The sequence below is a fragment of the Trachurus trachurus genome, assembly GCF_905171665.1.
Source record: "Trachurus trachurus genome assembly, chromosome: 18".
NCBI lineage: Eukaryota > Metazoa > Chordata > Actinopteri > Carangiformes > Carangidae > Trachurus > Trachurus trachurus.
The window spans coordinates 7,123,321-7,267,499 of NC_139909.1; the positions used below are offsets into that span (position 1 = coordinate 7,123,321).

The 144,179-nt window shown below is 42.3% G+C and overlaps 4 protein-coding genes and 1 long non-coding RNA gene across 5 annotated transcripts; 2 read left to right on the top strand and 3 right to left on the bottom strand.

Annotated features, from left to right (window-relative positions):
* Window positions 1–2,396: 2,396 nt before the first annotated feature.
* LOC311001834 (E3 ubiquitin-protein ligase TRIM39) lies at window positions 2,397–13,082 on the top strand (the record flags this gene model as incomplete). The annotated part of the gene is made up of 14 exons (XM_083993013.1): window positions 2,397–2,537; window positions 3,810–4,062; window positions 5,053–5,264; window positions 5,361–5,465; window positions 6,781–6,876; window positions 7,899–8,132; window positions 9,095–9,242; window positions 10,535–10,582; window positions 10,746–10,772; window positions 10,869–10,933; window positions 11,565–11,675; window positions 12,381–12,499; window positions 12,713–12,809; window positions 12,930–13,082. 14 exons carry the CDS (start codon window positions 2,397–2,399, stop codon window positions 13,080–13,082), a joined length of 1,809 nt encoding a protein of 602 aa, XP_083849139.1.
* A 6,054-nt stretch (window positions 13,083–19,136) lies between these two features.
* On the bottom strand, window positions 19,137–31,213 carry cmasa (cytidine monophosphate N-acetylneuraminic acid synthetase a). The gene is made up of 8 exons (XM_083992891.1): window positions 30,882–31,213; window positions 28,019–28,161; window positions 27,145–27,300; window positions 24,030–24,166; window positions 23,798–23,901; window positions 22,428–22,599; window positions 20,598–20,763; window positions 19,137–20,098 (listed from the first exon to the last, which is right to left on the bottom strand). Exons 1-8 carry the CDS (start codon window positions 31,142–31,144, stop codon window positions 19,881–19,883), a joined length of 1,359 nt encoding a protein of 452 aa, XP_083849017.1. The 5' UTR covers window positions 31,145–31,213; the 3' UTR covers window positions 19,137–19,880.
* A 13,817-nt stretch (window positions 31,214–45,030) lies between these two features.
* On the top strand, window positions 45,031–56,985 carry LOC311001835 (uncharacterized protein; the record flags this gene model as incomplete). The annotated part of the gene is made up of 5 exons (XM_083993014.1): window positions 45,031–45,145; window positions 46,177–46,232; window positions 46,318–46,680; window positions 52,948–53,415; window positions 56,612–56,985. The coding sequence occupies exons 1-5, from the start codon at window positions 45,096–45,098 to the stop codon at window positions 56,983–56,985; spliced, it is 1,311 nt and encodes a 436-aa protein (XP_083849140.1). The 5' UTR covers window positions 45,031–45,095.
* A 3,804-nt stretch (window positions 56,986–60,789) lies between these two features.
* LOC311001636 lies at window positions 60,790–74,521 on the bottom strand. The gene is made up of 2 exons (XR_014596189.1): window positions 74,374–74,521; window positions 60,790–60,960 (listed from the first exon to the last, which is right to left on the bottom strand). It is a non-coding gene; the product is annotated as an uncharacterized lncRNA (long non-coding RNA).
* A 28,961-nt stretch (window positions 74,522–103,482) lies between these two features.
* Window positions 103,483–105,135, bottom strand: LOC311001836 (zinc finger BED domain-containing protein 5-like; the record flags this gene model as incomplete). The annotated part of the gene is made up of 1 exon (XM_083993015.1): window positions 103,483–105,135. One exon carries the CDS (start codon window positions 105,133–105,135, stop codon window positions 103,483–103,485), a length of 1,653 nt encoding a protein of 550 aa, XP_083849141.1.
* Window positions 105,136–144,179: the final 39,044 nt, after the last annotated feature.

The following is a 144,179-nucleotide window of genomic DNA, read 5'->3' on the forward strand; positions in this document are numbered from 1 at the left end:
GTAACCAGTCCTGCAGCATCCACCTGGCAAACAGGTGAATGCTGCGGGACAGGTGAGTGGGCGTGGCTTAGGAGTGACGGAAAATCACAACCTTAACACACAAACCTTTAAATCCCAGAGTCTGAGTGAGTGACTCAGATTTGACCTGTGAGCACCAGGACTCAGTGTGTCGACATAAAGTTTGGGCTACGTTCGTCTCTTTCGCTTTTTTTTGGATTTAACTTTTGAAATCAGGAATAAGACGACAAGTCACCTCACCTGCACTCAGGTATCAGCTTTTATGTTTTAAATCTCTCGATATGCAACAAACGGCCACTTTAATTTCTATCTTTGTCCAGAAACCCGAAGAAAGTCAATGTAGCCTACTTCCATAAAATGAAGAAGCGCTAATTCTCACACTTTCTTTCTTTTTCACCCTAAAATTCTCAATTTTTGAGCTAACAGCAGTAACAAAATCTGCCTTTTTGATCAAACTTCAAAATGCTGACCTTTGACTCAATACATGTCTGATGTTTTATTCTGAAAGGTCCTTCAGTTTACACAAGGCTCTAATCATTTATTTTATGGAGTTGTTAACAGCATCTCCTGCGGCTGCTAATATAAATTTCAATGTGTCGTGTGTGTTTTATAATCTCTTTGGCTGTGAATCAAGTTCCTCCAGGGTAAGGAAGCTCAGAGCAAAGAAGAGAGAGCACAAGTTGTTACTTTGTTCGTAACGAGAAGAAACAAAATGTAGCCTAACAATAATGATCCGTTATCTAGAACGAAACTTTTTCTTACCTGTAATAAAAGACATTTGAGGCCAGACTCTTGGATCTGACTCAACAATGTGACATGATGTAAAAATGAAAAAAAAAGTCTTAATGTCTGTAAAAAAAAATGTTAACTGACCTGTTCTGGTTATTTAACATAAAACCACAGTGTGGGTGTGAAGTCAGACAATACTAATCCAACATGTCTACAGGATTCGTTACTGTTATATCACTCTGTCTGACTCACCTGTGAGTCTACAGTCGAGTTGCATGTTGGGTAATTTCCCCTTTTAAATTGGGTCAAGTCAGTTTTTAATAAGACTCTTTCCAGACGGACCTTCTTGTATTCACATAAACTCAACGTTTTTTGTTAATTTTTACAGTGTTAAATGATTCACATGTGGAGAAGTCATTAAACATTTGCACTTATTAATTTATAATTATCAGTAAATAGAAGCGACTTGTCCAGGTGAACCTCATCTTCACCCATTGGCTGGACAAACAGCAATGGATGGATGGATGGATGGATATCACACTGTATCTTTGATCAGGGTGCATTTTGGGTAATGTAGGCTAGGCACAAGGTTTTAACAAGTGTTGTTGTTGAATTGTGGAGAAGTTTTACAAAAAATGAAACAAAAAAACAACAAAGAACAACTTGTAAAATATGAATTCAGTCAGATTCCTTTTTTTTCAGGCCTTTAGGTTTACTGTTGGCGTGTTAGCTCTGTAATAAACTATCCAGGGCGTATCCAACCTGGGAAAGTGTGCTGGATGGATGGATGAGAGGAGATGATGCGATGCTGCACGTCCTCGTCTCCTGTCTGAACCCTGGTTTTCTACGCTGTGGGTCGTAGCCTACGTGATGCCACGGTGCAGAATCCCGCCGCGCTTCATTCCTCCGTCGTCTAATCTGATCTGTGACAACAGGGAAGAAAATATGCGTTCGTCTTATATAACGACGTGATCATCTGATCTTCAGCTCTTCATCACCTATACACTTCACTTTCCTCACCTTTCACCTACTTCTAGTCTAAGGTCACATGACGCCTGCAGTCAAATCACGCCGACTTCAAATGAACGGCTCCTTCAGAGCGTGAAACGTGTCGATCGAGTTTCATGGGAATCTGAAGCAACAAAGATCAATGGTCAAACTAATGAAGCATCAGGATCGGGAACACTTATTTGTGTTTGTTGATTTCAAACCTGTTGCATTAAAAACTCCTCAGGTGGGAACTTCAGGTGAACTCTGGTCGGCACCGGACTCGGTCATCAAGTTCCCTGATTCTGTCTGTGCAAAGATTTATGGGATTCTTGTTTCACTAACTCATACTTTTTTGGATGGATATAGTGTTTTCTGAAATATCTGTAGCTGTGGTTCAGTTTCTATTCTACTAATTCTGTAATGTTTGTAACTGTAAAGGTTGAATAGCCTTTAACTTCTGTCTGCAAGAACAAGACAAAGAACGAAGATGAATCTCTTGTCTGGAAACAAAAATATGACGATCTGATCTTTAGTTGCTGAGATTTTTCATTTGATTGAGTGGGCGAAGGGATCCTCAGTCCCAGACCTGGTTAGATCAGGGAGCAAAAGCAGATGATGATGATGTGATGATGACGTCCCTCTGTCTCTGTCTCTGCAGGATGTCTCTGTACGGCAGCTTCCTGTCTGACGAGCAGTTCCAGTGCTCCATCTGTCTGGACGTGTTCAACAACCCGTCGACGACGCCGTGCGGCCACAGCTTCTGCATGGGCTGCATCAGCAGATACTGGGACGGCTCCAAGGTGCGTGTCCATCACCTGTAGGGATGTCACGATTATGGATTTTTTTTGGTACGATTATTGTTGGAGAAATAATACAATAATAATAAAGAAATAATACAATTATCAAGATTATTGTTAACTAATTAATTTAACAAAACTATGAATGTGTAAAAATCAAATGTAGTCAAACTATAATTACATTACTAATTATATATACAAAGTATCTATTAACATTGGACCGATTATTAATCTCCCAGGAGGAAATGTTTGAATTATTTCAGTGATTATTTTTCATCTATACCAAATGTTTAAAGGGACAACGAGGAGTTTTGGAAAGCAAAGTACTTGTCACACTACATTTCCAATGAGCCTCCGCGTGCACGGTGAAATTCTTGGACCGGTGCAACATGGACAAAAGCGAAAACATTTGCCAAGAATGTTTTCATTAATCAAGAATGAAAGTCAGAGGTTGGAAGACGATCAGATACCGTCGTAGTTCCGACCATAAACGATGCCAACTCGCGATCCAGCGGCGTTATTCCCATGACCCGCCGGGCAGCGTCCAGGAAACCAAAAGTAGGAAATGCTGGGCGAGTCGACCACTAAATAATAATAACAAAATAACTATAAAGACAAAACGATATATTTATCGAAAATGGACCCATTAACAAGTTGTAACGTAGATTCATCCACATTAATATGAAGAAACCAAAGAACCAAAGAACCAAAAGCAATTTCTCAGGGTCTCTTTAAATTCAAACTAGTCAAATAAACATCTATAATATAGTATATATACATTCATTGATTGATATTTTGCACCTGATTTTTAGACTTTTCCCAACTACTTGATATTTGAAATTTAAAGTTAAACTCCTTGTTGTCCATTTAAGTTTATTTTGATTGTTTTTTTTCATTACTGTGGGACGCTAACATTTAAATTCCTAACGATTCAATGTTACATTTGTTTTCGTTGCGTGAGAGTTGCGCTGATATGTCGATACGGTTCTGGCATAATCTTTTTTGGAAAGTGACGGTATTGAGTGATGTTTACGATTAATTAATTGTGGCATTTAATACCGCGGTTAATTGTGCAAACAAGTAATCGTGACATCCCTAATCACCTGGCTGTCTTGTCCCCTTCCGTCTTCCTGGTCACTTCCTGTCCTTAATGTCCCCCCTCTCGTCCTGGTCCAGCATCCGTCCCCTTGTTCCTCCAAGGATCATCCGGATGAACAGCGATGTTAGCTCTGTTGCTAACGCTAAAGCATCCTCTCCTCTCCTCCCTTACTGCAGGTGTGCCAGTGTCCTCTGTGTAAGAAAAGTTTCCCAAAGAAGCCGGACCTCCACATCAACCGGACGCTGCGAGAGATCACGGAGCAGTTCAGGTCCATGAGGGGAGCGGGGGTGGCGGGGAGGGAGAGGAGAGGGGGGAGGGCCGGGGGAGGGGGAGGGGAGGGAGCGCTGCAAGATCAATTATTCGACGAGTTGAAGAAGAGGCCCCCCCAACCTCCGCCCAAGTCTTGGATGACGTCGTCCTTTGATGCAGGTGAGACAGTTTATCTATTTCAAGATATTATGAAATTCATCATTAGGCTACCTAAAGAAACAACATGTGAGATTTGGTTTGGGCGACTTGTTTGGCAAGTGACAAACGTATCAGTCAGATGTTCAAGTTGGAGAAAGATGGAAAAGGGATACTGGACAGGATCTGAAAAAGTGATTTCATAAGTTTCCTAAAGTTTCGTATGTATCGACCAATCATCGATCAATCAGCAGCTGAACTGACTGATGGGTAACCAAACCTAAAAACACTGGTTATTTGACGATGCAGCTGCCACCATCACTAGATGTCAGTGTTAATATGTCTTCAGGACAGTTTGACGCAGAAGAACTCATGTTGATGTTTTAAAGGGATAGTTCAACATTTTTGGCAAATTGGCCCATTGCCATAATCCCTATAGTCATAGCAGTAGGTTCGTTAACTTTATTTGTCGATGCGAGGTATTTTTTTCATCAAATACACAATCCAACAACTCCAAAACGCTCTGGTGGATCTGCACATTCACCACAAACAGAGTTGTTTTAGAGGTAAATTTATGCAAAACAGCTGATGCACGTTGCCTTCAGGGACAGTTTTTCATCAAGCAGTCTCTGAATTTCCCTCTAAAACAACTCTGTCTGGTAACGTTGTGTTATTATCTCATAGCGTGGTGAATGTGCAGATCACAACTTGTCCACCAGAGCGTTGTGGAGTTGTTGGATTGTGTATTTGATGAGTTTGATGAGGGAAACCAAGAAATCCCATGAGCCTTCGTAGCGTAGCTCTGAGCAGCTCGCGGCTCTGCTCCGCCGTTCTAAAAACAGCTTGCACTGACAATTAAAGGTAACGAACCTACTGCTATGACTATAGGGATTATGGCAATGGGCCAATTTGCCAAAATGTTGAACTATCCCTTTAATGGTTTTGAATTGTTGAGAAACAAAAAGTCCTAGCAATGTATGTCGTACATCTCTAAAGTCAAGCGTCTTTCTGAAGGTAACTCCGACCTAGAGTTTCCTCCCTCTTCGGCCTCGTTGGCGTCTTCGGTACCAAACAACAGTCCGATCGCGGCCCTGAACAACGCCCCCGGACCTCCACCGCCTCCGCAGCCGTACTCCCGCTCCAGCGGCCGGAGGAGATTCACCGTGAGCGGAGCGGCGAGCAGCCACAGCCTCCCTCTGTGTGAGATCCACCAGCGAGGAATCATGGTACAAAACGTCAAAAACCTGCAGCTGCTGAACCGACTGTGAACGTCCAATTTTGTTCACCACGACTTTCTGTCTGTTTGTGTGTTTTCCCGTCAGATTTACTGCAGGAACGACCGAGTGTGTGTCTGTCCTGAATGTGAAGCCCAGTACCATCAGGGTCACGACACGGTGCCGGTGGAGGAGGAGTGGATGGAGGCCAAGGTGAAGGAGGGAGAACAGAGCGTCTGCATGTGATAGAAAGAAATTCAGTTAACACTTTACAACAAGGGTCCCTTAATTAATGTTAGTTAGTACACTATTAAGCATTAATTAACTGTTTTAGATATAATTATATTATATATTATTATTATATAAGAGAACAAGTGTACAGATGTTGAGGTGTCACTAAAGCAAAATATAATGGAGCCAATTGTACTGGTCCACCTGAAAACGACAGCCGACACAAAAACCTCTTTTTCTCAAGATTTTGGTGCCAAAATGTCTTTTTGGGCTAAACTAACCTATATTCAACCGCCAATTTCACAAGACTGGAACAAGATAGAAACACACAGTCTTTTTTTGCTGTAAAGTAGAGACTGTATTCTTTCATTTGATGCGTTGAATCTGTATGTAGTAATAGTACATAATATATGGCGGGTCTACGAAAATGAGTCAAAAAGCTGGAAAAAGCCTGGCAAGCTGGATGAAGCTGCTGTGAGAATGGCTGGCAGTCAAAGAGTTAATGAATTATTAAAGGGACAACGAGGAGTTTCTATTTGGTTATAAAAAAGTCTCACATTAATGTGGATGAATCTACGTTGCCCACACTTGTTAATGGCTCCATTTTTGATAAATATATCGTTTTGTCTCTATCGTTATTTTGTTTTTATTAGTGGTGGTGGAAATGCTGGGCGAGCCGACCAGTGTTTCCTTACTTTCGGTTTCGTGGCGAGTCATGAGAATAACACCGCCGAATCACCGTTTATGGTCGGAACTACGACGGTATGTGATTGTCTTCGAACCTCTGACTTTAATCATTGATGAATGAAAACATGAGTCTGTCTTGCGCCGGTCAAAGAATTTTACGGTGCGCGCAGAGGCTCATAAATGTAGTGTGAAAACGCTTCGCTTTTCCAAAACTCGTTATCCCATTAAGTAGTAATAAAAGTTGACTAATGTAATTAGTTGTCACTATGTATGCATTACTCAGCATTAATTAACATATTAGTTTATATATTAATGCTTAATAATGTACTAACTAGCATTAATTAAGGGATTTTTTTTTATCTCAAGCCTGGTAAAATAAAGGTAAAATAAAAAGGGACCCTTATTGTAAAGTGTTACCAGAAATCTGTAGGACTGGCCCCAAAGGGCCACCGTAGCTGAGAGCGTGTGATTGGACATTTTGTTTTTCTGCAAGATCAAACTGGAGAAGAAACTTTTTAATAAGTAGTTGTGTATGTGTGTGTGTGTGTGTGTGTGTGTGTGTGTGTGTGTGTGTGTGTGTGTGTGTGTGTGTGTGTGTGTGTGTGTGTAGTCCCAGCTCGGTGTGTTGGAGCAGCAGATCCAGGAGATGATCAGACAGCGAATGAGGAAGATGGAGGAGATCAGAACATCAGTGACTGAAGTGGAGGTAGGTCACACACACACACACACGCACGCACGCACGCACGCACGCACGCACGCACGCACGCACGCACACACGCACACACACACACACACACACACACACACACACACACACTGCAGCAGCTGTGCGGTAAAAACCTGTAAAACCTCTTGTCATTTGCTTATCAGTGTTTCATCACAGATGTTAAGTTCATACTTTTACTTCCTGATCTTCAGGTTTTTTTTCTCTGTTACAGTTTAACTTCATTTTAATGAATGATACTGTAATGTACAACTTTATTTTGTGTTTCTAAACAAACATAACCATTAGAAACATCATTTGTCTGATGATTTAATCTTAAATCTTTGGATTCCTCCCACATTTTTGTTATTGTCATTTGCTTTTGTAGTTGTTGTTTTTGTTATTGTTATTTCCTCATTTTTGGATGTTTGACCTGCATGAGTTTGACCCAGATCTATAATTTCAGTGTTTAAAGTTTATTATGCTAACATTGGGCTTTTATTCTGTGTTATTATGTGTTTCATCTCATTACTTCCTGAATTTTTGTGGCTCCAAATTTATTTATTTTTTTAGGCCTGTCATATTGTGTTTGTTGAGGAATTTATTCGATAATTCTTGAGGTTATACAAATTTAGGTTCATTTCTGATGGCTTGATTCAAACATGTTGGACTCTGCCCACTATTGTCTGGCTTTTACCTACATTTTATTTTGTTTATTTACAATTTTTAGCTGTGAGACCAAAAGGGTCCTTAAATTTCAATAGTTTTATTGTTATTATGTAATAATTTCATGTGTTTCTGCTGAACTTCTCTCAGATTATTTGGTTTCTGGTCGAATTTGACCAAATTTGAATGGTTTTTGCTAAATTAGATGCATTTAGACCAGATTTTTGGTCAGTCCAAATCCTCCAGATCCAGATGTTCCTGTTGTATATTTTCAGATGTTGTGTAGACAGAACACATTATAAGGGGAATCTCACTACAGCTGACTAATAAAATCAAACCTCTCCCACTTCCTCACCCAGAGAGCTGTGGAGCGGGAGACGGCGGGCAGCGTCGGCCTGTTCTTCTCTCTGGTCTCGGCCATCGAGCGCTCGCAGGCGGAGCTGATCGAGGTGCTGGAGATGAGCCGCAGGGCGGCGGCGCATCAGGCCGACGCCCTGATCCGACAGCTGGAGCTGGAGGTGGAGGAGCTGCGGAGGAGAGGATGCGCCCTGGCCGAACTCGCCCAGTCGGACGACCACAACCACTGCGTGAAGGTCGGTGAGAAGTTACCTCAGAGTTCAGGTCTATAAGGAGATTGTTTAATTTAATTTAATTCAGTTTATTTGATAGGGACAATGCAGGTTAACATAGTGACACTTCCACTCCTTACAAAGTCAATGTGACTGATGTTCTGCATACAGAGATTATAGCTAATGCTGGTTTCCAACTCCCGTCCCTAGTTAGGCTTTTAGTAGAAAAAAAGAAGGTAAGAAGAAAGACATCAAAGTTACATAACAACATTATAAAATGTACAATACTTACTAATACTAAAATCATACCGAGTCATGACACATTAAAAATGCATACAGTTCTGATTTTGTTTCAGCCAGACTTTAACCTTTGTATTAAAAATTCTAATATCTCGGGTTAGTTTTATTTCGGTCGGTAGAGAATTCCACATCTGGGAACCCTTTATAGAAAAGGCTGATTGCCCAAAGGAGGTCTTACGGCGTGAGATTTTACAGTTGCCACTTGCCGTACCCCTGGTGGTCCTATCACTATTTTGTCTTCTAAAACGACTGCACAGCACATCTGGAGCCAAGTTCTGCAAACACTTAAAAACCAGTTTGACAGAAGAGATAAGAGGTTATAATTGACTGTATGGATGAGTGAGTGATTGATTGAGTGAAGTTGTTTTGTGTAGATTTCCTACATGTATATATTTTCTATTTGTTTGCTTTTTGATATTTCTTAATACTATTTTCCTTTACCTTATTACTATTATTACTGTTGTTGCTGTTATTGTCATGTATATATTGGTGTAGGCTACCTTGTCTTAGGCAGACTGCCTGGGTTGGGGGGGGGGGGGGGGGGGGGGGGCAGAAACAGTTGCCATTGTCATGTGTATTGGGTCACCTGGGACACATAATGACTGTGTGACTACCTCTATTAACATGACAAAGATCGATAAACAATTGATCACGATGTCCCACCTGCTGTGTGTGTGTGTGTGCAGACGTTCCCCGTCCTGTCCAGCCCTCCTCCGGCCAGAGACTGGTCCGGAGTGTCCGTGAACTCCGACCTGGGGACGGGAACCATCTACCGGTCTCTGGCTGCTCTGGTGGAGCGCTTCCAGGAGCAGCTGAAGAACGCCGCAGAGACAGGTGAGCAACTCCCAGAGACCCCTGAAGAGAAAAGATGTTTGAGACTTCTGACAGCAAATGAAGTGCAGCTTTGGCGCCATCTGGTGGTCGAGATTATCAACTGCAGATTTCTCAAAATTGATGAATTTTGTGTATTTATTCCAGAATTAAAATTTCAGGCATTATTATTATTATTAGTTTATTTAGGGGACATTGTGCGATGACATTAATGACATTCACTGAGGACGAATCGATCACTCCAGAGAATGATCCAACTAGAACTTTAGATTGTCCTTCTGGGTCAAATTGACCCAATCTGTTTCCTTCCTTCCTTCCTTCCTTCCTTCCTTCCTTTTTTCCACAATCCTTTTTCCCTTCCTTCTTTTCTTCCTTCCTTCCTTCCCTTCGTCCTTACTTCTTCCTCCTCTATTGATCCAATTGACCTGGTCTGTTCCCTATATACTGTACCTCCATCTTTCTTTCCTTCCCTTTTCCCTTCCTTCTTACCTCCCTTCTTCTTCCTTCCTTGAACAAATCTGTTCCCTACCTCCAACTTTCTTTACTTCCCATTTCCCTTTCCATCTTTCCACAATCTTTTTTCCCTCCTTCACTTCGTCCTTACTTCTTCCTTCCTTTTTGACTCAATTGACCCAATCTGACATTAATCATTTACAGAAAATGAAGAGATGGTTGCACCAGATTTAGCTCACAGCTCATTTCCATCTGCAGTCCCAACATGTAACATATAACAAACACACAAGAAACGCAGACCACAAACTACTATACAAGAGTCCCTTAGGAAAGAAAAATATATTTACCAATATATTACTTGAAATATATTGTAATATATTATTCTCCCATTACATTTTCCAATATATTATATATTGTAAATATATGGAAAAATATATTGATGACACATATATTATACAATATATTATATATTGAAATATATTTGGAAAAATATATTGATGACACATATATTATACAATATATTATATAGCCTATTGAAATTTATGGAAAAATATATTGATGACACATACAACATATTATATATTGATGTAATATATTGTAATATATTGCAATATATTTTTATTTCGTAAGGGGTGATACACAAATAGACAGTAGACCACACATAGACAATACAAAAACAACAGTTTCCACATCTAAAAAGACCGTCAAGTGCAACACACCTGAGGAAGGTGTACCCAATCCTATATAGTCAATGGAAAGAAAAGCTAATTTAATTCTGAGGTTTTTGTTAATTTAATTCTGAGGTTTTTGTTTTCATTGTTTTATGTCTCGTTCTTACCCAGGTTTTCCTGCCTTAGCAGTGGAGCCCAGTCCCGTACAACCACAGCCCAGTGAGTGTCCACACCCAGTCCAAACACACACACACAGACACACACAACTGCCATCCACCTGATATTTGCTAATAATTGACGTCCAGATACACAACAGTCAGCCACTTTAAAATCACTTCATCACATGTTAATACATATTAACGACATGTGTCTTTGTGTGCAGGGATGAGGAGGGTGCAGGAGTACGCAGGTATGTCACTGAACAAATAAATAAAGCCATCGCCATAGAAACACACGTTATATATTCACATATGTGACTGACACATCTGTGTTTCCTTCACCACAGTGGACGTGACTCTGGATTTCAACACATCCCATCCCAGACTGATTCTGTCCGAGGACTTGAAGAGCGTGAGACACCTCATGACTCATTATGACTAGAGCACTGGAAAAGAGAGTAACGACACGCATTGGTCCAATGGAAGCGCCTCCTGGTGGAGGAATATGGGTATTGCAAAAGCGCCCAAGAACTGACAACTCTGCATTGTTGGTGAATGAGCAAGTGTGGTATTTTCAATAATTTAAGGACATTTCTAGATCACCCACGTTAATAGCATCATTGAGGACCCTTTACAGATAAACATTAACACAAAGGCGAGTAAGAAAAAACAACCCAAAAACCAGTTGTCTACATTAATGTTCAATCTACATTTTGTCATAAACAAATTATAAGTATAATCTGATATGACCAAGACACCTAAAAACAAAAACACGGCCGTTTTCATCAATTTACAAGCAAGTGGGCAACACACATACATTGGAGTGAATGGGTTTTCTGGGCGCTTTTGCAATACCCATATCCTGCCACTCGGGGCGCAAAACCCTTACCACGGGAGTCAATGGTGGTGTCGTTACTCTCTTTTCCAGTGCTCTGTTTATAACACTCATTAATTAATGATTCACTTGTAGGGATTGGGACCTTTTGTGTGTAAATGAGATTTAACACAGACAGGTTTCACACCTGTTGTCTCACCATGTACAGGTGAGGTGTGGAGACCGCCACCAGCTGCTGCCCGACCACCCAGAGAGGTTCGACCGCGTCGTCTGCGTCCTGGGGAGGGAGGCCGTCTCCTCCGGGAGACACTACTGGGAGGTGAGACCGTCTCTTCACCGAGGACGGATCGATCAATCGCTCCACAAAATGATCCAACGAGAACTTTTGACCCAATCTGTTTCCTTACTCCATCCTTCCTTCCTTCCACAATCCTTTTTCCCTTCCTTCTTTTCTTCCTTCCTTTCGTCCTTGCTTCCTCTTTTGATCCAATTGACCTGTCTGTTCCCTATATACCTCCATCTTTCTTTCCTTCCCTTTTCCCTTCCTTCTTCTTCCTTCCTTGAACAAATCTGTTCCCTCCCTCCAACTTTCTTTACTTCCCCTTTCCCTTCCTTCTTTCCACAATCCTTTTTCCCTCCCTCCCTTCCTTCTTCCTTGAACGAATCTGTTCCCTCCCTCCCTCTATCTTTCTTTCCTTCCTTTTTCCTTTCCTTCTTTCCACAATCTTTTTTCCCTCCCTTCCTTCCCTTCGTCCTTACTTCTTCCTTCCTTTTTGACTCAACTGACCCAAACTGTTCCCTTCCTCCTTCTATCTTTCCTTCCTTTTCCCCTTCCTTCTTTCCTCCCATCTTTCCCTTTGTCCTTCCTTCCTTCCTTCCTTCCTTCCTTCTTTCCCTTCGTCCTTCCTTCCTTCCTTCCTTCCTTGACCCAGGAGGACAACAGGAGGGTTAAATGTGTGTAGACGCTGCAACAAATACCAGGAGAAAACTGTATTGTGACTTTTACCTTCTACTTTCTGTGGAGGTGGAGGTGGGGGGGAAGACAGACTGGGATCTGGGGGTGGCCCGACAATCAATCAACAGGAAGGGGAAGATTGATGTGACGCCCGCCAATGGATACTGGTTCCTCAGTCTCAGAAACAAGTGAGTTTTCATCAATTAAAGTCCCAAAAACGGTTAATTAATGGATGAGCTACCAGGAGAAAAGAGACTCAAGGATTCAGATTTCTCAAATCTAGTTGTAAAATATAAATAAAAAGGGAGCCATACAAATTATTTCAATTTTCAGTTTTACTTTACTCTTCTTCTTCAGGTTCTTCTCTTGTATTTAAGTTATAATTGTCCTTTCTTCCGCAGGAACAAGTACGCATTTCGCACCGAACCCTCCACAGACGTCCAGATGAGTCTCCGCCCCAATAAAATCGGTGTATTTGTGGACTTTGAGAAAGGACAGGTGCAGTATAGGACTTAACTTTCACCTTCCACACAGTGAAATTTCTCTTCAACCTCTTGTTCATTACATTTATACTATAAAAAACAACAAACAATATACACTCATCTCTTGTCTCCACAGGTGTCGTTCTACAATGTCGATGCTAAAATCCACATCTACACGTTCAACGACACGTTCAGCGAATCCATCCTCCCGTTCTTCAGCCCGTGCACTAATAAATCGGGGAAGAACGACGGACCGCTCATCATCACACCTGTAAATACGATAGAGTGACAAGCAACACCTGGAAGTTACCCGTCAGTTTACGTCTGCGCTCTGAGACTCCCTGTAAAAAGAAAAATTATCCTTCAGATGACGGCACCTGACTGTGACGAGTTTATCTTATGCAAACATAGATGGAACATGTTAAAGCATCTTGTACAATTCACTGATCATTTAATAAAAACAAGCATGTTTTGCGTCGTGTTGATTATTGTATTTTAGCATTTTTCTGTGTTTATTATATCAGAACTGTCATAGAGAAACATTATCACTTTTGATGTCTTGCTGACTGTTTGATGAGAAGATCGATGCCTCACACTCATATGTTGACATTAACTCATTGAGTGCCAGCCCTTTTATAAGATGGTCAGTGCCAGCGTTTCGGGGCATTTTGAGTAATATTTTAAGACCCACAGAATATTTTGTACTTTGACTCTGAAAACACCAAATAGCTCAAAGGAAAGAGGAGACTCCCTATTTAACTAGGGAAAAAAAACATTTGTTTGTACCTTGTTCCATTCTTGATTTATCTTAAGTTGAATAGCGCCTGGTTGCACCAAAAATACCACTTTTTTTCTAGCAAGCTGAGAAAAATGCATTTTTTTGTGAAAGAGAGTCTCTCAAGAAAAACAGTGATGCCTTTTCCCCTCGTTTCCAGTCCTTTTGCTGATGTAACCACCTACTGTAGCCTACACCTTAATAATGTGTAGGTGGTTACAGGATAAGGATAATTTAATCCACTGATGCAGAACAGAGGTTCAACACAAACATCTCGGCTTTAAGGCTGTACAGAAAAGAAAATTTAATTTTAGCCCACTGTAGGTCTTAACATTAGTGTAATAACTCATCTACAGACGATGGAGCCCAAACTTTGTGCAAAATTCTATTTTTGATTAAATCCGGGATGAAAGTGTGGTATTTTTTTCCCGCATTGGATATTGCAGGCGCACGGATTATACGTCAGCCTGTACACGATTCACCAGCCACTGATATTGGATCCGTAATCCGTCAATCAAATGTCTGAGACACGCACACACACACGGAGCTCGGTCTCACCCCAAGGTTTGAATATCCCGCCCGCTCGATAACGACCAATCAAATTCATTTTCCTTACTCGGGTAAACTCGTGCGGCAACTCGGCGCGACAAACAGGACAAACGGCCATTTCTGTACACCTTTAAGTTACTTAGTTATAAAATATGACATGTGCCATCCAGTACAGTAAACAGAAATAAAAGAAAATTAGATAACATTAAATAAAAATGACCCATAATGTCCTACCTGTCTCACTTACGCTGACTGTTTAACAGGATGATCCGATGTGATGATTGAGAGTTCCCTGGACGACTATGATGATGAATAATGACGAAGGACGAGATGTACGTGACAAACAATGACTCCACATCTATAGACCTTTTCAGAGAGTATAAACAAAGACAGGTGTGGCTCATTAGAAAACGCTCTGGTACACTAAATGGAATGGAGCCTTAATTAGTATCCTTGGTAACACCTGTATTTGTTTATACTCTCTGAAAAGGTCTATAAGAAGAAGAAACTAGGAAACACAACTTGCAGGAGAATCTCTCCTCATAGGTCGTCATTAATGATCACAAATGTCCATTTAGTAAAATATTTCTCCTTTCTTGAGTAAGTCAACACATGCTACAACCGCAACTCAGTTTATCTCAAAGTACACTGACTAAACATAAAATATTACAAATAATTTACCAGCAGCTTCATTTGTAGTTCCAAAAAATAATATTTAAAATTATAATATTGTGACAAAAAGATGAAATACTGCTTTTAATTTAGAGGGTAGTTGCAGAAGGTGTTACTTATTTTGACATGACTGTTACTGATATTATCTCAAGTATTAACACATGTCTTCAGTACGTCATTGTCACTTTGGTAAGTAGGATGACACCACTGTTCAGCTCGGTTTGTTTGCTGTGGTTCAATATTTTGGACACCAGGGGGCAGGTTTGTCACATCAGTGAAGAAACACATTGAGGTTCACTGTTGCTGTTCACAACAGCAAATAAAACAAAATATTAAACTTTTCGTAAGGTAGTAAACTCCACTTAAATGTATAAAAGAATAAAATACATGAGGATGAACGGCCTGACATTGCAATTTATGATTAAAGCAGATATCAGTGGAATGTTTTTGTTAATATAAGTCCTAAATAGTCCTATTTTCCGTCATTAATCACTTACATGAAGTATTTCAGCCTAAACACGAGTCTCTCCGTCACTCTGCTCTGCTGTAACCCGAGGAGAAAATTTTCCTTGTGGGATACAAGTGTTATCCAATGAGGAGAGAGAACGGCATGAAGGGCTGTGTGTGCAGCCAAGGGATGCGCGTGAATGTGGTGACGTAGCACGAGGACCAATTGATGCCTGACAAGGGCGGGGGCTGCTAACTCATGGTGCGTTCAAAGAAACTCGTACTTTGTGTTTTTCCTTCCTGTGAAGTCATACCAGTTCGATCTGGTACGAGTTCACGGGTCGGAAGTTACGAGTGGCCGTTATAGGGAACTTTCACAGACAACAGGATGGTAAAAACACGAGCTACGGGTTACCTGGAACGCTACCAAGTCGTAGTTGTGACTTGAAGCTGTAACTTACGGTTTCAAAAGCCTGCCTTGAACGCAGCATTAGCCGAAACGGCCGTGAAGCTGATATCTGCTTTAATAAACTCAAGTGCTTTTTTATTTCAAAAGTGTAAGTACTTTTATTTTTAACACAGGACTCCTGATGTTTTATTTTAAAAGTTTTGATTACGACTTAAGCAAAAATATCTGAGCATTCCTTCGTTACTTCATTGTGTTTATGTTTAAAAATTGTAAAAATGAGACCGAAGGGAGCGATAACGTCAGCAGAGATGACAGCTGCCACTATGCTTTGTGTTGAGAAATGTAAATACCATCGCTATTCATTCAGAAACCCGGACGGTGCAGTCGTGCTGATAGAGCTCCAACAGGTTTGTTCTGTCATGTGTTCAGTGGCACTTTTACGTCTTTTAAACAAAGATAAAGAGTCATTGATTGAGTGCATCAACGCCACGTCCCAACTCCAGAATCTGGAAAAACTGGAAGTTGGAAAGACCTGAAGCTACAGCACGTTCACCAAGGTCAAAGTTGTTTTCCGGCTGCAGCTACAGACACTGTAAAATGTTTTCAGGTCTAAATAAATAATGATAAAGCGTTACATGACCAGAGATGTTCACTTCCTGGTTGCAGCATGAGAAGAGAGCATTATGTAAATATATGTACAGAGCATTTACATCCATACTTGTGGTTGTTTTGTTATTTCTCTACCTAAAACTTCCACCTCATTTCTATAAATATTGTTTCTACTCGCCTTTTTCATTCAGCAAAGATAAATTACAAACAAATATTACTTTCATTTTTTAGTTTTTATACGTATATAGCTCACATGTCACACCTTGACACTAATAAGACATTTTCTTGTAAACAGCTAGTGGAAAGAAAAAAACTCCTTAATCTTGGAGGATACATACCTTGAAACCCCGCCCACTTTCTGCAGGAGGAAAATAGGGGAGGAGTCAAACTGAAACTATGCTAACAATGATTGAAATTTCACATTAAAGATTTGTATTTTTTCTCTATAACATCAGGTTTTATAAAATTGTATCATGCATTGCTTATTTTCAACCTAATACACTTTATATTTATTTATAACTTATACAATTATAATTATGCAATTTGTTATACTTTGTCTTTTATCTTGTTCCTATTGTTTTGTGTTATAATGATTTCTTACATTACATTACATCAACCTCACTTCAACTTTCACTTTCCCCAGTGTTTTCAATACAAAGCTTTCACCCGACAGGTCTTCTCTGGGTGTGTCGTTCTTGCGCAACCTCAATAATTTATATTTCGCTGACGCCTCCGGGCTTAATATATGGAAAGCAGGAATGTGACACAGCTGCTGTTAATGACATACGTTAAGTTCATATCCTGAGGGTGCAGTTAAACACAGACTGCTGTTTCAGTGTATACAGAGAGGTCTAGTGGTGGGACATTTCAAGAACAGATTTACTGTTACGCTGCTCACAAGTGGAACAAACTACCAGCAGAACTGAGATCAGCCCCAACTGTAAACACTTTTAAATCCAGGTTAAAAACATTTCTCTTTTCATGTGCTTATAGCTGAGAACTTAAAACTTTATCTTTTTTTCTTTTCTTTTATTTGCTCTTGCTTTTAACTCTGTTTTTAGTGTTTTGTTTGTTTTTATTCTGTCTTAAGCTTCTTTTTTTTTTAAATGTTTTGTCTTTATGTAAAGCACATTGAGTTGCCTTGGTATGAAATGCGCTATATAAATAAAGATGCCTTGCCTTGCCTTGCCTTACTCGTATTTCTGAGACATGATTGACACTTCCTGTTTGGCTCCATTTCTGCTGTGATTCACCACAGCTCTGTTAAGTCCCGGCTTGATCACGGGCTTTGTTGAATTCTTTGATCATAATCACTGGATGAACTAGTTTAATTCTTTTCCCTCCCGGACAAAAACTCTGCAGTCGTCTATAAAAACACTCAGCGACAGGCAGCAGCGTAAAGCAGGACTTTAGGCGTGGAGGCTGTTCCCAGTTCTCTTTCAGTCCGATTTGAAAATAGTAAAATTATCAGCAAGCAAATGAGACAGAGGCCGTGAAACAAACAAGGCCTTGGGTCGTCGTCGTTGTTGTTGTTCACTTCAAGCTCTGTTCGCAAATTTATTGAAGCAGAGACTGTTGTGACTGGTTCGTACTGTAGTTGTGGTGCCAGTTTGGGTTATCGAAACAAAGTTAATCAGTTGCACAACTCAACTGTCACCAACGGACGGTTCAACATAGCCTACTGTATAATTTACTTCCAAGGAATCTAACCCTCTGATGAACTTCTCAGTGCTGCATTTTCCCACTTTTTCTCTGTTTCTCTCCGTTTCTCTGCAATTATCATTTTTTATTTGTCTCTGAATCACAAGTTAAATTAAATACAGATGTACATAGTTTGGGTGGTTGTGGCTTATACAGTATGTTGCCATTGGTGTTTGTGATATAATTCATTCATGTTTTTGTGCAATCAGTTGGGTGGTGTTGTGGTTGGTTTCAGTGCAAAGAGTGGTGGTGGTGGTGGTGGTGGGTTGTTCATGAGTTTGTGCACAGTTCTAATAAGCTGATATTTTGTTTTGCACATGTTTTGGACAGAAAACGAGCGTTAATGAATTTACGATTAACTGAACAGTTGTAAACCCGTTCATTTCAGAAACTCTACAGTTTGATATTTCTGTCGACTCAACAGGATTCAGGCTTTAAAACTTCTGAATTGGCAAAATTCATTGAAAATTATTCACACGACAAAAACCACTTGTGACACTTTGATATTATTGAGAATGTACGAAATAAATCGATGAGTCAAACGACAAGTAAACAATTCTACAGACAAACAAACAAAGAATCAATCACCGGAGCTTTCTTGTAGGAAGAAACAAAAAATATTCCATTATTGCCATTCAACTGATCAATAAATACAGCACACACAGTTTTTTTTTAACTTCACTCTCTGGAAAAAAACAGAAATCATCTGAGCACCAGGTCGTCAACTCAACAAACAGCAACTGTAACATCCCAGGTATGAAGCAACAGGAGCAAAACACTCAAACCACACCGATATCTGTCTGGTAATATAAAGCTGCAGCTAGCTCCAGTTAGCTTAGCACAAACTCTGGAAACAGAGAAGTAGGCTAATTAGCAAGTAGCATGCTAACAAATGACAAGACACATGTTGGAACAAAACAAGAAGTGTTTAAATATCCAGGTTAGTTTCTGTCCTCCCTGTGTCCAAGTCTTGATGCTAGGCTAACTGCGGCTAGCTCCAGTTAGCTTAGGACAAAGTCTGGAAACAGAGGGGAAGTAGGCTAATTAGCAAGTAGCATGCTAACTAATGACAGGACACATGTTGGAACAAAACAGTAAGTGTTTAAATCTCCAGGTTAGTTTCTGTCCATCCCGTGTCCTGTCTTGATGCTAGGCTAACTGCAGCTAGCTCCAGTTAGCTTAGCACGAAGTCTGGAAACAGAGGGGAAGTAGGCTAATTAACAAGTAGCATGCTAACTAATGACAAGACACAAGTCGGAACAAAACAGTAAGTGTTTTATCCAGGTTTGTTTCTGTTCTTCCCGTGTCCAGTCTTGTTGCTAAGCTAACTGCAGCTAGCTCCAGTTAGCTTAGCATCAAAACTGGAGTCAGAGGGGAAGTAATTAGCAAGTAGCATGCTAATTAATGACAGACATCATCATGTGCAAACTTAAAAGTTGTCTTCTCTCCTCCCTGGTTCCAGTCTACATGCTAAGCGAAGACAACGGCTGCCGCGTGTAGCTTCACATTTAGCGTATAGACGTGCGAGTGGCATCCATCTGCTAATCACAGCAGTCACGTAGTGCTTAAAGTGTCAAACTATTTCTTTGAAATCCATCTCCAGGAAAAACAACATATTCCTCTGTTTGGTTTTAAAATCTTCCCCCTATAAAAACCAAGGCATTTTTTTCAAACATTTAAAAGCTGCATATTCAATATTAAATGTAACAGGCACCGTTATCCAGCAGGAAATTAACTTCAATCTGTTTTACACATGTTCAATAACAACAAAGTAAGTAATGAAATAATAAGGAAAAAATTGCCTCGACACCTGATTATTAATCAAACTTTAAAATTAATTAATCTCATATGATATTTTAACATTTTAACACAAGCCTGGTCCGACTACCTCGTTATTAATGACCTGTGTTATTGAACCTTTGGGATCAGAAGCTGCTGTTGTCGATTCGGTCCTTCTTCGTCATCTGAGACTTGGCCCTCTGTTTCTGGAGCAGGATGTGCTCGGCGAACTCCCTGACCGCGCCCATCCCGCCGACTTTGTGGCACGTGTACTTGGTGGCGTTGATGGCGACGACCGGCGCGTCTCCGGGTACGGCGCTCAAACCCGCCAGGTTCAGACAGTTCACGTCCTGTTTGTCGTTACCTGAGGAAAACGAAGAGGAACGTGATGTTAGCATCAGGGAGATCAAATTTTCATCAAACAAAAATATTTTTCAAATATGTGTTTTTCTTTATAAGATATTCTCAAATGAAGGAAATATTCCAGAACAATTCAAGACTTTTTCAATGAAAATTCAAAGGTTCATTCTTACTCAACACGCCAATCTGCAAATCTTCATCTCCCTAAACTCCTCACTACCAGAGGTCAATTTACGATTAGATTTAGAGGTTGTTTTTTTTATATATTTTTTTTCATGTTATTTTGTGTTTTTTCACATTAAACTGTAATATAAGGTGGAGGCTTAAAAATAACCCCCTTGTGGCTTTTTGCCTCTCCCTGCACTGTCCTATTGTTACCTACCATGTTTTATGTTGTATTCTTTTAACTTTGTGCAAAAATAAAAATTCAAATTCAGATCAGGGGTTGGAGGGCGACGCTACAGCGAAAGGCAGCTAGGCGGGAAGGGGCGGAGCTACTTTACCCATGTACGCCACGTCCTTCCACTCCAGCTTCTTGCGCTTCACCACCGGGTTCAGGTCGTCCAGAGGCTCCTCCCCCACCTCCACCACTTCACAGCCCATCTTCTTGGCCAGTTTCTCCGCTAAGCCCTTACTGACGGGGTCGTCTTTGGTCGTCAACAGCACCACCTGGTGGACGAGAGGGACAGACGGTCGCCGTGAGGGTTAACAAACTCTGAGTTAAAGGGGAACTACGTAAATCTGGTCGCTTCTCCGCTGTTTTGCTAACCCTCCACTTGGCCATGTGCATTTGTTTACAACGAAAATCAATACATGGAGCGGTGGATAATGTTATATAACATATTAGGGCTGTCAACGAATATTCTAAATTCAAATATATATTTGAATATTAAAAAAAAAAACGAGATTCGAATGTGAAAATTAATATTCAAATATTAAATAAACAGTGGGAAAAAAACTGAATGAGGAAAAAAACGGGAAAATAAAAAATATACAAAAATAAAACAGCGGGCGCACTGTATGACGGCCGGCCTCATCGCTCATTATTACAGTAATAATAGCCAACTGCACAACTGAAAATATTGTAATTAGTGTGAATGCTGAAAGAACGAATATTCTAACGTCATTTTGGAGCAATTTCGACAGCCCTATAACATATACAACGTGTATATTTGTAGATTACGTGTTTATTTGTGTAGTCTTAACTGTCATAAACAGAGGTGGAAGGCAGAGAGCCTCCGTTCTCACTCGTAACAAGTCACAACTAAGTCATGTAGTTAACTATCACAATTACTTTGGAGCTTTTTAATTAAGGTAAACAGGTAAGGTAAGGTAAAATATTTTTAACAATTACTGTTGAGTATTAATTTGGAATTTCTTTTTTTTTAGAGTCTAAAACTTATTCAACATTGTGTGTTTGAGCAGGTGCAACTCAACTGGCACAAACGAACTTGGCAGCAACTAAAGATGAGATATAAAAATAAAGTTTGGGTGTGGTATAATTACATTATACACGCAGTCATGATGTTGTTTAACCTGTATTCAACATATGATATTAGAATCAGCTCTCGAACAGAGAAATAAAGAATAAATAAATGTTATTAAATATTTTTAAGCAAAAAGTCAAATTTTCAGCTCGGGAAAAATCCTGCGTAGTTTCTCTTTAAAAGCTGAACTCTGGGTCGACCAACACTGAGCTGTTCAATCAACTCTGAGTTATTTTGACCCTGAGTTAAACTCACGCACGAGGAGATGAAAAGCTCTCATCAATGGAACAAAGATAATATGATTCAACAAGCGGGAAAATAATCCTGCTCTGCAATGGCAAAACAACGTGAGTTCTGATTGTTGAGTATTCATTGGGAATTTTTTTTTTGAGTCTTCCACTTGTTCAACATTGTGTGTTTGAGCAGGTGCAGCTCAACTGGCACAAACGAACTTGGCAGCAACTAAAGATGATGAGATCTAAATACAAAGTTTGGGTGTGGTATAATTATATGTACACGCAGTCATGATGTTGTTTAACCTGTATGTTCAACCTGTGACAACTGAATCACCATAAGGGCTACTTTATTGCTCCCAACAGGGAAATTATTTTATTTAAGCTCCCAGTATTTTTGTCTATTTAAAAGCAACATCTAAATGTCTTTACACTGCCGTTTGCATATGTTCAAGTTTGTCTCCATTATAATGTGACGGGATGTACGTAGTCATCAATCACACCTGGAAATATATTGATAAGTGCATCGAGTCTCTTAATACTACATTGATTATTGATAAACTGATACTAACTTAGCCTATATGAAATAAATAGAGAGAGAGAGAAGTCCAACCTCCACGTCCTCCTTCTGCAGCATCCTGAGGGCCGTGATGTCCCTGGTGTTGACGGACAGCATGTCCTCGCCCGACGCCGACAGGAAGACGCGCCCGTCGGTCAAACACCCGCACACGTTGCACAACATCAGCCGCACAACTTCCTGCGTGAGGGGGCCGAAGTAGCCGTACCTGAGGGAGGACACACACACACACACGCCACGTTTACACAACATGTAAAGAGAAAAGAGCGAAAATACAACGTTGATATCTAATCTTTACGTCGGTGACTAAAGTTAAATGTCGTCAGCACATCAGCAATCATTCCTACCACCACACTGTCTCTGTAAAGCCCTTGGTTTAATTAATTAATTTACTCTGTTTTGTCTTTTTCCATCAGTCAAAGGAAGATTTTAATTTCCCTTAAACCATAGTTGTCCCGATTCCGATACCAGAATCGGAAATGCCTCTGATCCTGCCGAAAATGCAGGCAAGGGTCCAGGCCCCGATCCAGTAAAACACACATTGTGGCTGAACTTTAGAAGTTTTTAAAGGAATTGTTATTTATTCATAGATTTATATTTGTACTTTTTTCAGTGTCTGACTGTTAAACTAGACAATAAAAGTTAAATGTCTTTCCTTTGCTTTATTCATCCATGTTTTACCAAGGCTTTAACCTAAACCTTAGGGCTGTCGACCTAAATTTCATTGGTCGATTGGTCGCAGGAAAAAATAACAAAAAGACATTTGGAGCCATGTCTTGTCAACATTAAGTTAAAATCAATATGACTGAACTGTATATGAAAAGCTATAGGGTTTTTATTTTGAAGGGCCAGATACAGGAAGTCGTGATACTCACTCGCTCTTTTAGTCGACTAATCGCCTTAAATGACGACTACTGGTCGACCAAGAAAACCTTTGGTCTACCTAAAAATAATCATCACTTTCTATATATATACATTTTTATATATATAATGATTTTTTCTATAACTTTTTTTTTTAGGAAACACTGGTATCGGTACCGGCCGATACCTACAGCACAAGTATCAGAATCCGTATCAGGAGGGAAAAAATGGTATCGAAACATCTTTACTTTCAACAACCAGTCCAGGTTTTGTCACAGTGACCTTTGAAATCTAATGAGTTCATCTTTGCTTCTTAATAAACTTTTTTTTTTTTAATATAAAATTTGAAGTTCCCTGAACTACTCAGTGAGATACTGCGTCACCAGAAAGAGACGAAACAACAACGACTCGGACCACTTCAACTCGGCTCAAACTGGTCAAACAAAAGCAAAAAGGTTGAACATCCTGAGTCCTCCTGTTGACCTTCAGCTGTGCTGCTGATGGACGTCCAGATGTTGCACATGTGGACGTGCGTGGTGTCTCACCTGAGGACTCTCTGCTCGGCCACGGGCCAGTCGATGTCCACGTCGATGTCCACGCTGTACTCCGGCAGCATCTCATAGTAGCTGATCTTCCTCCCCTCTTTGCCCTGCGGAGGACAGAGACACGGGTCAACTAACTCTCTATCTGGACCAGATGTTGGACAGATGTTGGACAGATGTTGGACAGATGTTAGCGGCCGGTCCAGCTGCTGGTCCACCTCGGTCCTCCTCCTACCTGCAGACAGGCGTCCTTGACGATGAGCTCCCTGGTGGAGAAGTAGAAGGAGCCGTTCTCACACAGCTCTCCGTCCCAGTCCTGGCGCCGCGGCCGCCGCAGCGGGTTCAGGTTCAGCGGTTTGGTGCGTTCAGGGGCTGCAGGAGAAAAGAAAGAGTCACAACATCAAACACCACTTTACAAAATTACGACAGTACGGTGGCCCTGAGAGACCAACTCACTGCAGCTTAGTAAAAGACAATTCAACAACAATCTGGAGAATGAATTAAAACGATGTGGGACTCTTCAGAAATTTAAAGTCTCTTCAAAAACTAAATAATGGATAAATATAAAGAAATGGTTTGATTTCTGGTCCTGTGAGTGTTGTTCAGTTCTTGCTTGGAATAATTGTTAAATGGTGTCGTATATTTGATGGTATCTACGACGGAGTATTAGGGCCACATTGAGGAATAAAAAAATCACAAACTTCGAGATTAAAGTCATAAATTTACAACTTTATTCTCATAATGTTATGACTTTTTTCTCGTAGGAAATGTACGACTTTTTTCTCGAAGTTTGTGTTTTTTTTTGTTTTGTTTTTCTCGGTGTGGCCCTAATACTCTGTCGTAAGAATCATTATCTATCATTAGAAATGTGTGATCTGCCAGTTGTACAGTGGGTGAGAAGGACATGTGTTACTAGCTGATAGCTTCAGCCTAGACCTTTTCAGTTAAATTTAAAGCTGTTTCTTTGTGTTGCTTTGTCGACTGACTGAAATTAAATCAATCAAAAAAAAACAAAAAAACAAAAAGCAAACAAACACAAAAACACAACAGGAGTAAAGTGATGGACCGGTCTGGGGCCTTTAGTTCTTCTTGACTGTAGAAGTTGTGCAGCAGCTTCCTGTTAGTGGGTATGACAGTAAACTGAGTTTGTTTGGTTTATTAAAACGTCGATATCACACGTTATCACACGGACCTTCACATTTTATGGCCAAAAGAATCTGATCAATATTGAGATCACTGTCATTAAACACGATTACTCATTAACTCTGGAAACACGCTGCATTCACTGACCCTTAAAAAAAAAGGAAAAAAAAGAAGAACAATATAAAAATTGATATGAAAACAAATAAAAGAGCTTTTTGTCTTTGTAGTTATTCCAGTTATACACATTTAAATGAACTAAATGTGTTAAATTTACAACTATTTATTTCACTATCACCCAGAGTGAACAGTGTCTTGTTTCTTTTTCCCGTTCCAGACACAAACCGGTTTGTTATCACCTGGTGGTGGTGGTGGTGACGCCACGGCAACTGTGGCGACGTGAACAGGAAACAGAGCCAAGACCTGTTCTGCTGTTTTCACAGGGCGTTGGAGGGACGAAGTTCACACCAGGATACCTATCGTAATATTATGGGATGTCACCGTGAACACCACCACCCTGACTTCAGACCTCAAGATCTCACGTCCTTTGCTTTATAAACATCTTCTCATACTGAGCCGACGTTTGAGATTATGATTTATATGTTTTGAGTCCAGATTTAAAGGGATAGTTCAACATTTTGGCAAATTGGCCCATTGCCATAATCGCTATAGTCATAGCAGTAGGTTCATTACCTTTAATTGTAGGTGTAAGCTATTTTCAGTACGGCGGAGCGCAGCAGCTGGCTGCTCAGAGCTACGCTATGGAGGCTAATGGAATTTCTTGGTTTCCCTCATTAAACTCATCAAATTCAACATCCCAAAACTCCACAGCGCTTTTGTAGACAAGTTGTGACCTGCACAACCACCACGCTATGAGATAATGACGGAACGATACGAAACGGAGCCGTTTTCGAGGTAAATACAGGGTAAATACGGAGACTGCTTGCTGAAAAACTGTCCCTGAACGCAACGCGCATCAGCGGTTTTGTATGAATTTACCTCGAAAACGGCTCCGTTTCGTATCGTTCCGTCATTATCTCATATCGTGGTGGTTGTGCAGCTCACAACTTGTCTACAAAAGCGCTGTGGAGTTTTGGGATTTTGTATTTGATGAGTTTGATGAGGGAAACCAAGAAATTCCCTTAGCCTCCATAGCGTAGCTCTGAGCAGCCTGCTGCTGCGCTCCGCTGTACTAAAAATAGCTTGCACCGACAATTAAAGGTAACGAACCTACTGCTATGACTTTAGCAATTATGGCAATGGGCCAATTTGCCAAAATGTTGAACTATCCCTTTAAAACATTTTAAATTCAACAATTAAAATAGTTCGACCGTTTTTAAACACGAAACGACGCCAAGAATCTAACTCTTGTTTTTATTCAGCAGCAGCAAGTTAAACTGGTTCAGTTCACTTCAGAGGAAAAGTCAATAAAGAAACAATAAGTGAGCTCATCTTTTAACTACGGACCAAACACACAGAGTCAAAGAGGAGGAACTATAAAACCTCTGTGAGCAGTTCTGTTAAAGGGATAGTTCAACATTTTGGCAAATTGGCCCATTGCCATAATCCCTATAGTCATAGCAGTAGGTTCGTTACCTTTAATTGTCGGTGCAAGCTGTTTTTAGAACGGCGGAGCAGAGCCGTGAGCTGCTCAGAGCTACGCTACGGAGGAGGCTCATTATGGGATTTCTTGGTTTCAAACTCATCAAATACACAATCCAACAACTCCACAACGCTCTGGTGGACAAGTTGTGACCTGCACATTCACCACGCTATGAGATAATAACACAACGTTACCAGACAGAGTAGTTTTAGAGGGAAATTCATGCTGATGCGCGTTGCCTTCAGGGACAGTTTTTCATCAACAGTCTCTGTATTTCCCTCTAAAACAACTCTGTGTGGTAACGTTGTGTTATTATCTCATAGCGTGGTGAATGTGCAGGTCACAACTTGTCCACCAGAGCGTTGTGGAGTTGTTGGATTGTGTATTTGATGAGTTTGATGAGGGAAACCAAGAAATCCCATTAGCCTCCGTAGCGTAGCTCTGAGCAGCTCGCGGCTCTGCTCCGCCGTTCTAAAAACAGCTTGCACCAACAATTAAAGGTAACAAACCTACTGCTATGACTATAGGGATTATGGCAATGGGCACAATTTGCCAAAATGTTGAACTATCCCTTTAAACTCTTAGTAGTAGTAGTAGTGTGACTCACATCCCTTCTTGACCTCCTGCCACCTGAACTGGTGTCTGCGGACGACGGAGAAGACGGCGTCGTAGTCCTTCTTCAGGATCAAGTCCAGAGCCTCCTGGATGTGGTGCGGGTGGAGACACGGGGACGTGGCCTGGATGTTACACACCACATCCACCTCTGTTCGCAAAACAAACATCCACAGAGTTAAAAAAAAAGAAAAGAAAAGAAAAGAAAAAGAAAGTAATTTTAAAGGGATAGTTCACCCAAAATTGAAATTTCAGAGAGAAGTTTCAGAGTCCTCCGTGGCTTCTCTGAGTTACAGGGGGTCTCAGCGTAGCAGTGCATGTCCATATAACTGTTGCAAATGGATACCAACTGTCTTCGTAACAAAAAGACACACCAAAAAACATCCAAATACCTCCATGCTGCTCGTATGTTATGTCTGTCTTGTATTGAAGCCCCGAAATGCGAAATTGTCCCAAAAGAAATTAAATAAGTCTATATTTCAAGCTTGTTTTGTAGCGGAAGCTTCTTGAAGCTCCTCTTCCCGGTTCGTCAAATTTGGACGAACCTTGCTTGAAAAACAAGCTTGAAAAATAGACTTGTTTAATTTTTTTCGGGACAATTTCGCATTTCAAGGCTTCAATACAAGACGGACATTACATACGAGCAGCATGGAGGTATTTGGATGTTTTTTGGTGTGTCTTTTTGTTACGAAGACAGTTGGTATCCATTTGCAACCGTCATAAGGACATGCACTGCTACGCCGAGACCCCCTGTAACTCAGAGAAGCCACGGAGGACTCTGAAACTTCTCCCAGCCCTTAGTCGACATGAGGGTGAGTAGATAATTCAATTTTGGGGTGAACTATTCCTTTAACGCTATGGAAACCGACCTGGCCTCAGGTTGACAAACTCCTGGATGGTCTCCAGAGACGAGGACGAGTCCTTGGAGACCTCGGGGCTCCGGCGGTGGACCTTGGCCCCCCAGGCCTTGGCCACCTTCTCGATCTCGTCGTGGTCGGTCGACACCCAGATGCTGCGGAGAAGATTCATCACCACCATGGTTACCTCATTTCCTGACTGTTTCCTTTGACTTTTATTTAACTTGACTGACGCTGATAAATAAATCCACTCATTTCATTCACAAGACCATCACTGTTTTCAGTACCAGTCCTCATAATAATCATATTATTACTATTAAGCATTAGTTAAGCATGAATAAATATTGAGTTCTTCATTTGTAACGCATGAATACACTGATGTTTTTCAGATGGTTACACAAGCAGATACTTTAGTAGAACTATTTTAATTATCTTAAAGGGATAGTTCAACATTCTGGCAAATTGGCCCATTGCCATAATCCCTATAGTCATAGCAGTATAGGTTTGTTACCTTTAATTGTCGGTGCAAGCTATTTTTAGAACGGCAGAGCAGAGCCGTGAGCTGCTCAGAGCTACGCTACGGAGGCTCATCATGGGATTTCTTGGTTTCAAACTCATCAAACTCATCAAATACACAATCCAACAACTCCACAACGCTCTGGTGGACAAGTTGTGACCTGCACATTCACCACGCTATGAGATGATAACACAACGTTACCAGACAGAGTTGTTTTAGAGGGAAATTCATGCAAGATCCCTTTAAAGTTACATAACATCACAAAAACCAAAGTGAGGAGGAGTCACAGAGACATTTGTGGTTAAAGAAAAAAAGAGGTGTCACTGCAGCTGTGGCTGGTCTTGAGAAAAGACAAGACCAAGACCGGTCTGGAGAACTACAACACCAGTAAGGAGTTCATTACTAACTCAGATCCTACAAAAGAATCACTTAATTTGTCCAATCAAAAGTCTGAAAATTATAAATATAAGTAGAAAATCTAGATGGAATATGAAGTTGCATTGATGCAACCTCATGTCTTTGATCATCAAAGTATCTGTTCATGGACTCATCTCATATAAACAGTTATATATCATAGTAAATGATCCAGATTGCTTCCTGGTGACCTTTAGACCCCGTCCTCCACTAAAGTTTGGCACTAATCTGCCCGGAGGTGTTTTTAAAACTAACAGATCTATCACCAGCTCCTCTTATCAGTTTTATGGTTCTCTGTTTATGGAGGCTAGTGGGACTTTTACAGGCTGTAAAACATCTGGAGTCAAAACATAAACACATGAAACATGACATAATAATAAAAAAGGAAGGGAGAGTGTACCTATTGATTAAGAAGGACATTGATGTGAACTGTACCCACTGTGTCTCTGTCAATGAAATTGAATTGGTTCATTTATTTTGGTCTTGCCCACACACCAGACAACTCTGGAGCAGACTGGCAACGCTTTATCAGTGATCATATCTACCCCCAGTTTAATTTATGCTGGAAAAATGCTTTGTTTGGCTACACTGAATATGATAAAAAACTAAATTCTCAGTTTTATATGATTAATTTGTTAATTATTTTATCTAAATTGTATATACATAAGTCTAAATTTTCTGGTAAGAAGCCAAACTTGTTGGAACTGTCTGCATATGTTGGTCAATATATCTCCTCCCTCTGTGATTGTGAGAATAAAAAAGCTGTTAAAACGTATGATCTCTGTAAGCTTTACAAAATATGTAGAAGTAAGCGATCCGGTGGTTTTGGCTAACTTCCTGTCAGCCGATGGAGTTAGCAGTCCCCGCCCTCGTCCCTACGTCACCACATTCACGCGCATCCCTTGGCTGCACACACAGAGAGGACCGCCCCTTTATGCCGTTCTCTCTCCTCATTGGATAAAGGTTGTAGGATACAAGGAAAGTTTTCTCCTCGGCTTACAGCAGAGCAGAGTGACTGACAGACCCGTGTTTCAGACCAAACACTCTATAGAAGTGATTGCTGTCGGAAGATATAACTATTTAAGACTTATATTAACACAAATATTCTGCTTACTTCTGCTTTAAAGTAAATTTAAAAGCATGTAGGCCTACTTTTGGATACTTTAAAGGTGTACAGAAATGGCCGTTTGTCCTGTTTGTCGCGCCGAGTTGTCACGAGCTGCAACACGAGTTTACCTGAGTAAGGAAAACGAATTTGATTGGTCGTTATCGAGCGGGCGGGATATTCAAAGTTTGGAGCGAGACCGAGCTCCGTGTGTGTGTGCGTGTCTCAGACGTTTGAATGACGGATGACGGATCCAATATCAGTGGCTGGTGAATCGTGTACAGGCTGACGTATAATCCGTGCGCCTGCATTATCCAATGCGAAAAAAAAAAATACACACTTTCATCCTGGATTTACTCAAAAATAGAATTTTGCACAAAGTTTGGCCTACAGCGTCTGAAAGATAAGTTATTACACTAATTTTATGACCCAAAGTGGGCTCAAATTCAATTTTCTTTTCTGTACACCTTTAAGTACCTTTAAAAGCAAGTACTTTTTTTTACTCTTACTCGAGTAACATGTTGACTGAGCTACTTTTACTTGTAACAGAGTACATTTTGACCAGTAGTATTTGTGGACCCAGAGTCTGTACTAATAAATTATCTATCTATCTATCCATCTATCTATCTATCTATCTGTACTCTTACTCAAGTACTGGGGTCTGTCCATCTCTGGTTAAATGTCTTAGGCTACTGTTTATGTGCTAGTGGGACTTTTACAGGCTGTAAAACATCAGCAGTCAAAACATAAACACATGAAACTTGGCATAATAATAGGCTAATAAAAAAGGAAGATAAAGTGTATCGATGATATTGATTGGTTATTATTGATCATCTAACCTGTGGAAGCGCTGGCAGTTGGCTGCGGCCCTGAGCACCCAGCCGAGGAGCGGGACCCCGGCCAGCATCTTGATGTTCTTCAGCGGGATGCCCTTACTGCCGCCGCGGGCCAGCACCAGAGCGGCGACGTGTCTCTCCCTCTGCGGCTGCAGCTGCTGCTTCGGGGTGGAGGGAGCTCCGTCCTCCGCAGCCTCCCCGTTATCAGCCTGGAGGCCTCTCTTCCTGCTGCTGCTGCTGCTGCTGCTGCTGGTGCTGGTGGCCATGGCGGGCGACGGGAGCCTCTCACCGCGGGGATAAACACACCGAAGTCCGGCTGGTTCCTCCTCTGCAGGCGGGGTAACGGAGAGAGGCCGAGCGGCGCTATTTATATTAGGAGCTGATTCCGGTTCTTCTCTTCTCTTCTCTGGGTCCCAATGATGGTCGACCACTGATGACCGGGGCTCAGTACCGCCATCCAGTGTTCGTATAATTAAAAAAAATTAAATAAAAATAGAATAAAATGAAAATAAGATAAATTAATAGAAAATAAATAAAATATAAATTGAAAAATAAAAAATATGGTGATCCAACCTACACCTAGACCTAATCTTCTCATCTAATGTGGTTTATTTATTTATTTATTTTACTATTATTATTACCTGTTTGTTGTTTCTTTTTTTTAATTGATTCATTTTTGTTTGTTTATATAACTTCCATGTTTTGGAAATACTGGTCTAAACAACTCCTAGGCTACTGTTTTTAGTTTGTGTGTGGACGGAATGTGTGCTGTCTATAGGCTATTGTTTGTCTATGTTTTCTTGTTTGTGTCAATTGTTGGACTTGGAGTCTGTGGAATAAAGCTATATATAATATATATAATATACTTACCAGTTGTTTGTTTTCTTTTGTTTTGGCTGTGGCCTGTGTATGATTATTTTACCGCCAGCTAGTGGTCGTACAATAAAAAATAAAATAAAAATAGATAAAATAAAATGAAAAATGTAAATTGAAAAATAAAAACAATCAAATTAATTGTTAGAAAATAGAAAATTGACATACACAAGAAATTAAATAGGTAAATCTAGGAAATAAATTTGTAGAAATTTCTGCAGAAAAAAAAAGAAATTGTAACAGAAATATTGAAAAAGAATAATGCGTCACAAAAGATACAAATACAAATTTTCCACGAAAAACAAAACATGATGGTTGCCATATACAGTAGCTCAGTGGGTGCTGCATGTCATTGCCTCTCTCTCTGCCTCCCAGTTTTATGTCTCTCTCACCTATCCTATCAATTAAAGACAAAAAAACCCCCAAATACACTTGGAAAAAAAAACATGACATAGAATCTGTAACAAACAATGAAAATACATATATATTTCTCAGTTTTCTAAGTTTTTCTAACTTTGATTCTAGAAAATGTAATTAAACAAACTCTGTAGATCATCAGTTGTAGCCACAATATGTTGATTAAAGGTCATTATTGGTCATTAACACAGTGAATAACTTGTTACACACACACAAAAACAAACAAACTCAGATATGTTATAATGAATGAAAGTGAATTATGAATTGAAGTGCAAACTACATACAAACTATATATAAAAAAGTATACTAATATAAAAAAAAAATGTTCATGCCTACAAACAAAAAGTATCCAAGTAAGAAACTGTCTTTACAACAACTGTTTCTGTGTGAACAGGTTTGTTTGAGTCATCCTTACCTTTCTTTTCTCTGACGAGTCAACAGTGACACCTGCTGGACATTGAGAGCAACTGGACTGTTTTCTTCAGTAATAGATAATGAGCTGCTATAATGTTTCACTTGTTTGGTAAAAGTATTTTGGTATTTCATAAGGTATGAGCATGTTTTTTTCACTCCTTTGTCTTGACATTAGTCCATTCAGACAGGAGAGTACTCAGCTTTACTGTATCTAATCCCCCTCTCTCTCATGTCCTTTCACCTTTTAGACCTTTTCATTTCACGGAGCCACTGAATGATCGGTTGTTCCCTGTTGAGAGCTTCACGCTGATATTACATGTCTTTAATCTGTTTGTTTTTGTCCTTCCATGTCGTGCTTCGTTGTAGTACTCGGGTAAAACGTCCCTGGGTGGGCTTGAACCACCAACCTTTCGGTTAACAGCCGAACGCGCTAACCAATTGCGCCACAGAGACATGTGTAAAGTACTTACAGTAATACTGTCTCTCCATGTCCTTTGACTTCACAGAGAAACATACATTTCTGCATCAGGATTGAGTCATGACGATGGATTAGATCTAGGCCTAACAGCTGAATTACTGCATTGATTGTGTGTGTGTAGGCTATGTGTGTGTTTGTGTGTGTTTCGATTACAGTGAGCTCCCAACCCTAACCCTAACCCAGTGTTTTTTACTGATCGTCCCCAGTGGAGCTAGTGGTACTGCCTTGGTTTCTGAGTGGTCGACTGGGAGATTTGGGGGATAATAATGTAATTCTGTCATAAAACACTGACACTCGCAAAACTGGAAAAATGGATGTGAAAAGTTTATTCACAGAAGTTACAAAGTATTATATCAATTTTAAAAAAGTACAAAAGTTGGAAACACATATTAGCAAGTAGCATTTGCTATAGTATCAAACATTTTAAAACATAACACATTTTAACGATAGCTTGGAATGGACAGATTTCATCAGCATCTCTGCTCTGTTTTTACAGCGAAGGGTCTTAAATAAAACGTAAGACCTAAACTCTATAACATGTAAAAATCTGTTTTTTGGTTGTTTTTTTAAGTAAAGAAAATGCACTTAGCTTAAGTTATTAACAAGGTTTGTGACGATGACAGACTGATTGAGACTTATACATGAATTAGGATCAGATTAATTTAATTTCAACCTCTCTCAATGTGTCCAGATAAAAAGAAATGGGCGACATCATCATATTTCAGTCATTCTCTGGTACGGTCTCAGTCTCCACCAGTGGCTCTGAGCCTTCAGTGGAGCTCTTTGACATGGTGAACGTGCGTGAGATCCTGCAACTATTTCTTCGATTGCGTGACTCCGGTGGCCTCAAATGGACAACGCTTTGTTCACCGCCGCTACCATGGTGTCCTTTGACTGGAGACGCTGAATCTCTGGTCTGGGAAAGGCTGTGAGATTTGGGAAGGCTGTTGTTGGGTGAACTGTTGGGTGGGTGGATGGGATCTGGGATGTCTGCTGACAGACTGGATGATCTGCTGTCCAGTTGTTCACTCAGCTGCTGATTGATCTTCTCTTTCTCACGAAGGTCCGACTCCGACAGCTTTCTCAAACGTTCAGCGGCGACATCTCCAGTGTTGTCAAGCATTGCACCTTGGTTGGAGGACTTTTTGGACATTGGTTGTTTCTTCGTGTACGCTGCGTTAACAGAAAGAAAATGTCACTTGTCTTTGTACAATTCTTTCTCAAACAGATCACAATTGTTATATCTAATGTTTATATATTTTGTATTACTTCAAGTGTAGGCCTATATTGTTGGTTTATGTCTTTTGATGAAAGAGGTGCCAATCTGTTGGGACAATAACGTTTATCCTGGCCCTGATCTTGAACATTAGCAGCTCCTCCCTGATCAAACACCATCACACTTTATTGGTAATGTTGTATATATTTATGTATTTAGACCTCCTTTGTCAAACAGTACAAGTAGATAATTAGGAGAGGAATCAATGATGCAACTATGTCTTTTAAAGTGTAAACTCATCACCCCGTTAGCCACCAAGCTAACATGGCTGCACTTTATTCAATTTGGCACATTGTTAGTGAAACAGTGTGTGATGGTGGTGATAGAGAAAATACAACAGTGAGATGCCTTGTTCTTGATTAGCTATTACCAGAGTGGCTAGTAGCGCATTAGCAGTTAGCTAACTTAAGTAGAAAATATATCAACAAGCTTCTCAATACATAGAAACATCTTGTGAATTTTGTTATATATTTAAGATGGAATGATTGAGTGAAGTATTGCTCTACCAACCAAAATGAAAAATGTCCTCATAAGCTTCTATATTGCTCAGGAAATGCTAACTAATGGGATTAATAAGAACCTATGGTAGAGGCTCTCAGACCTTTGCACATGCCATCAATAACTGTTGATATAAGTTCAAAAAGATGCAATAACAAAAAATCCACATTCCTCATTTTCATTTTCATTTTCTGTGACCTTTAAAAAAAAAAGGGAAATAAGAGTGTCACTCACCACAGCTGCTGCATCTTTTGTGTAAAACACACGTTGCCACACAGGAGATGACGCATACAATTACAGCCACAACACCAATGATCCAGTTTGCAGAGGAGGAGCATGTGCATTTAGCTGAAATGATAATAAACACAACACATGAACATGGGAACATTGGGATTCAGATAACTCAGCTGGTACAAATGAACTGATAAACCTCTGCTGAACCTGGGATGTTGATCTCTACGTCTCTGTTCTGGTTGATCTGAGGCTGGTGAACTCTGCAAGTGACCCTGTGACACAATCACATCACACAGAGTCATAGGTGAGATGAGGTGCTATAAGTGGACCAACAAGTCGTTTGAGAAACGGTATAATGTCATGTAAATAGTGTAATTTAAGGTATAATGACATAATAATTCCTATGTTAAGAAGCTATTTTCTTTGTTTTATTTCCTTGAATTGATACCTAAGACAATTATATGAACTTTTATGTTGTCATACATCATATTAATGGCCAAAACTCCAGAATTTATTTGCAGAAACTGAAAATAAATAGCTAAATGTTTGATCCGTTTTCTGGAAGGGGATTGGACCTTTCTGACCTCTTTGTATCAGTCTGCAGAGTCACGTTCCTCTTGACGTTGAAACACAAATTATGGGAATCCTGGTCTCTCATTGGGTTATCAGCAGGAATCTCTTTTCCTTGATCATCAAGAAATGTAACCGTGGGCGCAGGGAACCAGCAGTTGGACTCGCACTGCAGAACTGTTCTGTCACCTTCACCTGAGACAACTGAGAGTCTCGGCTCAGAGGCAGCACCTTAAAGAACAAGGGTTATACAGAGTGAGACCTTTGGACGTTTCTGGTAAAAATGTGTAAACTGATCTTTTCTCGACATAAATTGGACCGGACGTACCCACAGAGAGCTCAACCGTTCCAACAACCTTGGGCTTCGTCCGTGGTTCAATAATCTTGCATTGGTATTCTCCTTGATCAGAGAGCCTCAGCTCAGAAATCCTCAGAGACATGTTGCCGTTATTCAATTTGCCCATGAAGATGTTTGTCCTGAACTGAAAGACCGGACTCTTCATCTCGAAGGTCTCACAGCCGTCACGATAGAGGAAGGCGATTTCTGCGGGAGGGCCCTTTCTGGACCACTCCAGTGTTGGGATGTCGTTGCGGGCGGCGATGCTGCAGGGTAGGACGACTGTATCGCCCACGTAGGCCTGGATCTTCTTGGGCACACTGTCCAAGGCTTTGCCTAAGAATTAGAAAAAGACATAAAACGAGTTGATGCTGTCCCACAAAGAGACAAATACCATCGATGAATGATCTCCTACTTGCATAAACTTGATGTTTCTTAGTTTTCTTTTTGCTTTACCTTTAACCCTAAGTCAAACACTAACAATAGTACAAACTGTGTATCAATAGTTCGATAAGGACTCCCAATTCTGTAATTCTGTTGCATTTAGCGCTAATTAGCAAATGTTAGCATGAACCACTAAAAACATAACAACAGCATTTTTAATGCAGGCTTTTACACTATGTTTCTCTTCTGAGTGGTAGCCTACTGGGTGATTGTCTCCTCTGTATTTACCCCCTTTTTTAAAGTGTTAGGCTAACTAGTCATTTTTTGATTTTTGCAGTTTCCCTTCCCCAACCAATGACGCTCATCTTATTGTGAAATGTATCTTGTATCAAGGTGCTTTAAGTAAAATTTCTCCCACAAATAAAGAAGTATTCCTTCCTCAAATGCAATCCCCGATCCCCGCCACCCCCAGAGTAAATGTGCAGAAATTTAGGAACCTGGGAAATCCCAATTACCAGGAAAACATATGAGAGAGAGAGTAACTGGAAGTGTCGACTCAGACACAAAGCTGTGCGTCACTGATCACATGACAGAGGATCCTAATTCTGCAGTGTCATCCCAGGAAATCTTGTCTTATATATGATTTATTATCATATTATTACACTACACTAATAGATATCATTTCTAGTTAAAAGTTAGTTAAAAGTTAAAAGTACATCGGCATTTCAACCATAACCCACAGCACATTAAGTTGTTAAAATCAGCCTAATTTCAACTGTTGCATCACAGAGCAGCTCACACATTTAATTGTCAGCATTGATAAGAAAGTTCTGCATATTTCTGCATAATAAGTTCAGGAACTATTGTTTTTAGTTTTGACATTGTGTTAAAATAGTAGGCTACTGATTATATTTATGTTGTGCAGCCCATGAGGTTGTTTCAAATGTGCTATACAAATAACATTTGAGTTGAGTTGAGTTGAGTTGACCAACTGTAAGTAACATAGATCACTTGTTTGTTTTTCTATATGTTTAAGCACTCCCTGAGCTGAGGGATGAAAGTGCTTCAGATTTAACAGAATTAGTAGTAATTCCCTCAGTGTACAGGCTACCTGATAGGACGGAGTATTAGGGCCACATTGAGGGAAAAAGAAATCCCCCAACTTCGAGAATAAAGTCGTAAATTTACAAGAATAAAGTAGATTAAATTTACAACTTTATTCTCAAAGTTTGTGAAAAGAAAGTCTCAATGTGGCCCTACTCAGTCGTAACCTGAAGTCTCACTGCCTTTAAATTTTACATAAGTTCATAATTGTTGTACTGACATCCACCTACACAAGTAACCACACATAGGGCCTACACTTAGTGCAGCCCAGCACAGCCATAACCACATCCTCTGCAAAACGTGTGCCACACACAGTCAAACAGGCAACAACAAGTAAAAGTTGAAAATGACAGAGGGGAAAAAAAGAAAAGAAAAAAACACACCTGCAGGCCAGTTTACGATCAGGGTGATTGTGATTTTGCCTCTTCCCGGCTGTTCAACTAGTTTGAATGCAGGTGTAGACAGCTCAGACACGTCATTTCAAGTGTGTTTAACCTGAAAGGGTTAAATTAAACTGCAAATCAAAGTGAAACTTGAAACTACGCTCGAGCCGCTCACCATCGAAACCAACTGGATAAGTGTTTAGATCTTTATAGAAAACCTCAGAAAAAGCGCTCCTGTTTTTATGGTTGTTGCATTCACCTGAGATATAATGAATGAAATGTTACAGTGCATACCTTCACAGGATGACAGCAGAGCAGCCGTCAGGGTGAAGAGAGCAGCCGAGGAAAAGCCAGACATCATCCACCGGTGGGTAGATCTAGAGTGCTCTCTGTCTGCTGCTTTTTCTTCTTTTTCTACTTCTACTTCTTCGTCCTGACCATATTTGGTGTTGGTTTCCTGGAGTAATTTTGTCTGCAGTTGTAGGCTACACTTGAGCTGCTTGATACATGTCACTTATCTTATCTTATTGTAATGCCCACAGAAGCATCCGAGACGAGGTTTATCTTCCGAGTTGCCGTTTTTATTAAACTTAACCAACGTGAGCACACAGACACATTCTCAGCTCTCATGCTACAACACAAAACTTCCGGTGCACTCTCCTCAGACTCCGAGAGAGCCGCCCCCCCCCCACTCTCTCCACCAACCACCGGCCTGCACGCTGACTGACATGACCTGCAGCCCAGTGTTTGACAGAAAGGGTCAAGGGTGACAGACGGACAGCCTATGGCTTTTAACTGGGGCCGTTACACTACCCCCCCACCACAAAGTTCCTCGCCCACGAGGGACGCCCAAAACAATTTATAGTCTGAACTCACACACATCTCATCAATGCATGAACATTTTTGACTACTGAGCAAAGCCAACACTTTCCTTTTTTTTTTTTTTTTTTTTTTTTTTTTTACAAACAACAAAAATAAATGTCAATTTCAGTCCTTAAACACATTTTTCTAAACTAGGAGGGTCCGGGTAGACTACCGGCCCCTCCAGTGAGACCAGGGCGCATTCTAGCCCTTTCAGGAACATGTGGTGTGGTCTCACTCCTAACTACTCCCCCCCCAAAGGGGACCAACCAAGTCTCTGAACCGGTCTGGAGCTCTCCTCTGCCTTTGTGGCCGAGCTGTTTGGGGAACTGGGGATAAGGGAACTGGGGGCTCTGTCCCCGGCAGGGCGGCAGGGGAAGAGGGATAAGGGGGCAACGGGGACTGGGGTGGGCCGGTGAGTGCAGGCTGGTCAGGGTCGCCCGACGTACTCTGTGCCGGTGAGGAAGAGCCCCCTCTGTAGGGAGCCAGCCTGTCTCTATGCAGTGCAACCTTCCTTCCCCTCGCTGGCAACTGCACCCTGTAGACAACTTCTCCTAGCCGCTCCAGGACCCTACACGGGCCCACCCACTGGCTGTCCAGCTTTGGGCACCGGCCCTTCTTGCGCTGAGGGCTGTAGACCCAAACCAGCTCTCCAGCCAGAAAATGCCTCCCCTGCACTCTCACATCATAGTTCCGCTTTTGTCGCACACCGGCTCTCTGCTGCTGCCCCCGGGCGAAGCTGTGTGCTGACTCCAGGCGGTCCTGCAGCTTCCTGGCATACTCAGGACCTGAGGGTGTGTCTACAGCATCTGGGGGCTGGCCAAACGCCAGCACTGCTGGGGTGCGGAGCTCTCTCCCCAGCATGAGGAGAGCAGGGGTGCAGGATGTGGTCTCTTGAACGGCAGAACGACATGCCATGAGCACCAGGGGCAGATGGTCGTCCCAGTCCCGCTGGTGTTGTGCAGTGAGAATAGCCAGTTGCTGACCCAAGGTTCGGTGGAATCTTTCTACTAACCCGTCACTCTGGGGCCGCAAAGGAGTGGTGCGGGTCTTGTGCGCTCCCAGACGTTCACACATGGTGGCAAATACCCGGGACTCAAAATTTCTCCCCTGGTCGGAGTGTATGGTCTCGGGCACTCCAAAACGGCTGAACATGCCCTCCACCAGGGCATCCACCACAGTCCCGGCCTCCTGATCTGGCAGAGCGTAGGCCTCGGGCCACCTGGTGAAGTAATCTATGGCAGAGAGGACGTAGCGGTTACCTTTGTCTGAGCGTGGTAAAGGGCCCACCACGTCCACCGCCACTCTCTCCATCGGGGCCCCCACAGGAAACTGTTGGAGTGGTGCGTGAGAACGACCAGAGGGACCCTTGCGGGCTGTGCAGGGGTCACATCGGCGGCAAAAATCTTCCACGTCCCTCCTGCACCGACCCCAGTAGAAACTTTGGCGGAGGCGGTGGAGAGTTTTCCTTACTCCAAAATGCCCGGACCCTGCAGCTCCATGCATGGCCTTGAGCACCCCCTCACGCAGGCCCTTAGGGACGACGACCTGCCATCTTTCCTCCCCCGTTGCAGGCTCCTTCCACACCCGTTGTAGCACGCCCTGGTGTAGACGCAGAGCATCAAACTTGGACCACAGTCCCTTGGTCGTTGTGGAGAGCGCTGCCACTTCTTCCCATGGGGGGCGCTGTTGTGCCTCCACCCACTGCAGAATGAGCTGTAGGTCCACGTCCTGTACCTGCTGCTGTCTCCACTCTGCCATGCCCACAATCTGCAGCTCCCGGCACATGAGCTCCTCCGCCTGCTGCACAGTGGAACCAACGTCCTCCTCTCCCCGAAGCTCCCTCTCTCTCACCTCTCTCTTCTCGCAGTAGCGACACCCGTCTGCTGCACACGGCCGGCGTGAGAGGGCATCGGCGTTTGCGTGGCGTGCCCCAGCTCGGTGCTCCACGTGGAAGTTGAAGGCCTGGAGCTCCTCTAACCACCTGGCCACTTGTCCCTCTGGCTCCTTGAATGTCATGAGCCACTGAAGGGCCGAATGGTCCGTCCGCACTGTGAACAGCAACCCACACAGGTAATATTTGAAGTGCCTGATTGACAGAACGACCGCCAAAAGCTCCCTGCGGGTGACGCAATATCGCCTCTCATGTTTGTTAAAGGCCCGGCTGAAGTAGGCGACCACCCGCTCTCCATCCGGCCCCACCTGAGACAGTACACCTCCCACACCCACACCACTCGCGTCTGTATCCAGGATGAAGGGCAAGGTGGGGTCAGCTGGAGCAAGCACTGGAGCCTCGCTCAGGGCACGCTGGAGGCTGCTGAATGCCTCCTGACACTTTTCAGTCCACACAAAGTCTCTGTCCTTTTGTAGGAGCTGGAACAGGGGTGCAGCGGTGCAGGCAAAACCCAGTACAAACCTCCGATAGTACGAGGCCAAGCCCAAGAAACTTTTCAGCTGTTTCTGGTTGATGGGGGCGGGCCAATCAGTGACGGCCTGCACCTTCTCTTTCATGGTGCCGATGCCCTCCCCTCCCACTCTGTGTCCCAGAAAGCACACCTCCCGCTGCATGAAGTGGCATTTGTCGGGGTGCAGCCTCAAGCCAGCTGCTCTGATTCTTGTCAGCACCAGTTGCAGGGAACCCAGGGCAGCCTTGAAGGAGCTGCCATGTACCAGAATGTCATCAAGATAGACCAGGCACTGCTGACGGGGTACACCAGCCAGCACCTTGTCCATCACCCTGGCGAAGGTGGCAGGGGCGTTACAAAGTCCAAAACAGAGAACCTTGAACTGCCACAGCCCCCGCCCGGTGCAGAAGGCTGTCTTGGGCCTGGACTCAGCTGCGAGGGGTACCTGGTAATAACCGCTGCGGAGGTCCAGGGATGAGAACCAGGAGGACCCCGAGACCAGGTCCAGTGCCTCGTCAATGCGAGGGAGGGGGTATGAATCCTTCTTGGTTACTCCATTCACTGGTCTGTAGTCTGAGCAGAGCCGCCAGCCGACTTTCTTCGGTACCATGACAACAGCTGCTGCCCACGGACTATCGGAGGGCTCAATGAGGTCTGCCTGCAGCATTTTTTCCACAGCTTCATCACAAGCCTGCTGACGAGCCAAGGGAAGGCGGCGAGGGCGACACTTGATAGGCTGCGCATCCCCTGTGTCGATCTCGTGCTGCAAAAGATGAGTTCTCCCCACCTCTTCATCACTCAGCGCAAAACAGTCTCGAAACTCCAGCAGCACCTGCCACAGCTGCTCCTGCTGCTGCGGGTCGAGGCTGCTACAGTTCCTCCTCCATATCTCTCTCACTGCAGCCAACACCCTCTCCTCCCCCATCTGTGACACCGAGGGTGAGGCCGCTGTGGAGAGACCTCTGCCGGGGCTGATGGTGCGATTCTCACTTTGGGGAGGGGACACAGGAGACAGGGGCCTGGGAAAGGAGGGAACAACAGTCTCTATTGCGTTAGCTGCAGGAGAGCCCGGAAGCGAGTCAGGAAGAAACCTGGGAAACAATGTGATAACTGGGCCCTCCTGAAAACTCACAGTCCCTCTTAGGAGATCCAGCTGACAGCCTGCAGCCCTCATGAAGTCCAGGCCCAGGATACATGGATCCTGAACCGCAGCTATCCATACTGGGTGACGCAGCGTTCTTCCCCCCACCGTCACAGACAGCACACCTCTGCCTCTCATAGGAGCCAGCTCACCTGTGACCGTGCGCAGTCGCACCGAGGTGGTCTCGAGCTTTGTCCCTTCTGGTACCACATCTGGTCTCACCACAGTCACTGTCGACCCTGTATCCACTAGCGCCGAACATGGCACTCCCTCCACTGTGATGGGAATGTAACAAGAGTCACCTGCAGATGCACGCCCCACTGCGACGACTGGCTCCCAGCATGAGTTGTCAGCATCACCTGTTTCTGTGGGGAGTGGCGCCTGGCTCCCCTGGCTGCGATGTTGGGCACCTCCAGATGGCGGTGGGGGATGTGGCTGCCGTGCTACAGATGGGGCTGATGTTTGGGACCGCATATCCCTCTCTATGCGGGCCCTGAGCCGTTTCCCTGAGCCTGGCGTGACTTGGGGCATTCTCTGACCAAATGTCCAGGCTGGCCACACCCCCAGCAGACCCTGGGCCCTGGGTGTGGTCTGCGTGCTGTCTGCAGTGACACAGCCCTCAACAGTCCAGTTACTTCATCCACCCACGCCGGCCTCTCTTCGACAGGAGGGCTCCCCACTGCAGCCCTTACAGCAGGTGAGTTCTTATCATGACAGCTTGCACCAGCCACGCCCCACACATTCTCCCTCTCCACAGCCATCTCCAAGGCTGCCTGCAAGGTCTGAGGGTGCTGCAGCTGCACTTGGACACGTAACTCCGTGGGGCTGAGGGCTCTGATAAATTGGTCCCGTGCCAGCTCGCTCTGTACTCCTGGGGGCATGTGAGCATACGCCCGCCGTGTCAGGCTCTCTACGTCGTTGGCCAGCACACGCAGCGGCTCCCCTGCCTTCCTGCCCCGGTTACTCAGTTCATTTCGCAGGAGCTCGGGCTGTAAACACTGTCCAAACCGTCTCTGTAGGGCCCCCACTAAAGCTCCATAGTCTCGTCTGTCATTCGGGCTCAGCAGCAGAAGACAGAACAGAGCATCATCAGTGAGGCACAGAGCCAGCTGTAGCGCTTTATTGTCCATTGTCCATCCCTCTGCATGAGCTAACAGTTCAAACTGGGCCAGGAAAGCCTCCCAATCGGACTTACCGGAGTACTTGGGGGTTTTCACAGTTGAGACCACCACCGGCCGAAGAGCGCCGTCCTGCCTGCCGCCATCCATCGCTGGCGAGCCACTTCCGGTCAAGCGAGGAGCGGCGCGAATCGCCGATGAAGGGGTCAGGCCGGCCTCGGTAGCCATCTTCACCGCGGCGTCCCTCAGCCGATCCCTCGCTTCGTGAGCAGCTCTCGTGAACTCACTGCTCACGTCCTCCGACCACCCGCAAGCACCGCCGTCCTCCTCATCAGTCCTCACCTCGGCCTTCACTTTTTTTCCTCGTCTGCCGTCCATAACTCGCGGCGGCTAGCGGCGGCTAGCAGCAGCTAACAGGCTAACTCGAGAGCGACGCCAAACTAGCCTGACCGGATGCCGTCTTCCGTCCGAAGTCACTTCTGACACCAGTGTAATGCCCACAGAAGCATCCGAGACGAGGTTTATCTTCCGAGTTGCCGTTTTTATTAAACTTAACCAACGTGAGCACACAGACACATTCTCAGCTCTCATGCTACAACACAAAACTTCCGGTGCACTCTCCTCAGACTCCGAGAGAGCCGCCCCCCCCCCCACTCTCTCCACCAACCACCGGCCTGCACGCTGACTGACATGACCTGCAGCCCAGTGTTTGACAGAAAGGGTCAAGGGTGACAGACGGACAGCCTATGGCTTTTAACTGGGGCCGTTACATTATCTTATCTTATCTTATCTTATCTTATCTTATCTTATCTTATCTTATCTTATCTTAGCACATACAGTATTGTTGCAGTGGTGCAGTGTTTAACACTAATTTCTGTTGCATTTACTGTAGGCTAAGTATTTTACCCGTTTTACCCCATCTCACATAAAAAAGCTGTGTGGCCAGTGACAGATGTGCGGACATGCACAGCTCCACAACATCACACCAGGTCTGATCGTCTACCACAGGGGTTGGCAACCTTTGACATGGAGTGAATTTTTTTGTCAATGAGTGTGCCAAAAGTCCACAATTACATTTTGGACTTAGTGTTAGTATTTTTTTTATGTCTTCTGCAGAAGCTGAACCAGAATAGGGTTACTTCTGCTTTAAAGCAGAAGTAAGTGATATATTTGTGTTAATATACGTCTTAAATAGTTATATCTTCCGACAGCAATCACTTACATAGAGTGTTTGGACTGAAACACGGGTCTGTCAGTCCCTCTGCTCTGCTCTGAGCCGAAGAGAAAACATTTATCGTATCCTACAGTTTTTATCCAATGAGGAGAGAGAACGGCATGCAGGGCTGTGTGTGCAGCCAAGGAACGCCGTGAATGTGACGACGTAGCGACGAGGACTGTTATGGTGCGTTCAAGAAAACTCGTATTTTTCCGACCGTGAAGTGGTACCAGTTCGATCTGGTACGAGTTCACCGGTCGGAAGTTACGAGTGGCCGTTATAGTGACTTTCACCGGTAAAACAGGTCGGAAAAACACGAGTGGGTTGCCTGAAACGCTACAAAGTCGTAAGTTGTGACTTGAAGCTGTAATTTACGATTTCAAAAGCCTGCCTGGAACGCAGCATTAGCGAAAACGACCGGACCACTCACTTCTGCTTTAAAGGAGCGATGTAAGGAGGAGCTGTTTCACTATGGGAAAAAACATAGTTTAGTTTAGCTATGTAGTCAATGACAGTGTGGACACTGGCAGCTCTTCTACCATGGCAGAAGCAGATAAGGTAAAGTCTAAACACGGAAGTGTTGTTGCTGTTGTGTTTACACTTTGTTTTGATGAGTGTGAGTCTGTTTAATCTGTTGTTTTGTGTTCATAGAGTTTACATGGAGCTGCAGCTTAATGTCAGAATATAACACCTGTTAGAAATATAAATTACCAGTTGCATGTCTCTTAAAGGGCCAGAACAGACATTTATGTTTGTTCTTTACTGCTTCAAAGAAGGACATAAATGACAGTATAACAGAAAATGACAAGTAAAAATACTTTAAATGTCTAAAATCTGAAATAAATGAATCTGATATTTCGTGTGGACCCAGAACTGCTGCTTTCCTTTGCCAGATTGTCATTGCTACCTCCGTGTGCCTTGCTCTCTTGTGTTCATTCTTTGTGTGTATGATATGTTTCTGTCGGACCGGTTTTGGAGTTTTTGCCTTGCCCTTTTTGGATTTGTTTGGCTGTTTCTCGGACTGCCTTCCTGTGAATTACCCTGCCTGTTCTTTTGTAAAGATTTGTGGAACTTGGGCTGAACAGTGTAGCTTTGTCTGTGTGACTGAGTCTTCTGATAGTCTTCGGCCTTGTCACATTTTTTCACAAAATGAAAGTTGATTAACATTGCGTAAGTGTGACATAAGTGTACAGTATTACTGCACCAAAACTATTAAGGAGGATTAATGCAGATGTTGTTGATGTGTGCCCCCCTCACACACATCAACATGTGTGCCCCCCTCAACTCCAAGGACATGTCCTTGGAGTTGAGTGAATCTGGCATGGGACTGGACCTTTGTGCAAAGTTTGGTGTTTTTTCAGCCATGGGAAGTATGACTTCCTCGGAAGAAGAAGAAAGAGGTGCCCGGACCCTAAAAAACCACTGAATGAGAAGGTGTGTCCAAACCTTTGAGCTTCAGTCTGTTATTTTCCAGTTTGTGATCACATGGCACCACCTTGTGACATAAATATATTACTGCACCAAAACTCCTGAAGAGGAAGAAGTGAGTGTAGATGTAGTTGTTGATGTGTTGTTGTCTCCTGTGACAGGGAGAAGATGATGTGCTGCTTCCTGCTGCTCCTCACACTGACCTCCTGTGTCTGTGGTGAGTTTACTCCTTCACTTTATTCTCTACAAACTGATACAAGTCCTCAGTTAGTCTGCTCCTCACTTTCCCTCTGTCTCCTCAGAACCAACATTTGTAGTGAAGGTGACACAGAGCTCCTATCAGGCAGAGGAGAACCACAACATCACACTGGAGTGGACCTTCACCAACACTCAGGGGTCAGCAGAGCCCATCGTTGTCTACTGTGAAGCCAACACGCATGACAGAGTCTCAGTCCTGTATCATCTACATGAGGGTGATGAGGTCTCAGAGTCTCAGGATAAACAGTTTTCAGGACGAGTCCAGTGTGACAGAGACGTCCTCAGAGAAGGACGAGTCAGACTTCATGTGTCCAGACTCAGGACTGAAGACTCAGGACTTTACTGGTGTCGGGTCATCAGTGAATCTAGTGGGAGTGGATCTGATGAATGTCACCTGAACGTCACTGGTGAGTTGATTCAGTAGAGTCAGTAGATCTCTGGTGATGGAGGTTACCACCAGTGTTGTACAGACTCTGCTGCTGAACTAGACCTGATGGAGTTTGTCTGCTTTTTTCTTTTCTTTTTCCAGCAGCCGTTGATCAACCTCAACCAGAGAGACCAAGACCAGAGAGACCAGACCCATGGAGGAAGGAAATTATTGGCTTCTACATTGGAGTGACAACAGCAGTCACGGCTGCAGTTTTCTCGTTTCTTGGGCCTTGTGTAAATATTTTGGTAAAAAGGAGAGAGGCCATCGCAACTGGAAGAAACCAGAGTTTCTCTTGGATTCAGTCCATCAGACCTAAAAGGAGGAAAATATGTCAATACTGCTGCCCAAACCCAGAGTCTCCCTCAAATCCAGTCCACCTAGACTCTGAACCACCGTCCTCTGTCGTACCAACAGAACCTGAGTCAAAGAACCGAGAGACAGAAAAAAGGACTCTGTCTGAACCACCGTCCTCTGTCGTACCAACAGAACCTGAGTCAAAGAACCAAGAGACAGAAAAAAGGACTCTGTCTGAATCACCGTCCTCTGTCGTATCAACAGAACCTGAGTCAGAGAACCAAGAGACAGAATCCAGGACTGTCTCTGGATCAGATACTGATGGAGACATAACCTGATTTGTAATCTATCATGTGTACTTTTCTGGCTTAAACAATGTTGTTTTGGTGTTGAGTTGAGTAGTTAGCATTAAGCAGTTTAATAAGCATCAACAGTTAATGTGAGTGTTACTGTAAATATTATTTTCATTTGATTTGAAAAGCTGTTGTTTCTTTTAAAGGCACGTCAACCAGGTTTGCACACTCTGTCTTTTGCTGAGACTGTGACAACGCACAGTAAACTGTTCAAAGGTTATGATGTAAATATACTGTTAATGATAATAAATAAATGAATAAATAATCATAATAACAATTTATATGATTGAAGTTGTTCTGTCTTCTTCTGTGTGTGAGTCTTAATGACAAAGACTCAGAAGTTACCAAGACTTTAAATCTGTTTTTTAATAGTTTGTCTCAACTTAAAAAAGGCAACAACATTTTCTTTTTGAACATGTAGAGACTTTACAGATGAGTCGGTTTGAGTCAACAGTGTGAGGGCAGTTCAGAAGAGTGATAGGAGAGATTTGGTAAATACAGTCTGTTCATGATGGGATTGATTCATATATGTGTGTTCACTGTTTAATCTACAGCTCTGTCCGTGTTGCATCTACATCCTTATATCCGGAGTGAACAGCAGATAAACTGAGTGAGAGCAGCAGGAAAAGAGAAAAGTGAATAACTTTCTGCCCTGGCCCTTTAAAGAGGCCAAGCCTTCAATGAATAATGAGGCATGTTGAGGGTCAACGTCAGAACATAGACGAAGCCAGCTGGCAGTGGAGTTTGTCACTTGCCACACTCACTCAGAGCCAATCATGCTCACATTCACTGACATAGAGTATTAATTCTCTGTTATACAACGTCCTGCATGTAATTGGCTTATCATCAGATATACGTGTGACAGAACATCTTCTATTGTCTGATACCTGCTGGTCTTCTACTGTCTGATACCTGCTGGTCTCTGGTCTTCTACTGTCTGATACCTGCTGGTCTCTGGTCTTCTACTGTCTGATACCTGCTGGTCTCTGGTCTTCTACTATCTGATACCTGCTGGACTCTGGTCTTCTGTCTGATACCTGCTGGTCTCTGGTCTTCTACTATCTGATACCTGCTGGACTCTGGTCTTCTGTCTGATACCTGCTGGTCTCTGGACTTCTACTGTGTGATACCTGCTGGTCTTCTACTGTCTGATACCTGCTGGTCTCTGGTCTTCTACTGTGTGATACCTGCTGGTCTTCTACTGTCTGATACCTGCTGGTCTCTGGTCTTCTACTGTCTGATACCTGCTGGTCTTCTACAGTCTGATACCTGCTGGTCTCTGGTCTTCTACTGTTTGATACCTGCTGGTTTTTGGTCTTCTACTGTTTGATACCTGCTGGTCTTCTACTGTCTGATACTTACTGGTCTCTGGTCTTCTACTGTCTGATACCTGCTGGTCTCTGGTCTTCTACTGTCTGATACCTGCTGGTCTCTGGTCTTCTACTGTCTAATACCTGCTGGACCTCTACTGTCTGATACCTGCTGGTCTTCTACTGTCTGAAACCTGCTGGTCTTCTACTGTCTGAAACCTGCTGGTCTTCTACTGTCTGATACCTGCTGGTCTCTGGTCTTCTACTGTCAGATACCTGCTGGTCTCTGGTCTTCTACTGTCTGATACCTGCTGGTCTCTGGTCTTCTACTGTCTGATACCTGCTGGACTCTGGTCTTCTGTCTGATACCTGCCGGTCTCTGGACTTCTACTGTCTGATACCTGCTGGTCTCTGGTCTTCTACTGTGTGATACCTGCTGGTCTTCTACTGTGTGATACCTGCTGGTCTCTGGTCTTCTACTGTGTGATACCTGCTGGTCTCTGGTCTTCTACTGTCTGATACCTGCTGGTCTCTGGTCTTCTACTGTCTGATACCTGCTGGTCTCTGGTCTTCTACTGTCTGATACCTGCTGGTCTCTGGTCTTCTACTGTCTGATACCTGCTGGTCTTCTACAGTCTGATACCTGCTGGTCTCTGGTCTTCTACTGTTTGATACCTGCTGGTTTTTGGTCTTCTACTGTTTGATACCTGCTGGTCTTCTACTGTCTGATACTTACTGGTCTCTGGTCTTCTACTGTCTGATACCTGCTGGTCTCTGGTCTTCTACTGTCTGATACCTGCTGGTCTCTGGTCTTCTACTGTCTAATACCTGCTGGACTTCTACTGTCTGATACCTGCTGGTCTTCTACTGTCTGATACCTGCCGGCCTCTGGTCTTCTACTGTCTGATACCTGCCGGTCTCTGGTCTTCTACTGTCTGATACCTGCCGGTCTCTGGTCTTCTACTGTCTGATACCTGCCGGTCTCTGGTCTTCTACTGTCTGATACCTGCTGGTCTCTGGTCTTCTACTGTCTAATACCTGCTGGACTTCTACTGTCTGATACCTGCTGGTCTTCTACTGTCTGATACCTGCCGGTCTCTGGTCTTCTACTGTCTGATACCTGCCGGTCTCTGGTCTTCTACTGTCTGATACCTGCTGGTCTCTGGTCTTCTACTGTCTGATACCTGCTGGTCTCTGGTCTTCTACTGTGTGATACCTGCTGGTCTTCTACTGTGTGATACCTGCTGGTCTCTGGTCTTCTACTGTGTGATACCTGCTGGTCTCTGGTCTTCTACTGTCTGATACCTGCTGGTCTCTGGTCTTCTACTGTCTGATACCTGCTGGTCTCTGGTCTTCTACTGTCTGATACCTGCTGGTCTCTGGTCTTCTACTGTCTGATACCTGCTGGTCTTCTACAGTCTGATACCTGCTGGTCTCTGGTCTTCTACTGTTTGATACCTGCTGGTTTTTGGTCTTCTACTGTTTGATACCTGCTGGTCTTCTACTGTCTGATACTTACTGGTCTCTGGTCTTCTACTGTCTGATACCTGCTGGTCTCTGGTCTTCTACTGTCTGATACCTGCTGGTCTCTGGTCTTCTACTGTTTGATACCTGCTGGTTTTTGGTCTTCTACTGTTTGATACCTGCTGGTCTTCTACTGTCTGATACTTACTGGTCTCTGGTCTTCTACTGTCTGATACCTGCTGGTCTCTGGTCTTCTACTGTCTGATACCTGCTGGTCTCTGGTCTTCTACTGTCTAATACCTGCTGGACTTCTACTGTCTGATACCTGCTGGTCTTCTACTGTCTGATACCTGCCGGCCTCTGGTCTTCTACTGTCTGATACCTGCCGGTCTCTGGTCTTCTACTGTCTGATACCTGCCGGTCTCTGGTCTTCTACTGTCTGATACCTGCCGGTCTCTGGTCTTCTACTGTCTGATACCTGCTGGTCTCTGGTCTTCTACTGTCTAATACCTGCTGGACTTCTACTGTCTGATACCTGCTGGTCTTCTACTGTCTGATACCTGCCGGTCTCTGGTCTTCTACTGTCTGATACCTGCCGGTCTCTGGTCTTCTACTGTCTGATACCTGCTGGTCTTCTACTGTCTGATACCTGCTGGACAAGTGTCTTGCATGGTGTCCATTTGTCCTGAAAAATAGCTGTATTGTGTATTCATCAAAGTGAAAGTTGGTTAACAGTATGTGGCTTGTCCACGGTCGTGGTTGTGTTCAGGTTAGAGCATGTTTCAGTCTGTTTGACGTACTACCTGTTGAATCCTGACAGATAAAAAAAAGAGTTATGTTGTATTTCTGTCTTGTGGCCTTATATGTGGACTGTGACTCTCTGTTGTGTTGATTATTGCTAGTCTTCACATTGGAAATGTGAAGTGTGTGGTAGTGCAGGTGAAAATTTAAACTCTGACCATCCCTCTTTGTACAGAGACCAATCACTGATCAGATTTCCTTATGTTAAGATCAGGCCACTCTTTTACAGAGTCACACCCTCCCTCAGCCCCCAGCTACTGACCCGCCTTGACCCCCACCAACATAGTGGTGGGACAGATCGCAGCTCCAAAACATTATACTTGGACATTCATATCTGATCCTCCACCATGGCAGAAGAGAGTGAAGGTAAAGTAAATACAGAGTTGATATTGTTGTGTTCACAGTTTGTTTATTTTTGATGAGTGTGTCTGTTTGATCGGTTGTTGTGGGTTCATTGAGTTCTCATTAATGTCAGAATATAACACCAGTGATAGATATAAATAACAAGTTGCATGTCTGTCTTTTAAAGGGCCAGAACAGACATTTACTGTCAGCTTGTTTTCACTGCTTCTTTTGAAGGACAAACATTGTAAATTAATAAATAGAGATGAATGATTAAATACCCAAAAAGCTGTAAAATGAATCTATTTTAGTTATGACTAATTCTGTGTTGTTTTGAACACAAATTCATGTAAGATTTAAGATAATTTATATTGCTATCACTGGTTTAGTAGTTTTCCTTGTTTTAAACAACCTGATATTTTGTTTGGACCCTCAAACTGCTTGTGTTGAACATGTATCACACAGAATATTGTAGATCCTTGTTACACCTGAATTCCAAGAAAACAAAGCTTCTGTTGAGATCAGTAGAAATGGCGCCATCTTTTGGCAGAAACATATTCCTGCACTAGACTGTAAAGATGAAGCAGCCTGGTCCTGACTGGAAGAAGTGAGTGTAGATGTAGTTGTTGATGTGTTGTTGTCTCCTGTGACAGGGAGAAGATGATGTGCTGCTTCCTGCTGCTCCTCACACTGACCTCCTGTGTCTGTGGTGAGTTTACTCCTTCACTTTATTCTCTACAAACTGATACAAGTCCTCAGTTAGTCTGCTCCTCACTTTCCCTCTGTCTCCTCAGAAGCAACATTTGTAGTGAAGGTGACACAGAGCTCCTATCAGGCAGAGGAGAACCACGACATCACACTGGAGTGGACCTTCACCACCAACACTCAGGGTTCAACAGAGCCTCTCATTGTCTTCTGTGAAGTGACCACTAATGACAGAATCTCAATTCTGTATCATCTACATAAGGGTGTTGATGTCTCAGAGTCTCATGATAAACAGTTTTCAGGACGAGTCCAGTGTGACAGAGACGTCCTCAGAGAAGGACGAGTCAGACTTCATGTGTCCAGACTCAGGACCGAAGACTCAGGACTTTACTGGTGTGAAGTTGTCACTGAACATGGGAGGAGCTATGCTGAATGTCACCTGAACGTCACTGGTGAGTAGAGTCAGTAGAGTCAGTAGAAGTGAGCAGAAGCTCTGTTGTTGGAGTGTCTATAAATATTCTCATTCATCCTGGTCATCGTTATCTACTCTGGACAACAAATTGAAACGAAGGCAACTGGACTAGTATTTGTTTTGTCTTTTTAAGGGGCTTCCCACTGATGTTAAATACCTGGGTCTTTCTCCACTGTTTGTCAGACTAGTGAGAACTAGTCAGACCGATGCGTTGTGAACTGATGAAGCCCCTTGGATTAGAGGCGAAACGTCTTCCTAGACAAATACTAGTCCAGTTCCCTTCGATTCAATTTGTTGCCCAGAGATCTGGTGATGGAGGTTACCAGTGTTGTTCAGACTCTATTGCTGAACTAGAACTCTAGATTATTTACTAAGACTGTCATTAATGAACACAACATAGAATAACCTGCACATGGAAACAAACATCAGGAGCTTCAAACACAAACAGTCCACATCTGAACTTTGGACCTGAAGGGCCAACAAGTGTTTTATGTCTTTTACAGAAACTGTCGGTGAACCAGAACCAGAACCAGAACCAGAGATCCCAGAACTGGAGACACCAGAATCAGGGATTTGGGGTACTATTCTTTTTATTGGGGAACTGACAGCCGGAGCAATTTTACTGGTCCTCTGTCTGGCCTACTGTCCTGTCAAGCTTTACAGACAAAAAAAAAAAATATGTCAACACTGCTGCCCAAACCCAGAGTCTCCCTCAAATCCAGTCCACCTGGACTCTGAACCACCGTCCTCTGTCGTACCAACAGAACCTGAGTCAAAGAACCGAGAGACAGAAAAAAGGACTCCGTCTGAACCACCGTCCTCTGTCGTACCAACAGAACCTAAGTCAAAGAACCGAGAGACAGAAAAAAGGACTCTGTCTGAACCACCGTCCTCTGTCGTACCAACAAAACATAAGTCAAAGAACCGAGAGACAGAAAAAAGGACTCTGTCTGAACCACCGTCCTCTTGTCGTACCAACAGAACCTAAGTCAAAGAACCAAGAGACAGAACCAGGACTGACTCTGGATCAGATACTGATGGAGACATAACCTGCCTTGTGACTATAATTTGTATTCTTCTGTCTTACATAATGTACATATTGTTTTGGTTTTGAGTTCACATGTAGATGACAGCATTCAGCAGCATCAACAGCTGATATCGGTGTAAATTAGTTTTCCATTTGATCTGAAAATTCATCACTTGCCTTGTTGCTTCATTTACTGTAAAGCTACACTGCCCAGATTTGCACTTTATATTTTTTAGAATAATAATTTATTTTTTGTCATGTAATTTACTTTATAATTATTTTACACCCCCCTAACTATTAATGAAACAGTCTAAATGTATAATCAACTGTCCTTGTGTAAAGTTTATAGTGTAAATATAATGTAAATAACCCTTTATTTATCAGAGTGAAGTTGTTCTGACTCTTTTGCGTCAGTCAAAGGCAACAAAATACAAAAGCATCATCATCATATTTATTCTGATGTGAGAAGCATTGAGCTGCTACACTTGTCGTTAGCTCTTCTGTCCACTAGGTGGTGCCAGTGATCTGTGAGAAGATCTGAGAGCTCTGGAGTCTCACTGATCCTCCTGATCAATTATTACAAGATCAATAAGGACCAACATCTTCCTGTGTTGACCAGTTACCAGAGATCTACTGAACTTAACGTAGTAACAGGTGTCTGGTATCATGGTTTAGTTTAATGTTGATATGTTCACACACAGATTCATGTCAGTATCTGTTTCAATGACATGTATAGACGTGTTTTAGAAAAGGCAGCAACACAGAGTCAGTGTTGTCGTTGGGTTTGGTTTTTACAACAGTGAAAAAGAGCTGCTGGTGTTGGACTTTGGACTTTTCCTTGCAGTTCCCCAGAGACTGAGAGAAACTCTGACACCAACAGCTTCATGTTGCTGCATTAGGTTGGTGACATGGAGGAGATGCCAGTCAGGACTCTGATCCTAAAGTCTGTAGGGCATTGACGAATAGTGGATTTTAGTATTCGCCGAATACTTCCCAATAGTCGACGAATAGTCGAATATTCGCCAGATTTTTTTTTTCCTAATCCATACGGCACCTCAGCTGCCAGCCATAACCCTACACTGTTTGCTTCTGTTATAAAGACACAATGTATTCGCTGTCATCCATTGTGATAAGCATTTACATGTATTTAATATTTTATACATTAGGAAGTCTCACTATTATTTGCTATTCATTTCAACACGTTCTAAAATAAATATATATATATATTTTTTTTTTTTTTTATCTCTACCGGTCATAAGCAGAGCTGCGTCGGACACTCCTCCGCTCTAAATAGCCATATATCCACCTTCGGTCGTTGTTACATGCATGCTATAGAATTTAGAAATAAAATGTCATGTTGACTGATTGTAAAACATTTATTTATTGATGTAAATGTGGTGATTTACAGTACATACAGTACATACAGAGCCCCGGGTAACAGCGCAGCTGTTCTGTCCAATAACGTTACACACCTGAAGCTTCACTTTTCATTCAAACTAATGTTGCTGATACAGTTGTTAGATTTCATCAGTGAGAAGAACATCTCCTAAAAAATAATTTAACGAGCCGGCGGGTACGTTAATTAGCGGTCGTTTTCTCTCCGGGGATGACGAGGACGTCAGGCGGCCGACCAGCTCTGCAGCCTGGGAAAGGTGACTGGCTGCTCCCGGGGGGCTGCTCACACAGGCGGAGCTTCACTGATCCGAAAAAAGTCGGAGCAAATGTCCAAACAGGCGTCATTTGGATAAACTAACCGCACATTAAGGATCGAAGCGGTTACTTTCCCTCATGAAAAAATATTAAAACTTAATCAAGCGACAGTGCTACCACGGTAACTTTTAGCTGCTTTGATTTAGCAGCTTTTAGCCGCTTTGGCTTCACCGGCCGCAATGCATTCTGGGAACCACAAGCACTACACTAGTCTCACATACGCCCACAGCGCCCCCTGCTGCATATCTGCTGTAGAGCATTCTACATCCATGAGAGCATTAATGTAGACGCCGTCCCACGGCTTTATTACAGCACCGGGCTTTTGAAAAAAGAAAAAAAAGGAAAAGGCGAATACTCGACTATGACTCACAGCGTCGAATAGTGGTTTTGATAGTCGAATATTCGAATATTCGACTATTCGGTGAAACCCCTAAAAGTCTGGTGTTTTTTGAGTCTTCACTGTTTAACTTGTATTGTCTGTCCCAGTGTCTGTGGACTCTCTCTGTCTTCACAAATCTGGTAAGAGAATGAAAGCTCTTCCTCATTTACATATATCAGGCTAGCTGGCCAATCACTGATCAGACTGCGGCCAGTTCCCGCCCACTGCTCTCCCTCGTCATACCTTTTATATGAAGCTTTTTTTAGTGGGTGTGTGTGGTATCAGTTGAAGTTTACTACGACGCCAGAAGAGACTGAAGGTAAAGTCCAGATACAAAGCTGATGTTGTTGTATTTTGTGAGTCTGTTCAGTGTTTTCTTTTGACGGATTGTGAGTTCTCATAGAGCCACAGTTTAATGTCAGAATATTAATAACTCTCTGTAGATCTAAGACTTGTTTTAAGGTTTAATGATGTTTTAGAAACGTTTCTCATTGAATGACCTAACTCTACTCTAAACCGTGAGGAAATCTGCTGTGTTTGACTATGATGACTGTAAACTAAAGGCAGAAGTTGTACCGTGATAAACACAATAGTAGTAGGTAGTAGTAAGTAGATATTAAAAAAAGAGAAAACTAACAGTCTCGTGTAGAAATAGGGGGCGTGGTCATCTCTTAAAGGGCCAGTCACAGTCACACATTACTGTAATATTGTGCAAGATGTACTCTACCACTCAAATGTTTCGACACACCTTCTCATTCAATGTTTTTTCTTTGTTTTTATTACTTTCTACATTGTAGATTCACACCGAAGACATCAAAACTATGAAGGAACACATGTAGCAAACAAATATATGTTAAACAAAGCAGAATATGTTTTAGATTTTAGATTTTTTGAAAGTAGACCACCTTTTGCTGTTAATGACAATGTTTTACATGGTTTTACACACCTTTGATTTCGTCATCAGTTTTATGAGGTTACTGTCACTTTATTCTCTACAAACTGATACAAGTCCTCAGTTAGTCTGCTCCTCACTTTCCCTCTGTCTCCTCAGAACCAACATTTGTAGTGAAGGTGACACAGAGCTCCTATCAGGCAGAGGAGAACCACAACATCACACTGGAGTGGACCTTCACCAACACTCAGGGTTCAACAGACTCCATCGGTGTCAACTGTCAAATGTTCACCGATGATCACAAGGAACCAAAAGTCCTGTATCATCTACGGGAAGGAGTTGAGGACACAAAGACTCAGGATAAACAGTTTATAGGACGAGTCCAGTGTGACAGAGACGTCCTCAGAGAAGGACGAGTCAGACTTCATGTGTCCAGACTCAGGACTGAAGACTCAGGACGGTACCAGTGTCATATCCTCAATGAACTGGGGAGTGGCTCTGATGAATGTCGACTGAAAGTTTCTGGTGAGTAGAGTCAGTAGAAGTCAGTAGAAGCTCTGGTGATGGAGGGTTACCAGTGTTGTACAGACTCTGCTCTCTATATTATTCACTAAAACTGTCTTTTACAGCAGCTGTTGATGAACCAGAAGAACCGGAGAGACCAAGACCAGAGGAGGAAGAGCCACCGAGTTGGGGAATGATCGCAGCCTACGTTGCTCTGGCAGCAGCGGGTTTAGTCGTCATCGGTCGGCTCAGTTATTTCGTTTACCGTCACAGGATCTTAAAGAGAGAGAGGCGAGAAGCCCGCTTGGCTGCACGGCCTCAGATTGTCTGAGAACCAGACTGTCAGATCGAACTGGACTCTGGCTGGACCATCGTCCTTTGTCCTAACGCAGTGTGTTTGGAAGTATCTGGTGTGGAGTAGAGACTCTGGTCAATGTGTTGAGTTGTTTTCCTCGATGTCAGAGGCCGAGCTAAAGCAGCTCGAGTCTCTGTCCTCTGGCTACAGTTCAGGATCTGACAGCCTGAGTTTGGTCACAAACTGTTTTAGGTTTGACTTTAAACTGTGCTGCAGTTATTGTCGGTGTAAATAAAGTTTCTACTTGTTATAACCTGGTGTTTCTCTACATCTCCAGCTTCATCTCCAGAGTGAACAGCAGATAAACTGAGTGAGAAGAGCAGGAAAAGAGAACAAAGAAGAACAAGGAGATGGCGATTTTCTGCTCTGGCTCTTTTAATTAATTAATTTAACAAACAAACATTTCATAAACATTTCCTTCACACTTAACAGGGTATTAAAAAAAATAGGAACTGTCCTTTAAGAAAATCACAATAATAGATAACCGTGGTAATGTGGTCACAATAATCATGATGTAATTACATCCCTAACACACGCACCTTCTGCGGTATTAATCCCTTTATGATACATGACACCACAAAGAACTACGACAGCAGGAAACAGGAGGAACAGCAGAAACCGGAAAGCCAACAGAACCAGCCAAACCTTGACTCGGAGACGTCCTGTAACAACAATATGAGACATTAATAAACAGTAAAACATTAAATCAACATTTTTGACCAATGCAGCACTACAGGTTTCAATTATACTATACAAACCTTCTGTGTAAAGAGTTTCATCATTTAGTTTGCCACAGACTCGACAACCATTACACGGGGGGATCAGGAGAACCAGTAGAAACAGCAGACCCAGTAGACCAGCGATCCAGGCTGGAGGAGGTTCTGTTGTTGACAAAAACATCATGAGATTACACACACACACACACACACACACACACACACACACACACACACACACACACACACACACACACACACACATACACACACACATATATATATACTGTATATAGTACAGGCCAAAAGTTTGGACACACCTTCTCATTCAATGTGTTTCCTTTATTCTCACTGAAGGCACCAAAACTATGAATGAACACATGTGGAATTAACAAAAAAAGTGTGAAATAACTGAAAACATGTCTTTTCTTCTTTGTCTTCTCTTTCTTTTTTCCTTCTTCCTCTTCCTCCTCTATCTCTGCCCCCACCAATTCTAGTTTCTTCAAAGTACCCCCCCTTTGCTCTGATTACTGCTTTTTGCTCTTGGCATTCTCTTGATGAGCTTCAGGAGGTGAACCTGACCTGAACATGGTTTTCACTTGACAGGTTCACAGCCTTGTCAGGGTTCATTAGTGGAATTTCAGTGAGAATCTACAATGTAAATAGTCATGAGAATAAAGGAAATGCATTGAGTGTAACATACCCACTTGGTCCTTAATCCCTTTGTGAAGAATCAAACTGCTGACAGCAACAGCAGCGATCAGGACAACCAGGGGAACGATGCCACAGACTGGAAGACATCCTCTACCTGTAGTGGAGAGACAGCGGAGACAAACAACAACATGAGATTCAAACATTAAAGCAGAAGTAAGCAGAATGTTTGTGTTAATATAAGTCTTAAATAGTTATATCTTCCGACGGCAATCACTTATATAGAGTGTTTGGTCCGAAACACGGGTCTGTCAGTCACTCTGCTCTGCTGTAAGCCGAGGAGAAAACTTTCCTTGTATCCTACAACCTTTATCCAATGAGGCGAGAGAACGGCATAAAGGGGCGGTCCTCTCTGTGTGTGCAGCCAAGGGATGCGCGTGAATGTGGTGACGTAGGGACGAGGGCGGGGACTGCTAACTCCATCGGCTGACAAGAAGTTAGCCAAAACGACTGGATCGCTTACTTCTGCTTTAATGAACAATGAAACAACATTTCTGATCAATTCACTGCAGAGTTCACTTCTAAATTACCTGTGACCTCAGTCTACAGCTCTGACTTAGATTCTGCTCCTCGACAATTCAACAGTCCCAACAAAATTGACACACACACACACACACACACACACACACACACACACACAGTGGCGTGCACAGGGGGGGGGCAGGGGGGGCGGTCGCCCCCCCTCGTGGCCCAATTGTTGAAAAACGCGTGCTAAAGTGCCCCCTGGGAGCCAAAACGCGCGTTAAAGTGCCCTCTTGGAAGCCAAAACACGTGCTAAAGTGTCCTCATGGGGGGCAAAACGTGTGTTAAAGTGCCCTCTAGGAGCTAAAACGTGTGCTCAAGTGCCCTCATGGGGGCCAAAACGTGTGCTAAAGTGCCCTCTAGGAGCCAAAACGTGTGCTAAAGAGCCCTCTAGGAGCCACAATGCATGCTAAAGTGCCCTCTAGGAGCTAAAACGTGTGCTGAAGTGCCCTCATGGGGGCCAAAACACGTGCTAAAGTGCCCTCTAGGAGCCAAAACGTGTGCTAAAGAGCCCTCTAGGAGCAACAATGCGTGCTAAAGTGCCCTTTAGGAGCTGAAACGCGTGCTTAAGTGCCCTCTTGGGAGCTGAAACGCGTGCTTAAGTGCCCTCTAGGAGCCAAAACGTGTGCTAAAGTGCCCTCTAGGAGCCAAAACACATGTTAAAGTGCCCTCTTGGAAGCCAAAACACATGTTAAAGTGCCCTTGGAAGCCAAAACGTGTGCTAAAGTGCCCTCTTGGGAGCCAAAACACGTGTTAAAACAGGCCACATCGATGTTTTTTAGTCTTAAGGTATTGATATTATAAAACAGGCCAAATCAACGTTTAAAAAGGCCAAATTTTTTTCACCATGTTGCTACAGTCTCACTCTTGTCATTTTCTGAAACTTGGCAGCCCTGAAAGTGCCCTCTAGGAGCCACATCTAGGAGCCAAAACATGTGCTAAAGTGCCCTCTTGGGAGCTAAAACACGGGTTAAAGTGCCTTCAGGGAAACCAAAACGCGTGCTAAAGTGCCCTCTTCAGTGGCGAGGACGCGCTATTAGGTGCCCCTTTTTTTCCTTTTCGCCCCTGCCCTTCAAAAAGTCTGTGCACGCCACTGCACACACACACACACACACACACACACACACACACACACACACACCCTACCTCCTTCCTTCCTCATGCATTTATGTATTTTGTAAACCAGCAGAGCAGCAGCAGCCAGTGAAAGCAGGAGACCAGTGACACCGATGACAATGTAGTCCCAGTTCACAGGATGTCCTGTGGTCGACACAAACAACAACATGAGATTAAAATGTCACTATAAACAATAATGTGAAACATTAAAACACATTTCTGATGAGTCCATGTCCTCTGACCTTTGACCTCCAGTGTTACTTGACTCTGACTCTCCTCTCCCCCCCTCCCTCTGAGGATGCAGGTGTAGCTGCCACTGTCTCTGGTGGTGGGTCTCCTCAGAGTGAGGCTGAGGTCTCCGGTCCTCAGAGCGTCGGTCCTCATGGACGTCCGTCCTCCGTAGTCCTGGTTCTGGTCTTTGAGGTCGTCTCCGCCCGGCTGACGCTGGTGGACGGTTGAAGGACGGAGGTTGGAGCGGCTCCACACCACTGAAGCCTCGTCCAGGTCAAAGGTAGGAAAGTTACAGGGCAGCAGGACAGACTCCTCCCCCTCATATGTCTCCACAGCTGAGGCATGCTGGGAAACTGAGGACACAGACAGAGGTGAGCCAGAAACCAGAAGATAATCAGACCCTCTGATGAAGATCTACCAGAACTACAAACAGCCAATCTGGTGGCGGAGACTCTCGTTTCGAGGGAACGGTGCATGTTCAGTGATGCGTTCACTGACAGTCGGGGCTGAGGGCTCCAGTTCACGAACGTACTGACACGGTGATTCACGTTCGCGCTGCCACTCACTTGTGAACCTACTGCGCACACAGAGAACTGCTGCTGAGGACGCTGTTACTCATGTAACAGTTGAGGTTCCTGTCACAAAGCCTCCAATTGATCATGCACCTGGCTACTTGGCCGAGGGGATGTCCCTTTGGGTGACTGGCCAGCGAGCATGACTCTTACCCGGGAGGTGTGGGTTCCCCGCTCGGGCCCTCTTCACCTGCACCTGACCTGCACCAGAGAACTGCTGCTGCAGACGATTCAGGTTCACGTACTGTGCTGAATGTGGCGCTGTGTCACTCACTGCCTGGTGTACTGCATGCACAGAGCAGGGGACTTGATTCACGTTCAGTAACCGTACTGCTAAACTCAGCACCAGGGCCGGCCCTAGGATGTTGGTGGCCCCCTAAACAAGATTTTTGTTTGTGGCCTTGCACTCTAAGCGCAAACACCAAATCACTGGTTAAAACTGAATACAGACGTGTTTATGCCCTCTGAGGTTTGAGGCCATTTTCTCGACTTTTACATATTTTCTAAAATGTATCTTTTTAAGATACTTGCAGATGTAACAATACTCAAGTGTTTTATGTCTAAATATTAGAACCTCTGCTGTAAGCACACTGAGGCCAGTTTGTCCATAAAGAAATAATTTTGGCCAAATGCTGGAAATTTGAGGTCTACTTTTTGAAAAATTTCAAATCCCTTGTGAAAACACACCTTCAGTCATGAGAATGAACTGTTTTGGTGCTTGAAATAGGATATGAATACAGTAATAGATAAGTGTAGAAAACAAGTCTAAAATGAAATTTTGTAAGATTGCTTTTTGAGCACAAATGTTGTCATTCTGCCGTTCTATTTTCACCAAATGTCTCAAATGTGAGATAAAAGAAGCTGAATATTGACTTCACATTACATATAAAGCTCATAGCGTGCGTGCAGACCTCAGGATGTTTAAATGACTTGAATGAACCCCGGTACCTTTCTGATCATGTGGCCCCCCACCAAACGGCTGTGGCCCTAAACAACCACATAGAGTGTTTATGCCAGCGGCCGGCCCTGCTCAGCACATCTGTGTAGCATCATGTTAAGTGAATGTACTGTGCACAGAGGACCCGCATTCACCGTGTAGTAATATTTGCTGCTTCTCCCGCGAATGTCTGTGAATGCACCTCTTTTTCTTTTTCTTTTTTTGCACCGTCCCTCATTAAGTGCGGTGAACGTGTTACAGAGTGAATGTGAACCTCAGGGCTGAATCATGACCTGGTGACGGATCGTTTGGCTGTGTATCAGTTCAGGAAGTTGGAGAACAATGAGCTTTGCAGTCAGGGCTCCATGAGCACTGAGTGATTCGGTGACTGATTTTAATGAACTGATTCTTTTTCAATTTAATCGCAAAAAAAGCGCTTAAAATATCGCAACCTGCAGCGCAACTTTTTCAAAATGTGGCTGCGAAATCAGGCATTTTTAGGCTGCAACAATGACAGGAAAAAGCCTGCAAACTCCTGTAGGGACTGAGTAATGAAAATATTTCTTCCTAACTCTCAACATGTGTTTCAGAGACCTACAGTTAATCGGTTCAGTTCACTTCAATTTTTATATATTTCTGCAGGTTTGTTGAAAATGGCCGATATAATAGAACTTCAGACCTTAAAAATAATGTTTAAAGCAAAGAATAGATCATTACCAGAACAATTACAAAATTTGTTCAAACTGGAGGAAGGGGACAACAGACTGAAGCTGGATTTTAAACTTGATTTTAAACAAGGCTATAAGCTTAAAACAAATGTGTATTTCTGTTGCAGGTGTAAAATTATGGCATTCACAAAGCAAGGAATTGAAAAGTTGTACAATGTCTCAGTTTAAGAAAATATTTAAAAAAGAAAAGATAAGCATCTACAAAAAAGAAGGAGAAAGAGAAAAAAATAGATAGACGAGTGGTGTTTTGTTTGTTTTCTTGTCACAACTATCATCATCTTTAATATTTTGAAATAGAATATAATATTGGTGTTGATAGTAAACCAATGTAATTATAATTTTCATTCATGGTTGTGCAACCTTGTGAATAATGTATACCATGAATGGAATAAATCAAAATGAAATGAAATATAATGTTAAATTGGGTTGCAGATCATAGAATCACATAAAAACATAAACACACGAGTACGACAATCCATAGCATGAAACATTATAAAGAGTCTGTGTGTATTTTTTTTAAATGGAGTTTGGTTAGGTTTTTCTTACCGTACAGCAGTGCCACAAACACCTGCACAAACATCTTCATCTTCAGTCCCGTTAAAACTGCTTCTTCCTGGAGTAACGGTCAGAACAGCTGAACCCAGAAACCAACAAACTTTTACATTCGTTTTAAAGAGGAAGTGAAGACAGACTGAATCCCACAGAGCGTCATCAACTGAAGACTGAGACTCACAAAGCTGTTGATGCATGTACCTGTTGTAGGTAGCCTATATGTATTCCTAATAGGAATGAATAAACTGCGACAGGATCACGTAGTTAAACGGATCCTGGACTGTCGTGATGTTATAATGAGCGTATTTAACAGCAACTTCACGCTGTTTCCAAAACCACACCGACTTCAGCAGAGAAGTGAGTTTAGGTAGGTTTTTAGAGTTAGCCTACAGGTTTAACAGTGGCTCCTGTCATTGCTTTATTTTCAAAATATCATGTTGCTGGCCCTACACTCACAAACAAAACCTATTTTAAATTGTGTATTTTTTTTGAGGGTATTCTTGTATTAGAGGTTCAGAGGCTGTAGTTTGGACTGTGAGCAGAGACAGCTGCCCAGCTTTAATATAACCTAAGCCTGATTGGCTATTTAAAAAATCATTTAAATATTATTTAATTTAAAGGAGCCACTGTAGCCTATAAGATCATGTGTAAGATTAAATTCAGTGTTAAAGGCGCCCAGCTGGGCCGGCTCTACGCAGGGGCAAGAGGGGGCAGCGCCCCCTCAAATAAATGTTTTGCCCACTCAAATCAAAATTTTAGAAGTTGAGAAAGCACATTTTTATATAGGCCTACTCAAAAAATGTGTACATTACAAGTTGACAAAATTATCTGCAGTAGCACAAAAAGGTGCTTCTGTACTGGACTGTACTGAACATTATGTCTTATGCATAGTGTCAGGATGTGGGGAAAGACTGCAGACTGTCGCATTTCAGTAGAACGGCTGTGTTGTGAATTCTAGTTGGTTGATGGTGGGCTACAGTACATGTCATTGTTCACGTAGCCTAGACATTGAGGTGTGTATAAGTCACGTATCACTTTGATGTGGGACTGTTTCAATTTTACTTAAAGAGGATGTGGTTTAGCTGCCTGATAGAGAACGGTGTCTATGGAAACAGCTGCCCCTAAGTTACCCAGGATTGTATTGTCCACCATCAGTTGATCAAAACTAACAGAGGAAACACCAACACAGCTGCAGAGGCTCAGAGTCTCTCTCTCTTGTGCTCTGTATTTTTTAGTATGCTACTGTCATGTAGTGTCATACACTTGGTTTTATCTCATACTGTTGATAATATGCTCTGTATTTTTAGATTAGCCGCCTATGGACTGGTGTTGAAAATTAGCACTTGTTCTAAACACACTCAAGCAAAGCATCTGGTCTGTCCGCGGCGCTGGAACAGTCTTAATGTATTTGTGATGTCCATATCAAATAAATAAACATAACATAACATAAGCTTCAGTCCATCAGATCTAACTGGACTCTGTCTGAACCACCGTCCTCTGTCGTATCAACAGAACCTGAGTCAAAGAACCAAGAGACAGAACCAGGACTGACTCTGGATCAGCTGCTGATGGAGACATACACTGCCTTGTGATCTATCATGTGTATTTTTCTGTCTTTAATAATGTTCATATTGTTTAGGTATCAGAGTAAACATTAAAGCAGAAGTAAGTGGTCCGGTCGTTTTCGCTAATGCTGCGTTCCAGGCAGGCTTTTGAAATCGTAAATTACAGCTTCAAGTCACAATTTACGACTTTGTAGCGTTTCAGGCAACCCACTCGTGTTTTTCCGACCTGTTTTACCGGTGAAAGTCACTATAACGGCCACTCGTAACTTCCGACCGGTGAACTCGTACCAGATCGAACTGGTACCACTTCACGGTCGGAAAAATACGAGTTTCCTTGAACGCACCGTAACAGTCCTCGTCGCTACGTCGCCACATTCACGGCGTCCCTTGGCTGCACACACAGCCCTGCATGCCGTTCTCTCTCCTCATTGGATAAAAACTGTAGGATACGATAAATGTTTTCTCTTCGGCTCAGAGCAGAGCAGAGGGACTGACAGACCCGTGTTTCAGTCCAAACACTCTATGTAAGTGATTGCTGTCGGAAGATATAACAATTTAAGACTTATATTAACACAAATATATCACTCACTTCTGCTTTAAACATTTGATCTAAATTTTGACAGCCATGTCTTTTAAAGGCATTGATTATTGACTTCATTTTTCTATTATTTCATGTTTTTCTTTTGTTTATTGATGAAACTGACAATGCACAATAAATTATCCTCAGGAAACGATTCTAATGTACCGTAAATATTCTATAAATAATAAACTTTATTATCCCCCTGAAGAGGCAATTTGTTTTGCGGCGAGCAGAACAACACAAAAACACAAACAAATCAAAAACAAAACAAGGACCGTGCATTTCAATCACATAGTGCGACATTAAAGGCCCATGCTGTGCACTTTTCTCTGGGTTTATTTACCTGCTGATATCCCTAACAAGATGTATCATTGGTTTTGAGTATCTGTAATCTGCTTAATATCGTTTCTACTGCCCCTTTCTGTTGCCTCTTTCTGGAGCTCTAGCAGGCACAGGTCATTTGGCCAATCAGAAGAGAGAATGAGAACCTCTCCTCTGATTGGCTCACTGTTTTTGAGTTGCATGTGGTCAGGCCAATCACAGGCAAGTAACTGAAACCTAAGCTGCATTCATAAAAATTTAACAAAAAACTGGTCACGGTGGGCGGAGTTACCTTGTGTGTGACATCACAGAAAGGAGGAAGTGCTATCTGCTCGTCTTAAAGAGACAGTTCCTACAAATGGGCGGTGTGTGTTTCTCCGTTTATGACCAGTTTGATGCATGGGGCAGTAGATACGTGGCCCAAAGACCTCCCCAAGCACCAAAAAATAACCAAAATCACATTTTTCATGCCATGGGGCCTTTAAGACTCCAGGCACCAGTGCCTCGGGCTGCAGGCTCACAGTGACTGATTTATGAGACCAATTGTAATTGGCACAAAAGTATTTTTGAATCTGTTCGTTCTGAGCCTAGGTACCATGTACCGGCGGCCAGACGGCGGGAGCCTATATTGGGAGGCCAGCGGGTGAGCAGTAGAGATGGGATTTATGGCTCTTTGAGGGGAGCCGGATCTTGGTGAGCCTGAGTTTTATAGTTATTAGGTTAATCAGTTGAAGGTATGATGGGGTGAGACTTCGAACAAAATAATATAAATGTCATGATAAAAAATCAACATTTATCCATTAATCCATGTTCTGGATTAATGGTATTGTACATTGTCCCGTAATAATAAACTAAACTAAACTAAACTAAACTGAAGTGACAAAAAGACTCACAAAGCTCATGATACATGGACCTGTTGCATGCATTTCTGTATAATCTACAGTGTTGTTTGTGTGTGTGTTGTGAACTGTTGTGAACTGTTATGAAGGATAAATGAATTTCTTTCATCACCACAGAAACCGACAGGACTGAAATGTTGAAATAAGATCAACATGAAAGCCAGAAGATAATCAGACTTCACCACCACCACAGGCCTGGGACCAGTTTCACTTTCACACTCACATGTTTATATGTTTATTTTCTGGTGAACAATAGTGAATCAAGAACGATACAATCCAACAATGACAATAGAAAAAATATAATTTATTGATAAAAAAAAAAATAGTTCTATATAAACTGAAATGATTGATACATAGGGTAAAATAAAAGTAACAGGTTATTATAACCCATAGCCGAGCTTTGTAGACAGGCGCCATCTAGTGGTCGTAGTGATTATGACAGGACTGAAGGTAAAGAGTGGTGACTTGGTGAAGATCAACCTTCAGCCTTTAGCTGCAGGTTTAACACTATGGATGAAGACAGGAGGACTCCATCAGCTCCTTCACCTCCTTCACCTCCATCTTCTCTCTGCTACAAAGTCAGATCCTCTGTCAACAGACCAATCAGACTGATTGTTCAGTCATCAGAGGAGTTGGATCAGTGGAGTTGCTTCTGTTCCTCATGTCGACTTCAACCTGAGTTCTCTCTGTAGACGAGACAGAAGACAGTGAGACAGAGACAAACAACCAGAAACAAAACAACCAGAAACAAACAGCCAACCAGAGACGAACAAACAACTCTGACCTGTAAGAGAGAAGCAGAGAAACACTTTTGTCCCTCTCACTAAGCTTCCGTCCTTCTTGTAGACTCTGCAGGTGTATCTTCCTCTGTCTCTCACTCTGAGGGGTTTCAGGGTCAGACTCAGGTCTCCAGTCCTCAGCAGGTCTTCATTCATCTCTGTTCGGCCTCTGTAAACCAGGTCCTGTTCTTTAGGACCGTTCTCATACACATGGACCTTCCTGTTGTCTTCATCCGTCCACTCCACTCTGACGTCTTCAGACAGACCAGCTGTGGTCTTGAAGGGCAGCTGGACAGACTCCGCCCCCTCATCGACCTCCACCTGTTGGACTGAGAGACACAACAAACCACATGATGATGTCATCAGACAGCAACATCAGGTTTTAATCTCTGATCTGAATCTACGGCTCTGATTTCAACCGTTTTATCCTTGACATGAATTCTCTACAGAGGAGACAAAGCCAGAGACAGAGACAAACAAACAACTCTGACCTGTAATCCAGAGAAACACTACTGTCCCTCTCACTAAGTCTCCATCCTTGTTGTAAACACTGCAGGTGTATCTTCCTCTGTCTTTATATGTGGGGGGTTTCAGGGTCAGACTGAGGTCTCCAGTCCTCAGCAGGTCTTTGTTCATCTCTGTTCGGCCTCTGTAAACCAGGTCCTGTTCTTTAGAACCGTTCTCATACACATGGACCTTCATGTCTTTGTTGTCTCTCCACTCCACTCTGACGTCTTCAGACAGACAAGTTCTGGTCTCGAAGAGCAGCTGGACAGACTCCGCCCCCTCCTCAACCTTCACCTCTTGGACTGAGAGACAACAAACCACATGATGACGTCATCAGACAGCAGCAGCAGGTTTTAATCTCTGACCTGAATCAACCTGAATTTCAACTGTTTCATCTTTGACATCAATTCTCTACAGAGACAAAGAAACAACTCTGACCTGTGACGCAGAGAAACACTTCTGCCCCTCTCAGGAAGTGTCCGTCCTTGTTGTAGACTTTGCAGATGTATCGTCCTGCGTCTCTCACTCTGGGATGTTTCAGGGTCAGACTGAGGTCTCCAGTCCTCAGCAGGTCTTTATTCATCTCTGTCCGGCCTCTGTAGACCTGGTCCTGTTCTTTAAAACCGTTCTCATACACATGGACCTTCCTGTCGTTTGTGTCCGTCCACTCCACTCTGACGTCTTCAGACAGGTCAGCTATGGTCTTGAAGGGCAGCTGGACAGACTCCGCCCCCTCCTCCACCTCCACCTGTTGGACTGAGAGACAACAAACCACATGATGGTGTCATCAGACAGCAGCATCAGGTTTAAATCTTTTCTCTTCACACACACACACGCACACACACTCACACACACACACACACACACACACACACACACACACACACACACACACACACACACACACACACACACACTTTTGCCACATTCGCCAGATTTGCCACATTTAACACTTTTGCCAGTTTTACCACATTTGCCACATTTGCCAGTTTTGCCACATTCGCCACATTTAGCACTTTTGCCACATTCGCAACATTTGCCACATTAGCCACATTTGCCACTTGCCATTTTTGCCACTTTTACCACATTTGCCACTTTTGCCACATTAGCCACTTTCACCACTTTAGCCACATTTGCCACTTTTACCACATTTGCCACATTTGCCACTTTTGCCACCTTTACCACATTTGCCACTTTTGCCACATTCGCCACTTTTGCCACATTCGCTACATTTGCCACTTTTGCCACATTTACCACTTTTGCCACATTTGCCACTTATACCACATTCGCCATTTTTGCCACATTCGCCACATTTACCACTTTTGCCACATTTACCACTTTTGCCACATTTGCCACATTGGCCACTTATGCCACATTCGCCACATTTGCCACATTGGCCACTTATACCACATTCGCCACATTGGCCACTTATGCCACATTCGCCACATTTGCCACATTGGCCACTTTTGCCACATTTGCCACCTTTACCACATTTGCCACCTTTACCACATTTACCACTTTTGCCACATTTGCAACTTTGCCACATTTGCCACATTTACCACTTTTGCCACATTAGCCACTTTTACCACATTTGCCACATTTGCTACTTTTGCCTCTTTTCCCACATTTGCCACTTTTGCCACTTTTTACGGAGGGGGATGGGGATATGTTACTTTGTTGCATTTGACGTAATTCCCGAGAGGCTGCCTTGTGGGTGGCTCTGTAACGTACACATACAGAGAAGGCAGACACAAATTGCCGAAGCGCAAGTGTAGCTTTACAGATGAACTGCAGAAAAAATCCACACCTAACCGGTCGGGAAAAATGGGAGGCAGAGTGCTAATTATTAGACACTGATTTATTTATTTATTAATTTGCCCAGATGGACTTGAAAATCTAATATTTCGTTGATTTTCTAATAGCGGACTAAGAGACATTTTTTCTTTTCTGAGATTTTAAAGTTATTTTTGTGCCACTAAGACTTGTCAAAGAGAACTTATCTAAAGCATAATAAAGCATGTTGATTAACCTCTGAGAAGCCTGTCCGAGTTTATGTCTTTTGTTTTGGAGAGTTGGATATTTATACATAGCAGGTATACTTTAAAGGGAGAGTTCAACATTTTTGACAAAATGGCCCATTGCCATAATCCCTATAGTCATAGCAGTAGGTTCATTAGCTTTAATTGTCGGTGCAAGCTATTTTTAGAGCGGTGGAGCAGAGCCGCGAGCTGCTCAGAGCTACGCTACGGAGGCACGTGGGATTTCTTGGTTTCCCTCATCAAACTCATCAAATACACAATCCAACAACTCCAAAAATCTCTGGTGGACAAGTTGTGACCTGCACATTCACCACGCTATGAGATAATAACACAACGTTACCAGACAGAGCTGTTTTAGAGGCAAATGTGTGTGCAGCTGTTCCTGGTCTCTGTCCTCTCAACAAATAATGGAAGACACCATAAAAGCGCCATAGTGTCACACACACACATCCTACCTTTTTTGAATAATCGCCTTCCATGAATGTTAAGCCACCAGATGACAGCAAGAGAAACACCCAGTAGAAACAGTAGAACCAGGAGACTACACAAAATGAAGACTTCCACATTGGTAGAGTATTTTTCTGTGGATGAGATGAACATAAAGAAAGAAAATGACCTCTGTGACCCTGGTCCGAAGTCCAACCACCTGTATCCTGTCTGTACCGTAGGATGGGCTATATGTTGCTGACCTTTGACCTCCAGCTGTATGTTTCTCAGTGTTCGTTCATTTCCAAACGCTGAGATGATGCAGGTGTAGTTTCCGTTGTCAGAGGGACGGAGGTTCGTCAGAGTGAGACTGAGGTCTCCAGTGGTCAGAGCGTCAGTCTTCATGGACGTTCTGCTGCTGTAAATCTGGTTCTGGTCTCTGAGGTCGTCACCCAGCTCGTGTATTTGGTGGACGGTTGGAGGACGGAGGTCGTGGCGGCTCCACGTCACTGTGGGGTTTCTGGGTAAAGGAGAGTCCTCACAGGGCAGCAGGACCGACCTTCTACTATAGACCTCCACAGTGTCTCCGTGCCAGGACACTGACGACAGAGACAGGAATGAGTAAAATGGTTTTAATAACTAGTGTGAAATTATGGTCTATACTGACTAATCTGCCCCCCCCCCCCCCAATTTACACTGACTGATCTACACACAAAAAAACCCCACAGACCCTCTGTGTTCTTAATCCCTTTGTAAACAATGACACAGCAAGGAACAGCTGCAGCAGCAACCAGGAGAATCAGGAGAACCAGGAGAACCTCGACCCAGCCTCGATGACGTACTGTAGTCGACACAGACAACATAACACTCAAATATTAATAAACAGTTAAACATGAAAAAAAAAACACTTTTGCTAAACTTCACTTACCTGGGAAAAAAACATAAAATATCTTTTCTAAATGTGTTCTGACCCAGACACAATAACCCAGGATAGTCAGGAGAAGCAGGATGAACGGTAGACCCAGCAGGCCAGTGATCCAGTCTGGAGAGAGTTCTGTAATCGACACAAACAACATGAAATTAGATGCTAGTGTTGTCAGTAACTATCTGGTGTGGAGACTCACTATTTAACCTCTTGTGCGGGCGTTCACAAGGGTGATGATGTCACTGGTTCCCTTTTGTGCTCCAAGTGCCAACGACAGTCGTTGGAGTGACAGTCGTTGGTGGGAAGTTGGTTTCGACTTCGTTAGTGCCCTATTGTGTTCTAACGACAGTCGTTGGAGTCACTTGCCACTTGTGAACAGTGGTTGTTCTTTGAGGCTAGATTGTTGAATCTCCTGGGAAGGGATGGCACTTGGAGCACAAAAGGGAACCAGTGACATCATCACCCTTGTGAACGCCCGCACAAGAGGTTAAATAGTGAGTCTCCACACCAGATAGTTGGACCAGTCCCAGCCTGGTCAGCTGCGTACATGAACTGATGAAGCCTCTTGGATGAGAGGTGAAACGTCTTCCTAGACAAATAACTAAGTTCAGTTGCTTTCGATTTAACCTCCTTTGAAAAAAAAAAAATATAGCTCTGAGCATCTCGCAGCTTGGCTCGCCCATTCTAAAAATAGCTTACACAAGGGTTGTTCGGTATACCGGTACTAGAGTGGTACCGGGGTACTGAGACATTTAAAAAGGTACTATACTGCGCTTAGATGGGACCGGTACTTTCATTTTGCGCCGCCGGCAGCGGTGACGTCGCTGCGTGAAGTCGCTGCGTGAAGTCGCTGCGTGAAGTCGCCACATTGTAATTTGAGCCGAGCGAGTGAGCGAGTCACAAACGAAGCAAGGTGCTTTTTTTTATTACCGTTACAGCACCACCTGTCCATATACCTATGTTTGTGTGTGTGTCTGTGTGTGTGTGCCAGTGCGCGCCACCACAGACTCGTTAATTAATGCAAACACTGCTGGTTGATAAGTGTAGGAAATTGTCCAGTGATAAAAATTGAACAAGACTGTATATGGCTGAGTTTAATGTTGCTGTTGCACTTGTAGGCTACATCTGTCAGCTTTGTTGTAAACAAATGGGCCGGGGGGTTGCAAACATTGTTGTAAAATATGCACTCTGAAACTGTAGGACGAGCCCCATCAAGAAAAAAGAGGCCAAAAAGCAAAAAGGCGACATACCATCTTTGTTTTCAGTCCCTTTATGAAGAAAGAAAATGCATGGACCAACACCATAAGCAAACGGGAGAAACAGGAGAACCATGAGAACCCGGAGAACCTTGATCACCTTGATCCTGTCTGGTAGAAATCCTGTAGTCGACACAAACAACAACATTAGACAACATTTTTGATCAATTCATAACACTCTGACCTCTGACCTCAGCTCTGACATCGCATTGACACACACAACTTACCTATTTCCTTTGTAACTTTATACAGTATGACAGTGTAAACAGCAGCGGTCAGTGAGAGCAGGAGACAACAGACACCGATGAGAATGAAGCTCCAGTTTAAAGGACGTTCTGCAGTCGACACAAACAACAACATGAGATTAAAATATCACTAGAAACAATAATGTGAAATATTAAAACACATTTCAGTCCATGTCCTCTGACCTTTGACCTGCAGTGTTACTCTCTGACTCTCCTCTTGCCCCTTCCCTCTGATGATGCAGGTGTAGCTGCCACTGTCTCTGGTGGTGGGTCTCCTCAGAGTGAGGCTGAGGTCTCCGGTCCTCAGAGCATCAGTCCTCATGGACGTCCGTCCTCTGTAGTCCTGGTTCTGGTCTTTGAGGTCGTCTCCGCCCGGCTGACGCTGGTGGACGGTTGAAGGACGGAGGTCCAAGCGGCTCCACACCAGAGAAGCCTCGTCCAGGGTAAATGTACGAATATAACATGGCAGCAGGACAGACTCCTCCCCCTCATATGTCTCCACAGCTGAGGCATGCTGGGAAACTGAGGACACAGACAGAGGTGAGCCAGAAACCAGAAGATGATCAGACCCTCTGATGAAGATCCGGGAGCTGCAGTGAACCACCGACAGTCTCATCAACACATGAGTCAGAAAAATGGATGATTAATGTAACAAAACAAAAAAATAATTATTTCACAGATGTAAATGTTAGATTTCAATGTAATGTAATTGTAATGTATGTAATCTATTTAGATTCTAGACAGTTTTTACACATACAAACAGTGTAGGACATTGTCCAGTGATAAAAATTTAACAAGACTGTTTGTTTATTATACGGATCCCCATTAGCTGCAGCATAAAATCAGAGTGAGTGTTTCCACTTTCTTACTGTGCTTTATCCATTTTTTTGTTAGTAAGTCATCACATACTAAACGGGTTCTCTCACACACATATCTACATATTATATATGTATACCTTATTTCACAATAAACTCTTCATATTATATTGCATACATTCATTCTACAGCATATAAATTCATTCTGCAGTTTACACATTATAATAACTGTAATAACTGTATAATAACTGTATATGGCTGAGTTTAATGTAAAACATGTGAAAAATAAAGTAAACAGTAAACTTGCAGAGTGTTGATTCACTACTGTTGATCTTGAGTTTTTATGGTTGTAGGATTCGTCCAGCTTTTGGGATTGGACATCCAACTTCAAGGGATGTTCAAGATTAAAATTCAAACTCAGAGTTTACTCATTCTAAACCTATTGAGTACAACTGGAATGAACCATAACTCGTGGAACTCATGTAGTTCAGAACAGGACAAAGACACAGCTGAACTTTACACCTTAAAATCACAGTATCAGGTCACCTGACTGCTAAAATATGGTGCTCGCAGACAGAGTCTGTGTGTATTTAAATAGAGTCAGATGAAGTTTTTCTCACCGTACAGCAGCGTCACAATCACCACAAACATCTTCATCTTCTTTTAAAACCACAGTCCAGTTAAAGCCGTTTCCTCCTGGAGCGAGATACAGTCAGAACCGGACTGAACCAGGACTACACAGCGACAAAATGTTTACTTTAGATTTCAACACAAAGAGACGACAGACCGACTCCTTGAAACGTCTGTCCCAATGAAGCCAGTCACAGGTAGGGAGTGACTTACCGGTTATTGGTTTACAGCGTGGAATGTATCGTAAACGTCCTGAGACCAATTTCACAGAGAGTCTTAGATACAACAGTGAGTAAAATGTTCAAATGTTAATTGTCTGGTTAATGAGTGAATCACGTACGGTACAATCCAACAATGACAATAGAAAAAATATAATTACTTGATTAAAATAAATACATAAATAAAAACAATAATAATTACCATAATGATAAACAAACAAACAGATAAACATGGCATGTGTTCTGTATAAACCACCATGATTGATACATGATGTAAAAAAAAAAAAAAAAAAAGCCTTAGTCGTGTGTGCGGCAGGTTATTATGATTGATTGATAGGCGCCATCTAGTGGTCGTAGTGATTATGACAGGACTAAAGGCAAAAGAGTGAAGGAGGCTGAGGTGGAAGCAGAGAGCAACACAACACAGGAAGGAGAGTAGTATGTGACTCCTTTATTAAAAGTACCAGTCATAATCTGGAAATCACTTATTTCACACTACATAGGTTATTTTAACCCCTTAGCACCCTCTGTCCGGTCCAGGACCTGACAGGCCCAGCACTAATTTGGAAAATTTTGTTCAAGGCATAAACAGTCATACAAAAAAATATATATATATATATATGGTGGAATTAAAAAATATATATAATAATAAAATAATCTAGTAGTAGTAGTAAAAATAAAGTGCTTTCTATCAAATGTATATTCCATTGAGGCAGAAAATTACAGTGTCAGAAACGAATTTTACCTGTTGCATTATATACATTCAGAATTTAGGAAATGGCTGCCAGATGTTTGCAAATGTAGCTGAGGAGCCGTGCACTTGGAAAATGTCAGGACCCTGCCAGAGCGAGACGCAGGTGAACGTTTGCAGGAAATATCCTGAGTTTGGCTTTTGCACTCCCTCCACTACAACTTTTGTTTGAGCTAATAGCTGAAGCTAGCTGTGATGGTAGTGCAGGGAAAGACACAGGATCATTTGCTTCACAGTGTTTTGCTTTTTTGTTGTTTTACCGACAGTGAACGATGAAGAGACCACAGTTTTACAAAGTTTATGGGAGTTCACACATCAGAAAGTAAAGTACAGCAAGTTGATCTGTTAAAATGAAGATGTGATGGAGGTGAAACGACAGTGAAGCTGAACGTGACATGTTGCTGTATTTCTAAGATCAGACAGGAGGCAGTGAAGCTCCGCCCCTCCTCAGCTCCACACCTGGACCAGCTCTGATGCTGAAGCTCAGGGAAGATAATCAGACTTCTCCACCACCACAGGCCTGGGACCAGTTTCACTTTCACACTCACAAAAATATGTTTGTTTTCTGGTGAACAACAGTGAATCAAGTACGATACAATCCAACAATGACAATAGAAAAAAATATAAATCATTGATTAAAATAAAAATAAAGATAGTTCTTTATAAACTGAAATTATTGATACATAATGTAAAATAAAAGTAGCAACAGGTTATTATGACCTATAGCTGAGCTTTGAGCTTTGTAGACAGGCGCCATCTAGTGGTCGTAGTGATTATGACAGGACTAAAGGGAAAGAGTGGTGACTGAGTGAAGATCAACCTTCAGCCTTTAGCTGCAGGTTTAAAGGAATAGTTCACCCAAAATTCAAATTTCACTCATTATCTACTCACCCTCATGTCGACTAAGGGCTGGGAGAGGTTTCAGAGTCCTCCGTGCCTTCTCTGAGTTACAGCGGGGCTCGGCGCAGCACTGCATGATGGTTGCGAACGAGGCTCACTTTTCTTCGCACAAAAAGACACACCAATAAACATCCAAATACCTCCTGCTCTTCCTGATTCGTCCAAATCTTGTGCGATTTGCACTGATGCCGGTGCAAATCGTGCAAGATTTGGACAGACCAGGAAGAGCAGTGCTGGGAGCTTCCGCTACAAACAAGCTTAAAATATAGCCTTTTTTTCTGAACAATTTTTCATGTCGGGGCTTCAATACAAGAGGGGCATTACAGACGAGCTGTGTGGAGGTATTTGGATGTTTTTTGGTGTGTCTTTTTGGACGAAGCAAAGTGAGCTCCGTTCGCTACCGTCATATGGACATGCAGTGCTGCACGGAGCCCCGCTGTAACTCAGAGAAGGCACGGAGGACTCTGAAACTTCTCCCAGCCCTTAGTCCACATGAGGGTGAGTAGATAATGAGAAAATTTGAATTTTGGGTGAACTATTCTTACACAATGGGTGAAGACAGGAGGACTCAGTAACGTCCTCCTGTCTTCATCCATCGTCCATCAGATCCTTCACCTCCATCTTCTCTCTGGTCCTAAGTCAGATCCTTTCAGTAATCAAGAAATGATCACCAGACCAATCAGACTGATTGTTCAGCCATCAGAGGAGTTGGATCAGTGGAGTTGCTTCTGTTCCTCATGTCGACTTCAACCTGAGTTTTCTCTGTAGACGAGACAGAAGACAGTGAGACAGAGACAAAGAACCAGAGACAAAGAACCAGAGACAAACAAACAACTCCCACCTTTGAGCTTGAGAAGCACGACTTTCCCTCTCAGTAAGTATCCGTCACTGATGTAGACTCTGCAGGTGTATTCTCTTGTGTCTCTCACTCTGAGGTGTTTCAGGGTCAGACTGAGGTCTCCAGTCCTCAGCAGGTCTTCATTCATCTCTGTTCGGCCTCTGTAAACCTGGTCTTGTTCTTCAGGTTGGTGAGAACCGTTCTCATACACATGGACTTTCCTGTCGTCTGTATCCGTCCACTCCACTTTAATGTCTTCAGATAGACCAGCTCTGGTCTTGAAGGGCAGCTGGACAAACTCCATCTCCTCCTCCACCTCTATCTCCTCCAAATCCACCTCTGCCTCCTCCTCCACCTCCATCCATTGGGCTAAGGGACAACAAACCACATGATGATGTCATCAGACAGCAGCAGCAACAGGTTTTAATCTCTGACCTGAATCTACAGCTCTGATTTCAACGTTTCATCTTTGACATGAATTCTCGGCAGAGGAAACAAAACCAGAGACAGAGACAAACAAATAACTCTGACCTGTGACCTTGAGATTCACAGTTTTCTCTCTCACTAAGTCTCCGTTCTTGTTGTAGACTTTGCATCTGTATCTTCCTGTATCTCTGCCTGTGGGGTGTTTCAGGATCAGACTGAGGTCTCCAGTCCTCAGCAGGTCTTCATTCATCTCTGTTCGGCCTCTGTAAACCTGGTCCTGTTCTTTAGGACCATTCTCATACACATGGACCTTCCTGTCGTCTCTGTCCGTCCACTCCACTATGGCGTCTTCAGGCAGGTCAGCTGTGGTCACGAAGGGCAGCTGGACAGACTCCGCCCCCTCCACCACCTCCACCTGTTGGGCTGAGAGACAACAAACCACATGATGATGTCATCAGACAGCAGCAGCAGCAGGTTTTAATCTCTGATCTTTAATCTACAGCTCTGATTTCAACTGTTTCATCTTTGACATGAAGATACAGAGAAAAACAACTCTGACCATAGAAATAGACAAATGCTTGTTTTGTCATCAGGATGTATTCATCCTTGTTGTAGATTCTGCAGATGTAGTCTCCTGAGTCTCTCTCTGTGAGGTGTTTCAGGGTCAGACTGAGGTCTCCAGTCCTCAGCAGGTCTTCATTCATCTCTGTTCGGTCTCTGTAAACCTGGTCCTGTTCTTCAGGTCGGTGAGAACCGTTCTCATACACATGGACCTTCCTGTCGTCTTCATCCGTCCACTCCACTCTGACGTTTTCAGACAGGTCAGCTGTGATCTTGAAGGACAGCTGGACAGACTCCACCTCGTCTTGCATCTCCATCTTCATCTCCTCTGCCTGCCCCTGTTGGACTGAGACGCAACAAACCACATGATGATGTAATCAGACAACAGCATCAGGTTTTAATGATTACCACCTAAGTTTTTTGAAAATAACAGAAAACCTGAGGTTGAAAGAATCAAGTAAACATGGTTTTTTCAGAAACGTGATTATTGAATACCATTTAACCTTTACCTGCCTTACTGTATTAGCATTAAAACAATTCTTGCCTTTCTAGAACTTTTACCCTTTTCTGTGTTTAAAGTTATAGTGCGTAACTTCTACGTGTCTGTAAATATCCATTTCACCCAAGCCACTACAAGAGGAGATTACAGCTGCTGCACAGCGATGGGTCGGGTCCAGGCTATTTTTTGGCAAATTTAGCCAAATTCTGAGCAACAAACAGGAGGACAGGAAGACAAGCCAGTTGAAACTTATAATGTTCACTTTGCATCAGTTGAGGATTGAACCTGCAACCTCTGCAACCAGAGACCATTGTCTATCACACTGAGCTAATTGACAAGTGGCAGTTCAACAGTGGCTTCACAAATTGAGTAAGCCATCCACTGTCGCGCAGGCAGATTTGTAAAAAGAGGTAAAATTCTGATATGTATTTGTTAAACATCTAATTGACTCTAAGATTTTGAACATTTGTTTCACAAAGACCATCTGGTATTTTAGTCAACTCCCTGGTTGGGTCTTGAACCCACAACCTCTGACACCAATAATCAGCTCCTAACTCACTGAGCTAATTGTCTGGAAGTGAGACCTGCCTTCTCAAATAGACTCAGGGAGTCAAAGCCAGGCAGCTGTTGTCATGGCAGATCAAAAATGGTCAAAATGTCACGAATTATAATATCTAAACAAAAATCTGATAATACATAAATTGCATCCAGCATGGAAATGTTGGTGATTTGTTTTTAACGATAAGTGTTTTGCTTCTCAAGAGAAAATGATGTTTAAAATGTCACTCTTACATTGACTCCAGTTGTTCCCATGAGAGCAGAATTCAAAATGTTCTAGAAAATTCAGTTTTTGAGAAAAAATTCTGATATTTGCCAAACTTCATCAACCATGACTCCAAAATATTCTCATTTTTTTCAGGAAGATTGAAAATGTATTTAGCAGGAATTGGATGATATATGTTTACAGTAGTGTTTACAGTCATACGTTTTCATGCACTGTAGGCTCAATTTTTGATTAATCAAAAATCCGAGAAACAAGTTTTGTGGAGGACGGTCTGGAGATGCTTTCCACCAAGTTTGGTGTCAATTGAGCAAAAATTGTGGGAGGAGATACATTTTAAAAGTTTTACAGTTATTGAAAAAAAAGAGTGATGGACTTCATAATTTGTATTGAGTCTAAATGAACAAAAGTTTCAGCAGTATTGAGGTTACATTGTGGTGAAGTTTCAAAACTTTAGCATCTACCGTTGGTTTGGTAGGAATTTTTAAAATTTTTAAATTAAAACGCTTATTGTCCTTGGAGTTGAGTGAATCTGGCATGGGGTTTGACGTTTCTGTGAAGTTTGGTGAGTTTTCACCCATGGGAAGTATGACTTCCTTGGAAGAAGAAAGAAGAAGAGGAGGAGAAGAAGAAGAGAAGAAGAAGAAGAAGAAGAAGAAGAAGAAGAAGAAGAAGAAGAAGAAGAAGAAGAAGAAGAAGAAGAAGAAGAAGAAGAAGAATTCCTAGGAATACAATAGGGTCCTGGCAGCTTAGCTGCCCGGACCCTAAAGAAGAAGAAGAAGAACCCGGACCCTAATGATACAACGCTGATTCAGCCGTTTAGCTCCTCTAACACCTTGCGGTATTTTTCAGTATTTGTTCTTTTTGTATTTGGTGTCTTTGCCGACATTCCCGCGCTGGCGCACTACGGTCCTTCTTAGGACTAATTTCATGGTACAGTAAATTCCTTCCAAATTTTGCGACGGTGGTGGAGCCGATGAGAGCGTTGTTGAGAGAGGCTACAGACTCTGGCTTTCAATGGACTGCGGATGCAGACCATAGTTTTCACGAACTGAAACAGTTGCTGCTTGACAGTCCAGTGCATTATTCGACCCTTCTCTCCCCACCTTTGTGACCACAGATGCATCAGATTATGGCCTGGGTGGTGTACTGACCCAACTACACCCAGATGGGACTGAACGCACTGTAGCATTGCTTGCCACCAAAGGACTTGGTCGGGCAGGCATGGGAGTGGCACGGTGGTTAGCTCGACTGCTTTGCTTCACCTATGATGTTGAGTACAGACCAGGATAACAGAACCAGACTGCAGACTGTTTGTCGCGTCTGCCATCATGAACTCTCTGCATCTGACACACTCGTGATGAGAGGTGAGCATCGTTACATTGTTCCAGTTTCTCTACGTGTGAGCAGACATGTGTTCGGCTAATAAAGTAGCCAGGGAAAAGTAGTCCTGCTTCCATGATTATTCTACTTTGGCCACATACAAACAGAAAACAGTTGCCTACGATTCAATTTGCCCAGAAAAGAACGATGACCTGGATGAATGAGAATATCCATAGACAATCCGGAGTAGAGCTTTAATAGCGTGGACATTTATTTGCAAATCAACACACAGATTTACATATCATGAAGGAGACCCTTTGTGTGTGCAGCTGTGACTGTTCCTGGATTTTTACAATAAAAACTCTGCAGTGTCTGGTGTCAGAAACATCCTACCTTTTTTAATGAATCTCCTTTTTTGAAATTCAAGCCACCTGGCGACACCAAGAGGAACAACACTCAGTAGAACCAGGAGACCAAAGCAAACAGAGACTTCAACAATGGTAGAGTACTTTTCTGTGATGAAAAAGAGATGAGATGAACATAAACAAAATGTGACCTTTACATGACGTCTGTGACTTTGGTCCAAATTCCAATCAGTTCTGACCTCTGACCTGTATCCTGTGAGTACTGTAGCTTGGGGTGTGTTACTGACCTTTGACCTTCAGCTGTATGTTTCTTAGTGTTCGTTGATTTCCAAACGCTGAGATGATGCAGGTGTAGTTTCCGCTGTCAGAGGGACGGAGGTCCGTCAGAGTGAGACTGAGGTCTCCAGTGGTCATAGCATCAGTCTTCATGGACGTTCTGTTACTGTAAATCTGGTTCTGGTATCTGAGGTCATCAGCCAGCTTGTGTCTCTGGTGGACGTTTGGAGGATGGAGGTCGTGGCGGCTCCACGTCACTGTGGGGATTCTGGGTAAAGGATAGTCCTTACAAGGCAGCAGGACCGACCACCCACTGGAAACCTCCACACTGTCTCCATGCCAGGACACTGAGGACAGAGACAGGAACATGGATCAGTAATGTCCTCATTTCATGGCTTGTCTGATACTAAACACTAAATAAACTGCCCCTGTATCACTGAAATGCAGCTCTCTACAGCTGATCTTCCTGTGTTGTCATGTTGTTTTCTACAGGAGACGTCTGAGGACAAAAGAGGTGACATGACCATAGACACTGTGTTACTGTAAGTGAAGTCAGTATAGAGGTGCCTTTTTTCTTAAAAGACCATAAGGGGGCGACTCCTTTTGTTCCATAAAGAAGTCAGTTTGTATATTAATGTATTAGAACATTACTCTATCAAATTGTTACTAGTTACTAGTTTGTTCTTTTTTCAAATTAAGCTCCTATTTAAAACAAAATAAATGATGAAGCAGCATGGGTCTGGGGGCGTGGCTGCCACTTGATTGACAGCATGAAACTTGTCGTTCAGTCTCTCTTCATGGCACTAACGATATTTACACAATTTTTAAACCTGCTCTGGCTTGTATTGTTTATTTTTCATTATATGTTCAGTTCATGAAAATTCTCCACCCTTTGCTACTGCTCCATCACCAGACACTGAAGAAGCAGAACAACGTTCCTGCACACAACTGAAGTTGCCTGTACATCAGTGAAGCTCCACGTCCCAGTCAGTCACAGACAAGAGACAGTGAATAAACTACATACACAGACACACTACATACCTTCTGTGTTCTTCATCCCTTTATGAAGAATGACACCACAAAGAACAACAGCAGCAACAACCAGGAGAACCAGGAGACCCAGGAGACGCAATGGAACCCGGAGAGCCTTGACCCTGACTGGAAGACGTCTTGTAGTCAGCACAATCAACAACAATATGAGATTAAAATATAAAAATAAAAAAAAACAATAAAAAATGTAAACAATATTTTTGATCAATTCATTACAGGGTTCCAACCCCTGACATGTAACACACACATACACAAACACACAAACACACACTATATACAAACCCCCTCTGTTCTTCATGACTTCATATTTTCTGAGAACAACGAAACCACCACAGCCCAAGAGAAGCAGGAGAAGCAGCAGACCCAGCAGACCAGGGATCCAGTCTGGAAGAGGTTCTGTAATTGACACAAAGAACATGACATTAGAAAGTTAGTGTTGTCAGTCAACGGTGAAGTCAGTTGATCCATCAGCATGAATGATCCAGACCAAACAGAGACTCAAAGCCTTGGTCATGTGTCAGAGGTTGAGGCTCATCACACAGTGACAGTTGAAAGCAGCTACAGCAGCAGCACATGAACCAGTCATTGTGAAGCTCTCATCACTCTGCACACACACAACCGTTTCACTTCACACTGACTCTGACAGCTTCTCTGGACTGACTGGACTCAAGTCGTCCTCAGCTTCCTGCACTGACGTCATAGTAACTAGACAGAGACCTGATGTTGTTTCTGATGAATGGTCCTCTACAGAGCTGTGAGGCTTTGCTCCTCCATCACTTCTACATCGCATCTCAGCTCCTTAGGCAAGGCAAGGGAAGGCTTCGTTATTTATATAGCACATTTCATACCAAGGCAACGCAATGTGCTTTACATAAAGACAAAACATTTAAAAACAGCATAAAAACAAACAATTAAAAAAAAATAAAAACAAGTAAACATTAAAGGTCAGATCTGAGTCAAACGCCAAGGTTTAGGACTTGGTCTTTAGTTTCTAGAGACAGTGACTTTTTACTGACAGCAACCCTCTTCTCTTTATTGCCAAAAACAATGACCTCAGTTTTTTCTTGATTTAACTGAAGGAAATTTTGGTTCATCCAATTTTTTGACTTGCTCTAATGACTCTACTGGACTGCAGTCATCTGACAGTGCAAGATATATCTGTGTGTCATCTGCATAACTATGATAGTTGACATTAGAATTCTGCAGAACTTGACCCAAGGACAGCATATATAAGTTGAATAGAAGGGGTCCAAGGACTGACCCCTGAGGAACTCCGCATGTCATAGCCACTCAATTGGATTGATAACTTTCTTTTTTCTTTAACCTTTATTTAGATCTCGCAAGCCATTGAGGGTAAACCCTCATTTCCAATGACGTCGAGAGCACATCAAATCAAAACAACAATCACGTAACAAATACAGTAATCATAAAAATACATCAAACAGCAATACGATCACACATTATCAATAATTTTTAGTTTAGTTTACAGTTGCATTCAAAAGCGTGCATATTTATGATCATGTTTTTAAACTGGCCTGGGGTAACAAATGAATTCATTTTCAGAGATCGTTGAAGAGAGTTCCAGGTATGAGCAGCAGAAAAACTGAATGCAGTTCTACCGAAAGCTGAATCTGTCCGAGGAACCTGGAGTGTTAGATAATCATTTGAGCGAGTTGGATAAATTTGAGATGGCCAGTTCAATAAATTACTAAGATATGTTGGTGTGAAGCCAGTTAAGGCTTTATAGATAAAAAGGCAGTAATGTATGTGTTCAGGTTCATGTTCAGGTTACTTTATTGATACCCAAGGGTAAGTGGCAAGGTGAAGAGGGCCCGGGCGGGGATTGAATCCCACACCTCCCGGGTAAGAGTCATGCGCGCTTGCCAGTCACCCAAAGGGACATCCCCTTGGCCAAGTAGCCAGGGCACATGATCAATTGGAGGCATAGTGACAGGAACCTCAACTGTCACATCTGTCTCTTCTGATTGATAAAGGACCCCATCCTACTCTCTTATACAGTATGCAGTGATGGGTAGAATAAGTGGATCCGGTGATAAATCTGAGAGCAGAGTGGTATATTGAATCGAGTGAGGCAAGAGTAGAAGCAGATGCATGCTTGTAGATAATATCACCGTAATCCAGAACAGGCATCAAAACGGCCTCTATTATACGCTTTCTATAAATTAATGGAAAGTTAGATTTGTTTCTATAGAAATATCCAAGTTTTTGTTTTAATCTAACTGCAAGGTTGTCGATATGATATTTATATGTAAGTTTTTGATCCAGCCAGATGCCTAAATATTTGTATTCAGTGACTCTTTGTATGTCATGTCCAGAATGAGTAGTGATACATAAGTTGGTATTTATTGTGTTTCAGGATTTTGAGAAGATCATATACTTGGTTTTGTCTGTATTGAGAATTAAATTGAATTTGAAAAGAGAATGCTGGAGTTTGTTGAAGGCTTGCTGGAGGGCTTCAATGGCAGAGTGTGGGGTATCAGAGACACAATAAAGAATTGTATCATCAGCATAAAGATGGGTGTGACAGTTGGTTATTGTGGATGTAATATCATTGATATAGATTATGAATAATAACTAATATGGATCACCGGGAACACCTTTCGTTAAGGGCAGGTGTGAAGAATGATGATGTCCCAGTGTCACTAACTACCAATGGTCACAAAATAACTGACTCCGCCAAGTAGGACTTGAACCATTGTAGGACTGTCCCACTGAGTCCTGCCCAGGTTTCCAACCTGTTCAGCAGTATACTGTGATCCACAGTGTCAGTGTCGTGTTGATACTTAGCTTTATAGATTTGATTTTTTAAATGAAAAGCAAGCAAATTCATTGCATTTTTCTGTGGAAGAGAGTTCTGAAACTATCTCTTTTTTTGGGGTGGGGGGTTGTAAGCTTATATAGCATAGCAAACAAAGCGCAAGTGTTGTTGATGTTCTTATTTATAATTTCACAAAAGTGTCTGTCTAGCCTTGAGTAACCCATGGTTAAAATTACAAAGACTTTGTTTGTAGAGAAGTGTCTCCACCACACTTCACATACACACAAACACACACACACACACACTACATACCCACTGGGTCCTGAATCCCTTTATGAAGAATGACACAACAAAGAGCAAAAGCAGCAGTAATCAGGAGAACCAGGGCAACCATGCACCAGACTGGACGACATCCTGTAGTGGGCACAAACAACAACATGAGATTCAAATATTAATGAACATTAAAACAACATTTTGATTTAAAACAGAGTTCAAGTCCACTCTGACCTCAGTCTAGTCTACAACTCTGACATTACATTGACTTAACATTACAGTCATTTTGATTGCATAAACACTAAAATCTTGACCAATAGGATAGGTGCACAAGGTGTACTACTTCCTGACGGGAAGACAGCATCTTTATTTCCTGTCCCATACTATTGGATTAAGTGATAAATCAGGTGTGAACTGGGTGTGCCCAAGAGGTGCCGCACACCTGATCAATCACTTAAAGACCCCCTCCCATGAAAATTGTGTTTTTCGTGCGTTTCACATGTTCCTGTGGCATTTTTCTTGTGTTAGAGGACATATCAGCAGAAAAGGAAGTCCAAAATTGCATTTCTGAGTTTTTCTGCCTTCAAACTGCTGTGAACCAATGGCAGAGGCAAACTGGCAATTTCAGGGAGACCGGGATTGACGTGTCACAACCCCAGGGGAGGGCGCTAGTGCTACAAGCTCCCGCCCCGCTCTTCATCTGGCTCAGAGGTGAAAGGCTTGGCAGCTCAGTGCAGCTGTCCAGGTATACCAGGTATAGCTCACCTGGTAGAGCAGCTTGCACTGGCAAGCAAGGGCTATATTCCAGTCTGGGATCGAATCCCAGTGTGCAGTTTTATGCTGAATGCGCTGAATCGGTAATTGTACAATGTCCAGCTGTCAGCGAGCGGGAGGGGGTGGCTGGGCAGTAGCTGGGAGTGAACAAACCCTAACTGCTGCCTTCCTGACTGCAAGTTGTACAAACGCTGGGAGCCTGATAAACTGCTTTCCTTACATCGCTTCCCGGTTGATACAGATTTAAGGAAGGCATGGGTTGTTAACGTCCAAAGGGACATATTTCAACGTAAAATGACATTTGAGTTCAACGGATTTGAATTAAGCTAGCCGGCGTTAGCTGCAACTGCTAATGTTAACATCAACGTTAATGGGGAGCATACGTCAGTCCGACTGCCCAAAAGTCCGACGGCTCATTTCTCCGACTACCCATTCTACAGTGTTAAGGTTAGGTTTAGGGTAAGGTTAAGGGTTAGGGCTACTTAAGTCGGAGAAGTGGCAGGTCGGACAGACGTCATGCGCCCAACGTTAATGACGTTGAGTCTTCCCAACTCAAGTGACGATGTAAGCAAAGAAAGACAGCAACGCTGTGAATATGGGGGTATTGTCATCTGGGACAATGAGTCATTCCACCGCTCTGTTCTTGTCCAGAACTATATCCACATTTTACAGTACTATTATGATAATGACAGTGTGTTTGTCTGTTATGCCCTCTACTGTAGTAACATTAAAACTGGAGCAATTCTGATTTAAATGATATTTTCATCAAACTTTCTCTATGGACTTGAGACTGACTGAGAAATAGAATTGCTAAAATTGTTTTAAGTTAAACACAACAGTGTGTAACTGGTTCAAACTTGAAACTTGTGTGTTTCCATTTGGTAACAAAATATGATTTTTATAAATGAATGTATAATTTTTACAAGAAAGTTTCATTTTGAAAAAGATCTGAGGTTTTCTGCTAATTGGGTGTATTGTTTTGAAAAACCGGGCCGTGTTAATAAAAACCGTGCAACAGCAATCGAAAACAAAAAAAAAGTAACTTCCTGGACAATTCAATCACCCAACAACATGAGTTATAAATAGATCTCACACACACACACACACACACACACACACACCCTACCTATTATCTTCCTCTTCCATTTATACATGTTGTAAATCACCAGAGCAGCAGCAGCCAGTGAGAGCAGGAGACCACTGACACCACTGACAATGAAGCTCCAGTTTACTGGACGTTCTGTAGTCGACACAAACAATAACATGAGATTAAAACATCACTATAAACAATAATGTGAAACATTAAAACACATTTCTGATGAGTCCATGTCCTCTGACCTTTGACCTCCAGTGTTACTTGACTCTGACTCTCCTCTTGCCCCCTCCCTCTGATGATGCAGGTGTAGCTGCCACTGTCTCTGGTGGTGGGTCTCCTCAGAGTGAGGCTGAGGTCTCCGGTCCTCAGAGCCTCAGTCCTCATGGACGTCCGTCCTCTGTAGTCCTGGTTCTGGTCTTTGGGTTCGTCTCCGTCCGGCTGACGCTGGTGGACGGTTGAAGGACGGAGGTCGGAGCGGCTCCACACCACTGAAGGCTCGTCCAGGTCAAAGGTAGGAAAGTCACAGGGCAGCAGGACAGACTCCACCCCCTCATACACCTCCACAGCTGAGGCATGCTGGGAAACTGAGGACACAGACAGAGGTGAGCTAGAAACCAGAAGATAATCAGACCCTCTGATGAAGATACGGTGTTTGACCTGGAGCTACAGTGAACCACTGACTGTCTCATCAACACAGACTCATACACCACAGACCTGAGGAACCACTGATTTGTGTCTGATAAACAAACACAAGTCGGAAAAATGGAAGAAACGTATAACAAAACAAAAATATAATGGTGTTATGGTTGTATAATATGTGCACCAAAACAAATGGGCAAACCATTAGCCACTGCTAGCCACTGTTAGCAATATTTTTTAAATAATAACACTTTAAGCAGTTAACACATACAGTGTTGGAATATGTCCAGTGTTGGAATATGTCCAGGGAAAAAAAATTGAACAGTACTGTGTAGCCTACATGGCTGAGTTTAATGTGAAACAGTTACGAGAAAAATAAAGTAAACAGTAAAACTGCAAAGTGTTGGTTCACTAGTACTGATGTGAGTATCGCAGCCATCTTTAATTGAATTTTTATTTTGGGGTTTGTGGGACTCGCCCAGCTTTTGGAGTTGGAAATCTGACTTCAATGAGCTTTAAAGGAGTATTATCGCAAAATTCGGCCACTAGATGGAGCCAGGCGGAGCTTATCAGATATAAACAAGTGGGCAGCTGTCAGAGAGAGAGAGCAGCCTCGTTTAGTCCCCCCCCCCGCCCCCCCTCCTTCTCCTCACCAGGCTGAATGAACGTGCAATCGCGGGGAAAAGGAAACTCGCTAGTGGAAGCGGCAGCTCTACGTCGCGCACAACCACAACAACGACAACAACAACAACTGAAACGTCCTCCTCCTTAATAACGCTGAGAGGACAGCTGAAGAAAGACACAGGGACTTGGAGACAAAGTGTTCTACCAGCAATTCAGTGACTGTGAGCACCCTAACACTGCTACATTACTTACTGTTGCATATTTGTCCGGTTCGGAGGTCGGATTTGCGAGTTCCGAGTGCATTTTAATGCAGCAAGCGCCGGGCCGGCTTGGATCATAACAAAGACAAATGCTGCATTTGCCCCACGGACACTATACTGTTGGCGATTTTTTTTGTAAATTTAGTTATGGCTCCCCCCGACCCATCTTTTGCATATTTCAGCTTATTTTATGCTATTACTGCTGTATTTGCGATAATGCTCCTTTAAATAAAAATTCCAACTCAGACTTAAGTAAAAATGGAGTAATCCTAACGCAGTGACTGAATTATCTCCCTATTAAAGAGCAAACATGTGGTTCAGAAGCTGGACAGTTGTTCACAGAGTATAAGGTCAGCTTTCCTCAAACATGGCTCACACAGCTAGAGTCATTATATAGTTTGTTTAAATGGAGTTAGATGGAAGTTTTTCTCACCGTACAGCAGCGTCACAAACACCACAAACATCTTCATCTTCTCTAAAAACAACAGTCCCATTAAAGCGGCTTCTTCCTCGATTAAGTGACGGCCAGAACTGGTCTAAACCGGAGCTCTGTTATTAAGAGGAAGGTCAAGGTACACTGCAGCTGCACTAACATGTTGTATTAATTTCCTGTCATAAAACAAGGTCCAAAGTTTGCCCTATTGAGGGAGATCAGACTGTGGTATAAATAATTTGGGTAACATCCAACCATCTTATTTCTTATCATGAAATGATTAATGGCTTCATAGCTTGAAGGCATATCCAAGTCACTGACGTCTACGTCCAACCTCAGTACTCAGCAGACTAAAGTTTAGAGCATTTTCACCATCTTCCACATTTTATTATTATTGATTCTGTCATTTATATTACTTTTAGCATAGATAGACTACTACACTGCATAATGGAAATAAAAATTTATCTTGAATGTTCCTCATTGGTCAGTGAAATAAGTGATTCTTCCTGTTGCTGCTGTTGTTCACTACATTCAAGTGATGTTAGACAGAGGAGGGTGGTCTTAACTCTTAACAAGCAGTGAGCTAAACAAACACAAATCAGCGCTTTTCTGAAACATGATTTGTATTTAAGCTGGTTGAATAAGTGGAAGGAAGTTATGTTGATGGATTATATCTCACAAAGGCTCTTTCTCTCTCTCTCTCTCTCTGGGCTCAACACACACACCTGTGTATATTACAAGGAAATGTGTACGGTACATAACCATGGCATTTTTACAGCGCTGTTGTTGTTGTTGTTTTTTTACATCCCCATGCTCAACAGGAATGTATTTATTTATTGAAAAACAAACAAACATAAAAAGGGCACTTATTAATAGTAGGCAAAAAGGGCAGGGGCTCAAGCATCCCTTCTTTTTAAGTACTTTACACTTTATCTAGGTTTTTTAGGTTGGTGACAGGACAGGACTCTGATCATGAGTTCTGATGTTTGTTGAGTCTTCACTGTTTGACTTGTATTGTCTTTCCCAGTGTCTCTGTCTTCACAAATCTGGTAAGAGAATGAAAGCCCCTCCTCATTTACATATCCAGCAGGCTGGCTGACCAATCACTGTTCAGACTACAGTCAGTTCCCGCCCACTGCTCTCCCTCGTCATACCTTTTATATGAAGCTTTAGTGGGTGTGTGGTATTGAAGTTTACTACGACGCCAGAAGAGACTGAAGGTAAAGTCCAGATACAAAGCTGATGTTGTTGTATTTTGTGAGTCTGTTTAGTGTTTTCTTTTGCTCTGTCTCCTCAGAACCAACATTTGTAGTGAAGGTGACACAGAGCTCCTATCAGGCAGAGGAGAACCACAACATCACACTGGAGTGGACCTTCACCACCACTCAGGGTTCAGCAGACTCCATCGGTGTCAACTGTCAAATGTTCACTGATGACCACAAGGAACCAAAAGTCCTGTATCATCTACGGGAAGGAGTTGAGGACACAAAGACTCAGGATAAACAGTTTTCAGGACGAGTCCAGTGTGACAGAGACGTCCTCAGAGAAGGACGAGTCAGACTTCATGTGTCCAGACTCAGGACTGAAGACTCAGGACGGTACCAGTGTCATGTCCTCAATGAATTGGGGAGTGGCTCTGATGAATGTCGACTGAAAGTTTCTGGTGAGTTGAGTCAGTAGAAGCTCTGGTGATGGAGGGTTACCAGACTCTGCTCTCTATATTATTCACTAAGAGAAGTCAATAATGTCTTTTACAGCAGCTGGTGATGAACCAGAAGAACCGGAGAGACCAGGACCAGAGGAAGAAGAACCACCGAGTTGGGGAATGATCGCAGCCTACGTTGCTCTGGCAGCAGCAGGTTTAGTCATCATCGGTCGGCTCAGTTATTTCGTCTACCGTCACAGAATCTTAACTCATTGAGTGCCATTGACGTCTATGGACGTCAATCAAAATCCAACGCTTGAGTGCCATTGACGTCCATAGACGTCAAATGCACTTTTCTGCGGCTGGTAAATGGGGATGCTCTCGCGCACACTGTGAGTAATTTTGGGACTTCTGGGATGTGTAGAACGAAGAAGACTGTAGATCAGAGCAAGAAGTGAAGGAGGAGAAGACGAGCGCGATCGGTACAAAGATAAAAAAAGTTGGAAAAAGTTTCTATTTCTAGAGAAAAACGACGGGCAGAGCCTGGAACAAGTGTAACGTGGAGCTGGAGGAAAGCTTAGCCACGGATGCTATTAGCATAGCTCCAGCATGAAGTGATCGGAGGAGGCAGGAAAGGTAAAATGATCTAGATGATCAGCACCAGAAAGTGGATCGCGGAGTCAGTTTCACCAGTTGCTGTCTAACCGACGTGACGACGAACCAAGAGATCAGCGCGGTGCGTCGCTGCCGCGGCCGCATCCAGCAAAGAGGCTGCAGACGCCATGACGTCTCCCTCTCTACTTCAGAGACGAGGGGAAGCAGCAGGAGGAGAAGTAGGAGAGGAGAGGGGAGGGGGTGGAGGGGGAGGGGGGCGTAGGGGAGGCTGAGGGGGCAGCAACCACTCGTACTTGTTGTATCTAAAGCCCTTTTCCCACTAAAATTAGCGGGTCGACGCGGGTTTTTTAAACGCGGGTCGACCCGCTAACAATCGGCATTTGGCCCCTTTCCCATTGACCAAAATGAGCCGAGTCTGACCCCCCGCTGAGGGATCAGACAGAGCATAAACCAGTCGCCCCGCTCTCATCCGCGGTGCAAGAGACACACACAGTCATGCCACAGCCGCCCGCCGCGGAGTGTCCGTCCGCCGAGGCAGACTCTCTGGCTGGCTGACCTGGAGCACCAGGACCGCGGAGGACAGAGAGTCTGCTGCGGCCGGATGACGGACGTCCGCGGCGCAACACGTCAGTTAAACAGACTGTCGCTTCTTTTCTTTTCTTTTTTTCTATCGTTTTTGGTCAGTGTTCTCTGATGTTTTGATCCCAGTCTCGGATGAGAGCAGAGCGGAGCAGAGCTTTGTTTTGGTACGTGATATGAGACGCTACCGGCGCGATGACGTAGCGTCACGTAACGTTCAGTGTCATCACGTAAATTAGCGGGTTGACGCGGGTCTGGCGTTCCCACTGCAAGCCGTTCGGAGCCGAGCCGATTAAAGGCGATTTTAACCCGCGTCGCTTGCCGAGTCGTTGACCCGCGTCGACCCTCGGTGCGCCTTTCCCACTGCCACCAAAAGCCGATTGTTAGCGGGTTTAAACGGGTTTTTTGGCCAGTGGGAAAGGGGTATTAGTTGTTGTTTTTTTTTGTTTTTTTTGGGGGGGGGGGGTGTTGTGGTGGCATTTTTTATGAGAAATGACAGATAAACCTGACAACAGCAAGACCAATGAAAAGAAAGTTATGCCACCTTTAAAGACTGAGTGTGAACTGTGTTATCATGTCATTAATAATCACCATTTATGTTACTATGTGTTGATTTAAATAGTTAGAATATACTTATTTCTTGTGTTTTATGATGTTTCACTCCACCATAGCTTTATCATCACTGATGGGCCTAAAATCACCCCACCATGGCTTTACCTTCACCGATTGGCTTACAAAAATCATACCATGCCCTTTTGGAGTGAAAGTCAAAAATGCAAAGTCATGAGACAAGAGTGAACTATGTATGACCCTACCATCTGGTGTTTTGCTGAAAGTTGTTATGCTAATGCTAACGTGGCAAGGCTAACCATGCTAAACGGGATTGCAAAATCCCATGTATGTGTATGGGAAGCCTCTCCGAATGCATTGGGAGAAGGGCTTCATTTGGAAAGGATGTTAGCAAAAATCACGGATTTAGCTGAAGATAAGGTCGAGCCAATGGAAAGTACCCAAATCTCACACACACCAGTATATAAGCCACACTCAGATGATATGAAAACCAGTCACTTCTACGCTCCTGTCGACACTTTTTCTTTTTCATATACTTTGTATCTTGTAGAGTGACTCGGGGCGTTAACTTGTATCTACTTTGTCTGAGAACGAATAAAAGACAACCCTGCTTCAGATCCATCCCTTTCCAGCGTTTTATTCGAGTCTTCAAACCTATTACAATAGAGTGATGCCAAGTAAGTTTAAGGCCCAAAAGATATAAACTTATTTGCTTCATTATTTGGCGAGAATCCAGCCAGGAGGAATCTGAGACGAGGACAACTGGGAGTGGGACCACGCTTTCTCCAAAATTACACAAAAAGGTAAGCCCGGCCGGCTGTTTTATTTGATTGATATTTGAAAACATGAGAAATGCGTGCCTGCTCTCAGGTAATTCTCTATACCTCACTTCCAAAAGTACCTAGAAATGATTGATGTGAAGCTGTTAAGGTGGATCTGATGTAGTGTCTTGTTAACGCCTCTCTTTTCCTACTAATCTCTTATTTCTAATCTATTAAGTACTAGTCTTGCAAGTAAATTAAACTGGTACAAATTTTCACTTGAGTTGATGGGTGAAAATCTATAGGCATTTTGTAGCCTTCGTTGAGTAGAAGACGATTAAATACAAATTTCACTTGAATTGATGGGTGAAAATCTATAGGCATTTTGTAGCCTTCGTTGAGTAGAAGACGATTAAATACAAAATTCACTTGAGTTGATGGGTGAAAATCTTAATGCATTTGCAGCCTTTGTCGAGTAGATGACAAGTAACATAACAAACTAATCCTTGTTGAGTTGATGACAAGTGATAATTGTGGCCATACTGTACATACATGTAAAAGTAGAGAATTAGTTAACTGTATATTGTGTGAATTCAAATAATCTCTGTATATAGTGTGGCAAATGTGTGTGCGCTACTGGGTGAGAACGAATGGTCGACATGTGTGTGTGTGGTGTATGAAACCTGGGAGGATGACAGAGGAGTGAAAGGAGTTGAATGACGGATGATAAGGATAAAGCATAAGACTATGGTATAAATTCGATTGAGAAAAATAACAGCAACATCAAATGTGATAAATAACTTTGGATGTGGCATAATTGGTGTATTATATAATTATAGGATCTGCGAGAAGCTGTGTGAAACTTGCGAGTGCATGGATATCTGTGTGTCATGAATGGGTGTATTGTCTCAAAAGGCTTAGAAAAGATAAATGAAAAGAGAATCTTTGGGAATTTGTTACTTCCTTTTTTAGGATACATTAGCACAGATACTGTTGGCGGGGATTGGATGGTGTTTTGGGGTTTTTTGTGAAGAAAAGTACACAGGCTGCTGAGCGGATAAGGCTGTCTGCCGTCTGCCAGTAGTGGCTACTTAAAGGTCATTGTTGAAAAATAAGTGGCAAAACTCACAATAGTTGAGTCGAGATGCAAAAACAATAGATTAAACTCAGTCATAACAAAATGAAAGTAAACTAATTATTTGCATTTGTTGAATTTTGATTAGTGGCATTCATATGGATTATTAAGATAAAAAGTGTAATGTATTTAATGGTTTGATTTTGAAGAAGTGAATAATAAATAGTCAAAGTTTCCATGATTAATAAACAAAAATCCAGTAATGAAACGTTAAATATTTGAGGCGATGATATAGAAACTCGAGGGATAAGAACTCATTTTTGTTCTAGAGACCTATAAAGATAAAGACGGGATCGTACACGGACAGACTGAGCAGCAAGCAATAAATCAGAAGCTGTGGCAACTAACAGCATTTAAAAACTTACATTATTATCTGGACTTGTAAGAATTTTTCTTACTTGTTGGACCAACTCTGCAGAAATCCTAAATCTAAGGCGTATGTGTGTGTTTGACTCCTCGCTTGGGTATTCCGGAGGAGTTAACAGATAGTGGCATAAAAAAGGAGTGGAGCTATAAATCCAAGTTTGAGTATATCCATTGTTCCCAGGCAGTTTGGAATCCTTAATAAAAATCTAATATCTATTAATGATAAATTAGCAGACGAACAAACTTGATTTACGTACAATAAAATAATAAAATACGGCACTACAGCTGGAAAGATTATTGTTTTAATAAAAAACCTAAAAAACACATAGCATCTTGATTTGAATTTAAAAACTAAATCACAGGTTACCATGGGTGATGAAGTGGCGAAGGAAGATAGGGTGTTAACGCCGCTACAGTTGGTAATAAATCAACAGCCAGATCATGCAGGTCAGATACGTCTCTGTATGAAAAAATGGCACAAACGTGTTAACGGGACATTACCGTGGCCGAAAGAAGGGACCTTTAACACTGCCTGTTGCAATGAGGTAGAAGTCGATATTAAAAAGAGGGAAAGCGAGTGGGAGAAAGAAAGAGAGGTTTTGCGATGGTTTAGACAAGCGGGCAGACAACATGTTTTGAACACCACACAACTACCTGTTATCACAAAAGATGCCAACAGGAAAAATGAGAAATGCAGAGGAGAACTTTCTGCTCCATCGACTCCTCCTCTGTGCTCAGAGCCCCCACCCTACCTGACCAGTCCAAAAGAAACACCCACTGGACAACTTCCGGTAACAAGAGCAAGGGAAGATGAGAGGGGTGGACGTAATGGAAAATTTACAGTGTCATGGGTGGAGCTACTCTCTGACGAAGGAAAGGCGGATGCCACTGAGTCAGATGACGAAAGCATCATGCAACAACACTGCCCCTCCACACAAGCAGCTGTACGGAAGAAGAAAGGTGACAAGCCTAAGCAACAAGCATTCAATACAAGTTCAGAAGATGAAATTCAAAAAGACATTAAAATGTATCACCAAGCAAAGACACCACAAGAACAAAAACAAGCAGCAAAAGAAATCAAATGGTCACCTGTGACACCTCAAGGAAATTATCTTCAAAGATTACAAACATATGAAGCTGCTGTTGACAACACTGATCAATTAAATGGAATAATAAGATCAACTGATGAACAATTGAAAAGAATAAAAGAAGAAGATAACATCATGAGAGGAACTCAACAAACTAAATTAAATGAAATTCAACGTTTGAGAAGCCTTCAAATGGATGAGTTACAAGAGACTCTCAACGCTCAAAGATACGGCAGTCTGCGACCTTGGACAGCCGAGCCACAGACTTGTATCGACACTGAACAAGAATGCTTGGATATGGATTGTGAACAACTGCAAGCAGCTGCACCTCAAGACTACCCTGACACCACCAGTAAAGAATTATACGGAACCAACAGCCCAAAGATACTGGAAGCCACAGCACAGAGTTGTCCTGAAGACAATAGTCTCAGAAGACAGCCCGCTCGTAGAGCGGGGCCACCTTCTCGTGGAAGAAGGCAAATGGCCCCAATACAGCGATACCAACCCCGCCAAAATGAAGGAGCAATCTCCTTCAGGTGCTGGGGCTGTGGTTCAAATGAACATATGAGAAGAAACTGCCCGACAAATCCATGGCCTGCTGATGTGCAACAATAGGGGGGCCTAGAGAAACCAAAGGGGAATTTGATGACACCTCAAATATTCCCCTGTCTGATACATCAATTAAGACTATAGGTTTCTCTGGGAAAAATCAGATAATACCATTAACTCAGCCAGTTCCAATGATAATAGAAGGAAAAACAGTATTTGTACCATTATTGTATAAAAACATCAAAACAAACTCCAATCAATTTATTAGAAAGAGACATATTATGTTGTCTAAAAACCCCTGATGGGTTGAGAATGGACTTTCCAAATGACACTATGACATGTAAAATGATTGCGCAACTTCAACAAACACATAATCCTTTGCAAACCCTGCACAAACCATCTGCTGAGTATTGGCTAAAACTAGACTCTGACTCAAATCTAGCAAAGCAATGGGAAACATGGAAAACATCGATAAAAATTCATCTAGGAATAGAGAACGAACCTCAATTACCACTTCATTGTACGTTGTTATATGATCAAGAACAAAATAATGTGGACTATGAGGCCTGCTGGAAAGCACTTATTAATAACAGAACACTTTGTCTCATTAGCCATGTTATTCATGTGGGAAAGGAGGGAGTAGCAGCCGTGAAACTTCCAGCAGACCTTTTGCAGTGGTTTCAGGTTACAAACGCACCACCTCACATATTTCTATTAGTGGGAGAAAACCATGAATCTTATCAGCTGGGAGAGATGGTGAAGGCCGCATCACAGTTAACTGAGTGGGAGCCGACTGGGGAAGGAAATGTGCATGTTACACCTGATAAGAAGTATCTAAAAATATCTATAGATGCTTGTGATGTGGGTTGTACACAAAGAGTATTGATACATAACAACACAACTAAACAAATGATACTCACAACAGAGCACAAAGAATATTAACACAGGTTCCACAAACATTGTAGTCAAAACACAAAACTGATGTAGGTTTAGTGAAGTCAGCAAAACCAACACGTGTAGTGCTTAGGACAGATGTTGTATTGCCATACAAACGACAATATCCTCTTAAGCACCAGGCAGTGGAAGGCATCCGACCCACAATTACAGGTCTGATGGAAACTGGAGTATTAATAACTAATAACTAAGAGTCCCTGTAATACTCCAATCTTCCTTATTAAAAAGCCACATTCTAAATGATTAGGAATTAATGCCATTGTGAACGCCGAGACACCTGTTGTTCCTGACCCACATACATTACTCTCTAACATACCTGTTGATTCTAGGTACACTATCATTGATTTATGTTCTGCATTTTTCAGTGTTCCAGTATATTCTGACTTTCAGTTTCTATTTGCCTTCACTTACTGTATGAGGGACAACAGTACACCTACACACGACTACCCCAAGGGTTTGTGGATAGTCCCACAATTTTAATAGGGTGCTGTTTAATTATCTAAATCATCTGGATCTTGATAGCACTTTGATACAATATTCCATAGCAATACTGACTGCCCTTGCAAAGGGAGGTCATAAGGTCAGCAAAGAAAAAACTAAAATTTTGCAAAGAGGAGGTTGAGTATCTTGGCAGGAGATTGTGTGGAAATAAAAGACTTATAGCTCCTTCCCGACTATAAGTGATAGTTAAATCGCCCAAACCGCAAACGGTGGGGCAAATGTTGTCATTCCTGGGCACGACGGGTATGGCAGACCTAGGATCTTTGAATATGCTCTTAAAGCAGCTCCATTACAAGCACTCATTCGTGCTGCAGGGAAAAAAGATCGCTCTGCTCAATCACAATGGACTGAAGACGCTGAGGCGGCATTTGAGGCCTTGAAAAAGGGATCTGCAGACTGTTCCAGCATTAGGAAAACCCAAACTATTCTAAAACCATTTCATATGTTGCAAAGAGGTCTGGATCATCCAGTCACACTGTATACATCACACCAATGCTCTGCTTACAAATCCAAGATTTGTTTTGACACAGACTAGAAAGACAGGATATGATGTTATCTTGTTTGCACCTGAATTTTCAATCCAACATTGTAACACATTTTTGAAACTACGTGATGACCCATAAAACAAACTAATTGTCGCTGACCTCACTCTGTTTGTGGATGGATTCTGTCTTAGAGATGCAATGGGAAAACATGCGGGCTATGAACTTAAAATTTATACTCAGTTAAAGTACTGCAGCATGTGCATTACAAATAAAATGTATTATTATTATTATTATTATCAGCCTTGTTCAGCACAGCTGGCAGAATTTAAAGCTCTGACAGCTGCATGTGTATTAGGCCAGAATAAGCATCAACATACCGACTCACAGACAGGATAAGGCTGAACCATATGAACTGTCTATTTGGATTAATCGTGGAGCAATTAATATTACTCACAACGGTCCCGATAAAGGTTTGTGGAGAAGTGTTCATAGACATTTTGTGTTACCGAGTGCACTGTTGAAAATTGCTATTTCAAGATGCGCATGGTGATTGACCATTGCGCAAGGAGGGAGAGGATAAATAGCAAAATTAGCAAAAATCATAGCAAACAGTCGGTACAAACTAACTTGGATGGACTCTTTGTCTCTAGCACTAATGTTTATGTGAATGCAGACTAACAGACTAACGCATTTAACACCGCATGAAATGCTCATAGGGAGACCGATGCCGGTCCCCTTCTTCGCCCCATTTGAACAATGTGAAAAAGAATTGACATGTTACTTACAACAACTAATTCGAACCTATGAAGTTATATCTCAACAGGTCAAAGGCGCAGTGGAAAACAGAGAAGCAGTCATTCCAGAACTGCTTCGAAACATTGAACCAGGAGACTGGGTGTATTTGAAAATGTTCAAACGCAAATGGAATCAGCCAAGAAAGGAGGGTCCTTACAAAGTTACCATAGTTACATCTACTGCTTTGAAAGTGAAAGGTAAGACCGTCTGGTACCACCTTAATAACTGCTGTTAAACAGCAGGGACAGAACCAATCACAAAGAAATCGAAGGGAAGGCCACGCCTCCCTGCAGGACATCAAACAGCCCGGAAGGAAAAAAACTACAGAAAAACTATGTTCCCAGAGATTGGCACAGAAAAACTCACTCGGAGCAATGCTAAACCAAAACAAAACAGAACAAATAGTCAAAAGAACAGACTGCCGTACTGTTGTACCTTTACATACAGGCGAGAATGGTAATTTGACCCGAATATTGAAAATAATGAACAGACTTAGAGATGAACATGTTGTAAATTCTAATTGGAACACAAAACCTGTCACTATAGAAGAAGATTTGTTAGACAAATTGTCCTGAAAAAGATCTTGCAGATATCAGGAATAATAAATGGAATCTTGATGATTGATAACTGCCATCGTATTGTGTTGTGCACTTCCAATAGTCAACATTACGGTAAATAAGAAAATTAAGGCAATTACGAGAAAATTTCTAATAAGAATTGTTAATCAAGATTATGAAGACATGGAAGTGAATCTGCAAAATGTATAAATATGAAACGAACCAGATGAAGAAATAAAACAAAATCAGAAAAGAAACGTAATACAATTTGTAGCCCATCTTGAATCAATTGCCCCTATAGGACCGATTCTAGTAAACAAACGAATACAAATCCTCATACAGTATAGTCGTAGATCAGTACATTTTGAAGGCTATCCTTTCATATTACAGCCGTATGAAATTTACCTGAAAGATATGAAATGTGAAAATTGGAGTACTAACATTCATAAAATAAATGAAGACTTTACTGTACATTATAATCGGCTTGTTATGACATATAGATATAATCTTGTCAACCTAGAGAAAAAACGTTGCATGACTTTGTTCACTAGAGGTAAAGAAGAAATAATATTAATACGCTATAAAGAAGCACCAATATTTAGCACTCACAAAGTTGTGTCTAAACATGGAACAGAAGCATTTAAAAGATATTGACGAATATAAAGAAAGATCAGACTCTATAAGAAGGAAAAAAGTATGTCACACAAGAAGGAAAAAAGTATGTCGTACAAGAAGGAGGATTATGCAAATAATCCTAGAAGGTGGAGTGATGTTTTAAGCAATCTTTTTGTGTCATCCATATAGATTGACGTGGCTGATAGAGTATCGAGTGCGATGCAGTCCATCAAATGCATGAGAGTGGCCAAACCAACTACCATGTACAATGAGGGTCCACCCGTCCCGCATATGACCAACCGGAGTCTTCAACTGGCTGGGATCAAGCGAGACCTTCAATCTCCCATGCCGAGGAGAACCACCTATGCCAGGGGAACGCTGGACCAAAATATGCACGGAAAAAGGTTACTGGATGAAGCAGCCTACGGAGAGACATCATCCACACTGTTTGATAACAACAGCAGTGTGGGATCTGAAGGGCCATGCCCATCAACTCTATCAATTCATGAGGAAGTCGCTGAATTTACAACTCAGAAGATGACTGCTTGTGAGAAGGCAAACCGTTGAGAGAGTGAGAATCAAGAAGCAAATTAACATCACCAAAAAGGAGGGCCGACAGGCTCCAAAGAAGCAATAGAGTTCTTCAGTGAGGGTTGATATTCTCAAAATTGAATGCAAGGCATGTTTAGAGACGTGTTTTGTACTGTTGCTCGTGCTTTTATTTTTTCTATACTTTTCTATACAGATTTCAACTACTATATTTCGCTTGCTTTTATCAAAGGATTATAATCTTGTAACTAAATTTTGAGAGCCCTGAGGAGAAACATGGAAATGACATCATGCATCATGTTTTGATGAGTCTTGTATTTTTTGCATATTTGACGTGTTAGAATTTCACACTTATGTCTCAATTTTTAGTGTGCACTTTTAGTATTACCTGTGTGATTTTATGTAGCGGGAGTAGCAATGGTTACATTTTACTGATTTAGGGAAGAATCCATGTCTACACTTAGGCTGACATGTCTGAACCAACTCTGGTCAATCATGTATTATTAGATGTGACTTATCCAGTCACAAAGGAGGGAATGTGGTGGCATTTTTTATGAGAAATGACAGATAAACCTGACAACAGCAAGACCAATGAAAAGAAAGTTATGCCACCTTTAAAGACTGAGTGTGAACTGTGTTATCATGTCATTAATAATCACCATTTATGTTACTATGTGTTGATTTAAATAGTTAGAATATACTTATTTCTTGTGTTTTATGATGTTTCACTCCACCATAGCTTTATCATCACTGATGGGCCTAAAATCACCCCACCATGGCTTTACCTTCACCGATTGGCTTACAAAAATCATACCATGCCCTTTTGGAGTGAAAGTCAAAAATGCAAAGTCATGAGACAAGAGTGAACTATGTATGACCCTACCATCTGGTGTTTTGCTGAAAGTTGTTATGCTAATGCTAACGTGGCAAGGCTAACCATGCTAAACGGGATTGCAAAATCCCATGTATGTGTATGGGAAGCCTCTCCGAATGCATTGGGAGAAGGGCTTCATTTGGAAAGGATGTTAGCAAAAATCACGGATTTAGCTGAAGATAAGGTCGAGCCAATGGAAAGTACCCAAATCTCACACACACCAGTATATAAGCCACACTCAGATGATATGAAAACCAGTCACTTCTACGCTCCTGTCGACACTTTTTCTTTTTCATATACTTTGTATCTTGTAGAGTGACTCGGGGCGTTAACTTGTATCTACTTTGTCTGAGAACGAATAAAAGACAACCCTGCTTCAGATCCATCCCTTTCCAGCGTTTTATTCGAGTCTTCAAACCTATTACAATAGAGTGATGCCAAGTAAGTTTAAGGCCCAAACGATATAAACTTATTTGCTTCATTAGTGTCAATGAAAAAACATGTGAAATGAAATTTTCAGATGTCATGTTTTTGAAGCCAAAATTAAAACGGATAAATCACTATTTTTCTTGAGAGACTCTCTTTCACAAAAATGCATTTATCTCAGCTTTCTAGAAAAAAAGTGGTCTTTTTGGTGCAACCAGGCTCTATTCAACTTAAGATAAATCAAGAATGGAACAAGGTACAAACAAATGTTTTTTTCCCTAGTTAAATAGAGAGTCTCCTCTTTCCTTTGAGCTGTTTGGTGTTTTCAGAGTCATAGTACAAAATATTCTCTGGGTCTTGACATATTACTCAAAATGCCCCAAAACGCTGGCACATGGCACTGACCATTTTATAAAAGGTCTGGCACTCAATGAGTTAAAGAGAGAGAGGCGAGAAGCCCGCTTGGCTGCACGGCCTCAGGTTGTCTGAGAACCAGACCGTCAGATCGAACTGGACTCTGTCTAGACCAGGGGTTTTCAAAGTGTGGGATAGTGAGCCTCCCCTAAGAGAACTCAAAAGCATACCGCCCCCCCTTCACCCCCCCTAATTATTATTGCTATTATTACTGTTATTGTTGTTGCTTTGTATGTTCCACACAGGCTTAAAAAAGGTTTTAAACAATAAATGTTATACACATCTTTATTTTTATAAACACCTTAAACATGTTTGTATGTTCTTAAACATATTTTAAAAACATTTTAATCATCTTTATCTGTGTATGTGCTTAAATATCTTTTTTTTTTAACACATTTTAACATCTGTATGTTTTTAAAAAAAAATTTTAAACACAATCTGTATGTTTTCAACATCTTTTTTAAACACATTTTAACATCTGTATGTTTTCAACATCTTTTTTAAACACATTTTAACATCTGTATGTTTTCAACATCTTTTTTAAACACATTTTAACATCTGTATGTTTTCAACATATTTTTTAAACACATGCAATTCCTCAAATCAAATATAATAAACAGATCAACGTCAGTGATTTTTATCATCACTGCGCGCATGTACAGCGCTGCTTTTCATATCGGTCTCAACATCATGCGTAAATCCTTTCCATGACGGTAATAAACCAATCTTGCCACCTTATTTTGCTCACCTCTATTTTAGTGGGAACAATGAGTCTGTGTCTTTGATGCGCACAGGCGGTTGATGCGGGGATGCACTGTGGAAAGGAATAAACGCAGATCATCCTCTACCCGCAGCCGTGACCGGTACTTGCTTTTAATCATTGTCAATGCGGAAAGCCCACACTCACACAAGTAGGTAGACGTGAAGGGGATGAACACCTTTACAGCCTTTTTGGTGAGGTGGGGGAACTCGGTCTCCACAGACAGCCAGAAGTGTGCAAGTGACACCTCACTCATCCTTTGTTTCAAGTCCATATTAGAGTTCAGCTCGACAAGGGCCTCCTCCTCTTGCATAGTCAGTCCATCACGCGGTGTCACAGGGAAAGAAAACGGATTTCTCACCCACTGATTTGCCAAGGTCTCCTCCCCAAAATAGTCTCCGAACTGCTCACGTAACCCCTTCAAATGTGCAATGACCACTTGTTGCACACAGTCCAGTTGCAGTCCTGTCTTCTCCACAACATCCTCCAAGGTTGGGAACATTTCCACCGAGCCCCGTTCAACACGAGCACACCACAGATCCAACTTTTTCCTGAATGCAGAGACTTGATCGTGCGCCAAAAAGAGGTTGCACTCTTTGCCTTGCAGAGAGGTGTTCAGTGTGTTTATCCGGTCAAAAATATCAGACAGATAGGCCAGCATTGCAACCCACTTTGCGTCCTCCATATGCTTCACCAGTGGGGAGTTGATTTCGGCCAGGAACATGAGGACTTCCTCGCGCAAATCACACAAGCGGGTGAGGACCTTGCCCCGCGACAGCCACCGGACCTCGGAGTGCAGGAGCAGCTGATGGAAGTGAGCGCCCATCTCATTGCAGAGGATGGAGAAGAGACGGGCGTTCATGGCGCGTGATTTAATTAGGTTGACAATTTTTACTGCCTCATCCAGGACCGCGCGCAGCTCTTTGGGCATCCTCTTGGTGGCCAAAGCCTGGCGATGGATGATACAGTGTGACCAAACAGCGGCGGGCGCAACCGCTTGCACCTGTTTCACCAGACCGCTGTGGCGGCCTGTCATTGCCCTGGCACCGTCAGTGCATATACCACAACAGCGGCTCCAGTCAATATGATTTTCCTGAATGAAGTCATTCAAAGCCTTGAAGATTTCTGCGGCTGTAGTGCGAGCCGGCAGAGGGTGGCAAAATAGAAATTCCTCCTGGACACCGAGCTCTTTAATAAAGCGTACATACACCATTAGCTGTGCACAGTTAGCAACATCAGTGGACTCGTCCAGCTGAATGGAGAAGAAAGGGCTCTCACGGATAGCGTCCAGCACCTGTTCTTTGACATCAGCTGCCATGTCAGAGATGCGGCGCTGGATGGTGTTGTCAGAAATCGGGACGGCATCCAGCTTGGCAGCAGCAGCTTCGCCCAATAGTACCGAACACATATCTTTGGCAGCAGGGAGGAGCAACGTCTCACCAATGTTGTGGGGCTTCCCCGCCTTCGCAATACGTAACGCTACGCGATATGATGCTTCGGTTGCCCTGCTATTCACAGTGCCAAACGCCTCGATGACTTTCTTCTGTGACCGCAATTCCTTAAGTTTCAGGTCAAAAAACTCCCTCGGCTTGGTCATTAAACTGTGGTGCTTGGTTTCAATGTGACGCCGGAGTTTACATGGTCGCATACTGTCGTTAGCTGGCACCTCTTTACAGATAACGCACTGTGGCAGCTGAGCATCGTCAGGACCAATATATGAAAAACCAAACTTTAAATAATCAGGGTCATACTTCCTCCGTTTTCTGCTCGCCCCAGACTCTGTGCCCTCTCTCACTTTCACTTGAGATATTAAAAATCGACCCATTTTGCCACTCGCCAGATGTTTACAGTTTTTTTTTCTTTTTCTTTTTCTCTCGCCGCGCCTCCCCTGAAACCCTCTGGCGCCCCCCAGGGGAGGCGCGCCTCACACTTTGAAAACCGCTGGTCTAGACCATCATCTTTTGTCCTTACACAGTGTGTTTGGAAGTATCTGGTGTGTGTTCACGGAGGTCATGTGGAGCAGAGACTCTGTTGTGTCGTTTTCCTCGATGTAAGAGGCCGAGCTAAAGCAGCTAGTGTCTCTGTCCTCTGGCTACAGTTCAGGATCTGACAGCTTGAGTTTGGTCTCAAACTGTTTTAGCTTTGACTTTAAACTGTGCTGCAGTTATTGTCAGTGTAAATAAAGTTTCTACTTGTTATAACCTGGTGTTTCTCTACATCTACAGCTTCATATCCAGAGTGAACAGCAGATAAACTGAGTGAGAAGAGCAGAAAAAGAGAACAATGAAGAACAAGGCTCTTTTTATTTATTTATTTTACAAACAAACATTTCATAAACATTTCCTTCACACTCAACGGGGTATTAAAAAGAACACACATCACATCAGAAAATAAAATACAGCGTCGGTCCAAACTCCCAAACTAGCTAAAAGCTGACTGGCGGGTTGAGGAGGAACATCAACATTCACCAAATGGTCTGAATACGTTTTGCAGGAAGAGAAAATAAATCATGAATTTGGTTTATGTTGAGAGAAAAGAAGAATGAACATGTGGATACAGGTTTAAAGCATAGACTGTAAAAAGAATGGACGTAGCACCCGTGACGTCACCCATTGGTTTGGGGGAGTCTGTTTTGTGCCGCTACTACAGGGGTTTGAACTGCGCCATGTTGGATTTAAAGTGGAGTCTACTTGCCATATTTGGAGAGGTGCGGCGGTTTGCCGGCTGAGAACCTGCCCACTGAGCCCGAAGCAACCAATTAACGGCCGGTAAACTGTCTGTGAACCTGTCACTCAACGTAACCACCCCCCATTTACGAAGCCTAAACAACAACAAAAAAAATCACTTCCCCCACACTGTTCATGGAGGTGGAAACTATTGGTAGAGACCAAAAAAATAAAAGACACCAGGCTGTAAATATGTTTTTTTAAGCTGCAAAGTCGGCTATTTTAACATGGCGGTCAATGGAGAGTTGCTTACTTCTGGAGCCAGCCCCCAGTGGCCAGACGGGAACAGCAGCTTTTTGAACGTGGAAGTGGTCTTCACTTGTAGAACCCACAACTCCCTCCTTGAAAAACCAGCCTATTTTTTAGGCCTTTTCTCGAAAATTGCATATCCATAGTAAAATGAGTATATCTCTGCAACCACAAGGTCTATTTGAATACTTTTGGTGTCATAGTAAAGGGAAAAAAATGAGGAATTGCTGAGATGTTTAAATTTCAGTATATCTTTTACTGGTGAAGAGTAAATGAAGATGACACACAGAAAAAAATAAAATAAAATAAATATTTGCCTAAAGAAAAATCATATTTTTGATGAGTGCCCTTTAGAATAATGCTGATGAAGCTCAAACTCAATATAAAATCATTGTACAACATGTGAACACTGTCTCTGCAGTGGTTGATTCTGATTAATTGAAGCAGGACAAAATTATTGAGATTTTACTACAAAATATCCAGGCGAACTTTCCAAAATGTCCATTTTTGGCACAGCTTGGAACCACCTGCTACTATAAACTATTGTTTAATCTTTATTTTCACACAATTTGGATAAACTAACTGAAAATAAATCTACTGGAACCGATTTTAAATAACTAACATAGTGGATTCAGTCTCTCTGCGTCCTGCTGCAGAGAGCAGCTTCTGGGTGGGTTTGGCTTTCAGCCTCTATCTCTGCAGCGCATTGGTCGATTTGAGTGATCGACGGCTCTTCTAACCATTAGAGAGAGAGGAATGACGCTAGACCCAGGTCGATGTGATTGGCCGCACTGGCAGCCATGTGACAGCCATGAACCAATCAGATCAGCAGATCCACGTGCAGGCCAACGTGGGGTTGTGTGCGCGCGCACCAGGCTTCCCCGAGTCCTAGAGCCGTCGGATTTCGGTCCGGCTGATTCAGATGTAAACACTAGGCAGAGTTCAACTGGAAAATATTGTGGATTTACCCATAACACAACATTTTCACGGCAAAACAGCAAAGGTAAGAGCAAATGTACGACCATGTTTTGGCCACGCAGCGTTTGTGTTTGCTCGACTTTGCTGGTTGTTGGCTTCTCCCTCTGCCGTGCTGCTGCTAGCAGCTGTGTTAGCCGCGGTTGTTGGGGGACGCCCCAGTGTTTACGTTCAGATGAGCGGTCGCTGATGTGTTTTGCATAATGTACAGTAGTATACGAGCCAGAAATGTGGCGACTGGGTCCACACAGAGGTGCTTTATGAAGTTTGATGTCTAGTTGTTTGTTTGAGTAGTGTTTGGGCTGTGTTTGGGTCATATAAACATGGTTTTTACACGTTGTAGCCCAGCTTCTGCTGTTTAATTTGACATATAATATGACCATATTCTTTCATAATCAGTGCACTGGGGGCTCTGTTATTGTTATGCATGTCTTCAAGTCCCCCAAATGGGGGACTCTGGATTTTAACAGAGCTGCTGGTAAAATACATTATTCATTTCATGGGGTCTGGCTGTTGTGTGATCTGTTGTGAACTGTTACAAAGAATAAATGAGTTTCTTTCCTCACCACAGAAACCAACAGGACTGAAATGTTGAAATAAGATCAACATGGAAGAAAAACACAGATAGAAAGTTGATCTGTTAAAATGAAGGTGTGATGGAGGTCAAAAATCAAGAAATGATCAACAGACCAATCAGCCTGATTGTTCAGTCATCAGACGAGTTGGATCAGTGGAGCTGCTTCTGTTCCTCATGTCGACTTCAACCTGAGTTCTCTCTGTAGACGAGACAGAAGACAATGAGACAGAGACAAACAACCAGAGACAGATAAACAACCAGAGACAAACAAACAACTCTGACCTTTGACCTTGAGAGTCACTACTGTCCTTCTCACAATGCGTCTGTATTTGTTGAGGACTCTGCAGGTGTATCTTCCTCTGTCTCCCAGTCTGGGGTGTTTCAGGGTCAGACTGAGGTCTCCAGTCCTCAGCAGGTCTCTATTGATCTTTGTTCGGCCACTGTAAACCTTGTTCTGTCTTTGAGAACAGTTGACATACACATGGACCTTCCTGTTTTCTTCATCCGTCCACTCCACTCTGACGTCTGCAGACAGGTCAGGTGTGGTCTTGAAGGACAGCTGGACAGACTTCGCCCCCTCCTCCACCTGTTGGACTGAGAGACAACAAACCACATGATGATGTCATCAGACAGCAGCAGCAGCAGGTTTTAATCTCTTTACTGAAGGATCACAGAGCTGTAGAGGAACCTGAAGGACAGAACCAGACCAGAGGGACAGTGGACACATGGAGGAAGAGTTGGACATAATCAGAGTTTTGTTTTGTCTCCTCTGAGTCTTTAGTATGTCTGTGGATGAAAACTGTCCTCTGAAGAGAAGAAGACTTCTCCTGTGTCCGTCCTCAGTGTCTCACACTCATGTCCAACCTCAGAACAAAACACTGACACTGAATTCTCAGTCTGTGAATCTGTCAACACTACATTGGATCAATAAGTTCATCCTGTCAAAGTAAAAGTCTGGGACGGTGCTGCTGATGAAATGTCTAACACTCAGTTGGTGTTTTTACACTGACTATTGATTGGTGTTCCTGTGATCCTCAGATTAATTCTCCAAGACCGATGGCATGCACACAAACGCACACGCACACACAAATATCTTACCGTTTATCAAGAATACCCCTTTCTGAAATTGAAGCCACCAGGCGACACCAAGAGGAACACTTAGTAGAACCAGGAGACCAAAGAAAGCGGAGACTTCATCTCTGACAGAGTAGTTTTCTGTGGATGAGATGAACATAAACAACAACATGATCTGGCGTTATTTCTTTACTCGCTGTTCACGTGACTGTTTACTGCAAGACCTCCGGGTTGTTGCTAGATGGAGTACATGAGCTGCAGGAAGTGACGTCATAGACAACTTGCAATCTTTACTTATCTGTGCCTAAACCCAACCAACTGTACATGTCAGTTTTACTAAACCTAACCGGTCGGCAGTTCTCTGCGATTTTTGGTGAGGTTCTACGTCACTTCCTGCAGCTCATGTACGCCATCTAGCCACAACCAGACATCCGCTGCCGGTCGCAAGCCAAAGCCGCCGTGGACGCACATGCAGCGTCATTTGACGTCACGTCCGCAGGACAGGCGGGAAATTTGGACCAGGAATTGCAGCACAATATGCAGCACAGCCTGTTCAAGGCAACGGAGAGATACGTGGGTGGGCTCATTCTTTTTGGTTTAGAACGCTTCATCACCCATTAGCATTAAAAAACTTAAGATGCATGTGTATTTCTTCACAAATCCTGCGCCAAATTTCTTTAAAAAAAGAAGAAGATGTAATTCCCAAATATTTTATCCTAAAAGATCCTAAAAGCAAGCTAAAGCTATAAGATCTAAACGAAACACCATAAATTATGAATTAGAATGGCTTTATAAGAAGGATTCAAAGGAATCAATTAAAATGTTAAAAAGCTGAGTCTTGAGCCTGCTTTTAAAAACATCAACAGTCTCTGTCACCCTGAGACTCTCCAGCAGGCCGTTCCACAGGCATGGGCCATAGTCATAAAAGGATGCAGTGGGCAGTGGGACAGTGGGTTTTTGTTCCAACATTTAGTGGAGACGCACCTTGATTTATGCACTCGCGACCTCGGCCCTTGGCTGATATTTTCTTTGCTCCAACTTGGTCCATTAAGTTGTGCCCAATAAAACAATAGTCTTGTCTGCAAACTTTCTTTGGATATGTAAAGATCCATTTATTTACAAAACAAACAAAATGTATCGAACAAAGAACTCAAAATGCCGCCAGCCTGCGGTCAGAAATAATACACTTCCGGTGCGCCACACCTGAACTCCCTAGTGGGCACCTTAAATGTCCTCCCATTACTCCCCACAGCGCCACTCAGGCGCACGGTGAAAATGGCTCCACCACTTAGAATTAATAAAAGGCTGGAATCGGAGGACCTCAGGGTCCACGAGGGTTGGTAATGTAAAAGCAAGTCAGATAGATAAGAAGGTCTAAGACAGATAAGACACTAAAAAACCAATAGAAGAACCTTGTTGCTGACCTTTGACCTTCAGCTGTATGTTTCTCAGTGTTCGTTCATTTCCAAACGCTGAGACGATGCAGGTGTAGTTTCCGCTGTCAGAGGGACGGAGGTCCGTCAGAGTGAGACTGAGGTCTCCAGTGGTCAGAGCGTCAGTCTTCATGGACGTTCTGCTGCTGTAAACCTGGTTCTGTTTTTTGAGGTTGTCACCCAGACGGTTTCTCTGGTGGACGGTTGGAGGACGGAGGTCGTGGCGGCTCCAAGTCGCCGTAGGGTTTCTAGGTAAAGGATAGTCTTTACAGGGCAGCAGGACCGACTCCCCCCTGGAGGCCTCCGCAGTGTCTCCATGCAAGGATGCTGAGGACAGGAGACAGGAACATGGATCAGTGACGTCCTCATGTCCACAGAGTGAAGTAGAGACAGATGAATTAACTGACACCGATAAACTGAGTCTTGTCTGTTGACCTTCCTCCAGTCACTCAGTCAGGTCACATCATCTTATTGCAGCAGATCAACACACAGAAGATGAAGATAACACCACTGTGACCCTGAGATCAATTATCTTTAAACATGGTCATGATACGCCCTCACTGTGATGTTTGTATCAAAATAGGGCAGCCTATAAGTAAACAAAGAAATTCACATGTTTAGCAGTGGTGAGAAACTCTTTTTTCATCACCACATATTGTGACGATTTGACAACGAGGTAGATAGTGAAATCAGACCTCTCTCCAAATCAAATCATCCACTATCCGGGCTCACCCCTACTAAACACTAAGTAAACTGCCCCCTGTATCACCTAAGTGCAGCTCTTTACAGCTGAACCTCCTGTGTTGTCATGGTGTTTTCTACAGGAGATGTCTGAGGAATAACGAGGGAAGGTTTTTAAGGCTAAAGGTTTAAAAGTAAAGCCAAAACAGAAGTGCCTTAAACCTGTTTTTTCTTAAATGACCAGTGGGGGGCAACTCCCTCTGTTCCATAAAAAAGTCAATTATTAGAAAATCACTCTTCCAAATGTTTTCCTAGTCAGTTCATGGTCTGAATCACTAATTTGAAGTTTTCCTAAATAAAACATAATGTTCAAAATAGATGATAAAGCAGAGTGGGTCTGGGGGCGTGGCTGCACTTGACTGACACTGTCAAACTTGTAAGTTAAGCACAAATCTCTGCTCATTGCACTAACGATGTTTACACAGTTGTGAAGCTGAGTGGTGTACTACGAAGCAAGATAAGTGGGTTAGTGAGGTGTGTGAATCTAAAGGCTTTCCTGTATCACAAAGGTGGCTCTCCATGGTAACTTAGGCTTCGCTATAACCTGGTCCCCACCAGGAATGTTCAGAGGTTTCCACAAACCTGTGTGTCGCCACCAGTCACTTACAATACAGAATAGTCCTGTATTTGAAGATTAAATAGTGTATATCAGTACAAAACCTACGGAAGAGGATTAGGGCCACTGTAAAAAAAAAAGAAAGAAAAAGAAGTGAGTTCTGTTCTCAGAAATCTGAGACCGGTGCCGGTCACCACCGTGGTCCTGGTGCACCGCTAACCGAGCTGAAGCCCAGTCTCCCTGCTCCTCTCACCCAGACATGAGCGCCCCATGCTACACCAGCCTCCCCCGGCACGGGAAATGGGAGGTGGTACCAGCAATGGCAACAAATTCACATAGGCCACTGTGCTTCTCCAGGAACAACACGGGTAACAGACCGTTTCCCTTCTCAATCAGAGTACCAGCACCACTAAACCTACATGTTGCATTGAGATTAATCTCAGTTTAACTGCCATAAATATTATTTATGCTGTCATTTTATGTTTTGTATAATATTTTATTTAACACTGTTTATTTGTATGCATATTTAATTTCTTTATTCAACACCTCAGCCCAAGAGGAAATAATTTCTGTTCTTTGTTGAGTGACGGACTTATTTTGATGTAACACTCCAAGAAAGAAGAAGAAGAAGTTCTTTTTGGCGCATGGTGGACTCATTCCCTCAGGGGTGTAGCCAACAAAGTATTTTCATTTTCTTACACTGTGTTGTATGTGTCTGTATATGTGTGAAACATGTTTAATTGTGTTGTGTGTTAACAGTTCGATGGTGGTGCTCGTAATAAAAATCATCTGTAACCAAGAACTGTGGTCCGTGTGGCACGTGCCTATCTGAAAGGACTGATTGCGGTTTTGTGGGATGCCTGAATTTCCTAAAGACCGTCAGCTCTATTTTACGCTGCTGTGGCGATGCGGGGACAGACAGAACTACTGCAGAACAGGAGACATGAAGAAGAAAATCTTCAGGTTCATTCTTTTAGACCTTAAATATTAGGAAACTAGAACCCCAGGTTGAATTTGCCTGGAATTGTCCTTTAAGAAAATCACAATAATATAGATAACATGATAATTCGGTCACAATAATCGTGATGTCATTGCATCCCTAACACACACACCTTCTGCGGTATTAATCCCTTTATGAAAAATGACACCACAAAGAACTACGACAGCAGGAAACAGGAGGAACAGGAGGAACACGAAAGCCAACAGAACCAGCAGAACCTTGACTCGAAGACGTCCTGTAACAACAATATGAGATATTAATAAACAGTAAAACATTAAATCAACATTTTTTAACCAGTGCCCGGTAGATTTCAATTGTACTTTGACCTCTGATACACAGACATATACAAACCTCTTGTGCTATTAGTTTCCTCACACAGTGTGCAACAGACTACACAACCATTCCACAGGGGGATCAGGAGAACCAGTAGCAGCAGCAGACCCAGTAGACCAGTGATCCAGTATGGAGGAGGTTCTGTTGTTGACACAAGAAACATGAGATTACATGTTAGTGTTGTTGTCAACAGTGAAGTGACTTCATCCAGACCAGACAGAGACTCAAAGTCTTGGTCTCTCTCTCTCTCTCTCTCTCTCTCTCTCTCTCTCTCTCTCTCTCTCTCTCTCTCTCTCTCTCTCTCTCTCTCTCTCTCACACACACACACATATATATATATATATATATATAACTTACCCACTTGGTCCTTGATCCCTTTGTGAAGAATGAAACTGCTGACAGCAACAGCAGAAACCAGGAGAACCAGGGGAACGATGCCCCAGAATGGAGGACATAGTGTAGCTGAGACAAACAACAACATGAGATTCAAATATTAATGAACAATAAAACAACATTTCTGATCAATTCACTGCAGAGTTCACTTCTAAATGACCTGTGACCTCAGTCTACAGCTCTGACATCACATTGACTTATTATTCTGTTCCTCGACCCAACAAATTGACACACACACACACACACACACACACACGCACGCACGCACGCACGCACGCACGCACGCACACACACACACACACACACACACACACACACACACACACACACACACACACACACACACATAGCCTACCTCCTTCCTTCCTCATGCATTGATACATTTTATAAACCAGCAGAGCAGCAGCAGCCAGTGAGATCATGAGACCAGTGACACCAATGAGAATGTAGCCCAAGTTCACAGGAGGTTCTGTGGTCGACACAAACAACAACATGAGATTAAAATATCATTATTACAGTTTTTTTCAATTGCTAACAAGCAGTGGTCGAAACTGAAGTCACATTTTCAAAACTCTTAACACAGTTTGCAAAACACAAGTCCATGTGGACCAAACTGTGAATCACTTTTCATTGCTTTCACACTAAATGCATTCAGTGACCACAGTCACCAAAATTCATGGACTCTTTTCTCAGTTACTAATTCACCACCTGCAAAACACTAGACTTTTACAGCACATTTTTCAAATGCTAACACACTTTGTTCAAAACAGTTCAAAACACAATCAAAACAGAATGATGGGTGGGTGGGAGGGGGGGGCATGGGCATGGGGAATTTCTGTTGCAGGAACATTGAAATCTATAAAACATCAAATCAAAAATATTGTATTGAATACAAATAAATAAAAATATTACTGTATATAACTCCAAACACAGGTGAGGTTAGTTTCCAGCTCAAAACCGATCCAGGTGATCTGTGTTTGGCCTCATTAGAAACCCTATAAAAGGCGGAGCGTTTCTGGTTGTTTTTTATTTGGAAATCTGGATCAAAGAGCACCAGTTGAGGTTGGTAGAGAGAGAAGAGTGGCCAGGAGAGGAAGAAGAGGAAGGAGAGGAAGACCAAGAGTTGTGTTGTGTTGTTTTTTATTTACATTATCTCTTGATTTGTGTTCTATATCTCTGGAGATTCTGCATTTTGACGTAAATTGCTGCATTCCTGATTCATTCTTGTTGCAATATATTATCTAGAACACTCAAAGTGCAAAGATATTGCAGTATTTATTTTATAATAAAACTGATTTACTGATTTTGAAAAAAAAATCATTCAAACTTCAAAGATCAAATTTATTTCAAGTAATGTTCTTTGTTGTTAGTGTTTTGTAGTTCAGTGTGCTAAGAGTGACAGTGTTTGTTTCCAAAGTGATACTATGTGCTAGTGTTGTGGTTGAATGAGCTTATTTTGAGACATGTATGAAGTGTTTTGTTGATGAGGCACCGTTTTGTGGTTGAGATGAACTGTTTAGCTGAGATGCCTGATGGAAATGCTGGCTGTGTTAAGAGTTTTGAACATGTGACTTCAGTTTCGACCACTGCTTGTTAGCAATCGAAAAAAACTGTAACAATAATGTGAAACATTAAAACACATTTCTGATGAGTCCATGTCATCTGACCTTTGACCCGTATCCAAATCAAATCAAATCAAATCAATTTTATTTTATGGCAGTGTTCATACATTAAGTAGCACAAAGTGTCTTTGCACCCCCATCGGTAGAGCAAAGACAACTCCCAGTCTCCCCCAATGAGGAAACATTGGAGCTAAAAACTGAGGGACTAAAACAGTAAATTAAAGCCCCAGTATGTAACTTATTTGGCTTTTTATTAGCAAAAATCAAACATGTCTTTCATAAATACGTATTTCACTGAAGGAATCACAACTGCATACAAATGAAAGCTTTCTCGTACCTTAGAATGAGTTGTTACAAGTCGTTACAAATATACCAGGGGGGGCACACCGAACCTTGGCGGCCATGTTGCATCGCCATTTTTTACGTTGAGTGGCAGCGTGACCGTAGGTAACCACGGAAACTCAGCGGAGCTGTCGGCTCGGCCTGTTAAAACTAAGGGGGTGGATCGGACTACACGCAGGCGTAGCTCACAGTCGGCCATATGAGGACGGGCAACTTGCTCTGACTCTGGCTGCAGTTACAGTGCAGTAGATGGTGATCCAGTCATCTTCACTAAAAAAACGATTCATAACTCTGTGAAAAATAAATCAGTATGTAGCTATTACTTTAACTATTTGCATAATGTCACTATAATGTTACTTTTACAAGAAAAAGTACATGATTAAAATGATCCGTGATCTTAAGTTTGCTGCACCTCCTCCTTCCAGTTTGCCGAGGAAGAGGAAGTGGTAACACGTGAGCTCTGAGCGTCTCTGTGAACTCTCAGTAGAATTGCTTTTAAACAAGCTTTTTAGCATTTCCAAATGTTTTTCTTGCCCAATTCACACATTTTAAACAGTGTCCTTTTTTCATGGGCTTTTCATTTTAACAATTAAACTGACCGATCGCTCGCTTTTTATAATGTTTTAGCCGCACGGCGCCATTGACCCAAAGCGTCACCGGCAAATCTCAGATTTTTAGCAATCACCTCCTCGTTTTTGTATTTTATTCCGGTCAAATGGGCCGGATTGCCCACCATTCTGTGGATGAACTCTCCCCGGTTTTTTCGGCTCACGAGTGAAGGCACCCCAAGACTGGAATCGTGCACCAAGGGAGTCTCAGCTGTTTTTAGTCCAGCTGCTAAACTACAACTCAGCAGGAGGCAGACGTCACCGCACCTGCTTAACGAACACCGAACCTTCGCAGCAGGCCCAGTCTGGGCCTGTGTGGGTGAGTTTGCGATTTGATAAACGTATGATCTCCAGTACCCCGACACCCTAAGACCAGGATACATAGTGGGCTCCAAACGTGGAGCCCTTGCCTGTAGGTTTAACAGCGTGCCGCTAATAGTTATCCTCTCATAATAACAACAACAACAATAACAATAACAATAAAATAACAACAACAACAATAACAACACTAACAATGCGTTCAGCTTCCCTAGACCACTTTACTGGCCACAGATGTTCTTTCCTTCCCCAGTTACCATCACAGGATAAGGCATGGCTCCACTTACCTCTCCGACCGGCTGTCCCAGCTGTGTCCACCTGACTGGCAAAATATTCGAGCTGGAGAAGAAAATATCAACACTATTCCAGATCCAGGCAGCGGGGAACCTAATGGATACCATCGTTTTCGGCCCCGCACAACCAGATTCCCGGCAGCTCGAGGGCGCCGCTCTCTGCACCACCGTGGATGAGGTTGGAGCCGCATCCTTTCACGGTCCCGGCGGTGGCGTTGTCCATTGCCCAGCGGCTGGCGCTCCCTCGCGGTTGGACACCTGGACCCAGCTTGGAGCCAAGCCCAAAGCCGCCGCCAGCTCGACACCCTATCGCTCGGAGAGCGGGGTCAGGGCAGGTGCAGAGGGGAAACACACCCCCGCCCCCTCCTCCTATATGCCTCCCCATTTCAATATCGAACTTAAAAATAAGTATGACATTCTTAGCCATGACGACTTCCCCCCCCCTGGATGACGGGCTCCGAGCCTCCCCGCCATCAGTACCTGGGCCCCCTATTCACTCTAAGTCCCGTCGCTCCCTGCCCGTTTTTACTCCGGCTCCACAGCGGTCCGCCGCTCGCCGCGCGCCCCGTCCCTCGGCATCCACTCGACCACCACAGCAGATGGCGCAGGGGTTCCGATTGTCGGTTCCATCTCCCCAGAGACCTCCGCGAAAGTCAGACGTGCATCACCACCTACAGCACCCTCCTTCTAAACTCGTGGTGGGCACCTCGGTGGTCAGGCAGGTGGCGGTGCGCGGCGGCAGGACATTCAGCCACCCAGGGGCTTCAGTAAATGACATTTCATTGTCAGCATTGCATTTAATTAACCAGCACGAATCTGTCTCCACCGTGGTCCTGGAGGCAGGTATAAATGATATCAAATTTCAACGATCAGAGGAGCTTAAGGAAGATTTCACACGCCTTGTTGACAGTCTGATAGTCACTGGAAAGCAACTGGTTATTTCCGGTCCACTGCCCCCACCATGTTTTGGCGATACAAAATTCAGCCGTTTGCGTCAATTCCACATCTGGCTAAAGGGCTATTGCAGAAATAAGAACATCCCATTCGTGGACAATTTTGTTGCCTTTCTGCATAGACCCCAGCTTTTTAAAAGAGATGGCTTACATCTCAACCCAGATGGTTTGCGCCTCTTAACACGTAATATTGAACTGACCCTTTGTTCCTGTTCCACCTGACTCGCTGTGGAACAGAAAGACACCTTGCCCAGCCCCAGTGATGCTGTGATTACCCCCCACAGCACCCCCCCAAAGCCCCCTGGTAGTTCCCCCTACTTGTGTAGTAGTCCCTCACTAAGCAGCGTCCCTGAACAGCAGCCATCACCATCAATGGGCGGCCTAAAAAAGAAGTTTGCTTCAAAAGGGCTGCACTGTATTCATCAAAACATCCGCAGCCTCTTACCCAAGATGGATGAAGTACGCTTGCTTGCAAGTAAGACTAATGTTGCCATCATAAGCTTCAGCGAGACCTGGCTGGACAGGACAATCAGTGACAGTGAAATTGAGATAGAGCATTACTCAGTCATCAGAAGGGACCGTAACCGCAATGGGGGGGGTGTCTGCATTTACATACGAGCCGACATTGACTATAATGTCAGGGAGGACTTATTCCATGAGCTGATTGAGGCGGTCTGGATTGAAGTATTACTTCCTAAATGTAAACCTATTCTATTTGCAGCCTGTTACAGACCACCCAATCAGAACGAATTTTTAAATCTACTGGAGGATGTTTGTGGCAAATGTACCGAGTCTTTGACCGAGGAAATCATATTAATGGGTGACTTGAACATTGATGTGTTAAAATCCGGTAATCATAAAGCAGCGCTGGACAACTTATGCCAGTTGTTTGGATTAACCCAGTTGATAAAAGAACCAACACGAGTTTGTACAACATCAAAGTCTCTCATTGATCTTATTTTAGTGACAGAAGAAGGGAACATTTCCCAAAGCGGTACTTTTAATTATGGCATTAGTGATCACGTGATGATTTTTTGTTCAAGGAAGGTTCAAAGGCCGCACTTCTACAGCCACAATTCTATTAAATTTAGATCTCTTAAAACTTACTCTTCAGAATCATTAAAGGAAGAGCTCAAATCGTCTGACTGGGAACTACTGTTATCCTGTACAGAGATAGATAGCGCCTGGGGTTTTTTCAAAACACATTTTCTTAAAGCAATAAACAAGATTGCTCCAACTAAAGTAGTGAGAATCAAACAAAAAACAGAACCCTGGATGAATCAAGATATTCTCATATTAATTAATCAAAGGAACAAATTATTTAGAGAATACAATAGAAGCTGCAACACAGCTCTCTTTAGTCAATACAAGTACCTGAGAAATCAAGTGAGGCAAAAAATTGACTTGGCCAAGAAGACTTACTTCCTGGAAAAAATAAAAGAGAATGCAGGCGATCCAAAAAAACTCTGGAAGTCCCTTAACCAACTAGGAGTCAATAACAAAATGAAAACCAAAGCGAAAAGTATTAGTTTGGACTTAGACAACAAGATAATTTCTGATAAAGCGCAGGTCGCCGATAGTCTCAATTCTTTTTTTACTTCAATTGCCTCAAGACTGGTGGATAAGTTGCCAGCCCAGTCTGGAATCTATAACGAAGACCAAGTCCAGGCATACTACAAATCCCAAGGTATTCAGCCAGATTCCTTCAGCATATCCAGAGTCACACAAGCAGAGGTTTTAAAGGAACTATCTGAGCTAAATCCATCCAAAGCCACAGGCTTAGACACCATCCCTGCAAGGTTCCTAAAGGACGCAGCAGCGTCCATAGCTCACTACGTGACCCATATCTTCAACCTGTCCATTGACTTAGGTGGACTCCCCTGGGAATGGAAAATGGCCAGGGTGGTGCCACTATTCAAGAAGGGCAGCAAACTTAAGCATGGCAACTACAGACCAGTTTCAATTCTGAGCGTGTTGTCTAAGGTTTTGGAAATAATAGTCCACAATCAAATCAAGAAATACATTCACGAAGCAGACCTCCTTTATACTTTTCAATCTGGGTTTAGAAAATGCCACTCCACCGATACATGTTTGCTCTACCTTACAGACATCATTAGAAAGGAAGTTGATTTGGGGAAGTGGTGTGGCATGGTGTTGCTCGACCTCCAGAAAGCATTCGACACAGTCGCCCAAGATATATTGCTGTACAAACTGAAGGCTATGGGCTTTGATAGCTCAAGCCTCAAATGGATAAAGTGTTATCTCACAGATAGGGAGCAATGTGTAGACGTAAATGGAACTTTGTCCAATGCTAGTAAGGTTCACTGTGGAGTGCCCCAGGGGAGCGTGTTAGGACCCCTGTTATTTCTTCTATATATTAACGATTTGTGTGTTGCTAGCTCCTGTCATCTTTTTTTATATGCTGATGATGCTGCCTTGCTTGTTTCACACCAAGAAAAAGCAACAGTGGAGAAAACTCTCAGCAAGGAACTTGATAACATATGTGTCTGGTTAGCTGACAACAAATTATCTTTACACGTAGGCAAAACGGAGGCTATTCTGTTCGGCTCGAAATTCAAAATGAGAAACGAGCCCACTTTTCATGTTACAGCTCAAGGAACAGTAATAACGGCTAAAAGTAACGTAAATTACCTGGGCTGTAAACTTGACAGTGCTATGTCTGGGGAGAACATGGCACTACAAGTACTAGAAAAAGTACATGCTAAAACAAAATTTCTTGCTAGAAAATCAAGGTACCTAGACATAGCTACACTTAAGATCCTTGCTACAGCTCTAGTACAAAGCCAGTTTGACTATGCTTGCACAAGTTGGTTTTGTAGTATTTCAAAAAACCTAAGACATAGACTACAAACTGCCCAAAATAAACTTATTAGAGTGGCCCTAAAACTTCACCCCCGTACCCACCTGACGATGCATCACTTCAGAGCCATGGGATGGCTGAAGGTAGAGGATCGTGTGTCCATGCTCAAAAGCAGAGCAGTACACGATGTCCTATTTAATAACTCAGCCTCTTATTTTAAAGATTACTTCAGGCGGGTTAACAATAGTCATGATTACAGGACCAGGGCAAGTCTTTATAATGTCAACACAGCGACTTTCAGAACAGCAGTAGGGAAAAGCACTTTTGCCTGCAGTGGGGCTTTAGCGTGGAACAGTCTCCCTGCTTCAATTAAATTAATCAGCTCGAAACACAGGTTTAAAGTAGCAGTGAAGAGGTGGTGGATGGACTGCTTAAAGCAGTAGAGTATTTCCTCCATCCTGCAACGTGTTTCCGAGTAACTTAGGTGTGCACTTTTTCCTTAAGGTGTATTGCAAATGCACATAATCCTCGTTGTGTATTGTGTATTGCAAAGCTGTATTTAACTGTACTGTAAATGACTGTTTAATAGTAATTATTTTAATGTTAATGTTTTATCACCTAGTTTGGATTGTCTTAGAGGACCACAGTGGAAATAAGTCCTGGACTTTTCTGTGTTATCCTCGTCAGTTATTGTTTTCTGTATTTCTTTTCTACTGACAAATAAATCAAATCAAATCAAAAAATCAAATAACTGCATAAACATTCATAAAAAATCAAACCGTTTGGAAATCAGACAGAAACTGAGCAAGTTCTAGTCATTATAGCAGAACATGCAACATAGGCTAAATGCTCTGAGGGAGAGAGTTGCCCGTTCCAAGATGGCCGCCGTACTGGCTACGCCGTGTCATTGGGCAGCAGCGGTGGGTGAGTCATCTAGTCTTCTTATATATATTCAGACAGGAACGCAGTGCATGGAGTGCTTCTTGGGTGTTGTAGAAAAGTGTATCCCTCAGGTGCTCTTCAGTTGGGGAGATCCATAAAGGGTTGCAGACAGAAAACCAAGGCACTCGTGAGGGTACGACCAATTAAAATGCCTTTATTGGTACATGGCTAATCTATTTAAAAGCGAGTCAACGCGTTTCAGCCAAACTGGCCTTCGTCAGGACAAAAGTGAAAATGTTTGTCAGTCTCAGTTCACAATTAAGTAGGTAATTGCAGACAGCTGCTCAGTGTGAGCAGGTAGGAGGTCACATGACCTGAACAGCAAGACCTGCCAATGACAAGCAGACTCTGTACAAAAAGAAAGAAATAATAAAATCACAGAGTCAATAAATCAGCATTGCACATTACATAATCAACTAAACAAATCAGAAATGCATACAATATAAGTATTGAGCCTAATAAGAGACTGAGGAACCGTCATCAGAGTCAATCTTAAAGGACAACAACACACACCAATAGTCACAAAATACACTCACAGAAAAGGAGAAAAATCGAGTTCTCCATTCAACCCTGGATACTGAGTGGCCTTTAATGTATAAATCCAGAATGACTCTCTTTGCAGGAGTGTTTTGAGTCTATCTCCTCCCCTGATAGAGTCTTTAATATGTTCTATACCTGATATCTGATATTTAAAGATATCAGGTATAGAACATATTAAAGACTCTATCAGGGGAGGAGATAGACTCAAAACACTCCTGCAAAGAGAGTCATTCTGGATTTATACATTAAAGGCCACTCAGTATCCAGGGTTGAATGGAGAACTCGATTTTTCTCCTTTTCTGTGAGTGTATTTTGTGACTATTGGTGTGTGTTGTTGTCCTTTAAGATTGACTCTGATGACGGTTCCTCAGTCTCTTATTAGGCTCAATACTTATATTGTATGCATTTCTGATTTGTTTAGTTGATTATGTAATGTGCAATGCTGATTTATTGACTCTGTGATTTTATTATTTCTTTCTTTTTGTACAGAGTCTGCTTGTCATTGGCAGGTCTTGCTGTTCAGGTCATGTGACCTCCTACCTGCTCACACTGAGCAGCTGTCTGCAATTACCTACTTAATTGTGAACTGAGACTGACAAACATTTTCACTTTTGTCCTGACGAAGGCCAGTTTGGCTGAAACGCGTTGACTCGCTTTTAAATAGATTAGCCATGTACCAATAAAGGCATTTTAATTGGTCGTACCCTCACGAGTGCCTTGGTTTTCTGTCTGCAACTTCTTATATATATCTATGGTTAAAACTGTCACCACTGTGTAGTGTGAGGAAGGACGGAGGGACTGATGTTGCATTCAGGTGCAGTCAGGCAGATGACCGTCGGCAAACCAACCGGATGTCATTTTACTCCACCAGAGAAAGACGGTAAAACAATACGACATCACCATGACAACATATTGTCACGCCTGTATTGTTTTGCCTCGTGCTGGCGGACCACTTGTTTACATAGACGCTTGTTTATCCTGTTACATGCAGCGTCTGTTGTCTGTCTGACGTCTGAATACGTTCAGATATGCAGCCGCACCGCTAGATGGGGGTAATTCATACATACTATACCATTAAGGTAAAATGTATAAAATGAGCAAAATATAATATAAAATAAAATACTCTTTCGCTCAAAAAATTAAATTAAGTGATCCTTAAATAATCTAAAAAGAGAGATAAAAGGCAAATGAAAGTTAATGAAATAACATAAGACAAAAATAAGATCTGATAAAACATAAAAGTAGGGTAAGAGCATAAAGGGAATGAAAAAGAATAAAAGAAGTCAGTTAAAAGCCTGATTTAAAAGGTGAGTCTTGAGACTCTTTTTAAAAACATCAACAGTCTTTGCGGCCTGATGTTCTCTGTTCAGCAATGGGGGGCCATAATAACTGAAAGCTGCTCCCCGTGTGTTTTAGATCTGACTTGTGGTATGGTTAAAAGGCCGGTGGCGGAGGACCTCAGGGTCCGCGAGGGTTGATAGAGTAAAAGTAGGTCAGATAAATAAGAAGGCCAGAGACTGTTTGACTGTTTAAAAACTAATAAAAAAAAACCTTAAAATCTCCCTGAAGCTCACAGGGAGACAACGCAGTGATTTTAAAACTGGTGTAATGAGTTCCCGCCCTCTGGTCCTCTACAGCTCTGACCTTTGACCTCCAATGTAACTTGACTCTGCCTCTCCTCTTGCCCCCTCCCTCTGAGGCTGCAGGTGTAGCTGCCACTGTCTCTGGTGGTGGGTCTCCTCAGAGTGAGGCTGAGGTCTCCGGTCCTCAGAGCCTCAGTCCTCATGGACGTCCGTCCTCTGTAGTCCTGGTTCTGGTCTTTGAGGTCGTCTCCGTCCACCTGACGCTGGTGGACGGTTGAAGGACGGAGGTCGGAGCGACTCCACACCACTGAAGGCTCCTCCAGGTCAAAGGTAGGAAAGTCACATGGCAGCAGGACAGACTCCTCCCCCTCATATGTCTCCACAGCTGAGGCATGCTGGGAAACTGAGGACACAGACAGAGGTGAGGCAGAAACCAGAAGATAATTAAAGCTGCTTCGCAGCAATGATCAGGGCCAGACAATTTTGGACAAATTTAGGCAAATCTGAGTGACAAGAGACAAAATAGGAAGATAACAAGAACATCAATGTTATAATGGCCATTTCGCTCTAGCTGGGGCTTGACCTCACAAACTCAGACACCAAGAACCAGCTCCTAACTCACTGAGCTAATTGGCTGGAAGAGAACCTTGTGGCTTCTCAAATAGGTAGTGACTGACTCGGTAAGCAGTTATCTGGGAAGATTTAAAAAATTGTCAAAATGACAAAAATTCTGTTATCAAGACAAAATAATAATAAATAATATGGTATAATAATATTTAAACTTTCAAATATCAAATAGTCAGGTGGTATGAAGATACTCTCTAGCAAGTTTGGTGTCAATTGAGCAAAAATAGTGGGAGGAGATAAGTTTAATAAGTTTTACAGTTTTTGGAAAAAAAAACAGAAAAAAAACAGTGATGACTTCATAGTTTGTAGTGAGTTTAAGTGGACAAACGTTTCAGCAGTATTGGGGCTACATTTTGGTGAAAGATGCAAAATTGTAGCATGTTGGTTTGGTAGGAATTTTCAAAGATTTTAAACAGTCTCATCAACACAGACTCATACACCACAGACATGAGGAACCAGTCGTGTCCACCTGCAGAGATAGGGCGGAGCTACACACACCTGACAGCTTAGAATTAACACAACTGATGGCAGCTTCTTTCATGCTACTGGTGTTTGTATTTGTTCTCTTGTATAAAAACTTTATAACCCAAGATGATTCAGTGATGAAAAGTTTGTTTCTAACTCATAAAGCTGAACTCTCTCCACATTAAAGAGCAACATGTAGTTCAGGGTAGGACAGAGACACAGCTGAACCTTCACAGTCACCTGTCCTCTCAGACATAGCGCTCACAGCCAGAGTCTCTGTGTAGTTTATTTAAACTAAAAGTCAGATTAAGTTTTTCTCACCGTACAGCAGCATCACAAACACCAAAAACATCTTCATCTTCTCTAAAAAAAAAAAAAAACACAGTCACGTTAAAGCCGTTTCCTCCTGGAGTGAGAGACGGTGAGAACGGGACTGAACCGAGACTCTGCAACGTTTACTTTCGCTTTCAACAAAGTGGCAACAGGCCAACTTCCTGAAACGTTGTAAAAGTTGTTGACAGTGGAAACACGCAGGTAGAGACTGACTTACCGGTTCTTGATTACAGTACGCCCTGAGACCAATTTCACAGAGTCTTAGATAGGCCTACAACAGTGAGTAAGTCAAATGTTAATTGTTAATTTAACAACAGTGAATCAAGTAGCCTACGATACAATCCAACAAGAAAAAATATAATTACTTGATTAAAATTCATAATTAATAAAAACAATAATAATCACAATAATAATAAACCAACAAATAGATTAATAATAAACATATCTGGAGTTCTATATAAACCACCATGAATGATAGGCTATATGTATTTGAAAAAAAGAAGCCTTCGTCGTGTGTGCAGCAGGTTATTATGATTGATTGATAGGCGCCATCTAGTGGTCGTCATAATTATGACAGGACTAAAGGCAAAAGAGTGAAGAAGACAACTTTCTTTATTGTCATTGCACAAAGAAACACAACAGTGATTTTTGGCAACTAAATGTTGTTGCTTGGCTTCCGGAAGGACACAGAAATAGGAGGAGGCTGAGGTGGAAGCAGAAAGCAACACAACACAGGAATAAGAGTAATATAACTCCTTTATTAAAAAGTAGCAGTCAGAATCTGGAAATCTCTTATTTCACACTACATAGGTTATTTTAACCCCTTAACACCCACTGGCCGATCCAGGACCCGACAGGCCCAGCACTAATTTGGAAAGATTTTTGTTCAAGGCATAAACAGTCATACAAAAGTGCATAACAACAGCAAAAAATACAACAGTAATAGCAAAATATGATGGAATTAAAAAAATATATAATAAAATAATCTAGTAGTAGTAGGTAGTAGTAAAAATAAAGTGCTTTCTATCAGATTTATATTCCATTGAGGCAGAAAATTACAGTGTCAGAAACAAGTTTCACCTGTTGCATTATATACATTCAGAATTTAGGAATTTAGTCTATGCCAGATGTTTGCAAATGTGGCTGCGGAGCCATGAACTGTAAATCTGATGCTGCAACACAACCTGCATCCTGGGGAGATTTCCACTGGAGAAGGATCGACCTTCAGGCCAACAGAGTGACATATTTAAGTTTAGCACCAAGTAGGTTCTTATCGTCAACACCTGCTCGTCCTTTACTCTCTCTCCACTATGACTTTTGTTACATGAATTATAGCTTCATCATTTATATAATGTGATAGTCAGACCGACTGTTTTATCTATGAAGTCCCATTGATGTGTGCCTGGTCCTGTTCTTTAGAAAATGTTCTCATACATATGGACCTTTGTTGTCTTCATCCAGGGATTCTCTGTCGCTTTTATCAGTCTTTTATTGAAAGCCTTTTAACTTGTTCTTTTATCTGTTGGTTTAACAACCTGTCACTCAAGGATAAAAACAGTCTTAACAGTGTTGTGAAAACCTGCTCAAAGATTATTGGGCTTAAACAGAGAGAGTTAGGTTTTCTATGGGAGCAACAGGTAGTGAGGAAATCACATCGTATTTTGAACACCCCTGGACACATTTTGGCAAATGTCTTTACTCTTGCCTTCGGGCCGTCGTTTTGCCCAGCCTGCTAGTAGGAGCAACCGTCCGTCCAGGTCTTTCGTTCACTCTGCTGTCCAACTGCTGAACAAATCAATGTGAATTTTTTTATTGGAATTTTGTGATTATATGTACTTTTAATTGTGATATTAGAATTCTAAGAGACTTGTATTTTTAATGGTGATATTTATTAGAATTCCTATTATTTTTAATGAGGTATCTATTAATTTTCGTACATGTTAACTTGCAGACCTTGCACTCAGCTGCCAACCCTCTTTTTCTTTTGTTTGTGTGTTTGTGTTGTGTGTACTATGAGCATGTGGTGTGCAAGCCACCAAATGGAATTGCCCTTTTAGGGATTAATAAAGTAATCTTGAATCTTGAATCTTGAATCCTGAATCCGTCCACTCCACTCTAATGTCTTGCAGACAGGTGAGCTTTGGTCCAGCTGGACAGACTCCGCCCCCTCCTCCACCTGTTGGACTGAGAGACAACAAATCACATGATGATGTCATCAGAAAGCAGCATCAGGTCTTTACTGAAGGATCACAGAGCTGTAGAGGAACCTGAGGGACAGAACCAGACCAGAGGGACAGTGGACACATATAGGAAGTCAAACAAACAGTCCAAGGACTGATGTTATCGACGTCTTCAATTGATTGCTCCATTCCTTTGACATCACTCTACAAAAGTCAAACGGGTGGTCAAAGGGCGGTCAGAGGGCGGTCAAAGGGCGGTCAAAGGGTGGTCAAAGGGCGCTCTGGCGCGGCGTAGAGTGACATCACGGACAGTCAAAATCAATCTGAGTGTTTGGAGCTGTTCAGACTGAGACACATCTGTCCGAATGCGATTTGAAACTACGTCCTGAAGGTGGTTTCGATCCAGTTTGCAAAAATCGGATTTCATGTGATTTGTGACTGTTCAGACTTCAAAAGAGCCATCCAGTTCCAATCTGGGTGGGCTAAAAATCGGATTTTGGCTGGCAGTCTGAACGTGGCCTCAGTCTGTGAATCTGTCAACGCTGCTTTGGATCAGAATGTTGATCCTGTCAAAGTCTGGGAGAGTGCTGTTGATGAAATGTTACAGGATCGGTTGGTTCAACTTTACAGGAAACAGGAAGTTAAAATAAACAGATGGATAAATGTGTGGTGGAGCTGTTCCTGGTTTCTGTTCTCTCAGCACGTTATGGAAGATTTTCGCAATAAAAGGTCACTCACACATGCACGGACACACAAACATCCTACCTTTTTTAGTTTTTCAGGCGCAAGAAGACACCAAGAAGAACACCTGCTAGAGCCAGAAGACCTAAGGAAACGAAGACTTCAACTCTGTCAGAGTACTTCTCTGTGGATGAGATGAACATAAACAACAACATGGTCCAAAGTCCAATTAGATTTGAGCTCAGACTTTGGCCTCTGACCCGTACTGACCCGTACTATCTTGTATGTACCATAGGTGTTAGGGTGTGTTACTGACCTTTGACCTTCAGCTGTATGTTTCTCAGTGTTCGTTCATTTCCAAACGCTGAGATGATGCAGGTGTACTTTCCGCTGTCAGAGGGACGGAGGTCCATCAGAGTGAGACTGAGGTCTCCAGTCCACATAGAGCCAGTCTTCATGGACGTTCTGCTGCTGTAAATCTGGTTCTGGTCTCTGAGGTCGTCACCTAGCTTGTGTCTCTGATGGACGGTTGGAGGACGGAGGTCGTGGCGGCTCCACGTCACTGTGGGGTTTCTGGGTAAAGCATAGTCCTTACAAGGCAGCAGGACCAACCTCCCACTGTAGACCTCCACAGTGTCTCCATGCCAGGACACTGAGGACAGAGACAGGAACATGGATAATCTGCAGAAATGCTCCATCATATCTGGTGCGCAAAGTTTAGCCAAGAATGTTCACACTGAGAAGTATGGCAAAAATGCAATGTACTGTTGTGGTTGAGTATGTTACGCTGGACACTTCTCACCCTCAACGACCACAATCTTGGCTACATAATGGAAGGGGACGGACTACCACGGTCCATAACTATAGTTAAGGACTATGTCATAATGTACAAATGTGTCAGATAGAAGCCATTTTTGTCGATGGCTGACCATCACTTTGCGAATATTTACATCTTGTTAATCCTCTAACCTAAAGTCTTTTACAGTGTAGACAATGTGACACACATTTACAACAAACATACGCCATGGTATGTAGCTATGGTTCATCAGCTGGTGTTGGCTGGCAGTAATTCAGTTCAATGGTCAAATGTTGCAATTGTCATTTCTGGTAAGGGCACAACGACCGTATTCGATTTGAGACTATTACACCTGCTGACATTTGCGCACTACTGAAATAATTAGTAAACTAAGTAAGTAAACCAAGTAAGGGAATAGTGTGAAGTATTAAAGGGAGGCTGTTTTTGAGCACTACACACCCTGTATGTTCTTAAACTCTTTTTCAAGAAAGACGCAGTAAACAGCAGCAGCAGAAACCAACAGCAGAACCAGGAGAACCAGCAGAACCTTGACCCCGACGTGAAAACCGTCTGTAGCCGACACAAACAACAACATAAGATTCAAATATCAATAAACAATAAGACATTAAAACACAACTTTGAACAATTCACAACAAAGTTCAATTCTATACAAACCCATTACGATCTTCATGTCGTTATATTTTCTGGCTGCAAGACAAACACCATAACCCAGAAGAATCAGCAGACTCAGCAGACCCAGTAGACCCAGCACATTCAGCAGAACCACTAGAACACGGATCCAATCTAGAGGAAGTTCTGTTATTGACACAAACAACATGAGATTGTTAGTTTTGTTGTCAGGCAACAGTGAAGTCAGTTCATCCATCAGTATGACTGAACCAGACCAAACAGAGACTCAAAGCCTTGGTCACATACCCTCTGTGTTCTTGATCCCTTTGTGAATACAGACACCGCCAACAGGAAGAAGAACAGCAACCAGTAAAACCAGGATAACCTTGACCAAGACTGGAAGACATAGTCGACACAAACAACATGAGAATAAAATGGTTACATGCTGTCATTCCGACATCCCACCATTTAGACATACCGCTATTCCGACATGCCATCGTCCCACCATTCCGACAAGGCTTTCAATATAAGGAAATGTGCGTTACTCAACAGGTGACTCCCTCCTACTTAGTATCTGGACTCTCTACTTCTGGACTCTCTCTATCCATCTGGCCTGTCTGCTGCTCCTGGTCCGTCCAAATCTCGCCGGTGTCCGTGCAAATCTCGTGAGATTTGGACGGACCAGGAAGAGCAGTGCTGGGAGCTTCCGCTACAAACAAGCTTAAAGCATAGACTTATTTAATTTTTTTCGGAACAATTTCTCATGTTGGGGCTTCAATACAAGAGGGACATTACAGACGAGCACTATGGAGGTATTTGGATGTTTTTTGGTGTGTCTTTTTGGACGAAGAAAAGTGAGCTCCGTTCGCCACCGTCATATGGCAGTGCAGTGCTGCGCCGAGCCCCGCTGTAACTCAGAGAAGCCACGGAGGACTCTGAAACTTCTCCCAGCCCTTAGTCAACATGAGGGTGAGTATGAGTGAAATTTGAATTCTGGGTGAACTATCCCTTTAAAGGAATTGTCGGAAAGACAGGATGTTTAAAAAAACGAAAAAAATACCGTCATTCCGACCATATGGGACGTTTGATAGAAAATTAAGTGTTGCCATTTAGACAATTAGAGGCCTACAGTATGTCGGACTGGCTGTTGCCCCCCAAGTAAAATATTAATAAACAATAAAATATTCAAACAATATTTCTGATCAATTCACAGCAGAGTTGACTTCCCCTCCGCATCACACGCACACACAACCTACCTATATTATTCATTTTACACGGTATGACAGTGTAAACAACAAAAGCCAGTGAGAGCAGGAGACAATGAACACCAATGAGAATGTAGTCCCAGTTCACACTCACAGGATGTCCTGTAGTCAACAAAAACAACAACAAGAGATTAAAACATCACTATAAACAATGATGTTAAACATTAAAACACATTTCTGATGAGTCCATGTCCTCTGACCTTTGACCTCCAGTGTAACTTGACTTTGCCTCTCCTTTCCCCCCCTCCCTCTGAGGATGCAGGTGTAGCTGCCACTGTCTCTGGTGGTGGGTCTCCTCAGAGTGAGGCTGAGGTCTCCGGTCCTCAGAGCCTCAGTCCTCATGGACGTCCGTCCTCTGTAGTCCTGGTTCTGGTCTTTGAGGTCGTCTCCGCCCGGCTGACGCTGGTGGACGGTTGAAGGACGGAGGTCGGAGCGACTCCACACCACTGAAGGCTCCTCCAGGTCACTTGTAATAAAGTTACATGGCAGCAGGACAGACTCCTCCCCCTCATATGTCTCCACAGCTGAGGCATGCTGGGAAACTGAGGACACAGACAGAGGTGAGCCAGAAACCAGAAGATAATCAGACCCTCTGATGAAGATCCACCAGATACAAACACCTGACAGCTTATTCTCACAAGATGCTGACGATGCTAACCATTCTGAAATGATGTTAAATACACTAAGGTTGTATTCTGATCCACAGTGAAGCAAACAGACAAGTGGCTTCATATCACATGATGAGACCTGTTTTCACTTCCTCATCTCATCATGAGACATTTTTACAATATAACTCAGACCGACACAATAATTATTGATGGCACCTTCTTTGATGCAGCAGAATCTGCTGGACTGTATAGTTTTTGTATTTGTTCTCCTGTATAGACCTAATTACCCAAGATGCTTCAGTGATGAAAAGATTTCTTTCTAACTCTCAACTTCCTCCATATTAAAGATCAACATGTGTTTCAGAGGCAGGACAGAGACACAGGTGAGCTTTAGTTTACACCTACAGTTAATCAGTTCAGTTCACTTCAGTTATAATGTTAATTAATTTCAGACTTTTAACCCCTTCAATGCCAGAAAATAGAGTCCCTGGGGGAAAAAGTGGTGAAAAAGCACATAAAAAGGGGGCTTTGTCAGATGTGGTCTAGTTTATTTTTATTTTTATTAACATGTACCTTACACCAGAGGTGCCCAGCCCTCATGGACTTACAAGACACCGAAAGCAAGAGAAAAATACAGGGAATAATGCTCTTATGCTTCCATATGCATAGGCTACACACATACATGCACATACATGCACATATGCATGCATGAATGCATGCACATGGTACATGTGCCAAAAAATGTTTTTCTCAGAGTATGAAGGTATTATACAGGATCTCCTCTGCCTGATAGGAGCTCTGTGTCACCTTCACTACAAATGTTGGTTCTGAGGAGACAGAGGGAAAGTGAGGAGCAGACTAACTGAGGACTTGTATCAGTTTGTAGAGAATAAAGTGAAGGAGTAAACTCACCACAGACACAGGAGGTCAGTGTGAGGAGCAGCAGGAAGCAGCACATCATCTTCTCCCTGTCACAGGAGACAACAACACATCAACAACTACATCTACACTCACTTCTTCCAGTCAGGACCAGGTTGCTTCATCTTTACAGTCTAGTGCAGGAATATGTTTCAGCCAAAAGGTGGCAGCATGTTAACTGATCACAACAGAAATATTTAGCTCTGATTTCCTCAATTTCAGCACTCAGTCAGGACCAAGCTGAGAGGAGACACATCTTAGTGACAAAAAGACCAGTCAGTATTTGGTGTGACCACCATTTGCCTCACACATTGCAACACATCTCCTTTGCATACCCACACGGAAAAAACCTATAGGTATTAAAGCAGAAGTAAGCAGAATGTTTGTGTTAATATAAGTCTTAAATAGTTATATCTTCCGACAGCAATCACTTACATAGAGTGTTTGGTCTGAAACACGGGTCTGTCAGTCCTTCTGCTCTGCTCTGAGCCCAGGAGAAAACTTCTTGTATACTTCCTTGTATCCTACAAGCTTTATCCAATGAGAAGAGAGAATGGCATGAAGGGCTGTGTGTGCAGCCAAGGGATGCACGTGAATGTGGTGACGTAGGGACGAGGACCAATAGATCCATGACGAGGGCGGGGGCTGCTAACTGCATCGGCTGACAAGAAGTAGTCAAAACCACCGGATCGCTTACTTCTGCTACATGACATACATAACATTGGCTGTTTTCATATATTCTAAAATATATGGTGCATGTCTCTCAACTCAAAAGAAAAAAAAAGAAGAAAAAAAAAAAGCTTACAAACATTTGTCTGTCACACAGCCGACAAAATAATGATATAAATTATTATTCTCACAAACAGATTTAAAGAGTCTTTAGAGCTGAAGCTCCACATTAAGAATAAGCAACTGAACCACGACACAGACTGACACGTACTGTGTCAGTACGTTTACATGCAGAGCTTAATCGAGCTATGCTCAAAATTTGATTTTGGCGTCAAGTCAGACTTCTGTCTATATGTTGATGATGATGATGATGATGATGATGATGATGATGATGATGATGATGATGATGATGATGATGATGATGATGATGATGATGATGATTTGTTGTTGTGTGCCACTTATGCACCTGTGCTGTGCACTTTGAGGTTAGCCACTTTACATGCACTTTATGAGGTAGCATAGAATGATGATGGGTATAATGATGAACTGTGTAGGTAGTTTTACTGTTTCTTATTGTTTTTGTACAGTATGAATGTCTCTCACTACGAGCCAAATTTACCTGCGGGTACAAATAAAGCAATCTAATCTAATCTAATCTAATTTAATCTAATCTAATCTAATCTAATCTAATCTAATCTAATCTAATCTCTGCTTTGTGTTGTCCACGGTGATAAAGTCTTTGTAGTGGATTAAACACAGTCATGTCATCAGAGAGAAACTGGGTCTGGACCGACCTGCTACACATTCTCCTCTAACTCTCTCACTTCATTTAACACACATGCAGAATCACAACAACTAACACAACACACACACAGCTACAAAGTTTACCTGGTGGTGTCAAAGACTGCAGCCTCTTCTTAGAAAACAAACCTGGACGTGGCTGAGGAATCCTCTGATGAGTAAAAACCCCGGGCGCTGGTACCAGTAGCAAGGCTCGAGAGATGTTAAAGGGACTTGACCTCAGCTGGAAACAGTGTGAGACAGTGCTGCTTTCTGTTTCTGTGTTCAAAGGGGAAACTGTGGCTGAACTCCAGAGTTTACTCAAATATGTTTTACTTGCACAACACAGACTCTTTTTGCTCCTCCTTCTTGAAATGTGAACATATCAACACATGAAGTTTAGTTACTGTAAAGACTTTAAAGATCCAGATTTTCATTCTAATTATATTAAAACTTCAGATGGTTGATGAAGCTCTGAAAACAGAACTGTGTCTCAGTAATGACATTTGCCTTTTTATGTTGAAGATCCAAATATGCCAGAATTTTGTCCCCAACTCTAGCTTTTAAACATCTACATTAAAACTTCACTTTGCTTTGTCACATAATAACCTGAAAAAACACATTTTAATTTAATTTGGTTAATATTTGGACAATTAGAACTTTTTTAAAAGTTAAATAACACTTTCGGGGGGGGACGTTCGGTACAGCGGTGTGTCAGAATGGAGAGCTGACCTGGCTTGTCACAGTTGCAGACTTTATTGCACCAAAGATAGTATACAGTAGCTACGTGATATATAGAGAACAACAAAGTCACATACTAAGTGACTTTATTGCAATAAACCCAAACCACAACTCAGACTTGACCTACTGTCTCATCTCAGTCAGTCAGAGCGATGGATATAACTTATATCCATCGCTCTGATCTCAGTGCTCAAAATGTCCCGCTGTTGCAACAGTTGTGGACAAAAGCAGCATCAGACATTTCTTATAAAATTCACACTGAGAAGAACCGAGCCGTGCTCGAACACGGGGGGCAGCTGTCAGGAACTGACAAATGCATTGACAGGTGTTGAAGTGGTGTGATGTGTATAAACAAGTTCTTGTGTCAGTGTCAGGGCGCTTTTTCCAACTCGTGACTGTAATTGTTGCTGTTTGGAAACACCCCACTTGCAAGTGAATAAACTGACAGGACGCTAATCTAGTTTGTGAGTACTCATCTTTTGAAAATTCCCACTACACTGGCATTCTGTATATCAAATGGTTGGTAACACAAATACAGTCTTTGTGTTTTACACATGATAGATGGACACACACACTTTCTCCTCAGGACTCAGATGCTGATCAGATCCGTTCTTGTTCATTCTTGTTCTAAATCTTTGTTGTATTTGTATATGATACTTTTACTATGGAATAGACTTAGGTCTATATAGGTATATACAGGCCTTTAAAATTAATAATAATAATAATAATAATAATAATAATAATAATAATAATAATAATAATAATAATAATAATAATAATAATAATAATAATAATAACAACAACAACTGTTGTTATTACTATCCTAAGTGAATGAAAAAATCAAAGAAGAATTCACTTACTGCACTCAGTCTTATCATATTTGGTTGTATCATTTTCTTTTTAACTCATTTGTTTCTTTACATTTATATTTTTCATTCACTCTGACACCAGAACTTGTAGCTACTTTTCTCTGTTGAATGAGCTAGAAATAAAAAACGTTTAGATCACATGAATCTAGTTCAGGTATCAGGAGTGAACGTAACCAGATGGAGAATTAAAAAATAATGTTACTGAACAGGAGGAGGAGGAGGAGGTCATAGTGATCACCATTTTGAGGACGCCACACACATGTAGTCACAGTGCAGAGAACAGCACTGAGTGAAGTGTCTGCTAAATTAAACAGGAACCACTGTGAAACCACCAGATGCAGGTGGTGCCAATGCTGCGGCTGCTCTTTTCTGTGACAGTCACAGCACTTTATGCTTTCACTTTGACTGACACACACTAAAAGCTGCTTTTCAACCAACTCAAACACAAACTCCTGATCTGACTCCAACAGTTTTGATGATGTGTGAACATCAACCCACTGTTGTGTTAGTATTAGTATTAGGTTTAGGTTTTTCTTTCTCTACTGAGACTGAACCAGCCAGTTTATGGTTTATTGTCCTTTCAACAGTTTTAACATTACACAGTTAAAATTAATAAAACCCTGATTAGAATAAAACATCTGCATACATATTATTCATGATGCAGTACACAACTGACAAGTATTTCTTCTTATATCATGCTTCATTGTCTATACATAATGTTGAGCTATACTGTCTTTCTAAAATAAAATTATATTATATACTGTATATATATAAATGATATTATTTCAGATGATTATACTATTGTCTTCCATACTTTAGCCAACTAGCCACAGTTCTGATTGCATGCAGACTCATTATGTGCATGTAATCTTGTTCAAACTTAACCTATTCCACACTATTCCTCTACTTTGTTGTATATCGTTTAGTAGTGGTGTTATTAAGAGCTTGTGTGTTTGTATGTACATCAACGTGGCGAATTTGCACAATATCCACGTGCAGATAGTGGGCCGGTCTGGACCAAAAAGTCCAGGGCCAAATCTTTGTCCCAGTCCACCCCTGCTGTGCTGTCTGCTCTTCTTTTCTCTCTCTCAGATCCACAGGGACTTCTAATCCTGCCTAGTTTTTAACATCATCTTGCACTGTTGTTTGTGACTACTGTAGCCGTGCACATATGCGTATGTGTATGTATGTGCATATGTTCGTATGCTTTTGTGTGAGTTACGATATGCATGTTTTCTTGTTTCTTGTACTTGTGTTCTTTTTGTTTTTGTCTCTGCTCTGTGAAGCACTTTGGATGACTGTTACAGGTCTTGTTAACTGTGCCAGCCTATATAAATAAAAGTGAACTTGAACTTGAACTTATGGATCCTGCACACTGACTAAATGACTGATATAAAACATTTCCATGATCCTGATCCAGTGTAAACGTGTGTAAACATCATCTAATGAAGGTTCAGATTCAAACTCATGAGCTCTCAGAGACATTGGCTCTAAACTACATGAAGAAGTGACATCAGCAGGTGTTTATTATCAATAGGATGTTTTAATGGACAATGTGTTTCTGGGTTTTTACTGTAGCACATGTAGAGTTTGTCCAGCAGGTGTCACTGTGCTGCTTCACACCTCCGTTACGTCTCAGTGTGTTTCCACTGACAGATGAAACATGATGGTTTCTATCTCTAATGTAAAACCACGGACTGTCCTTTAAAGGTGGTGAATCTGACCTCATGAAGATTTTCATTTTCTACTCGTGTTTTTATTGACAGAACTTTTTGTTTGTTGTTTTATTTCCATTGTAAAGCAGCTTATGAGTAGAAACATGATGTTTTTTTTATATATATATCTAGTTACTAGTTTTATTATTAATTTCTGATTTCTCAAAAATAAAAGCTTTTTATTAAACTTGGAGAGAGACGTCTTCTTCATGGTCCATGGTTCTGTCAGGAAACTGATCATTTAGAGTTAACACACTTAACTCTCTGCATCACATAGGCCACACACCACAAAATTACATGTGAACAGGCCAGTTTAGAGGAATATAATGTGATTCCTACAGAGAAGAACCGCCCACTCGCTGGTGCGCTCGGCGATTGTTTCTATTTCAACAGTCTGCTCTGCTCCGATCACTACAAAGTACTTTGTTAGAGCAGTTAGAGGAAACTTTGCAGGTTGTTTCAGGAGACTCAGGACTCGTCTTTCTTTTTCTGATGCGTCTGATCTCACCGTCGGAACAATCACTTTTCTCTACCAGCGATCGGGTTTTTATTCATCGGAGCTTCTTCTACTCACGTCCAGGTTAGTTTTCTTAAAAGAAGAGGCTGCAGTCTTTGACACCACCAGGTAAACTTTGTAGCTGTGTGTGTCGTGTCGTGTTGTGTTGTGTTGTGTTGCTGTTGTGTGATTGTGCACGTTTGTAAAGGGACAAATTACGTGATCGAGTTAGAGGAGAATGAACCACTTTCTCCCTGATGACATGACTGTGTTTAATCCACTACAAAGACTTTATCACGATGAATAACACAAAGCAGAGGGACATTTTACAAGTCATAGGCTAATACAAAACAAAACAACAACAAAAATACAAAAAAGAACCATCAAATATGATGAAAGCTAAAAGTTCATAGTTAGGCTAATTACAATCATAATCTAAAAAAAAAAAATAAAGATAGAAAGGCATATTGTTTCCAGCACGGTGACTGTATAGTGTCAGTAGGTTGTTTCTTAGTGCGACTGTCTGTAGGCGTACAAGACTGCGGTCACGCCAGCCGTCTTTCGTTTTCAGGTAGTCAAGCCAGCCGCTCCAACATTTTAAGTGCGCCCTTATTACAGACTTTATGGCAAACGCGCAGAAGCAAGTGGGAAAGCCAGCGCTAACCACAAGAGCGTGTGGGAACTTCCGGTTTTCAAAATAAAACGTCAGTGTTAAATGTATTAAGATTTTATTTTGTAAAATATGAGAACTACATTAAAAATTCATAAAAATATTAAATATGTTTGAATGCAATAAAAAGAGGTGTGTGTGTCATAGAGCAAGCTTAGATCTACTGTCCTACACTGATTCTGAGCCAATAGGTCACATGACCTGGGAGTTATTGAGCTATAATGCTCATATTTAGCCTACTTTATGACAGGTATTAAAAAATCATAAAAAATGATTAAATGTGTTTGAATGCAATAAAAAGTGGTGCGTGTCATAGAGCAGGCTTAGATCTACTGTCCTACACTGATTCTGAGCCAACAGGTCACATAACCGGGGAGTTATTGAGCTATAATGCTCATATTTACAGTATTAAAAAATCATAGAAAATATTAAATGTGTTTGAATGCAATAAAAAGTGGTGTGTGTCATAGAGCAGGCTTCGATCTACTGTCCTACACTGATTCTGAGCCAACAGGTCACATGACCGGGGAGTTATTGAGCTATAATGCTCATATTTACATTATGACAGGTATTAAAAATTCATAAAAAAATATTAAATGTGTTCGAATGCAATAAAAAGAGGTGTGTGTCATAGAGCAAGCTTAGACCTACTGTCCTACACTGATTCTGAGGCAACAGGTCACATGACCTGGGAGTTATTGAGCTATAATGCTCATAATTACAGTATAAAACACATTAAAAATTCATAAAAAATATTAAATGTGTTTGAATGCAATAAAAAGTGGTGCGTGTCATAGAGCAAGCTTAGATCTACTGTCCTACACTGATTCTGAGCCAACAGGTCACATGACCTGGGAGTTATTGAGCTAAAATGCTCATATTTACATTATGACAGGTATTCAAAATTCATAAAAAATATTAAATGTGTTTGAATGCAATAAAAAGAGGTATGTGTCATAGAGCAGGCTTAGATCTACTGTTCTACACTGATTCTGAGGCAATAGGTCACATGACCTGGAAGTTATTGAGCTGATATTTACATTATGACAGGTATTAAAAATTCATAAAAAATATTAAATGTGTTTAAATGCAATAAAAAGTGGTTGCTCTATGACACACACCAGCCAACAGAATCAGATTTTTTATGATTTTTTAATACCTGTCATAATGTAAATATGAACATTAGAGCTCAATAACTCCCAGGTCATGTGACCTGTTGCCTCAGAATCAGTGTAGGACAGTAGATCTAACCTTGCTCTATGCCACACACCTCTTTTTATTGCATTCAAACACATTTAATATTTTTTATGAATTTTTAATGTGTTTTATACTGTAAATATGAGCATTATAGCTCAATAACTCCCAGGTCATGTGACCTGTTGGCTCAGAATCAGTGTAGGACAGTAGATCTAAGCGTGTTCTATGACACACACCTCTTTTTATTGCATTCGAACACATTTAATATTTTTTATGAATTTTTAATACCTGTCATAATGTATGAGCATTAGGCTATAGCTCAATAACTCCCAGGTCATGTGACCTATTGCCTCAGAATCAGTGTAGGACAGTAGATCTAAGCTTTCTCTATGACACACACCTCTTTTTATTGCATTCGAACACATTTAATATTTTTTTATGAATTTTTAATGTGTTTTATACTGTAAATATGAGCATTATAGCTCAATAACTCCCCAGTCATGTGACCTGTTGGCTCAGAATCAGTGTAGGACAGTAGATCTAAGCTTGCTCTACGACACACACCTCTTTTTATTGTGTTTGAACACATTTAATATTTTCTGTGTTGGCTGTTGTTACGTTTACCGTTCACTTCAGTCAAGTCTAGTGTTGTTGTCTGATACCAAAATGATGACAAGGATAAACATGTTCTTGTCCAGTCTGACAGACACCGTTCAGCTTAATAAACACTTGGACATAGAAAGAAAACAACGGTCATCAGTGACGGGTGTGTCGAGTCCGCACCATCTGCAGACCGAAACCTAAACCGAAAGTAATCCCCTGCTGCAGCAGAGAGCGGCTCGGCTCAGACTCAGGCACAATCCCAGCACTGCCTCTGGGCTCTGTACGTACAGAAATCACCACATTTACATCAGTAAATAAATGTTTTACAATGAACCGATCAGTCTGCATTAAGTTTTATCTTATTTTATTAAGTTAGGTGGTACACGGCTATTTGATTTCTGGTAAAAGCTCGCCGCATCAGCTTACGTAAAAGCCAGTGAGACTACGTGATGACGTATGTGATTGTTGAAGGGGTGAAGAAGAAGAAGTGAGTGTAGATGTAGTTGTTGATGTGTTGTTGTCTCCTGTGACAGGGAGAAGATGATGTGCTGCTTCCTGCTGCTCCTCACACTGACCTCCTGTGTCTGTGGTGAGTTTACTCCTTCACTTTATTCTCTACAAACTGATACAAGTCCTCAGTTAGTCTGCTCCTCACTTTCCCTCTGTCTCCTCAGAACCAACATTTGTAGTGAAGGTGACACAGAGCTCCTATCAGGCAGAGGAGAACCACAACATCACACTGGAGTGGACCTTCACCAACACTCAGGGTTCAGCAGAGCCCATCGTTGTCTACTGTCAAATGTTCACTGATGATAGAATCTCAGTCCTGTTTCATCTACATGAGGGGGATGAAGAGTCTCAGGATAAACAGTTTTCAGGACGAGTCCAGTGTGACAGAGACGTCCTAGGAGAAGGACGAGTCAGACTTCATGTGTCCAGACTCAGGACTGAGGACTCAGGATGGTACCAGTGTCGGGTCGTCAATAAATATGGGAGTGGATCTGCTGAATGTCACCTGAACGTCACTGGTGAGTAGATTCAGTAGAGTCAGTAGAGTCTCTGGTGATGGAGGTTACCACCAGTGTTGTACAGACTCTGCTGCTGAACTAGACCTGATGGAGTTTGTCTGCTCAGCTCTAGATTATTTACTAAGACTGTCATTAATGAACACAACATATAAACTGCACATGGAAACAAACATCAGGAGCTTCAAACACAAACAGTCCACATCTGAACTTTGGACCTGAAGGACCAACAAGTGTTTTTATGTCTTTTACAGAAGCTGTTGGTGAACCAGGACCAGAACCAGAACCAGAACCAGAACCAGAGAGACCAGGACCAGAACCAGAACCAGGACCAGGACCAGGACCAGAACCAGGGAGTTGGGGAAAGATTTCAGCCTATGTAGTTGTAACAATAGCAGCAGTTTCAGTTTTACTAGTTGTCAGTCTGCGCTACTGTAATCTCCATCTTTGTGTGCACATATTTAAGAGAGGAAATAAACCTAACCACTGCTGCTGAGTCTCAGAGTCTCTCTAAGCTTCGGTCCATCAGATCTAACTGGACTCTGTCTGAACCACCGTCCTCTGTCGTATCAACAGAACCTGAGTCAAAGAACCAAGAGACAGAACCAGGACTGACTCTGGATCAGCTGCTGATGGAGACATGATCTCAAATGTAACATAAAAGCTGGATCTTCATGTACATATTGTTTTGGTTTTGAGTTTAAATTGAGTTGTTGGCGTTACACAGCATCAACAGCTGATATCAGTGTCAATAACAACATTCATCTGACTGTTGTTACAATGTAAAATAACCTGTTTTCATGTAAAGATCATGTAAATATCTGTTACAGTCGTCTCTTTTTAACTTTCTACAAATTTCTATTCTTGACATCAAATATGTTGTGTAACTTTTATTCTCTTTCTCTATGGACCTTGAGTTTGAAATAAAGATATTTATGTAAATAAATCTTTATTTTGTTGTGTCTCTTCTGTGTGAGAGTCTGAAGTCACTGAGACTAAAAACAACAATAAACTTTATTAAAACTCTTCACAACAAGTGCAACAATAATGATTTAAAAGACGTAAATGACACAACTTCAGCACCAGAGAATGAGAGAAGATGGAGCTCATGTTAGAAGACACCAACCAGAATAAAACCTGAAGCATCCACAGCTCAGTCAGACATGAACCAACAGTCTCTGATGCTGGTTGAGACTGATCTGTAGTTTCACTTACAGTCTGTGTAGAAATAGCTGAACAGGAACTGCTAAGACAGAAAAGCAGAACGTGTTTTTTTTCCGTTACCACATGACCCACATGTCAAGTCAACACCTTCTTCTGTTTGTTTCACACTCAGCGGTGGAGGGGTGGAGGTCAAAGTAAGAAAAGGTGAAGAACAAGGAGATTTTCTGCTCCGGCCCTTTAAGAGAAGAGACTCCACACTTCTCTGATCACTGATTGGTCCGTAGTCGTAGGTAATGAACATTTTGAACATATTAGAGGCTTGTTTTCCTCAGCAGCAGCTGCTGGTGTCTACTGAGGTGGCTCTGACTGAATTTCAGCTTCCTCAATAATTTAGGGGAACTTATTTTTGAATAAATCAACACTATAACTTCACTGATCTACAGTCAAGACTTTGCAGTAGAAGATACAGACCATAAAGAAACTGAACAGGATCCATCAACTGTACTAAACTTCACTTTCTTTATGTCACTGATGAAAAGTCTCAGTAGAGAAAGAAAAACCTGCAGATCTTTAAACTGGTCTGGAGCTGTTTCCTCATGAAGGAGAAATACTAACACAACAGTGGGTTGATGAGTTCACACATCATGAAAACTGTAGGAGTCTCTGAGTTGGTTAAACTGCAGCTTTTAGTGTGTGTCAGTCAAATGGAAAGAATAAAGTGTTACCAAAACTTCCATGACTCAATTCACAGTTGAGAGAGTTTCCACCAGAGAGACAGAAAGAGATAATAAACTATATTGTCCCACGGGGAAATTTGTTTAGCACTCAAGTGCACCGACACCACCCAAATGTGCAGTTTCAGTGTTACTGTTAGTGTGTCAGTCTAAGTGAAAGAATAAGTGTGGTCAAAACATTTCAACTCAAGTCACAGTTGAGAGAGTTTCTACCAGAGACAGAAACAGCCTCATCTAACATCTGTGGTTTCAGTGTTTCCTGTTAAGTTTGACCTCAGTCTGTGCTGCTCTCTCCACTGTGAACACATGGTTTGAACCTTCCTCCTCCTCCACCTCCTCAGTGACATTATTTTTAATTCTCCACATTCACTCCTGAGACCTGAACTAGATTGATGTGATCTAAACGTTTTTTATTTCTAGCTCATTCAACAGAGAAAAGTAGCTACAAGTTCTGGAGTCAGAGTGAAGAGAAAAAGAAAAAAACACAGAATGAAAAATATAAATGTAAAGAAACAAATGAGTTAAAAAGAAAATGATAATGAGTCTGAAGGTCACAGTGCAGTGTAAGTGAATTTTTCTCTGATTCTTTTATTCACTTAGGATAGTAATAACAACAGCTATTATTGTTATTATTATGTTATTAATTTTAAAGGCCTGTATATAGACCTCTATAAGTCTATTCCATAGTAAAAGTATCATATAGTACAAACACAATGAACAGAATGGATCTGATCAGCAAAGTGTGTGATGTGTCTATCATGTGTAAAACAGAAAGACAGTATTTGTGTTACCATGCTGCAGTGCCAGTCATATGGTCATTGACAAACTTTGTGTCAATTTGTTACGATGAGGGTTTGTGTATGTAAAAAATATAAACTTCAGGACCTGTTGTGTGTTGTTATGTTCACACATCATGAAGGATGAAGGAGGAGCAAAAAGTCTGTCATCTTTGTTGTGCAAGTATAATTTCAGTTCTGCACACTTCCTCTTAGTTCAGCTTCTTTCTGACACCAGCGGGGCGGATCTCTGCGGTTAAGTTTGGTGCAGAGTTCATGCAGCAACACTTATCTCATTCAATCATCAGAGGATTTCTCAGCCACGTCCAGGTTTGTTTTCTGAAGAAGATGCTGCAGTCTTTGACACCACCAGGTAAACTTTGTAGCTGTGTGTGTGTTGTGTTAGTTGTTATGATGCTGCACGTTTGTAAAGGGACAAATGAAGTGAGAGAGTTAGAGGAGAATGAGACTGGTCTTTCTTCTCCTCGGTCCAGACCCAGTTTCTCTCTGATGACATGACTGTGTTTAATCCACTACAAAGACAGAAAGCAGATGAAGTCTCCTAGAGCAACACAACAGTGTGTCCATCAGCCAGCATCAGTCTGTCTGTCAGGACTTCACTTGAGTTTGTGTTGGACAGAAACAACTGTGTCAGTCTGCTGTCAGTTTAG

Coding starts and splice junctions, on each gene's coding strand:
- cmasa (XM_083992891.1), bottom strand. CDS start 31,144: ATGGCCACCAGCACCAGCAGCAGCAGCAGCAGCAGCAGCAGGAAGAGA. Junction 27,301..28,018: donor GTTTGTCAACCTGAGGCCAG/GTCGGTTTCCAT, acceptor TTTTGCGAACAG/AGGTGGATGTGGTGTGTAAC. Junction 22,600..23,797: donor GCCGAGCAGAGAGTCCTCAG/GTGAGACACCAC, acceptor GTCCTCCCTCAG/GTACGGCTACTTCGGCCCCC.